A 144179-nucleotide genomic window follows, 5' to 3' on the forward strand; every position below is an offset into this window, starting at 1 on the left:
TTTCCACGATTTATTGGTTGGTTCCCCTCAATTTTTGGTTGGTGCCCATATTTTTTTGGTGCGTTCCCACGATTTTTTGACCGTTTCACAGATTTTTTTTTATTTGTATTGATATCCGATTGGACGATACCAATAATTTATGGGAACGAACCAAAAATCTATGGGTTACGATCAAAAAATAGTGGAAACGCACCAAAAAATCATGGGAACCCGACCAATAAAACCCTGTAAAGTGTCCCACGTGTCCCAAGTGTACCAAGCACTTTTTGTTTACATTTTTTGATGGCTATCATATATGATAGCCATGGCCCATATGGAATGGAGTGTTACTGAACAAAAACACACTAAAAGTTGATGAATATAATTATTTTTAATGCAATGTTGGTTGCTTTCTTGTTGTATTTTCATTGTTTTGCTTTGTGTTGATCATTGAATCGAAAAAAAAAAAACAACAGTTGTATATAACTTAGTTTTCAGCAGGTTGCTTCGTTGAAAAGCGAACATGTAAACAACGTATCTTGTTCACGTATGTAAACAAATATTATCTACATTTAGATAATATTTTAACTAATATCTGCTAATAAAATGCTAATCTAATATCTGGTATCAACGAATTGTTCGATAAAAGAGGAAAAAAACAAAAAAAAATGCAAAAACCGCATACATTACAAAGATATGAATCATTTTGTTGATCTTTTTGCAAAATTTCATGATAATATGCCCCATCTGTTACAAGATATTAAGATTTAAAGTCACATGTTTACCCACATTCTGTTAAAAGCAAGAAGTAAATAAGAATAGCTGACCAGTTCATAGGTAAAATCTAGTTCGTAACTATTGTAACTTGTTTTAAAAATTTAAATGTATTAATTATACGTAACGATTATGCAAAACACCATTCCAGGTAAAGCAAATTAAATAAAACAACGAACGAAGCACAATTAATTCCTTGTGCGACCACCTAGATGGTGTGAGGGTCTCCCCAGATTTGCCACCCACGAGGGTCCTCTCTTAGTCCCGAAACAGTGCCAGTGCCACCCGGTGACGATCAAGATACGATTTACGATTCCTTCCATGAAGAACGATACAATCAACGCCGCGCAACGTGTGGTGCTGTTCGTCATCCGATCATCGCGATGGCGGTGTTGGGCCACCCCGGGGGCGTCGGCCACCATCGGACGGGAATTGAAATCGATGAACATCATTCCGCGTGCGTGCATACAGTCTCTTGCAGCGAGCACCGGCAAGGGAAGCGAAGAGTACCTACGATACGATCATACATACAAACGCCTCGGATCCAGCGACGCGTGTTACTTTTGCAAAGTCCGATTTGTGAACTCGCGCGCGCTTGCAAAAAAAAAAAAAAAGGAAGACCCCAAAACAAGCACTGAGGTGGCCCGAGGCACATCAATTCCAACCTCCTCGGCCCAAACCGACCAATAAAGCGGACAGATTGAACGGGGCCCGAGTGACCTGAATAACAAAACAAGCGCGAGCAGGCGTGCGCGCGCGCTTTAACCGCGACACCCAAAGGCAATCGGTCGGTGGGGCGGTGGTAATGGTTGCAATATAAAACCGATCAGGCCCCTCGCCCCAGCCCGATCGTGTTCGAAGATTCTACGCGCACCCATGCCCCCTCCCCCTCGGGTTTGAAACATCCACCGGTACACCGTTCCATTCCGGGGCAAATTAATGCCAATCGATTTGGGTTGCCGGGTTCGGGTTCGCGAGAATTGCGCCCGCAAAACCGCCCGGTGGCGTCAATACACCGAGCGAAGGACGAGGAAGAGATCCCGCGGCCATTTAGTGCGCCGATCGATCGAAACAATTGATTGGCGAGTGCCAATTGAGGACTGCCGGCGGCACTGCGGACTGCCCTCCCATCGTTTGCGAGGTCGGGAGGGGCCAGTGCTTTACCATCTCCGTTTGGGCGCCTGGTGGAGAGCAGTGATGTTGCGACACAGGTTCGGGTATAATTACATAAGCAGTAAAGAGGAAGCCGAACCGCGACGATGAAGATTTGCAACATGCAGACTGCTAAAATAAATAATTGGGCGTTAGAAAATGAGGCAAAGTAAGAAAAAAAGACAACAATTCCTTGCACCCTCCCGCTCCCACACACACACACACACTTACATGTCATACGGGCGCCTGTGTCCGTTGGGTTTCGTTTTTGTTTTTCTTTTCGGAAGAAATTAGATAACCGGAAGGCCAACGAGGGAGACGGCCGAAAAGACACCACACCACGAGGAGATGATGTCAAAATGTAGGCAAAAAATATGCGACCGAGGGTAAGATTAAAAAGATACACAGACGCACCCCGATTAACGTCACACACACACACACACGCGCTGGGTTTGCGTCACTGTTCGGTTGTGGATGCTGGCCCAAACAGCACGGGCGGAGGGTGTATTTTGTTACGGGGAAAAGTGATAGTTTCCACCGTAAAGCTGCCTTGAGAAAGACTGCTTTGCGTCGTTCTTCTTGAGCTGTGCTTCTGCTGCTGCTGCTGCTAATCGTTCGTATTTTCACTTTCTTGTTTCAATGTGCACTGTGACGACAAATCCGAACGAACGAACAACCGGGGGGACACAACCATGTTACAGTTGCTAGCAGGGGGACTCGTTCCGACTTGGGGGAGAATCGCAGAAGGGTTGTTATTCTTATTTTCAGTGCACTTTCGCTGAATGGGGAGTGAGGGGGCCGTGTGGTGGATGATCACCACAGTACGATTAGCGAGTGGGTTGGGTGAGGGGGAGGGGAATTCTTTCCTCTACAGCAGGCGAACACGATCGACACGACTTTAACACGCGGGCACGCACGCACGAACGAACGAACGAACGAATCCACTTCCCGTAGCCTACTTTGCTGTACGGCGAGTTGCGAGAGAGAGCGAGAGGGCGAGCTGATTTGTTTTTGTTGCTTGATTGAGTTGGAATGGAATTTTTGCTGAGCGTATTCTTAGCTATCTGCACACACTCTTCACATACTTCATGCACGCACGCACGCACGATCAAACTGAGCAGCTTGCCGACTGCTTCGTCTGCTTCTTTTCACCACTTTCGGATCGGACCGAATACCCGCACTGCCCAACAACTTCCTGTCAACCCCCCGTCGTCGTCATAGGGGTAGTTTTCGGTAGTGATTGTTGTGCAGTGTTGTGCAAAGTTTTGGCCACTGCTGCTGCTGCAACGCAACACGAATCAAAACATTCAACACACTTACTCACACACACACACCACAGCAAAGATACGGAGCACAACACAATCACAGCACAGCTTCTGTGTGCGATGTTTTTTTTCTGCTGAGCAATAGAGTAGTGACACGAGATTGAAGTAAAAGAAAACAATATCCAGCAAAACAATTCGTACACAAACCACTACACGACCAGGAGCGGAGCCAGCGGGCACGGACAGACACGGGCACACAACACCGACGGCACGAGCGACTGAGCGAGTGCGGGAACTGTCAAAAGGTGCGCGATCCAACGCGGCCTACTGTGCTCACGCACACAGCCAGACACACCCACAGCGCCGGGAGCGCTGTCAGGCGGTGTGCGAGTGTGCGTTGCCGCTTGTGTGTTGTTTTTGTTTTCTTTGCCAAGAGCAGTGTGTTGCGGTCGGGCCGCGCGGAGGAAATGAAAAAGGGGTTTTTCTTTTGGTTTGTTGTTTCGAAAGGGGAAAGGGAATGCATTTGGTCGAATTATAAAAAAAAAACAGTTTGTTTAAAAATATACAATGTTAAATTAGTTGCATTAGATACGTTATGCGCAAGCGCCTGGTGAAGAGGAATCACCGCGGTCAGCTGCACAAATTCATTTCAATACACGTACACAAGTACGATCGGGAGTGCATCTTTCACGAACACACGTTCCCTCTTGGCTCAGGGCTGTCAAACACGATCAACTTTGGGTTCGCTCTACGCATGGTTTAGCTTACAGGGTTCGTACTACAGTTTTTATGGTTACGGTTTTATAGAAATCGTTTGGATTTTTTAAATAATTGCACCAGTATTTGCTTTAAATTTTCATGTTGTAAATGGTGTACAATCTTGCCCCGAGTTGCACGCATAAAGCGTTCCGAAGACATTTGCGTAACTTGGATTTTTGCGTATGTGGAATATCAAGTTTTTAATTCAAAATATGGTTAGTTAGTTTTGATGAAATTTAATACTATTTTACATTGAATAGCTTATGTAATACATTTCGTGTCGAATATCTTTTGCAATTCATTTGCAAAATGCAATATATCTTGCATTTGACAATTGCTGTAGGAATTGTACCGATTTGATAAATTAACTTACAAGGTTTCGAATCATATAAGGGTATAGTTCAATCACTTAAAGGGAATGTTTCAAATCGGTAGGGGAATATTGCAAGCAAGCTGTGGAAGTTTGCAATCCTATAGGGGAGCGATGCAATCGACTAGGGGAATTTTTACAAGCATACTGTGGAGCTGTCAAAATATTCATTTTAAAGAAACAATTCATGTAGAAGAGACTGCTTCTTCGAGAGATTTTATTGTATTCCGGTTTGAATTTTTCTTCACTAGCAAAACCCACTTAAATTTGCAATACTTCATATCCAAATCCAATAATTATTTAGATTTCGTTTTTGAAGATTAAACTAATTAAGAGAGGGGAAAATGATAAAAGAATTGGGGAAAAAATAATTTTTATAATCGTTGTATCAAAATTAATAAGCGATCCGGCTGAAACCGTCTTTGTGAATAAAAAATATCAAAATCAATCCGTAAGTCTGTTCTGACTTATTCTGAACTGTGAATGAGCCTTTTAAATGGTGTGATGATTAGTGAGGGAATAGGTAACATTGCTATTTTCTGTACAATGATTATTTAACTGCGATTTATTATTTAACAGTGTATTAAATAATAAAGAGCATGCGCAATAATCTGAAAGGTACAATTTTTTTCAACCGAGTTTGACATTCCTGTTTAGCAACGAATCGATTAACAAATTTAAATTGCTACTTTACAGGCCAACGTGGGCCTTTGGAATAACCACCAGCCTATCTGTATCAGACGGGAATGACGAAGCTCGTTGTTTGATTTGATGACTTCATTTGGATAACCACAACACTGCACTCACACATTCCGGTTTCCCCTCGGGATATCCAATCGACCGGCACACGGACGGAAAAACAAACCACCCACTCGCGATACAGCGCACACTGCAGCAAATGTGTGAGATCGACCCACTACTAGTGCGCCATCGGCGTTCACAAATTAGATACAATTTACACACCGTTTGTCTGCCTCCACGCGCACGCCAGATCGTTTTGGGGCAGGTTGCTTATGACCGCTTATCTGCGCCGTTTTCCAGATCCGTGGCCACACACAGCTACACACTCGTTGGGCCCATATCGCGACCACATGGAGCAGTTACTCTGTCAGCATAGCGCAGAGTCCCCAAAACTGGTGCGGTGCGCAGGCTTGATAAGAAATCGATTTCGATCGCAAATGGGTTCCGCTTGTCTTCTTTGCGACATGACGAACAACTTATCGCGTTGATAAGGTATATGGTTTGTGACGAGAGAGTGTAATGGAGATGGTGTCGATGTATGCGACTGTTCCCAAAAATTCGCAAGTGCACGGTCTACGACACTTCTTCGCCGATTCTTTGAAGTGAGAAATCACAACCTAGCAATCGCTCAGTTTAAAACCAAATGATAAGGTTATTGTGGATGAGTACCAATCCAAAAGATAAAGACTTAAGGATGGAAATCCTAAGTTTATGATTGAAATGACAAAACAGCATGCATTAGGACTAGTAAATTTGTCGTTCTGGTACTCAACGACAACAGCACAGGTACATAATGACACAATTTTGAAAGCTTCCCTTATAATCTGTAGTTTATTATGTGTCTATATTGTTCCTATCCATTCCTGAAACAAACAAATCTTTCCTAGCATAACGAATGAAAACTTAATCACAGTAAAATCGGATACCTGTCGTATGCTAATTCTTAATTTAAATGAATTAAGTGAATTGAACTTAAAATATCTTACATTAAGTTACATCTTTTACCGATCAATTACAAAATAGGTTACTACAAGTTGCGACAAAATCATTTCTTTATTTGATAAGATAATCAGACTCAAAATGTACACAAAGATAATAAAAGAAAATTTGATTAATCTTAAAGTAAACAATTGATAAAAGTTATTTTTAATGTTTCTATATTTTGTATATTTTTATGTCGAATACAGAAATCATATGTTGGATCGAGTTTTTACTTCGAGTTTTTTATGTATGTTTTATAAACATAAACACAAAATGAAGTTTATTTTATGTCTCAAGACTATACGGGGAATATGGACTTAAATATCATTTTAAGCCATTATAGTTAAATGTTCAGAATACCAGAATAAACACATAATTTTGTAACTTTTTATGGTATTTGATATTTTTAAGTACTCTTTTTGTTAAATAGCAGCAACCTTTTGTGTGGTATTATTAGCTATTGAAATTGGGTCATATCAGTTGCTTAGTGGGATCGGGTATTCTGTTTGAATTTTATTTGAATATTTTTAATTATATCGCTCATCTATCGTTTGACAATTTAAACAAAAAGGAACATTTTTAGTTAAAACAGTTTAAATAACCGGAAGAGGTAGCAATGCAGCTCTTATTAATTGCATTGCATTGTTAAATAGATTCAAATATTCAAAAATAACTGAAACCTTCCCGCATTCCCGCCAGAATCGCTCCGGCGCAACGTGTTTCGCAATTTTGCATCGAGATGTCAGCACCTGTCAACAAGCGAGCGAGCGCGCGCGCGCGCTCAAAAGTGAAACGCTTTTCGCTATAAAAGCACGTACAAACTGTGCCGCCCACGACGACGCTCCCATGCCAGCGTGTGCTCCGGGGAAGCTTTCGATAAAACTTGCGGTGTAATCGCAACGCATTTTCTCTTTCCACTTATCTATTTTCCCAGGAAATCGTAGCCATTAAAGCTCCAGGGATGTGCTGTTGTTGTTGTTGTTTTCCTCCTTTCGCCGTAGGATTTGCAGGCGCCCGCCCGCCCGCTCGCTTACCAGTGTCACGACACAGCTAAAGCGGAGCGGCCAAAGCAAAACCAAAAGCAATTAAAAGAACATTAGGACAGATTGCTGGCCGACAGGATGGCGCAGGAAATGAAATGAAAGCGATACTACGTCGCCGTTAGCCGAGGCCTTGGTATTAAAGGGCCGCGGCCGTCGTTTAATGTTGCTGTTGCGCGCTGTGGGTTGTGTAAAAAGCGCAGGTAACATTAGGCGGGAATGCAACATTGCAATGCTACAGGAAGGTGATAAAATGATGCTGGAGAAACAGGTAAAAGAAACATAACAGAGTTTTCCGAGCTTTTATTAACACAAAACGGATTTTAAAGAGGGTGAGTGCAAGCGTTTCCCCTTTTTTCTGTGATTGTAGCTCTGTAAACGGGTCACAAAGCAATACCAAACCCCTCTACCTGCAAATGCAAATAAAGTGTCCTGTGAACGGTGCTGCTGTGTCCTGGGCACACAACAGCAGCAGTGGTAGCAGCAACAGTATGCAATTTGTTTAATAACGTCTGCAAGTGCTTTTATAATCAAACGCGTCCCTTTCGCGTAGGTTCAGTGTGCTCTCTGCTGCCTGCTGGTATGGCTCCTTTGGCTCCCACCGCATGCACTTGTTCGCATCACATTTGAATGCTGATAGCGGGCGCACCTTGCACCAGAGTAGGACAAAGTTCAGAACCACCAGCCAGGGATTTTGGAGAACAGGATTTGCACTGTGCTACCGCCGGAGATGGGAAGGGAAGGGTAAAACGGAAACCAAACGATTACAAAGTGCAACACCATCGAAAGAGAGGAGAGGTAGCGAGTTTGAAATAGACAACGGGTGGAATCGGCTTGGACGTGCTGGTCAGCCGGAAGGAGACATCGCCCCAGAAGTCACCACCAGGCAGGGGCGCTGGGGCGAAAAAAGCAAACGTGAGACGTGAGTGCACTGTTGAAGAGGCTATCGCTTCCGGTTAGATTACAACCCCTGTATGTGTGTGTGTGAGTGTGACCGAACTGGACGGTTGTATTTTTGTATCTTCTTTTATCCCGAGTCTCCTTATATGCATGACCGTAGCTGTGAATGCTTCCATTAGCTCCCTTACCCCCTTAAAGCATCAGGTTTCAAGCTCTCACTCGTTCCCTTTCGGTTGGTCTCTCGGTGGGGTTTGGTGGTGAAATTGAAACACGAAACCTAATCCTTGATCCCGGTCCCCGGTCGTCGCCATTCGCAGTTTGTTATCTATTTCTTCAGCTCGCTCACTTCTCTATCCACACTTCCTACCGACGTTCTCGTTCCTGGTGATTACCTTTCGGGAAAAAAGGATCTCGATTCGCTGGACAGCTCAGATGATGTTGGAAACAGAGAGAGAGAAAGGCTTCAACATTGTCCATTTTGTTCGCATAAAGGGGCAAACTAGTGATGGCGCAGTTTTACGCAGAAATCAAAAGTGTATAGCGGGACGCAGGGAAGTGTCTGTGTGAAACGAGCATTGAAAATAGCCCCGCTGCACGTGTGCAGTGTATTTCTTCTAATGGAAACGATGTGCTTTTTTTTTTGCTGCGAGTTTTCTCGCTTGTAGAGTTTTTTATTGTTTGCCACAAGAAACTGAAAACTATCGTCCACGTGAGACTGTGTCTGTGCCTTTTGATTCTGTTTTAAATGGTGCCTGAGCACTGAAAAAGGGCTAGACAATGATATTTTAAAGTATTAATCAAAGTTTAACGACTAAATATAAAAGAAGATAAAGACTCAACCGGACGGAGCTGGTGTTAGAACAATGAAAATTTATTATTAAAATTCCACGCTTATCTATCTGAATGGCAACAAAAGGACGTCAAAAACTGCTGCAAGAAAACGCACCCCAAAACCGTGCACCTTACAGTATGCGCGATACACCTGCGCACTGAAATTTAAATACTATTTGAAGCACATCAAATGAAGCAATTTAGATACGGCACAGGTACGACCCGCCCGGGTGATAGAAATGTGTCCACCTAACACCTTTCGCGAGGTTGCTCTTTGCCACCGGCGGCCACGTGTTGACATTGACAGCGTGAAGGTACGTTGGCGGGGTGGAATCAACCATTTTTTTCCAATTGATTGCATCGCCGCCACGGTCGCGCGCACCAGTCTTCGGATGGTAATTGTGACACCATGCTAACTGCTGCTAGCATCACCACCGTACCCGTAAGGAGTGGAAAAACGGAGACGAAAAGTAATAAGTCGAAAAGAAAAGCGCGATAAGAACGAATGACTTTTCATATCATTTGGCAATGCTGACGCTCTGCCCGCGACCGCACAGTCGCGCATCTTGGTCGCGCGCGACGTTCGTTCATGTTTAATTCAGCCCGAAGACGTTGGTTGGGTGCGGCCACACCGTCCCGTCAAGGCTTTGGGTTGGTTTGATGCGCCGAGGAAGGAAGAACCGAGCGCGTCTGGACGTGAGTGGCGTTTAAACACTTAAAAAAAAAATCTCAGTTCACTCAACGCCAAACCCCATCGAGCTCTGAACCCAGACAATGGTACAATCCCTCTCTCACGGATTGGCGCGGTGGCGTTTGTGTCCCAATGAAGGTGCGTATCGAAGTTGCGTGCGAAGGTAAACGGAAGGCAAAAAAATCAACACGCAGTTGTCGCCGTGACGTGAGTTTTATTATTTTGATTTAAAAGCTTTCGGCGGTGTTTTTTTCTTTCTTCTTCGTTCGAGCGCTTTAAAATTGGCAAAATCAATGGAATGATGTGCTGTGCCGAAGGAAATGGAGGGATTTTTGAGCAATGTTTCATATCAGCGTGAGCAGTGGCGGTGGTTGAACATTTGAAGTGCTGAAGGATGTTCCAACGCATTAACATTCCTTTCCTGCTCGAGGACAATTTGTTTGACCTTCTGAAAAGTGTCATTGGCGGAGAACAATGGTGTATTTGTGTGGTGCAGTTGTGTGGAGCCTAATTTTATGAGCTGTGGATATTTGGACTTTTAATGACCCTTGAATCAATGACGGTTTGAATCAATTGTCCGTCATAATAGTCCACTGCATTTTAAGTCCTGTTTTCATCGTCATTCTATGTTAGTAGTAGATCATTTTACCTTGAAAGTCTCCCCTTTGTTATGGGACACATGATCACATGATCAGACGAATTCTTCTGGGAATGTACTTCTTACAATAGAGAAAAAGGATAAAAAGTGTTGAGACTAAACTGTTGAAAGCATACGTTGTTGGATCCATTGTTATGGCATTATGACCAATATTGCCATGACCTGAAACCGTTGTGCACGGTTTAAGCGATAGCTATCGCTCTTGACATGCGGTCAGTTTCAAATAAAAAGGAATGCGCAGCTCGCGCTGCGCATGATTTTAGCGTCCAAGCTCCAACTAAACACATCGTGTTTATTTTGAAAGAACATAACATGGCGATCCTGCCAGGAGCAACAGCAACATATTGGGAAAACGCTAAATATGGCATACGTATAACATTGCCATACGTGCAGAAGTGATATTTCTTGCATTGTGACATCAAAAGAGCAGCAGTAGCAAAGTGCGGTGTAATGTGTCCATATAAAAATGCGTCACATGATTGAACCAGAGCAATAGTGTTTGGCGTAAAAAAAAAAAAAAAAAAAAAAAAAAAAAAAAAGAGAAAAAAAAAAGTTAACGTGTGAAGAGCAACAACCGTTCCGGCCCTCTTGTGACACCAGTTCGCTGTATTAGTGTGCATGTAAAAAAAAAAAAAAGAAGTTTTGGTGACAAAACAAACAACGCCCCTCATCGTGAATCATCGTGTTCGTTGTCTAGTGTGTGTGTGTCAGGCAGAAATTTTGGAAAACAATACGAGCAACACCCTCACCGTGGATCATCGAGTTCGTCGCTTTTGTGTGCAACAGGCAAAAATTTTGGTGACAATCGTGTCTTTGTTTATTGTACGTGCCAGGCAGAGGTTTTGGGTAACAATACAAGTTACACCCTTACCGAGGATCATCGAGTTCGTCGCTTTTGTGTGCATCAGGCTAGAGTTGTGGTGACAAAACAAACAACACCCTCACCGTGGATCATCGAGTTCGTCGCTTTTGTGTGCAACAGGCAAAAATTTTGGTGACAATCGTGTCTTTGTTTATTGTACGTGCCAGGCAGAGGTTTTGGGTAACAATACAAGTTACACCCTTACCGAGGATCATCGAGTTCGTCGCTTTTGTGTGCAACAGGCAAAAATTTTGGTGACAATCGTGTCTTTGTTTATTGTACGTGCCAGGCAGAAATTTTGGGCGACAATACAATCAACACCGTGGATCATCGAGTTCATCGCTTTTGTGTGCAGCAGGCTAAAACTTTGGTGACAAGACAAACAACTCCCGCAACGTCGATCATCAAATCATCACTTTAGTGTGTGTACAGTTACGTGAAAATTCCTAAGCGAGCAGCCTATCTCGCCTTTGTCTACCGACAACCTAATGAAGAAAGCAACCCGCAGCGCTGTGGATGAGCGGAAAAGTGCGATCAGAAACAAAACAACAAAACCGAAGGTGAGTACAGAATTGGTGGCGGCTGTGGGTTCGGTAGTGTTCAGACAAAACACTTGCAACAAGCAGACAAACAAAAACGCGACAATGACGACAAAACTTGACTTGAATTTAGGATTAAAACTAATTAAACCATATGATGGTAATTCAAAAGACCTTGCGAATTATATAGAAAGTGTTGAGTTGTTTCGAGAATATTCAGAAGGTGTAGATGAGCATCACTTTTTAAAATTTTTGAGAACCACACTGACAGGCGTAGCACATGGAGTTATCACTCCTGCTAATACAATTGAGGAGGCGCTTAAACTCCTAAAAGAAAAATTCGCTGTAAAAATGACACCTTTGGCGGTGGAACACGAGATGGGAACCAAGAGGCAAGGAAAGCGTGACATTTCCGAGTATGGGTCAGAAATTGAAGCTTTGTCTGCAAAACTAGCAGCGGCCCATGTTTCAGCTGGAAATTTTGTTTCGGAAGGTTCTGCGAAAAATATAGTGGAAACAACAGCTATACGTGCGTTTATAGGGGGACTATCCAATCCAACAACAAAATTTTTTCTGAAAGCAAGAAATCCTCCCACACTAAGCAAGGCGATTTCTGATGCTTTGGAATGTTCCTCTGAATTTGAAAACAATGATGGAAACCATGATGCATTGTGGAACCATCGACAAAACTGGTACAATCGACCACCCATGCGAGCCCGAGGTGGTTATCGCCGACCATCTGGTTTTCGATACTTAAGAGGAAATCAAAGGGGAAACAATAATGCATTTCGTGGAAGTTCATCATTTTTGCCAAATAGGTCAAATCCAAACAACACACATCAACACGAAAACTTTTCAGCCAATGATGCACCAACGCAGGAAGAGGAAGACGTAAATTTGTTGGATTTATTTCGTTGATTTTGATATAATCAAAACCGTTAAAATTTTTGGTCACCTTTTTCAAAAAAAAATCCAATTTATTATCGATAGCGGAGCATCTTGTTGCATTATTGCACAACGATGTATTCCCAACCATGTATATATTAATCCTCATAATAAGTTTATGGTCAGAGGCCTTAATGGCAATACTCAAACTATGGGATATATCGACACGACAATAACTATTGATAATAATAAATATCCTATTCGTTTTCATGTACTAAATAATTTACCGTCAGATATTAATGGGTTAATTGGTACCAATTTCTTAAAACAATTTAATGCTATTTTTGATTTTTCTAAAATGAAAATTTCTTTTACCCCACCTAAATATTATAATAATTTTCATATACCTGCAAGAACTGAATTACTTACATATGTTGATACAGATACAACTGAAATGTCTGTAATAATGAGTGAACAATTATCGCCACATGTTTTTGTTGCCAACAGTTTAGCAACACCAATAAATGGGAAACTTCCTGTTAAGTTAGTTAATTTTTCAAACAAACCAACTTCCATTAAAAATTTTAAACCAATAATTCAACCTGCTGAAGCTTATAATATAATTGAATTTAAAAGAAACGATGAAAATACTGACAGGGCCAAACAACTTCTTAAAGAATTAAATTTAGCACATTTAACAGATGATGAAAGAAAAATGATTTCAAAATTGTGTTTAAAATTTAACGATATTTTTTGTCTCAATAATGACGTTCTTAAACCTTCAAGCTGTCTTCAAGCTAATATTAAAGCAAAAACTAATGTAACACCAAGCTATTCAAAGCAATATCGGTTGCCATATTTTCAGAAAAGTGAAACAGAAAAACAGATTAATAAAATGCTGAATGAGAACATAATTGAACCCGCTCAATCCGACTGGAATAGCCCTATTTTATTGGTACCTAAAAAATCATCAAATGATACGAAAAAATGGCGGCTAGTAGTAGATTATCGGAAAGTAAATTCAGTTATACAAGATGATAAATTTCCACTTCCTAATATAGAGGAAGTAATTGATTCATTGGCTGGTGCCAAATATTTCTCGCACCTTGATTTGTCACAAGGATACTACCAAGTTCAACTTAATAAAGAGGACCGGCCAATAACAGCATTTACCACAGCAACGGGCCAATATCAGATGACAAGATTACCTATGGGTCTTAAAATCAGCCCATCAACTTTTTCGAGGCTTATGACAATTGCTTTGTCAGGACTAAATCAAGAAAAATGTTTGGTTTATCTTGATGACATTATTGTTTTCGGGAAAAACTTACAGGAGCATAATACAAATCTTATTGCTACCTTTACTAGATTACAAAAAGTCAATTTAAAATTAAATCCTGAAAAATGTCATTTTCTAAAAAAAGAATTGGTTTATCTTGGACATTACATTTCTAATGAAGGGATAAAACCTGATCCAGCAAAAATTGAATGTATTAAGAATTGGCCTGTACCAACCAGCGCAGATCAAATTAAACGATTCATTGCGTTTGCCAATTACTATAGGAAGCACATACAAAATTTTGCTAGCATTTGTATGCCGCTTAATATGCTCACAAGAAAAATGTTCCTTTCAAATGGACTCCAGAATGTAATCAATCATTTGAAACACTTAAACAAAAATTTATAAATCCACCACTTTTAGACTTTCCGGATTTCAGCGAAAATAATAAATTCATATTACATACGGATGCATCGGGAACAGCCATCGGTGCAGTCTTACAAAATAAAAATGGGAAACCCATAGCTTATGCAAGCAGAGCTTTGAACAAAGCCGAATTAAACTATGGTACAATAGAAAAGGAATTGCTAGCAGTAGTGTGGGCTACAAAACATTTTCGTCCCTATTTGTTTGGAAAAACATTCGAAATTTTCACTGATCATAGACCGCTGGTCTACTTATTTACAATGACTGACCCATCAAGCAGACTCACTAAATTCCGCCTTGCATTAGAGGAGTTCGATTTCGTGATCCAGTATACAAAAGGAACTGATAATGTGGTGGCAGATGCACTTTCTCGAATGTCGAGTGACGATCTCAAAACACTCAATCATGACGTAGTACTAACAACAACAAGGTCTATGATTTCTAAACAAAATGACGCTTCTTCAGACAAGAACATTCCGAACAATCCACAGCCTTCATCAAAAACTGTATTCGTAGAGCTCGTAGTTTGCCCTGAGATAAAAAATGTTGTAGCAACAAACGAAAAAATCAAAATTCCCGATACACAAAGCATAATTCATCTACGGAGAATATTGCTCGATATTTTGAAAATAAAAAAAAAATAGGGAAAGAGGTGATACTGGTAATAAGGAAATATGATGAGAAGATCAAAAAACTTCTTGAAAACATCAAAATGATAAATATAAAAAACCTTCCAAAAATAGTAGTAATGCAAAGGGATATAAAAATAATCAAAGATTGTGAAAAGAATTAAAATTGCTCATTATGAACGATCATCATATTCTGCCTACAGCAGGACATGCAGGAGTAAATAGAATGTTGAAAACCATTAAACAACGATATACATGGAAGGGCATAGATACAGATGTACGGAACATGGTTAAAAAATGTAAAGAGTGTCAGGTGAACAAAAAGATAAGTGAACCAAAAATACCATTAACAATAACGTCTACTGCTAGCGAGCCCATGGAAAAAATATATTTAGATTTGGTAGGACCACTTGTGAAAGTAGAAGGTTGTGAATATATTTTGACAACACAATGCGATCTTACTAAATTCATCACAGCAACACCTATTACAGACAAAAGAACGGAAACGGTAGCAAAGGCATTCGTAGAAAAAGTAATTCTCAAATATGGGATACCAAAAATCATTTGCACGGATAGAGGAGCAGAGTTTATGTCAAAACTATTCATCGAACTTTGCAAACAACTTAATATTGAAAAACTAAATTCCACGGCATATCACCATGAAAGCATAGGAGCCTTGGAAAATTCACATAAAATGTTAGGGAATTTCCTAAGAATCCATTGCAAAGACAACCCACTAGCTTGGAAGGATTGGATTCAATTCTATGAGTTTTCGTACAACAACATTGTACATACAGTAACAGGTTATTCCCCTTTCTTTTTATTATATGGCCGACTGCCTAATATTCCTTCGAATTGCTTAGAAAACCCTAAAAAGGAAATGCATTACGATTTAGACAACTATATAAAAACCTTACAAGCTAAATTGGTAATTTCACATCGAGAAGTCAGAGAAAAGCTCATAAATAACAAACATAAGGTAAAATTAAAGTATGACCAAACAAGTAAAATCAAGATTTTTGAGCCAGGAGATCAATGTTTGTTGAGAAATGAAACGGCTAGTAAGTTAGAGCAACCATTTTTAGGACCTTATACTATTATTAAAGAAACCGGTCCAAATGTTGAACTAAAGATAGGTGATAGAACAGAAATCGTCCATAAAAATAGGATTAAGAAATATTGTATGTAAAAAAAAAAAAAAAAAAAAAAAAAAAAAAAAAAAAAATTTTTTGGTTGGGCGTGTTATGGCATTATGACCAATATTGCCATGACCTGAAACCGTTGTGCACGGTTTAAGCGATAGCTATCGCTCTTGACATGCGGTCAGTTTCAAATAAAAAGGAATGCGCAGCTCGCGCTGCGCATGATTTTAGCGTCCAAGCTCCAACTAAACACATCGTGTTTATTTTGAAAGAACATAACACCATCATGTACATGGTTGTACTAGAAATGTTCGTTATGCTCCTAATCATGCACAGTTCGCCATCTATGTTACCAGTCGATAATTATACCTTGAAAGTCTCCCACTACAAAGATCACACATGATCAAACGAATTCTTCTGGGAATGTACTTCTTACAATAGAGAAAAAGGGTAAAACAAACAAATGAGGAAATTCATATCATCCTTGGAATAGTAGAGCAATTGATCTATTTGGTTTCGTTGGTATGATGCTACAATGCACCGAACTACTGATGTGCTCTCTGGAGTGCTCCCATGAGACTCCGATCCGACTCCGATTATTGGTAATGCGATGCCGACTCCGGAAAAATCGAAATCACTATTACATTAGCGAAGCGGATTTTTCTGTCAAATCGTGCCAAAGACGGATTAATTTTGGAACTATTCCTTTAAAATAATAGGGAATTTATACTGGTCGTCTCCGGCTCCAACACAACGATTTTGACTCTGATTTCGGCCGACTCCAACTCCGGATGGTTCCGACTCTTTACGACCTCGACTCCGGACGACTCTAGACGACTCTGGATAATGGAGGTCGGATCTTACTTACTTATTTATCCGGCACTATAACCGCTTTGCGGTCTTGGCCTGCCTCAGGAGTGTCCGAAACCGCTCAAGGTCTCGCGCCTTCGTCTGTCAGTCCGTTATCTCGGCCTTAATGGCGGAAGCCTCCACGTCATCTTGCCACCTCAGTTTGGGCCTACCAAGCCTCCTCTGTCCTTGTGGACGGCCTAAAAACACTTTACGGGCTGGGTCGTCCGTTTCCATGCGTACAACATGGCCAGCCCACCGGAGCCTGGCGAGCTTGCTACGCTGCGCTCTTGTACTTACTTCACCCATTACTACACCCATCACATATTCGTTCCTATATTTTTATCAAAACGCAAAACGCCATAAACGAATGATAAAATGCCAATGATTCTTTTTAATGATAAAAACCAACTTATGCAGAAGGTGCCATTGAATATAACACAAATCGTCTGGGAAAGATGCGATGAGTTCTAGGCACAAATGATAAACAGCTTCAACACAAAATTGATATCGCTGATGATCGCTGTTTCCAAATCATTTTTCAAATTTGGTCAGTATTCAAATAGTGCAAGGACCCGCTAGCCCTTATTTTCTGTATTCAAATCAGTCCTCGGAATAAAAAATTCCCTTTAAAAATGTTTAAAATTAGTTAGAAGTCCTTTGAAAATATAGGGTTCCAAGAACACCGAGACACATGTGAGACAAACTTTAACATAAATTCTGACAACCATTCTTGGACAGATATGGCTTCTCGTGAAGTGTAATTTCTCCGTTTTCATATGTGTTGTGTGCATTAGATGTCATATATGTACATGGTTGTAGCGATATAAACAAGAAAATACGAAAATAGGGGTTCAACTATTTCTTTTAATGCGACACTTGGAGAAACCGCAACCATTAAACACACACTAAACTCGGTAGGTGCCATTTCTGCACTTAGCTAAACTCTCCCATTACGCTCTTCTAACGCTGTAGTGCGCACTTGTCACAAGTACGCAGCCCATCAGTGTGTACCCACACTCAATAAAAATGCATCATTCAACTCCCACACGCACACGCGTCTGTTCTGCATAACGAGTGCATGTTTATGGAGAATGTCAGCGATGTGCAAAGCATTGTGCCGCATAGTAGAAGGAAAGAAAGGAAGCAAACAAAAATTTCCTTTCTCGACATTTTGTCGAGTCCACAAACACATCCTTCAGGCATGGGACAAGCGACAGCTCAGGACAGCCGGGAAGCGTAACAGAATTATCCTGCCTTACGGAGCGCCTCGGCGTATCAATCAAATGTCTTCGCCGTCGTCGTCATCGCCGTGATTGTGTGGGCAGCGGGAAGAAGGGATAATGTCCCCGGCGGGCTAAAAATAATGTATCCCCTTCTCTTCCCTATTCTGGAGACAAGGAGACAGGGACGTAAAACGCGCTGTTTGACGAGAGCTTGTGTGTGTGGAAGGATTGTGAAAGCAAGTTTCATCCTGCGGTCCGGTTTTCTTGGAGCTCTCAACACAAAAGGATGTGATTGTGTGGCATTAGACAACGGTCAGAGAGCAAGAGAAGCAAAAAGAGACAGAGATAGAGAGGCAGACGGAGTGGACAGAGTGTGTGTCAGCTCGTCATCACGGATACGCTTCAAGGACGTGACACATCGACAAAGATATCGACGGCAATGACAAAAGCCGAAGGAATTTTCCTTCCTATTGTCGAAAGCAATAAGCAATCGGGTACCGCACCTCACCATCCCCATCCACCCGAAGGCCCCAACTGTTCAAAAAGTCAGTCAAGGCAATGATGGGGAAGAGTTTTGGATTAATATGTTTCCTCCGGTTCCGGTGCATGTGTGTACCCAGCGTGGCGGGTGTTAATGAATTTTATGTCCTGAGTACCCACCAGCGCCCCATTATTATTTGCCTCGACATTGACCGATTTGATGCGCATGGAATTAGTATTATGAGAGTCTATTGATGATCACACACACGCGCGGGCATTACGCAACATACACGCTTGAGACAGTTTAAATGCCCCGCAAAACCATTGTTATTGCCCAAAGCACCAACAAAGCGAAGGAAATTGCGCCCCGCAATGGAGATGAAAATAAAAATAATGATCCACTTTCACGCGGGCGCAGCTGGTAATGCGATAGTTGCCCGATAGCGCCGGGCAAAAGTCAAGCTAATGAGGTGAGCGCGAATCGTGCCCACGTGTCTATAAATATCCGTTTGTCCTGGTAGGAAATCCTTTTTCCCCGAAAAAAAAAAACGGAAGAGCGAAAGATCACGCACATGCTAGAAGAAATTCGAGCATTTTGATGAGCAATAAATGGAGGTGAATGGTGAATTTGGCTGTGTGTGTGTGTGTTGGGGACCATTAGAAGTATCTTTCTTTGTTTTCCACCCCCCGGGGGGTGGACTCCATACGCCATTCCAGTTACTTTCCCGTATTGCGGTTCTCGATTACACGCCCATGGGGAACCGACCGAATCTTATCGAAGTAATTGAATCATCCAACGCCACGATCGCGAGGTAAATATAAACATTGCTCCATTGCTTGGATGAGTATGTGTGTGTGCTGCCTGTGTATCATGGAAAATAATTGCTATTGACCTATCATTTCAGTTCAGCGGGCGAAGAAAACCGCGCGAACAGGAAGGCCGTTAAGCTGCGAACGAACAGCCGCGTAAACTCGGTGCCGTTGCGTCCAACCGCAACTGGTGGATGCCACCTCTTGCCTTCCCCAAAAATTCATTCCCTCCGCCAATGTGGGTGAACAAATGGAAAAGATGCGCAGTCGTGACGTCAATCAAAAGCACGTCTTCCACACGCTTTCCAGGCGTGGAGAAAGGGGAGCGCAGGAAAAGGAAAACTAGTTCGCGACTATTACGACTCATCCAAACAGTTTCACTGCGATGCGATGCGCATTTTGGGTATAGGATAAGGGGAGAGAGAAAATGCTGGCGCGGTCCACAGCGGAGGTATTAGCCCGACCGAACAGTGTCAACAGCAAAACGTTCGCCATAAAATCCAAATGCCAGTTCCATTGTTTTTAGGGCGAGCTTTAACTAACAAAAATGCGCAGCTAAAGGATCGTTCCCCCTGTTCGTGGTCTCCTACAGATGGGAGGTTGCAGATGGAGCCCGGTTGACGCCCGTTAGTTGACAGCAGAAGGATGAACATGCCGGACATGCCCGTTGGTTTCCCGTTCGAACTCGCTTGCCTTTGATGGGGCGACAATGCAGTAAAACACAGCAAGGGACTGACCCACGGCTCAACGGCTCGAGTCGAGAAATTGCTCCATACACGAGCGAACTTGGTGTTGATGATGGTGGCACGTGTAAATTTAATTCCTCTTGACGTCTTTTTTTTTTTCTTTTGGCGGACCAAAACCCCACAAACGCAAACACTGCTAGGGTCAGTTTTTTGCACGCGCAATGCATTTTGATGATGTGACGACCACGTTTGTTGATTGTTGAATTGCTTGCAGCCTGCACTCTGTCAGGACACTTTCATTGAGCGCGAATCAAGGGAACAATTAGCCGTTGCGTTCTTCTTTACTTTACTTTCTTTCGCTCTACCGACAGACACACAGGACAGTGTGTTTGTTAGTGTGCTGAGTTCAATTAAATTAATGAAACGATGTGCTGGACCCGTTCACACCCACTAACAGGGCAGATAAAAGCAATAGAGCGCCAGTCTTTGCCAGTACGCAGAAAAAAGGAACCATAGAAATGTGTGACTCGAGACTCACCAGGAGCGTCAGTAAACAATCATTATTACCTCGCAAATAAATCAATCAACCGGGGAGCGTGAACGCACTACGCGTCCAGCCAGAAGATGATAACCGCAAACTCGTGCTGGCGTGCTGGAAACACCAGCCTGGCTTGGGTCGCTGTTCTGCTGCTACTGCTTGCGAAACGGTGCTGCCTTTTTTGGGCTGATGTTATTCTGTAAAAATAAGTAAGAAAGATTGGCATGAATAGGGTGATATTAAAAACATTGGTGAAATTTTGTTGTGATTTATTGCTGCAAGTTATGATGAAAAATTTTATGAGAGAAATACATGATTGTTACATGTTCCATCGTTTCATTCGAAAATTTGTTGGAAATAATCATTTCATTTGTTGGAAATAATTTGGTTTGAGGTAGAAACAGATTAAATATGCATACATTTTTATGTAACATTTGTTTCTGTTTATCCATTACTCTTTTATGGCCAAGTAACTTCCGTGAATTACCAATAAAATGCTTTTTGTAAGACTAAAAGGTAGCCTTTAATATATTCCATTGCATCTTGCAAACAACTGGTTAGCCCTTGTAATGTGGAAACTGTGGCAATGAGACCGTTTCTGGTCTAAAAAGGCGCTTTCACTGATTGGCCCATCCGTTCCGTAATATTTTGATATTTATTAACCTTGTATTAAACGGACAGTGTGTGGGCCCTTGAAGCGGAAAAACTTCGCAAAAAAATACATAGCTACTACTGTCAATCCCTATTACAATTTGCTGAGTATTTGTTTTGAAACCTTCAAAAATTACAAAATGATTCTGTAATTCTATTGTATATTTCACCCCTCAAAGTCAAATATTTTCGCAACTGATACTAAATTTTACACAAATCAAAATGTATTAATGTGTATTAATAAACTATAATTATATTATTTTAATTTTGTCATTTTATTACATTGATTTCACATTATTTATTATTTTTATTGGTACGCAAGTTGTGACGACGTTTATTTGGATTTAAGGTTAATTATTTGAAATGGATTTTGAATTAAACATAATTATTTTATTTATATATGCCTTAAAAATTGCAAATTTATGCAGATTTTTTAATATTAATCTATACTACATGAATCTAACGTATTACCTAACCAAGAGCAATGTGAGTATAGTGATCAGAATTGTGAAGAGGAATTTAGCGAGTATCTTACACGGAAAACTGACAGGGATGTGTGGAAATCGAAAAGGTTACATAAAGAGTTTAACGAAGATAGTGCACAGTGCATATTCTCACACAAACAACCAAGCATAATCCAGATACTTAAATATTATATTTTTTCGAAGTTTTTCGATCTTCGAAGTGTCAAGCAAAGGCAATTCCACGTGTAAAAATCAAAATAATTATTCTATAAATAATGATAATAAAGAGGCAAAGTAAAACTAACAAAATCCAATACCAAATAACCGTATAAAACATGTGAGAGTTTCAAATTATTGTCTGAATAGTTTCAAATCAGAACTCAAACTAAAACGGAAAAATAAAACCAGAATTTGTTTCTTTATAATTGATTTATACGTAAAAATGCTATAAATAATAGAAATTGCAACGATTTTTTTTTTTGACAATTCAAATAAAGCTTTTCCTGTTTGCTATTTCCTATTAAAATCGTAAAATCTGTTTGTGATTTATCGTGCCAAGGTTGACTTTCCATACACTGAGGCAGCTCTCGTTTGGTTCGCATAGATTAATATTTATGGATTAACGTTTCCTATTTATTCAGGTTGAACAACCTGTGGAACAATTGCTAGGGATTAACTTTAACGAAAAAAAATTTTCTTCATTCAATATGAAATCTCAATTATTTATGTAAAAATGATAACAAGAAATCAAATTAATTCATCCCTCCTTTATTACCACTCTCATACCAGGAAAAGCTTCTTTTGTTGTTGTGCAAATTCCAGCTTTTTTCACCGTTTATAATCTTTTCCCGTACCGACAGCCAATTGTGTTCTGATTTGCAAAACACAATAACACCAACAACATCACGAGAGAGAGAGAGAGAGAGAGAGAGAGAGAGAGAGAGAGCTTCAAAGGCGCCCACTAGCCGAAAGGACTAATGAAGATTAAAAACATGTAGCTGTAGCCAATTTACATCGAATCGCTTTCGCTCTCTGTTTTCGGGCTCCTACATACCCTGCGGACATTCCCCAAAGCGGACACGTTGACTAAGTGTCCTTCTCAGGGGGATTTTTGCTCTCTAGTGCCCAAGGGCTAAGGGTAACATTTTGACCATTTTTGGGTGGAGAAGGCAAAAAAGGTCAACTAAACGTAGCTGGCCCAAAATCGAAAGAATAATCCCCGCACTTATTATTCGGGGGACCGGCTCTGTTGAGCCGAATTTTGGGTTTTATTATTTAAATCGTGTTATTTATTATGTACGAGCTTGGCTTTTTTCACATCACCACAGTGAAACCGATTTGTGCTGTAGTGCTCATGCATAATGTCGGGAAAATTACAAGCACAAGCCAGCCATACGATTACTACGCAATACAGACAACAGCTGCGGTGAAACACAATCGCCCCGAAGATTGTGGATCTGATTACGTTCCACGCTGTCTCAATTGACAATTAAAATGTCAGCACACTGCACAAGCAACGCTGCAAACATGTTTGTGTACGCTCTAATGGAGAAGGATGCTGCTGTAATTACTGCTTCATCAAGCGTGGAGAGAAACGAAAAATACAAACAGAAATACGAAACAAAATCACGTGCAATCAGAAGCGACAGCTTGCCCCGGGATGAATAGATTCGGTTGAGTATTTCTACGAAAACGTAGCTTTTATTCTATAGGTACAGTGAATGCTCCAATACTGTCAAGCTTAATAAAAAAAATCTATTAAGTAATCCACTTCACCATTGAATGCTAAAACTTCACAGCTCGCAAGCAAAACTGGACCTCCGCCATATCCATTTCCTTTCTGGGCTGATTCGCAGTTTACGGCCGTACGCGATCAGTGTGCGGGGTTAGTTCGCGGGCGGAATAACAGCCTGTGATTGGCACAATTAGCAAACCTTCGCGAAACTCGTCTAATAAAGTTACATAAAGAACGATCGACACCCGGGAGGGGGTCCGAACAGCGAACGACATTTGCGCTTGCTCGACAACAACGGTCTGCGGTCTGGAGCTGGTGCTGCCGACGTTCGATCGACGGAATATCATACAGCAAGATGCCGGCTGGGCAGATGGTTTTGCAGGCTGAGAAACAATCGGTCAAAGTCGAATGCTGCACACTGCTGCCCTGAGGGATTCGGTTTGATTGAAGTGGAGGGTTTGTGCGGTTACTGCTATTACTGTTGCTGTTGTTGGTGGCGGTAGTGGAGCTGGTTTGATGTCACCCGTGTGCCTGTTTAAATACCCGCCAGCAATTTGGTTTGTTTTGTTTCCCAATGGAGCTACAATTGTCCATTTGAACAATGCTTTAAACATGATTGTGTATTGCATAAGAAATGGATTACACAACTACAGCATCTTAAAAGGGTTAGCATTTTAAGTTCACGCACTCAGACTTTTAGAATGCTTAATGTTGGTCAACCTCGTGTTGGTTTCTGTCGCGATAATATAATAACAATTTTATGTATAACTGATAAAGATAAAACAAATGGTAATTGCTGTAGAGCTTGATATGTAATGTTAAATAGACACACAAACTCTGAAGCGCTGTCTATGTGTTCCCTACGATATCCTGGACTGATAACCCAGTCCAGGTCACTGTCCAAGACGTAATTATTACACTAAAATCGTTGTTCGTGAGAATCAGTATCTGTTGTTCGATAGACGGACGTAAAGTTGACTGTCGGAAAATATAAAATAGGTCTAGACAGGTCCCTGTTATGTGCACCGTGAACTTCCTGATCATTTTCTTCTGCCATTTTAAGACTAAACTCAGAAAAATACTTCTTTCGCATTCCTTTTACTGATTTGATCAGTGATCGGAACGATGGTTGCTTGAGTTTTCATTGAGAACATTGAGTCTGTTCTGTAGTTGTTCCAATTGATGTCTTCGTATCATTCAACGCTCCAATCGGATAAAATTCAAGTTTTTGCTTAAAACCCTTCAACAAAATCTTGATTCTAGTCCTTTCTAAAGGTTTCTCTCAATTCGTATCCCTACGCGTGCTCCTAGCGGCCTCAATGTATTTCTGGTTCGATTTTTGCGCATCCTGTCTGTTCGTTTTGTTTTTGTTTTGTTTTTTGTTTTAATTAATTGATCGATTGACTTTAGATTGATTAACCACGTCTATTTTTTATCTTAATTTAAATATAAGCTAATCTTATCTCGGTAATACTCTAGTGTTGCCAGTGAATTTTTGATTTTCTTCGTGCATGTTAGAATCAATTTTTATTTAATTGGATCTAAAAAAAGTTTAAAAAAAACATGAATTGATTTGCAAATGTATGGAAAAAATAATGCAACATCATACTTTTCCATCTTTACGCAAATTAAAAGTCTTCTGTTGTTTCTTGTCTTGCAATCGCACAACAGGCATTAAAGCCTAGATTCAGATTTCATACAAACTTGTATCATTAAATTTAATTGGGCAGTGAATTAGCAGCTAGTCTAGACAAAACAAAGTGTCCCAGAGCTGAAGGTAAACATATTATAGAGTCCTACGGCCATTTCAACCTCCCAAAAATAGACCATTATATGTGTGTTTTAATGATGCTGAGCAAAAGACCTTGAATCTATGCTATCCAAAAGCATAGCCCCTTAAAGATAGGACATTGATTTCTTCAAGAAAAAAAAAGAAAATCTCCAAGAATGCATCGACCTTCCGTAGAAAATATGTTCAAACAATCCCCGGGGACATCTGGAGACAAAACTAACACACCAGTTCAGCAAAGTATTGAACTCGCAAACAGGGGAAAACTCCCCCTGGTTGAGCTGTTCTGCTAGAGACGTATTTGTATTTGTTTTACGACTCGCAGTCAAACAAAAATCCATTCGAATGAGCTTGAAATCAACCCCAGTTTAAAAAGAATTTAAAGATCAGATGGGGTTTTAAAATTATAGCCAACAAAAACGGGAGAGAAAGAAAGAAAGATCCATAATCGGATTCGGTGGACGCTGGCGCACATTCCACCGTTCCGTCAGCATGTGGGCCGAAATGTGTATGTCTTTTTCATAAATCTCACCATTTCTCACCTCAACCCCTTCCCGAGCCTGGCTGACCTTTATCATCATCTGTGCAAGCGACAGCCGGAGGAAGATAATACAAAAAAAAAAAAAACAAAAACCCGCACACAGAAGCGATTTGCAAAACGCTCCGGACGACAAAATCGTGGACCCGGTTCTCGGTCAGCCGCGCGGCAGGATTTGCATAAAAACACAATAGCATTTTGCTCATCATAACCGATCATCGGCACACGCAGCTACAGACCGGGCGGGTGACATACGCGTCAAGCCACCACACACACCACTATCAACGTTCGTCTGGTAAACCGTGGCGGTGAAGGAGCTAGCCAGAGCATTAAAAAATTTTAACGCAAAATAACCTCCCAACGTCAGCCCGGGCCGGAGGACTCCAGGAGACCGTCACGATCTGGGAGAGGTAGGAGAGACCGTCAGACGGTCACGGCGTCCACGGCGTCTTATTTATGCCTTCATCCTTGAAACACAATCGGTGGAAGGGGCCACCAGGGATGAAGGGGTTACAGGTTGGGCAACGGGGGAGGGGGAAATAAAAATTGTCTGAAACTTGGAACAATCACCCAAAAACGGACCCGAACGGCGTGGACGGGCAAACCTGTTTTGCGTCGATCTGATCGCAAACTGGAACTTGAAGCGTCCAAAGTGGTCGTGGCAATGCCAGACAGTGTAGTGGCTCTCTTCTAAGGGCTAAGGGCGAGATTAAGAGTCCGCCGGTGGTACCCGTGGTGATCTCTGTAAGGTCATTGCCGTTACCGTGCTAAAGAATGGGAGGGGGGGGGAGGGGGCAGGTGTGCCGGTTCCGGCATGTGGCATGCTCCAACTGACGCAACGCAATCCAACGGCCAAACCATTACCACGAAGGTCAAGATCCACCCGTTGTGTCTGTCGATGCTTTGCTTCTGTGAGGTGAAAGTTGGCCCAATTCTCAGGTGGTTCCAGTGTGCGCTAAACGGTGAGCCAAAACAGAGCCGAGGTTTAGTGCTATCTTAACGTTCGGTTAACCACAGCAGCAGCAGCAGTAGGCGATGATGGTGTCCGTAGCCTTCTGTGCTCGACGACAACGGACAACTGCCAGTGGCCTTCAGAAGCCACCGTGGTGGTAGGTACTAACAGCGCCAGCAAAAACAAAAAACGCGTCTCTTCATCTTCGACGCAATAGCGCAACCTCACATGACAAAAAAAAAATAGTATCGAGGCCTATTACACTCGCTTTGCTGCCTGCTACCATCAATGTTGACATTGTGACGCTTCGGTTGCGTTTTCTGCTTTGCTCGATCGTGTACGTACGCAGTGATTGACCTGTTTTGGCATAGATGTGTCAAACACAATTGCGCCGTTACTGTGGAACAGCCGTTACGCTGCTGTGTGTGCGTGTGCGGGTATAGTTGTGGATAGCGATTTACATAATCGAACGATCGGAACAAACTACTGACCCGTTTCGGCTGTATTGCCCTGCGTGCTGCTGACCTCGAGCTGAGGTTTATATTTAGCAGGAACTGTCTCTGAAGGGAAGCGGTGAAATTGGGGAAGTGTTTCTCGTTCCGTTGGTGTTCGGTAGTGGAACGTATCTTTATTCGGAAGAAAGATTGAAGAGCACTACTACCACTACTGCTACCTACTGAGGTTCCACATCTCAATGACGCTTTGGATTTAAGAGATGGAAGGTCTAGGATCAAGATGAGGGCCTACTCGCAATGGTTAGCGTAATAGAGTAATAGGATTAGAGCGCCATCGCCTACTCAGACACCTCGAAAGAGAGAGTGAGAGAAGATTTATCAAAACAATAAATTTTGCCCCGCTTCTTATCAGTCTACACAAGACAATCTTAACGCCTCTTTGCGCCACCACGCGCTTCGGGTGTAGTAGTTTGCTCGAGTTCAAGACGGAATTGCACCTACCGGCAGCGGCCTGCGGCTATACATTGTGTGGGCAGAGATCTTCCCACACCCGGGTCGCACCGATCTGTTTATTTGCGCGGCGAATGCATCACCGTTTGCCGAAGCTTTAACAAAAACCGGGTGCACTTCCTTCCTCAACCCGGGTGATGTACACGTCCGGCCGGCCAATACTGGCACTGGGTGTGACGCACTCGCACTCATCGCGCATTCAAATTGCTACCGCGTCAACACCGCGCAGTGTGCCAGCTGAACCGAAAAGAAAGGGCAACCGTTTGGACGAGTGCAAAATGGGAGAATCCACACAGTACAAAATATTTGCGAGCGATATGTTTTTTTTTTCTTTTTTTTTTGTCAAATGACACCACATACACACTCACACAAAGCTGTTAATCGATTGAGGCGGATGGATGGAGCGTTTCCGGGACGTTTGGCGGTGTGTTGAACGGTTTCGGTCGAGCGAGCTCGCCGCCAAATGTGCTGTTCCGGCGCTTCAGCCGACAAATCTGGCCGGCCATTAATGTTTGTGTGTGTGTATGTGTGACTTACCTTTTGCAGGGTGGTGTCGGCCGGAACTCTGGGTCTGCTTTCGTCGATAGTACACTTTCTGCTTTAGGTTTTGGTACTGCCACCAGTAGCTATGTTATCATTTATGGGTGCTCAATATAACGGGCTGCGAAGCACTTCGGAAAACGGGGCGCCGAATCTTTATGTCACACACGTACCACTTTTCACTGGTGACTTTTCACTTACTTTTAGGGTATCAGGGGTTCACTTTCCACGTGCACTGATAAGAAGGGGATGCATTTGATAGGCTAGCCGTTACCTTGCGCTTACATTAAACACGATCTGCAAACGTCACGAGCAAGAGCATATGAGCAGGAGGCGACCGTAACACAACACAAAAACTCTTACTGATCGACGAAAGCTGACGACCTCGGTCGGGCCGAGCGGAACGCTGAGTCACCCCAACTCGGCAGCCGATAATGATAATAGCAAAGAGTAGTGTGTGATGATTAATGCGCGAAAGCAAACTGAAAAACCGTACCGGATGACGTACGCACGGTGCTGCGTTCTTTCTCAATGGCTACCAAACCCTCCCCTCTCTCCAAAAAAAAGGGGGGAAAAGAAACCTACTTTGACCGTGTGTGGTACCTTGGCAACGAAACATTTCAAACTTTTGTTCAAACACAAACGCTTCGCCCCCCCGCCAACCGGGCTGTGTTTACAAATGCTACGGCACACACACACACACACGCGCTCTTGTTATGGTCGGTGTGAACCGGTGACCGTCGCTTCACCAATACTGTGACAGGGTTTGCCGGAAAATTTACAAAAAACGCTCACCACTACTGCCCTCCTCCCAAGAAATGGGGGTTGGAAGACATCTGGTCCACATGGACACACTGCAACCACTTGTCACAAACGTGTCACTGCCGGATGGGGCTTCCGTTTTTGACAGCGTTTTTGTTTCGACAGCCTCCCCGCCTCTCCGGCGTACAGAGAGATTCAAATTAAGATAAAGACCTCAAACACACGCACACACACACACACTCATGTTCAAACGAAACGCGACCGAAGACGATAGTGCGCCTGTAGGTGGACCGGAAAGGGCTGCTGCTGGGGTCGATTTTCTTGCAGTAGCCGTACGTTTTGTTTTTGGACTTTGACGGTTTCAACCATTCACTCAGTAGGTGATGAAAAATGGACGCTTTTGTTTTGCTTCGAGAAGAAAGTAAAGGGAAGCAAAGAGCGAGAGAGAGAGAGAGAGAGAGAGAGAGAGAGAGAGAGAGAGAGAGAGAAGGCTGCTGCAGAAACGCAACTGAACCAAGACACAAAGACGCGAGGGTTGCGGACGCGCCTACTTTGAGCCCCTTTCTTTCTTCCTGTTCAAGCGGTGCCACACGATCCGTTTGTTCAGCCCGCTCCCTTGAGGGAATGGGCGATCGGTTTGCATCGGGTTCACCTTTGACACAGTTTTAAAACCACCGCCCTTCCGTTTGGAGGGTTTTTGAGTCGAAAAATCGGGCAACGGGCGCCATCACGGGCGTCGAAATAGTTTGGTCACAGCAAAACAGGGAAACTGCTCCGTCGTGCAACGGTGGTGTGCGATCAAGCGGATGGTGAGATCCTCTCTCGGCCCCGTGAATGCAAATTGCACTTGTGCAATACAATTTGCACCACAGCGCGCGATCGCACGTGCGCGCGTCCCCCTAGCTGTGGATGTTTCCCTTCTTGTTTGTGTGCGCGCGCGCTCTCCTTTTCCCTCACGTTTGATCGGCAAATGCAATCAAAATAATAACAATAATATTGCCCATTCTGCCCTCCGGACCCTTGCACCTCTTGCTCTCTCTCTTACTCTCTGTGTATTGGTCGAGCGCAATCACTTCACCGAGATACTACAATTCCCTATCAGACGTGATTTAAAACAAAAAGAAAGAAAAAAAGGCAACTAGACTCGTACCAACACTCGAACACACATTATAGCACACAATCGCGCACACACAGATAACAACACTGAGGATGCAGTAACGCTCCTCCGGCAGGCACATTCGCCACCCTTAGGTGGGTGATGGGGGTGAGGTGCACCCCGGGCCAAACCAACTCGGTTTTGGGGGACGGGGTTCGGGGGTGGTTTTTACCGTTTTCCGCTTTGCTCGGTCGTTCGCGTTCGGCGTTGAGAGGGCGTTGTGGCGTTCGCGCGCGCGCTCGTGCTTGCACACTTCTTCTGTACGTCCGTTCGAGCTCACTGTCGTGTGATTTCTGGCGGTTCCGGTAGGCCAAACCGAACTGTTGCGGCAACCGTAACGGATGCGACGCACAATGAAGTCAGTGGTGGTCAACTAATTTATTGTGAGGGAGAGTACGATGGTAGTAGAAGTTGTGTTTGCTACAGAGAAATAATTCTCATTTAAGTGCCATTCTTTTTATGTACACTGGCAATACAAATTAATTAAGTGCATCACTCATACAAGATTATTGTTACTGGGTTTTGAATCATATAATGGAATAGTTCAATCACTTAGGGGAATGTTGCGATTCGGTAGTGGAATGTTGCAAGCAAACGCGATTAAAATTCACCTTCTAAATACATACAATTTTGTAAAAAAGCGGTTGATAAAAGTTATTAAATATGATTATTAAAAATCCAAAACGATTTCATACACTCTATCTAATTAAGGTAGTTGATGGAGATTTGTTTACTATTAAACATGTTGTTTAAAACCAAAATATTCAAATGCAAACCAGACTACAGTTTCAAGTAAGAACGATATAATTTTAATAGCTTTTTGAAATATGTATTTTTTATAAGATTTTAAACACAATAATAAAAATTGATAAGATTCAAATTATGAAGTTAAAGAAAATACAAATAATATAAATCTACATTCGCAATCGCGTTTAGTTTCTCACCCCTGGAAGAAACGGCGCATGTTGCTTCGTCGATGTTGCAACGATGTTGTGCCCTTTTTGCCGTAATGTTTACATTATTTTTTTGTATTTTGAATAAATTGTTCATATGGCGCAGTTTAATAACAGCTACTCTTGAAATGCTGCAAAAATTTGCAAGTCATACAATTACAAAAATAAAATTGTGAAAACTGAATGTACAACCGCACACTTATTTTCACCTTTCCACACGGGAGGGCGCAAGCTACCGAAGGCGACTCTGTGCTGAGGCTGAGGATTGGATTAAATCTCGTTTCGGTACTTCAACATTAGAAGAGGTAGCTTTTAACAGCAAACGTTACGCGATGCCCTCTGTTCGAGTAGTGTTTTTGAGTGCACTTGCACATACATTGATGCAAACAGTACGCTTCGTTTGGTTCTGTGTAGGAAGGCATTTTAAATACAGCATGCACAACGGTTCAAAATAGAGCAGTAAATTCAGTTTTGGTAAAGCCTTGCAGAATAAAGAGATTAGTTTCATGCTTTGGTTTATGATTATTCAATGTACACGCTTTCAAATGAAACACAAAAAAGTTTATTAAAAGAAAATCTTGGAAATCGTCAAAACCCATAAAATCCATAATCCCATACAGCAGAATGAAGTGTCCGCGATAATCGAGGGCCGGCCTCCTGTTGCATTCTTACCATATGTTGCACACAAAGTTAACCTGTTGCACCCTAGAACAGAAAGCTTCATAGCTCAGCGTCAATATCGATTAAAAAGCTTACAGCAAAAGCTTTTGACAGAAAGCTCATACAATTTTAATAACTTGTATTTGAATTCAAACGTCCATGGCTTTTCAAAATCTGTCATGTAAATCGAAGTAGAAACTGTGGGTTTGAAAATGAATGATTTATTTATTAATTTATTTTAAACATAAGACAACATATTTTTTATAAAGTTTTTTATCTTAACCCTTTTTATCTTTTACTGTGAGCAGTAGTTGTTGTTTGAGAAGAGTTTTGAAATTTTATTTTTATTATTATGATATATTTTATTATGATTATTATTATTATTATTTAGCACGATAACCACAGTCGTTCTGTGCATGCAACACACCAATGAACTGGGCAATCAATGACTTATTGACGGACTCATAGCATGATAGTACTTATGTCCTTCGTTTAGGCATATAGTTGGGTCGTAGAAATCAACGGCTGTACCCCAAGCTCGGCCCAGTAGCGGTTTTTTTTTAAACTTTTTTCATCAAACAATGCAGTTGCCGCTAAACTTTTGTTCCAAACTACCAATATATTTCACATTCGGGGCGAGTACCGGCTTCGAACGACGAAATCCGTTCGACGCTCATGAGAGAATGAGAATCATGAGATACAACTGTCAAGCATTTAAAGACGTTTTTATCTATGATTCAAGGATGGTTAAATTTTGAATTTTGATTTTTTTTGCCGTTGGTATTGGATTTCATTCGTTACATCATTATAGGATGATTTGTTATCAATTATAAGGCAGCTTTACTCACTTTCTTTAAATTTGAATTTAAGTTATTTCAAATGTAGAAGGGACGACAGGATTGGATTTACTTTATAAAATTTTATATATATATATATAAATATATATATATATAATAATATATATATAATATATAATATATATATATATATATATATATATATAGATGTATATTTATATATTTATATTACTTTTTGATTTTAGATATTTTTATGTATATTTATATTCCGATATTTTTTATGTTTTTTATATAAATTTTCACAACTGATGAAAACTTTTTTAATGGAAATAGATCACAAAACATTGAAAACAACATTCGTTCCAAATCCGCAGCGCAAAACCTCGCGGATTTCTCCCCATACAAACGGGAACGTTCGACCCCGGCAGGTAGAACTCATTCTTTCGCGCGCTTCTTACGGTCTCTCAATGGTACGTTATTTTAAAACTGAGCGCCAATTGAGCGCCTTCTGACAACCGCGGCGAACGGATCTCGTCGTTCGAAGCCCATAGTCGCCCCGATTGTCTCTAAACCTATTTTTTATGTGTTGAACAGCTTGTATCTGTTCAAAATTTAACGCATGCTTTCAGTAATTAGCAACTTAAATGTAGCGTTAACAAAATTTAACATTTAAGGATTAGCTTTTGCCAATATGATTGACTGATATAAATCTCTATTGGTATATATTATTGTTTATTTTTTTTTTTAAAGTTCTACGTTTAGGGAGAGCCAACTAGTCAGTCAAATGGTAGACGCATCTGCTCCTGATAAAACAAAGCTCGTTTGGACCGTTAACATATCCCTTTGCAAGAAGATAGATCATCAATTTGTGAACTAATTGGATTATGTATATGCCTTTCTTCACAATCGAGTAAATTTTTGGGAATTTCAAGATACTCGGAATAATACACACACATTTAAATAGTCTCTGTAAGCCAGAGATGCTGATGATAAAGGCATCATTGGTCAGCGTCTCTTCTATGCTGCAGAAGCCTACCAAAGGATCAAGCAGGCGACAGAGAACCTTGGGTTGCAGATAATCGAGCTAAGACCAAACTTATGATCGCAACATCAGAGGTCCTACCAATAACTAATCCAAACCTACATAGGCGTGACGTACAGATAGGTGAACGCACTTTTGAAATCGTCCCAAAATTCACCTATCTTGGGCCAAAGGTCAACAACGACAACAAGCATGGAAGCAGAGTTGCGCGCAAGGATGCTGACTGCCAACTGGTCATTCTAAGGCCTGAAAAATCAGTTCACCTCAAAGAACCTGTCGCGACGGACGAAGCTGGGACTATATAGTACCTATATAGTACCGGTACTCACATACGCCTCTGAGACATGGACACTGTCCAAATCTGACGAAACCCTCTTGTCCGCTTTCGAGAGGAAGATGCTCAGAAGGATCCTTGGATCCGTATGTGTGGAACAACTATGGAGGAGTCCTATACGACGAGCTATACGAGATGTACGGCGACCTAACTGTCAGGCTCCGGCGGCGGTGTGGTAGCAGAGGAGGCGTGGTAGCACCAAATTAAGGTAGCAAGATGGCGTGAAGGCGTGCGCTATTATGGCCGGGATAGTGTAGGATAGACAGACGAAGGCGCGAGACCATGAGCAGTTTCGGACACTCTTGAGGCCAAGATCGCAAACTGTTTGTAGCGCCGAATAAGTAAGTAAGTAAGTAACCTGTAAACCAGATTTGTCCAACTCAAAGGAGCAAGGGCTTGACCATATTCTACCGTATCTAACATTTGTTTTTATAGGAGTCTCTATTATTATCTCTGTTATTGAAGTTTCGTTGTATTCAACAATCCAATAAAAATATTGCTAGCAATATGTCAGAATAAAAAGGAATGTTTAACCTGATAGGTCACTAGTTATCAATACCATATGATCGTTTAAAAAAACAAAACAAAAAAAATAAAGAAAACATGTTCCTCATTGTGGCGCAAGACATGCTTCACAACGATTAATTTCGGCCATTGATGCAAATTTCAGTAATAAAAATACACACAAGCTTTTCACCATTATCTCCTCTTGGAAAAAAAACTTTACATGAATCATAAAAGTTATCACTTTGTTCGCTTCCATCGCTACCTTCCATTCAAGGTTGAGTGAACATTCATCATGTTGAATGTTTCTACTCCCACCGATAAGCGAAGGTCGAAAACTTTCGCTTCAAAAACATCTGTAAACATTCCGTTCCCGAGATTTGCCGTACACATGGTGGACAACACAACGGCCCCGCAGCTGGAGAAGGGCCAAGCGACATTAATTCATTTCCTGCCGAGCCGTGTGCAAACAGTGCACCATTCGCCTATTATTTGCGATTGGCGCGCCGTGCCGTGCCGTTGCTTGCACGAACTGCTCACCCGAATTCCGCCGGGACTCGTAAAAGGGCACGGAAATAAATTATTGATCAAGGCAATCGCCTGTCCCGATCCTCACTCGCGTGACACATGTGTACGTAGGGATGAGCGCTTTTATTTTGAAAATTAAAAATAATCCGTTAGTACGTGCGGTGGAGGTGCCGCTGGTCGTTGAGTACTAAGCGTGAGCTACCGGCACTCACAGTGGAGGCGCCTAGTCGCTGTTGATTTCATACGCTGAGTGTAGGGCACGTGTGAGTTACTGGGTGAGTGGGCTCTCACCTTTCCAGCCTTCCAGCTGGGGAAGTTGCATTTCATCGCAAAAAAGCGACATGATACGGGGCGTGCAAAAACCATCGGAGCACTATCAGTAGCGTGCTGATGTTCGGGCCGTGCTGGCCGAACACGACTGCGAAGAACCATCCTCTCGCTAGCGGCCACCTGTAATCATCTGTATAGCGTGCCAGCAAAAAAAAGAAAAGGTGTGCGCTGCGAGCTAAGGAGAAAGATATCGATTTTTGGCTACCGCCAGAACAAAACTCAAGCTGCAGGTTGAACTTACAACACTCCGCCAGGTTAAGGGGCTCCGCAAGTGCGTTTCGGGGGGAAAAAGCGATAACAAATGGTGGCTCACCATTGTTCGTGGCAATGGTGGCGTTGTTGACGCCTGGTGGTGATGCTGCCGCACGTCGGATGGAATTAATTCCGGAAATGGTAATACATTGCCACTTTTCCGCTCATCTGCAGTGAAACAAAGTGTACAGGTGCGAAAATTTGTAGCAATGTGTAGTGGCTGATTCCTTGTATTCGTGTGGCGAAAAAAAAGCATCCACATTTAGCGGTGGAGTGATCGTGCTGCCAAGTTGCCGAGGAGGAGATTACGCTGCGCTAATACCGTTGAAATCATTCAAGCCCCGTCGAGCATGTGAGTGATGTGTGAATCATACGATAGCATTAGTGTCAGACCGTATTACCATCACGCGGCAAACCCCGGACAAACCCCCAGCGAAGAGGTAAGCGAACGAGCCCTGCACCATCCATACGGACACGGTATGGACACCACTTGCCACTTACCCGCCGGGTATGGGCCACTTGTTGAGGGGCGACGAGTAAAAAAACAACACAAACGATGACAAAGCAAAGGAGAGGTCTTCACTGTCCCATCCTTCCCTTTTCCGTACCAACCTGGTGGTGGTAGCAAATATTCATTGGCACGCTCCCAGGACGGCTTACGATGGGGTTTGCCTTACCGCTTGCGGCACGAGGAAGTTTGCTGGACGGGTCCAATTAGAGTGTGTGAAGGTTGTTAGTCGTAATGAAAGATTGCGCTAGCGCTTGTTGTTGTTGCTACGAGACACTTCCCGCTTTTCCACGCCATCTATTGTGATTTATGCGTGTGTGAGCGTATGGCCTTGTGTGTGATATTGAAATGAAGCTCATCTAATGAGAAAAGTTACAAGTGGGGCTTATGGGGAAAGGTAACATGGGAAGAAGGTTAGATAGCGTTGACCTTGTTGAGAGGAAAGACGTTGCATTCCTTCTTTTCCTGTAGCCTGTAGACATTGGAAGGGTTTTATGGTTGAATTGGTTTAATTCGTAAAGTTTAAATATCATTTTGTTACGGAATGTTTGTGTTGGTGGAGCTATGTTTAGCCACTGTCGAATGTACATGAACCGCATGGACCCTTTTTTTTATTGGTTTTTTATCGATAATACAACATATTGAACTACAACACACAATTAACTATCATTTTGCTTATACTTCAAGCTTATACTTTTTATACTTGTACTTCAATACACTGTTCACTTGACCTAAAATCGTCATTTTCGATAAAAAATTGCAAAAATGGTTGAAAGTGCCAAACAACAACAGCAAGAGCAATATCACTTCTTGATGAACACCTCCTCCCATGCTGCAATAAATTTATAATTAAATTAATTATTGGGGATTTTCTGGGGAATTAAGGTAAAGCCTTATTGGCAGAAATATTATCGAGACACACAAACATTCAGTAACTATTATAATGCTTTACGAATTGATAGTGCCATGTTAGACAAATTGATAGCTGATTCCTTTAAAATACAAGGCTCTTTGAAAATCGAAGTACTCTTAAAAACAACATTCAGGTTTTTTTATATATTCGTTCCTATTTTCAAATGGAGCTTTGTCCTAATTTCAGATTCGTTCTAATTTTCAAATGAGCTTTGTCATCCATCAGCATTGCTAGTGGTACATACGGGAGAAATTGTCCGCAAGTTTGACCATATTGATTAGTCCGTCAATCCATGTTATGTTAATCGAATTTGGAAGAGTTCGACGGTATGAAATGTCTTACTAAAAGATGTTAAGTAATTTGTGTACGAATAGTTTCTTCTTATCTTTTAAAATCGAGCAAATATGTGCGCGTGCCGGATTGAATCTTGCAGAGGGGCGCAATTGGCCCGGGGGCCAGACTTTGCCGACCGCCAATGTGATGTGATTATTAAGAAACTGGTTCAAAACTAGTAGTTAATTTTGTGCTTATTTATAGCGATCTTCTATAATTACACACATTATTTATTAGTTAAATATGAAAAAAAAACTTTTTGCTAAATTAAAAGGAATGGGAAGGCAAGGAAGATAGACGGTATTGCTTATTTTTTTTCTAAGTAACATTCTTTGAATCTCAACAAATTTATTGTCTCATACATATGATTTTTTTCTTCACTTTGTGCTCTTTGCTGCCTTGATGGCAGTTCTTTTCCTTTCTTTAATCTAATATTTTGAGAATGGCTTTTCATATCTAACGGCGTATCACGAATACTGCCGTACAAAGTTTCTTAAATCAATTAGGAACAATTCCTAACATACCTAATTAACACTAACTGACCCAAAAAGTGGCCAAATTCAATGTGCCATGTTTACCACGAACCATTGACCTGAACCAACAAAAGTCTTCGAAAGCTCACTTCTCTTTCCGTTCCGTTTCAATTTTATAGTTAATGTTGCAAACGTACACACCGCCCCCCCCCTCCGACTGCCAAACTTTTGCAACAAAGGAAAACAATTCAACATCAATGGATTTATTCAACTGGTTGACATAAAGCTCCCAGCCACAAAGTGGTACACTGCTTTTGCATGCCTCAATACAATACGTCTTGAACATCGATAATCCCCTGCAAGCAATCGCGAAACGCACATACACAGGGAACCGAAGGAAAAGGAAGCAAGCCAGCACAATATTGACCTTTTGACTTCATTTGTTTCGTGCTGCCGGGCACGGGTACAATATTTTCCCACCCCATACAACACCAATCGCTGTATGGTGTATGGTTATGGCAATAGCTTACAATATATACGCACACCCATGCATACACACACACACACACATACACACCAGGCTGCGTTGTTATCGGGCAATGGAAGCACGTAGCACAAAGCGGAAAATATTTGCATTTCATTTGCATCCATTTTTGTCGGTATGTTTTACCCCGCCGACCATACGGAAGGCCACCGTATTGGGGCACGCGTTATTAGAGAAAAAGAGAGAGAGAAAAATATAGAGAGAGGTGCTTAATAAAAAGGTTTGTTGTTGGAGTGGTTTTGTATCGTTTTTTTTTTCGTTGCATTTGAAAGAAACGCCGCCGTGTTGTATGTAGGCTGATAGCAGTGTGTAAAAGCATACATGGAGGGTAGCATGTTAGGATGATAAGCAAATTGGTGGACCGGCATTTTGATAGACGGCGCTTACTGGCGTGGAATGGGTACGATAAGGCGAGATGTATGAAAACCGATACGTGCAGTAATTCATCTCCCGCAAATGAGTGTGCGGGAAGTGATCTTCCGTGAAGTGTCGGGTCAAAACGTGAAGAGTGTGGTTATTTTTTGAATACGAAAATTATAAATTTTATAATGAATTCATTACATTTTTCAACCATAATATATACACAAATTCATCCTTAATTTATGGTGTCATTCGACTTTGCTTACTTTGCTAGTGTAAGCTAGTCACTGTTAGTTTCAACACATCGTCCCGATGATCTGTTATTTAATCTACAAATTTTTGTAATTAGTTACTCGTAGCTGGTTGCAAATATTTTGTTGCCAACTTTTACTAATTAGATTTATCATTTTCATCCAACCACCAGTTACTTATTACTAATTTCTTGTATCTTGTGAAAGGTAAATAGTTAATTCATTAATTCCTTTTATAAATCTGGCCATGGTTCTGGAATTTAACGCTCATTATGATAGTTTCGACTGGCAACACACGGCTCAATTTAAACCAAGCTTACTGTTCTGTGCGTTATCTTATGTAATTGTTCGCTTGTTTATGTGCTATCTATAGCTTCAATTAAGTTATAGGGTCATATTAAGTGATGAGACCACTTCATTCGGAAAATTACTTCCTTAATATACAATAAAATACAATTACAATATTTCATTCGTGTTTGACGACTAGCTATTAATAACTAGTTACTCTTACCTAATCTTCTAGCAAGTTACTATTAACTAGTTATTTAAGCTTTTACTAGTTAGTAGTACTAGTAACTAGGAATATTTCGCTCTATGTCAATTTGACTACCAGTTACGGTAAGCAAGTACTGTGGAGCGACGTTTATAGGGGTCCTTTTATCCGGCTGTCCGTTTATCCGTGCTGTTGAGAAATTACAGTTCAATGCAAAGGTAACATTGGGTGTTGAGGAGGATATTTGAAAAAAGGTTATCAATGCACATCGTCATTACATGGCACATTTCAAATATTCTCATTGAAAAAGCATGAAGTTAATAAAAACTGGCTAGGTTTTACCAAAACATAATATAGAAAAAAAATCAGGAATTTGTGATAAAATACATACTTTGACTCATTATCCGTGTTATTTGTGTATCCTGGCAAGGTCGAGTCCCGAAGAGCCCAGATAAACAGCGTTCCACTGTTAGTGTACAAATGTTCTCATAGACAAATAATTAGAAAAGTAAGTAAAACTACCATTCATTTGTGTTATTTTTCAGTAAATTACCATCTCTAAGTGTTAATAATTGGATCTTTTTTCTGTAATACAATAGCCACCCTTTATTTCATTGTTGGGGTAAAAATGATAAGCTTCTATTTTATTTCTGAGATTATTTTATCTGAGAACAGTCCGGACAAAATATGAACTGCTTTGCTTAGGGCTGGAAAAACGTGGCGTTCTAGGAAGTGCCCGAGGCAATTCTACAAATAACACTTTCAACGTCCAGCAGCTGTGTTTTTCGCTTTCGATGGCCAACGAACAAAATCAATATGGCTTTCTCATTTTACTCGTGGTACACCATCAAACTTGACAGAGCGAGAAGGAAGGGTTTTTTTTGCTAGGGTAGTAGTGCTATGCAGCAAGAAACAAATTGAGCCCTTCAGTACATTGATGAGTACATTAATCATTGTCCTGGATAAATAGTGTGCTAGGCATTACCACAGCATCTTTGACATTACAACCTACACAGTCATGTTGGGCTTATATAGGTTTCGCAAGAATTACATCAACCACGCAAACGGTCAATCAGAAACCTTTGCTGCAAGGAGGTGGTTTGGATGAGAAATGGGCTATGTTCGGACTGGTAGTTGGCAGGATACGTACAGTCTAACATTATACGGACGTCACACGATGCGTAAACTTTGGCGTAAACTGGATTTCAGCCATACAACCCTATAATCTTTTGACAGGAAGTTTACGCTCTCCCATACAAATCAAGCGTAAACATTTTGAGTTTATGCCTGGTGTGACATCCGTATTAGATCTTAGGCGCGCCGTTCAATGCCTACTAACGTACTAACAAGGTGTTACCTCGTGATCTTGGAAAACATGCTGATCATGGTAAAGAAATCGATCATGGTCTCGCGCCTTTTTTATCCTAGTCTTGATGGGAGGCAGAGTCCACGCCGTCTTAACAATTAAATTTGGGTCTAGCATGAGTTATGTGTGCTAGTAAAAGGTCTAAATTTATGTTCAGAGATACGTTGTCCAGCGTCATACCAATGACATGACCAGCCCACTGCATCCTGTTCGAGCTTGATTTGCTGCACAATTCTGATCGGCTAAGTTCTCCACATGTACGAAGGCAAAGAATCCTTTGAGCATCTTGTTCTAGCTCTTCTGCTTACAGGGTCTCGGCACATTTGGACAGCAAAGTATGATACAGTTCCATCCTCAAACTTTGTGACAGGATTCTCAGAACATGTAAATCTTTTGCTTCAATATTATTTCTATGCTGTTGCTGGTTTGCAATATGTTGCCAGGGGCGCTTCATCACTTTTATCTCCGTCTTAAAAATTTAATGAAAATTGTCTTCCAAGGGGTGCATGTTTTTGTGAAATAGGATACGATTCAGCTACTAAAACTGGTTGAACATTTTTGAATTGAATTGAATGTATGGAATTTGGATTATGAGATTGTTCTAAGAACTTAACATTCAAGAAACTCAACTACAAGAAGAGGTCTAGCGTTCATCAAACCAGATTCCTGGAATTTTTGGAGCAAATAATTTTCTCCATAGGACGATTACCCGCTTCGGAACGTTCCTCGCAAAAGTCTTCTTTTTTTTCAACTCTCATTGGTAATTTGAAAAGACACTCTGCATAACACAGTCAGTTAATTCGAGAAGCAACGATGGCTGTTGTATAGAGCATCTTGATTGCTGGAGTAGACAAAGCCGGTGGATAAATATTGGCAAGGGAAAGTTTTGTAATAAAGAGGGCCATTCTATGGAGTGTTTGGCTTCAGACAGATTTCGTGAATGGCAAGGAAGCATCTTATCGTAAGTAGCGCGAACTTTCCTTTGATAGACTACTTAATCATTCATAGCTCAGTACTCAAAAGTGGACCTGACTCGACTGCAGAACAGTTTTATTGCCACATAGAGTCGTCTAAAGCTCGACCCTCTTCAATCTATTAATGTCGTATTAGTAGCTAAATAAATAGCATACAATCATACACTCTCGTCTGATTTGACGCAACAATCGTTGACTGTTTATGTCTATCTAGGCTACTTATGGGCTTGCTATTGCAGTTATCCAACTGTCCCAAATATTATCTATTTTTACTAACCCACACATTACTTTTCCATACATCCTGAGATGCTCATCATTAAAACATTTGTTAATACTTTGAGCCTCGTTCGTTAACAACCCGGTAGCCCGTCGAAAAAAAGCTTGCCCTGAACAAAAGCTTTTCTTCGAGCAATCAATTCCCCCACAATACGGAAAGCGAAAAGAAGACAAAAAAAGAGTGCTTTTGTCCGATTGCGGTAAGCAGTTAGCGGCTCGTTGGAATCCTTTTACCATCCGTTCTCATCCGTTCCGTCCCCTTTTTTCGTTTTGCTTCATCCTCAAACATCGGCTGAAGTGTCCCCGTTGGGCCATTTTGGGTGTATTTTATGTGAACTCCAACCCCCGTCCGTCGGTCGGGTATTATTTTCGCTCTGTGAAATGGCATTAAGATTCATCGCATGAAGCATCCGCCTTTTTCCTTCGGGAGGAGAGAAGTAGTAAGCAGTTGATCAGATTTTTTTTATCCTTCCTTCGATTGCGCCACGATTGTGAAAGTGGCGAGTCGAGGGAGATAGGAAGCAAAGCAAGCAAAACTCCAGATACGGACTTCAGAAGGGATAAGATGGTGAACGAATGAGGGGAAGGGAAAAAGGGTGGGTTTGAGAGAGCGGGAAGGGCGTGAAGGCAGTATATAACTTGCTCCAATTTCATTCGAGGGACCTGTTTTATTTACTCGCCGGCTGGCAGACGGAAAAAGTTAGTCTTCAGTAGCTCAGCGAACGACGCTGGCCCTTGGTTTCGGAGCTTTGCCGGGAAACACGACTTAAACTTTAGTGACAGTTGTTAAACTGTTTATGTTGTGTTGGAAAATGGTAAAATATTGGATGTATCTTATCACGACATTGTAACGATATGGTGTTACTATGCTTTATGCTTTTTTGGGATTGTGTAAGGGAAGCAGTACTTACGATTATTTTTACTTTAATTACGTATATTTTTTTAAGATTAATTTTGCACATAACTCAACTACATACTATTTGTCTTTGAATATAATAATAATTTTTAGTAAATTATGTATTTTTTTACAAAAGTACTTTAAACATATTTTTAACTAACTTTTCGACAAAAGATCTTTTCCTCCACTAAAGATCACGATATTTGATCTCTTTGCTAATTAAATGCGGTTTGTTTGCGAACAAAATTAATGAACACCTCGCCTTATCATTACTTTATATTGCCTGCTTCCGGCAAAGTGCGTGAAAATGCCCGCGAGACATCTTTCACCGCAGAGCCCGAGATGCCAAAAATATGATATTGATATTGATTACATTTTTAACCTGACCGTAAAAAAAAACCCTTCGCTCACCCATAACAAGCCAACACCAGATGCCACGATCTTTCTCGAGACAGGTAAAATTTAATTTATTTCCCCGTACGCTGAATCCTGCTGGAAAGGAGTTTTCCCGTTGTTTTTTTCTTTCTTTCTTCCGGGAACGCAGCAACAGCACGCGCGGCTTTATTGCGCCTCCCAGCGGAAGCTGTTTGTCAATGATTTATCTGTGTAATGGTAGCGGCGAAAGACATTATGGCTTCACAAGCCTACCCGTGGGAAAGCGGGACCTCATTTTGTGGTTCGTTTGCTCGTTTTTTTATCGTTGGGTTTCCCTGCCAGCGGGAGAAGTTTACCATCAACAAGGAAAACAGGACCGTCAACCTGCGAAATGAGCTTGCGGGCTGAGCGTCGTGCTAAGGAGTTGAGCGGTTTGACTTCACCCTAAGAAGGTGTTTGTTCTCTCTTCTGGATCTGCTTTCATCTACCCGTCAGAGAGAAAACAAATGATCCTGCCGTGGGTCGTTGGGCGTATGGCTTGGCATTTGCAATCGGCCGTTTGGAGACACTTGCTGGTGGAATGGAGTCGCACAGAGACACACATTTAAATTCAGGCCCAATTCAGCGGCATAAAATAACTTTTTGTCAATTAGTACTGAAGCTTAATGTTAATTGAGATGCCTGGTTGGGTAGAAAAGAGGCGGCCTGTTGTTTATGGTGATTCTATTGGAAAGGGAAACGTTTTTGAGGTTCGAAGTTTTGAGCGTGAGCCATGTTAAAATTGGGGAAGACGGTTTAATGACAGTTTTGATCGTGAACGAGCGATGTGAGTCGGATTATGGATTGTATGGGAAACGGTACGGAAAATAGGATGAATGATCCTTCGGAACGGATTCGTTCCTTTTTGAATGGCACATATGGATTAAAATATCATTTGACTCGTATGGGAACGTGAATTGATAAATATGCGCATTTAATGAGCAGCAGAAAGACGAAAGCCGATTTCAGCGCTTATCATTTATTTCAATACATTGCTTTTATTGTGGTAGACAGTCTGTTTTGAAGATATGTTGCTAGGTTGTAATTTGAGCTTTCATTCCATTTGGTATTGTTTTATTGAGTGAGTATAAATAGGAATTAAACAAGAGAAAAATCATCTCTGTATTTAGGCGATGAAAATCATTTTCAATTTGCTCAGTCATGTGTTAAAATCCTGTTAAAATTTATAATGAGCGAGGAATTTATTGGTGTTATTACAACAAACGTTACAATAAATTAAGCGGCTAACACTTACAATATTAACGTCCTTATTTTTTTTCTTTGATGGAATAAATAATTGGGATAGAGCAAGACAGATCCAACTCGAATGGTGGTTTGGTTATATATATATTTTTTTTTTCAGTATGTTGAAAGATATAACATAACAAAAATAATTTAATTAGAAAGAGATATTTAGGATTGTTATGTAATACAGTGGAATCCCTGAACTGTCACTGGAACGAATTAAACTCGTTATGCGCCACATTATTGAACTCCTTGTTGTTGGCAAAGCTAGTTTTTAAGTGGATTTGTTCTCTTATGTTACCTGCAATACTTTTATTGTATTTCATTCCTCAATAGATATACCATGTTTTTTATTTAAAAATACAAGAACGTTGTTTTTTTTATTAAATTTCATATTTAAAATTTTCTCCAAATTTTTAGTAAATATAACCTAAAAGCCACATTTCTCAAATTACTACCCTTAGTACTGGTGTAAGATTTAAATACTACTTTTCAGAGCAACAAAGGTAACTAGGTAACTAAAGAGTTCAACACTGAAAACAATCATTAGAGGATAATCGCCATACAGCGATAATATAGGGTTCAGTGACAATGGCAAAAAGGACAATGGCAGAAAAGAGTAATCCAGCGCTGAGACAAAAAAAAAATAGGATCACTATAGTATCGTGACTCTCGTGAAGTAGAATGGGAGAAACTAGGACACTGACTGGCGTTAGGACATAAACAGGGATTGAACATCACTGATTGGGAGTTAGGCAAAGGATGTGGACTGGAATTGAAAGTAAACTCGAAACAGGAAATGATAACTTTAAGGGATAAGGCCACACACATAGTACATTTCTTTTAAATTGTACATCTATCGAATGTCAATTTTGGGGAAAATCAAACTCTACATCTCAGGAACTCAAGACAAAAAATAATGTTTCATTCTATTTATTAGTCTACCTAACTATACTGAAACTTTCCACATCAAACTCTTTCCTAATTACAATCTCAACTCCTTGCTGCCATTCAGACGGGTAGGAAAACGGCACTGAAAACATTCAGACCAACTTCCATCCCAACAACAACCCATCGAATGGAAACACTTTAATGTGTGCACAAGCTGCAACAAAGTTTTGTAAAACACAATACTGCCCGGACGCGAGGAGCACGTTAAAAGGTTAGCAAAATTGCTGGCTCTCCCCTTTTTGCACTGCCGCTCCGTTGTCGTTGCACACAATATCGTTTTTCATACGACCCGCCAATGCTTCCACCATTCGGGTTACAAAGTTCGAGAGTAGAGCAGTTTGGTACAGCACAGAGTACAAGCATCGAGTACGAAAGCGAACGAAGGGAACGATGCTTCACAAGACACCACACACAGACGCACACGAGCACCCACTTGGGTAGGGAAGAGTGAAAGGCGCTAAGAGATTCACCCAACAACGGTAATGCAAAAGTGCAAGCGTGTGCTTTCCTTTTGTGGTGCATCGGCGCACAGCTTCCTCGCTTTATTCGTGTTCCGCTTTTAATATGATCCGAGATATGCGGTGTGTGCAGAAGACAACAGCAAGAAAATGAAAACGCCCGGAACAGGTTCCCGTGGCGGGCGAACTATGGAAGTGCATGCGGATTAAAAGTTTGCACGGCGCGAAGTCTGCGGGACGAACGCGCGACTGCGACCTCCGCTGCGGTTCGATGTGGTTTGAGATGAGTTTAATCTTGGCGCGTTTTATGCTGCTATTGGGGTAGTGCTGCTCGGTGCCGTTAGCAAAAGGTCAATATTGTTTGTGTTTCATTATTTGTAACGTCCTGGTTGAAGTTGTTTACACTGTCACAATGTAGTAGACGAATTTTGCCAGGAGTAAATGGATTTGAGGAGTTCGATACAATACTTTTTTATTGTTCATGAAATCATTTTTATAATGCAATTATTTTGAAATATCAATTGAATTTTATGTTTGTGACAAATTATTATGTATTTTATTTATTTAAATAATCGTTTCTTTAGTTTTTTCATCACTTTAACAGATTTTACATCATTTAATTACATTTTTCAATTTTATTATTATGACTGTTTTTTTTTATTTTTGTTCAATTTCTTTTCATATTTAAGACTCATATTCATATTTTCTGTACTTTTGTTTAACGTTTTGCTATTTGTTCCACATTTCAGAGTGTTATGCATGATAAGAAATATTTTTTAACTTTTTCATGTTTCTGTAGTTGTTTTATAACATTTACTTTTATTTTAATTTTCTATTTCTTTTTCATTGTTGTTGTTTTAGCTATATTTTCATTTCATTTGATAGTTTACGTTACAAGTAATACTTTTAGTGTGTTAATTATCTTCGGTGTATCTATTGTTTGGAAGTATTCAACAATTTTTGCCAGTTTTGTATTTAATTATATTGATTTTAATTTTTTAAATCTGTTTTTACTCGTTCCTGTATTTGTTTTAGATCATCTATATTTATTTTAATTTCTTGTTTTATTTTTTCATTTTTGTTATAGCTTTATTTTCATTAAATTTGATATCTTCTGTAACAATTGATACTTTTAAGGTTTTTATTATCATCGGTTTATCTATTGCTTTGAATTATTCAAAACTTGTTGCCAATTTTGTGTTTCATTATATTATTTTAAATATTTTTTTATCCGTTTTCTTACTCGTTCGGCTTTTCATTTTTATTATTTTTCGTACATTTTAATGATATGATATTTTTAGTTATTTTATAGTTTCATGGACTAGTCAACAAAATAATTTTCGTTACTTTTACTAACATAGTATTATCGTTTATTGCTCAATGCACTTACAGATATAAATGAACATTTTACAGACATAATTAAACAGTGAAATGAATTTGTACCAAATTTTCCCCACACAAACCGTGAAGCAAAGCGCACTGTCCACCGGCGTCTTGTGAAGCGCACTCTTCGGTTAGTGCGGGTGAAAATGCACTGCATCAGTAGCGGTCGGTGCATGCGAATCGTTGCAACGCAATCGCACTCTACAATCAAACCAATACAAAATGCGCCCGCTTTACCATTATTGCACACCGCTGCTTTACAGCTGCCTGGTGCTGCTAGTGTCCTTGTGCTTGTGTGCGATCAAAACCGAGGAAAACTCCAGCTGTCCCGCTTGTGGTTCGTATTCTACTCGCTCGCTAGCACGCAGGGGGAAAAAAAGGTGTCCATGTATTAAGAGTGCTTTTAATCCCTCCACCCCCATTCCATCCTCCATCTCTCGTTCGGTAGTTTGCGGTAAGGTGCCGAACCCACCGTTACCGAACAGTTTGCGCGTGATCGGTGGTAACACCTCCGACATCGACCAGTACCCCTGGATGGCGGCGCTCTACTATCGGCAGCAGTTTACCTGCGGTGGAAGTTTGATTAACGATCGCTACATCCTGACGGCGGCACACTGTGTGGCCCGGATGGATGCGGCCGGGTTCGAGGTGTACCTGCGGCGTCCGAACATTGTCACCCTCAACCCCGAAGCCGTACACCGGCGAGTGGCACGGATCGTAATGAACCGCTACCAGGAGCTGCGGAACAACAATGATGTGGCGCTGCTACTGCTGCAGGAGCCGGTCGGGGTTGCGGATGGGCTCGTGCCCATCTGTCTGCCGGTGGATGGGTCGAACTTTGACGGCAAGGAGGCCATCGTTACCGGCTGGGGTACGACGGAGAGTGGGGAGCTGTCGGAGCACCTGCAGCAGCTTACCGTGCCGATACTTACCAACCAGCAGTGCCGGAAGTCGGGTTACTTTCGGTTTCAGATCACGGCGAAAATGTTGTGCGCCGGGTATCTGGAGGGTGGCCGTGATTCGTGCCAAGGTGACAGTGGTGGGCCACTGCAGCTGGCGAAGGGTGAAGCGGGCCAGCAGCAGATTGTGGGCGTTGTGTCCTGGGGCAATGAGTGTGCCCAACGAAATTATCCCGGTGTGTACGCGCGAGTTACCCGGTTCGTGAGCTGGATCCGAAGCCACAGTCGGGGGGCTTGCTGGTGCACTAACGGGTAAAGGGATGGAAGATGGAATACTTTGTGGCTGTGCCGGTGACAGCGAGCAATTAATTTCGAGAAACTCTTCAAGAATGAGACAGAAGGATATATGTGTGTGTGTGTGTGAGAGAGAGTGTGTGTCTGCAGAATGAACCTTTTGGAGTCGTTAGAAAAGATTGTGATGTGAATTTTTAAAATGGGTGGAAAAGCGACTGCACATGAGAGGTGAAGAATGTGTCCCGACCAGAGCAGCTCCAACAGGTGCTTTGTTGTGTTCTCTTCTCGGTAAAGTGTCTTCCATCGAACGAATCGTTCTTCGAAATCAAATTTAAGTTAAATTGCCTGATTTAAGAGGAACATCCGAAGGAAATGATTCCTTCCCATTCTACAGAAAGCAAGCGATACTCCGTCACGTGCAAACGATAAAACGATAATGATTTGACAGCGGTACCATCAACCGTCAATCCCAGTTTTAAGGCGAATAAATATTTTAAACGAAACTTTCTCGATTGGTTTTTACTTTACTTAGCTGAACCAGCCGCGTACGATGAACACCAACACCGAAGCACTGTACTTCGAAAAGCATTAAATTTGTAGCAGATTCGGTTCGTGGAGCCGTTCTGCTGCTGTTGTAATCGAAAGATTCCACCCTTTTGTTGTTGTTGTTGTCTAGGTGATGAATTTATGTCAGTCCAATTGCCGGCGATTGAGGTTCATCGTACACGACTGGCTGGCAGGCTGGCTGGCTGGCTGGAAGATGATTACCATCAATCAAAATGAAATCATAAATCAAATGGTACAAAATTCAGCAGTTCGTGAATAAATCATGCGATTCGTCTTCGCTGCTGCTGCTGCTGCTTACAGTACTTAGTGTAATGAAATTCTTAAAGAGAATAGAAGCGAAGCTTCTGAGAGAAATAGAAATGGCATAGCAGAGCAGTAGCAAACAGAAGTTTGGTTTAAAATTCTAAAATCAATAATTGCTGCTTTCGTCGTAGATGGGGAGGTCGCTTCAATTTCAAGTGAAAGATTAGCTGATTCCAGGTATATTGATACTGGAGATGGTACAGCTGTATCGGATTTCACGCCCGAGTTTAACGTGCTATGCCTTGATACGATTTTTTTTTGATAGAAATATATTGATGAAGTATTTGTTTGCTTTATTAGTCAACATTCTAAACAACATCTTAAGTTGAAATAACTACCGTCAATTCGCGTAGCAGTTCTTGGGTTCCTACGAATCTACGAATACGAGAGAAAAACAACATCGAAACCCCGTTGTTCTGTCAATCTAGGAGGACTCTGACACCCAGAATCATGTGTCCAAACCTTGAAACAAGTTTAACATTATAAAGGTGTAGTGTGCATGTAAATTTGAAGGTTGCAAAAGGAATTTTGAGGCTGTCCAGAATTCGAATCAAATCGTCCGTAATTTGAAACATGAGCTCAAAACTGTTCGGAATATGAATAAAAAATCGTTGCAGATTTATGATATTTTACAATGTTTAGAGTAAAATTACTGGAGATCTAAATGCCAAAATATTTAAATATTTAATTCATTTACAAAATGTCTTAAGTGTCCGTAATTCAATGCAGTACGGTATACGATTTTTGAGTAGTTTAGTGTTATACTTTGAATTGAGTAAAGAAACTTAAAACATTCGGCTCATGCAATCTCAAGATATATTCTTGAAAATGATAAGTGTGTAAATTAATGTATTCGGTTATATTGAAATCATAGTATTAATGATTTGCGATCAGTAAAAATGTAATGGAACCCTTAGAAAATGAAAAAACTGCCTAACACCACAATCAAGATTATTCTTACAAACAAAATCTAATTTTATATAAGTTGCTGTTTAAAAGGTAAATAGCAAGTTTAAAATGTAAAGGATTTCATACAGACACACACTACAGGTTCAGCTCACGCAGAATGTGTTTAATTTTTAAATGAAATGAATGAATTTTACTTTAAGTTAGCATAGTCTAGGGTATGTATTGATTTTACTAAACCCTAGCATTGCGCAATTAAGAAATATTTATTCATTTCTTTTGTAAGATAAAAAGAAAATAAGGTTGCCATAGTTGGAAATGATATTGTCTCAACTAGTAGAGTAATTTTTACTATAAGTTATATATTTTTGTTACATCAATATGATCCAGCGGTAAGGGAATGAAAGGTTAAAAAAGGAAATTTTCAAGTAATATGAAATAATCGGAACAGAGTGTTTAACTTTAATCAGTCGTTTGAATGGGTTCATAATAATCGTCACAACAGTTTTCTTTCTCTTGTCGTGTTAAAAAGGCTTTAACATTGGAATCTCACATTGAGGACCTACTACCATTCTTCACAACAGCAACAAAAAAACACCCGCCCGGATGGGAACACTTGTAAAGGCACGCGCGACTGCCAGTTATGAGCTAAAAGCTTCACAGCGAATTACGTGTACGGATCTCCGCCAAAGAAAAGCGGCAGTTAATCGAAAGACATTGCACGAAAGCGTGTTGCCGCCCTGCGCCCCATACGTGTCGTGTTGTGTACACACACAATTGGCTGGGCCCTCAATTGATAGCTTTATGTCTCCGGTCGCTCCGGTGTATGCCATGGGAATACCGTGGAATCTTAATTTTTCGCCAACCGACCCCGCTTCTACCACTCTCTCCCGGTGGCACAAAGGTGCCGGGAACTTTAATCTTTTCCCATCGCATGCTATTGAATTGCCGAAACGGTGGCGCGTTGAGCGCTCGGAGCGATGCGATGGGATGCTTTTTCGCAGAAGCCTTGAAGCTTTGTTGTTGTTTAGGCAGTCACGTTACGGTGAGCAAAGTCGAAAGGCACCCGTTCGGAACGGAAGCATGCTGGGATTGGGTGGTCGCGAAAGTTTGATGCGCTACGGTGGTGCGCATGCGCTCGCTGGAAGTGTGCGTGAGTGCCCGGTGGGGTTCGTTCGTTTTTGACCACGTTTGCATTCGTACGTGTCGGCGTTTCGGTACGCTTCATTCCGGTTTCAGTAGGGCAGTGGTGCGATACGTTTGCCCGCTAAGGACGATCCATAAGGACCGCTGGTCCTTTGAAGCTTCTATTTGGAAGCTAGGACTTGGGTGCAACTAGTGTGTGCAGCTTTCTGGCTTTAGTTAAGTTAAAATCTCGTGCAGCAGCAGTGCAGCAGCTTTTAATTAGCTCGTGACCCAGAAGTCACCCAATCGATTTCAATCCCAAACCTAATAATAAAATACAGCAAACTCCGACCGTATTGCTGGATGCAGCTTGTCTGCAGCGTCAGCCCCATCCTCCAGTGGCATCATAAAAATGTATTAAAGTTGCAAGCACGACCAATTGGGCGACATTGTACAGTGGTGGAAGGCGCCAAGCGGAAGATGTAAAGTGCAGTGGGTGTGGGTGTGTGTGTAATAGCGTGTGAAGCATGAGGTAAAGGCCAACACGATGTTGCCTGGCGTCAGTGATCGGTGGGCAAGCGTGTTTTAACGGCTTCGGCTTTATCGTTCGCCTTCATCGAAGTAATTGATCATTTGGATGCACCGACCGCGACAGTCCGGGTAAGGTGGAGGTGAGTACGGCGGCGGTTCCATCGTCGAAGCCTTACAGCGTGCTGGCGATGAGAAAAGCTGGATCAAATATTTATTACCGATACGATTCGTTGGTTCACGAGTGAGAAGCACTACGAGGTAGACGGGTGACATGGATAACGGTGTAAAGCAACATACAGGCACATATGGCTTAATGTTTTGATTGTGATTAAACAATGATGATATTGATGATGAGGATGATGATGTAAGTAACATATTGAAGTTTGATTGCTTCATTTTCCAAGTAATTGAACATTTCTCTAGCATTAGGATGACATACAAATTCTTTTGTTCTAAACTCCAACGGAGTGAAAGCGGAAAACTGGTACTGTTCTTATTACAACGAATTTTTGTATTGTCTAACAAGCACTAAACCAGACTTATTTGAATAATGTATGTGCTGTTTGGTTTTCACCGTGTTTTTTCACTGAAATTGTCACTAGCAATCCATCAAAAAGACGTGGTGTGTCATAAATGTCAGCGAAATGATAAACACCTCCCATCGGGGTCTGGTCGTGTGTGAAAACTGTCGCGGTCGTATGTTGTCAGTGGCTGTGCGTACCAGCTACCAAAAAAACAACCCACATGGATACACACTAACAGCTGTGACAAGAAATGTTACACATTTAATATTTTTACAAGCTTTTTTTCAACATATTGGTTTACAACCATCGTCTGGCTTAGTAGAGGATAAAACAAAGCTAGACAATCTCCTCAACTTAAATTTGAGCATAGCAGATTTGGATGTGATGCTCGTATGAGTTTCAATTCCTGTTTAATTTAGTCCGTTATATGGTGTTTTACATACTTTGGTATGCACTCATACATTTTAACATATTTATAATTTTTTACAAGACTCTTTCATGTTTTAAGGCATGGATTCTGTATTCGTAAATAACCAATTATAAAGCAACTTAAAACACTTTGGTTACTTAGACAACTTTTTTCGAGCTTTTGCCATATCACAAACGTACGTTCATGCCTTTCATTTACTCTTTTTATGCATATATAGAGAATTTGTGCCGATTGGCATAATTCACCTCTTAAAGTCAGTAAATTAAATCTAACCTTAAAATATTACCTCCTTCTTTTCTCCTTCACACGCAAGCTATGTGTGCCAAATTTTATTAAAACAAGATAAATTTATTATGAAGGTCAGTCATTACCTAGGCGTTTCCTATTGCAATTGAAAAATCTTGCTAGAGTAAATCATGTTAAGGGGCTGTCTTTATTTATGTGTCATTTAGTTAAAGTCCATTTAGTGTTTCGAATTTAGCGTTATAACCACTTGAAATTAGAGACAAAAACACCTATTAATGAATAAAAATCTGTTTTGGATCTCTTTACTAATCGCTTTTATGATTCTCATTGGCATTTCAAGGTTTATTGATGAACATAGGTATTGTAATTTGCAACAAAAAGCATGAGCTTTTATGCTTTTTACATCTGTCGATACACATTTTTGAAAAAAAGATACACTTTTTTAAATATAAATTGAAAAATAATTGAATATAAGTAATTATGGGTTTTAATGTTTTTGTCGTGTTTTTTACACATTGAGTCCTCCACACAAAAAAAAGCTCTGTCAAGTAGCGTTATGACGGCTTAATAAATCATGTTCTTCATGTACTCCATACCTTAACGCATCTGGATAACGCATCTGGACATCACAATTCTACCAAAGTATAGTTTTTCAACGGTTTATTGTTTTTTTTACATGTTTGTGCATGTAAATTTCTATCAAAAATCCGCCAAGCACAGCTGGATGTCCAAAAACAGCTGTCCAATAAAAGCTGTAGAATAATCGTCGGAAATACGTTGAAATTATAAATGACGGAATGACCATACCCGGCTGACACGAGGTGTTTCATAACGTTCGATATTGAATGGAGCTGACTGTTGGGGTGCAAGTGTTTGACAGTTTTATCTCTGGAATTGAAATTAAAATTAATACTGAACAGAGTTGGTGCGGTAAGTGAATTCATCATTAATTAATTAATGCCCAGGAAGGTATGACAGTACAAAAAAAAACTCGAAATTTGATAACAATCAATTGATTTATTCAATCGATTGATTAATATCTAGAAAAACTCATTCTTTGAGGCTCTTTAAAAAGCTATAATTCAGACATGCCGGAATAGTAACGCTTCTCTTGACCTTTTCCGTAGAATGATCCATGTTTGATTCAACTGCGATAGTTTTTACCGAGCTCAAAGACAAATAGTTGTGAACGAAAATTAAAGAAAACATTTTCCTTGCCGGATTGAAAACCCTTATCCCTGTGATAAACCTTCTCAGAATTGCGTTAGAAACTGTACCTTTCGGTCTTGCACGAACCTTTCCAGCAAAGCATCTTTCCTTTGCGTTATTTCTCCACAAGTAACACATTACTCACTGCCTCTGCTGCCAACTGCCGTTTGCTTGCATTGCTGCATTGTACACAGCGCTCCATCCTTTAAGCTCAAGTGGTGCACATGGTTGTTGTCGTTGTTGTTGCCGTGAAGGATGTTTTCTTACCGCACGGCGAGGACGACATACCCCCACTGGCAACACATGCCGACACTTGAAGCCATTCTTTTAAGCACTTTTTTCCGAGCCGGATGGTTTTAGCTGCATGACCGAAGGGAAGGATGGATGGATGGAAAGTTGAGCGGTAGCCCGGCACTGTCACGCGTCTCAAGTAACCCTGCTCAACCAGGGGTGCCACGGTTCGAACGGCACGTACCGTTGCCGGCGCTGTGTTGTGTTCGCCCCCCATCCATGAAAACATTCCATCCGTAGGGTTTGTGCGAAAAATGTGCAACCCTGCCCCATCCCATCCTCCTCTATCAAGTGGAAGTAGCAGTAGCGCCCACCAGCCACGGATCTCGGCAGGAATCACCAGGACCAAGGGTAGCAGCAGCGGTTGGTCAAGATATTTCATCGAAAACGGGCGAAGGATTTACATCATGAAATATAATATAATATTTTCTTGTTGGAAGGTTTTTTTACGGTCACTTCCTGCATCGCTCGCTCGTTTGCATTACTTGCCCATGTTAATCTTCCCTGCTGTTCGGGAAATCGCTTGCTGGGTATGTAAGTTAGATCGTTATTTCTTTGTAAAAAAGGGGACAAAACGAAAAAAAAAACACAAAATCATCCCATAAATCATCCCGAAAAAACCGGGTGATAATTTAGGGGATTATGCTTTCTTCTTTTTAGGATAAAATAGAAAATGAAGGTCACCACCGGTGAGGTGGGTCATAAAAAGGTTAGAAATAGATAGAGCTGAATAAATAATCTTACTGTTGGTCGTACAATATAATAGAGTTGTAAACTCATTTGATTAGCCAATCCAACCTTAACCTTTAGCAATTTCTATAAAATAATAATTAACTAATGAAATTCCTTTTAATAACGTTTATTGCAAACGAACGAAAGTGAAGAACGAGAACGCAGTAAACTGGAAACTCTATCGACAATCATAAAAGTTAACTAGTGCATCATTAGCCTCTGCAACATACAATTTTTTTTGTAAGGCATTTTAAAGAGAAGCAAAAACTACTTCCCAGTCGTCCTGTTTGGGTTATTTTTCTTCTCCAAATCGAACCTGTTGAGCAAATTTTCTGCTACTGCACCATCACTCGCTCACACTTACCTACAGCACACGAGCACAGTGTTAAAGTTCCGTTCCGCCTGTGTACATAAGGCTAAGTGGTGTTTAATAGTAGATGGAAATAGAGAAAGAGAGAGTGTGTGTGTAAGGAGAGCAAAAAATAACGCAAAATGCCGTCATGTATGTTGCAGCAAGCGGTAATTACATTTGTGGGGTAATACTTTAAAGTACACCAACAGGCTTGGCTTGTGTGCGTGTATTCTCAACAAAAAAAAATGGGCGGAACGGTACGGTATTAGTGTTTCTACTGCATCGTGAAAGTTATTTTTAATGATGATGATGATGGGCAGAAAGCTGTGCTGAATTGTTGATGAAGCTTTTTACGGAATGTAAAACATGTTTCAGTTTCAATGAAGTTCATAACTGGCGATCGTGAAGTGTGAAGCGGTTTTTGTTTCGTTGTTGATGTCGGTTTCTTTGAGCCGTGGTGGTGGCCGTCGTGGTAAGTATACGTGCTAACAGACATGCTCGTCCTTGGTTCGTAGCTCGTACTGAGTAGTAAGGCTCCCCACAGTATGTGATGTTTTATAAACATTCAACGCCACCGCCTAAGTTGTTTTTCATGGAGAAAATTCATGATGGACCTCTCAGTTGTTTGTGAGAGCGCTTTTGTTTATTCCAGAATGGAAATTGTATCTGCTATTGATTTGTGACACGTCTGTTGTAACACGAGCATATCATTACTGCTGCTTGTATTCGCTACTCGCTTGTTGTTGGTGTGTTAACTCATAAACACTGAGACGAATGTGTTGTACCACTGACAATTTGTAACAACGGGCAATGTGTGGGTTTCACTAATTGGAAGCGCGTCGGCTCTTGTGACGTTTTCCTGCTCGAGATATCGCACAAACGACAGCAGAGCGGGAAGGCATGTCGCTGTATGATGGTCTCCTGTCGTTTAAAGATCAACGTGCACGCAATATTCGGAAAAAGAAGGCCACCGACGAGAAAGGCGGGTGGGAGGATCCGACTAGCAAAGGCAAAAAGGAGTGTAAATTCCTCAACGAAACGCCACACTAGAATTCCCGCGGGAACGACGGCAGGACGCGCTTCAGTCCCAAAGGATGTTTGCCCGTGTTTCTGTGCGATAATGATCACGAAACATTCCTTCGCACACACAGTCGCTAACAACAGTACGGTCACCTTACAGTGCGCTTCGCTCGATCACATTAAAGCTGAGGAATTTCATTCGTGCGTTTAGTTGGTTGATAGTGGTTTTATGCGAGGAGAGGGAATAAGATGGAAGCCAAGCATCATTAGCGATGCCGATCACGTCAGAAATATGCTTTCTGATTCAATTATGTCTCTGCTGGATAGGAAGGAGGGTGGAAAATATTGAACGATGACGTCAGGATTAGTTAGCGTGCAGGATGATAGATGTTACACGGCCGGCACGTGTCTTGTACGATGGAGGTGGTGGGTATTTATGAGCCTGTGAGTGGACAGCCGAGTTAATGCGGTTAAGAGGCAGACGCAGCAGCAGCAGTAAAAAAAAAGTTGAAGATAAATCGTGCAGATGAATTTGATTAAATTTTTGGTGCTTTCTTTTCATAGCTGTTGGTGGGAGAAATTTTGATGTTTTTGCTTTAGTATAAGTTTTTTTTGTATATTTATAACGAGAGGAGATTTTACCTTCTTTGGCTTTGTTGTCAGCAAGAGCAATCTGTTGTAATGCTGTGGTTTCACGATCACGATACTGTTAAGTTCAGTATTTACATATCTTGCTCGACAATCATTACATTTAATAAGAAGCTCTCTCGTATAGAGGACCTCTTTGTGTTCCAATCATGACAATCATACTGAAATAACACACTGTTATTTGAAGTATTATTCTGTCTATTCTCGTTAATTTTGATCTGAATCACGGTCACTCGCTTGAAATTGTTACATAGAGAAGTGTTGTTCCATCGCTGCGAAAAACGCCTATACACCGAATTGGATATATGTTTTTCTTTCGTAGAAGTCTGGTACCTTTTATACCATTTGATACATTATTCTATGCTGATCGTATATAGATCATCTAATTGTAATTATAACTATATTCTTTTCCAGTACATTCTATATTTTGGATACTAACAATTGTGTGTTCGCATGATCAATATCCCATGTCTAGAAATCAGTCGTTACCGATCTATTAGAGTAGGACAGGTGAGCTACGAGGGTGTAAGCTCGATATAGGAACTTAATAAATAATATTAGTGGGCTCCCAAAGGTTTCGCGAGTCTGGGACACGCGCCAATTTGGCAGTCTGTGCAGAGGTATCAAAAAGTGTGTTGAATAAGTGTTCGAGTTACTAACGGGCGTGTTAATCAGAAAAAATCCGCATCGGCCGTCTATCTAACATATGTGCTAGCCGCATCACTGCCATTCGTTTTGGTTCCAGTCTAAATTTTGAAGTACATAGCAGTTGACACTTGGTAACTGGGAAAATTTGAGCTTCAATCAATTTATGGCCCGACTCACGTCGATTCTATTCCGCTACACCCGATCTTGTTATAATTCCCTTTCCTGGCTTAATGTTCACTTCTGACTTTATCATGAACCAGGTATCAATCTTGTTTTTTAGTTGAAAGCACAGTCTGTCATTTCTGTCACTGTCCATCGTGAGTTCCAAATAATCCGAAATAGGACTTAAATCTTAGGCTATAATGATAGTCAATCCTGTCTACACTTGAATATCCCTGATTAATTCGCTGTTCTTGGTCGTGTTCCTGTACAGGGGTACATCGTAGCACTACTCAATGTCGTCTGAACTGACTTACAGCTTTTCAATTGCCTGTAAATTATGAATTTTGTGCTCTTCTTTAGGTAACAAGGAAATTTAAAAAAAATCCTTTCAGGATTTTATAGCCTTTTTTTCTCGTGAAGTCAGGATTCGTGGATTCTTCTTGAATTCTCGACCAGCCTATCCAAGAGTCAAATTAAACATGCCAATGCCAATTAGAAAGCATGCACATCTTATACTGCCACTGTTTCTTGGAGTAATTTTTATTCTTTTCCAACTCCAACAAACATGTTTTTGACAGCCATTTTGTAAATCCATTTAGCAGTTTATCGTTTCATTTAACCATTTAGTGTTACTGATCCTGTTTATGTTCAATGTTTTCAATTTTTACTGTGGCATTGGACTCAATTACGAATGCTGGTTTTGTTCCTATTTCAGTTTTTTTGTTCTATTGTTAAGCTCGCTTGAATTGAATTGATCATAAAAATATAAATAGAAATATAATTTTAATTTTAATAAATCAGTAACTAATATTGAAAGTGTTGGAAAACTTCTAGTACATAGCTCTTATAGTTAACCAGTGAAGGAACTGTATATTTATTTAAGCTATCTTAAAACGTTCACCTTATTTAATGTGCAAAACTAGCGCCGAGCATCAATGAGCAGGAAAAATACGGTCAATATTCACCCTGAAACTCTTTTCAAAACTAATACAGCATCGGTTGTTGCGAACTTTGTGCTTGAACGGAACGAAGAATATAAAAACATGTTTCGGTATACTGAACAAGGCACTAACAGAAATGAAACAAACTTTACTCACAACAACCGTTGCAAAAAGCTCTCGACAAACAGGTATTATCATCCGCTGGGTCTCACATTCCAACGCACAACAGAATGATGAAACACAGCACTGTTTGCTGGCACGGAAAGTTTATCAAATTCCCAACCACTCCTGTTGTCCCCATTATCGCCAGCAGTAATAATTTGAACTTTCCTTTTAAAAAAAAGCAAATGAAAAGATAATAATGCGGCAGCATTTTCCTAGAATCACCCCCTTGCCAGACCAATTCCATTCAATTACCTTTATTTTGGTTGTCTACTTTCATGCTCCTCCGATAGGTAAATAAACAAGGCGCCCAACTCTCCGCACAATGAAGTCACCACCAATCGCCAGCTGGTTCAGCCAGTCGGATGGCGTAAATCCCACCCAGATAGCCATCTACGGTTCGGTATCGTTCCTGGTCGTGTCCCTGCTCGGGTTGCTAATTTACATCACCTGCTCGAAGCGGTACCGGCTCAACTGGTACGAAAAGAATCTGCTCGAGTCGGCCAAAGAGCGTGAGGCGGCCCAGCGCGGCAGGTAAGTCGACCAAAGCTCGACCTACTAGTCACCAAAACCACCTGTTTGATGGTGTTTGTTTGCCCGTCTGTATCGATCTGCTCCCGTCGCGTAGCCACGAGGGACACATAACCTGCCCAATTGCGTACAACGTGGATGCGGTCGCCGGGACGTCACGCTACCTAAACCGAGCCCACGGCAGTCCACAGGCGCGTGCGGACCATCCCCCGTTCTGGGCGTCGCAGGGGCTTTACCGGAAGAGTGACAGCCGGGGCCAGTTGATTGACACATCGGATGGTAAGTGAAGTGGGGGAGATGAAAAGGAGCGTGCTTCTTTTACTCCGGTCGTCGTCGCTGTCGACCACTCACATTGCCACTGACGTGCATGCTCGTCGCGTTGTTTTCGGTTTTGTTTTTTTTTTTTTTTGCAGAGGAAACGACCGGCGAGGACAGCGGAGATTCGGCGTGCAGCAGTAGTAGGTCAGTTATAGCGGCACCCAGCGGTGCGGTCGCCATTGCCAGCACCGGGAAGCATGTGGTGCTCGTTACGTCAAGCCCGGCCAAACCGACCACCTCGATGGTGGCTACGGTGGCCGGCGGAAGCCGCAGCAGTGCGACAGGAGCAGCAGCAAGCAAGGTTGACACGAGCCCAGGCACCAAGATCGATATGCTAGACTCGGCCAGTACGTGCAGTACGGTGAGCCGGGACGAGCTGGGCGGTGAGGATGCACGCGGTGCGATCCATCTGACACTGAGCTACGATCCGGCGGCGGGCATCCTGAACGTGAAGCTGGTCGAGGTAATGGCGGGTGAGCTTTCATAACGACACGTCAAATAAGTAACCCTTTCTTGCCTTCTCTCTCTCTCTCTCTCTCTCTCTCTCTCTCTCTCTCTGTCTCTCCCCCTAGGCACAGGACCTGCAGCCGCAGGACTTCAGTGGGACGGCGGATCCGTACGCCAAGATAAGGCTACTGCCCGACCGGAACAATATGTGGCAGACGAGAATTCACAAGAAAACGCTCAACCCTGGTAAGTAGCAGGACCACAGTTGAACCAAGGGGGAGAGGTGTGGGTTCTGGTTGTACGAGGATTCACAATCAGTTGACATAATGGACGGCTCGGAACCGATTGTGGAGCAATGATGTAATGGGATTATGTATGCAGTATTCGAACGAAGTCTAAAACCCCGTCCATCAGATGAAGCCGTTCCGTGAAGGGAGGACAGTCGAAAGAGCGTCCTTACTTTACAATGTAACAGTTTCCTTGAAATGTTTGCACAGATCCATTGTTATATGGGTTAAGTAGTTCGTTGTAAATGAAATACTAAGCATTCATACATTTTTCCTCTCAGTAATTTTATTCCCATAGAATACATGTCGCTGCGTAGGGAAGTGGTCCGATGAACGAATGCTTTACAAAATAAACCTTTAAAATAATATGGAATATAAAATAGAAGAAACGAATCCCAAAACGAGCAAAACATGGTTTGAATTACAGTAGAAAACCGTTTTAGGGCATCTTTTATTCAATAACGATAGCCAAAAGTCCTTTACATTTGGTGGAATTATTTTAAACTACGTTCTCAGTGGTAACCTCAGTGGTCGTTCAGAACGATTGCTTTAATTAATTTTGTTTTAATCATTTTGGATAGACTTCTACAGACTGGTGGGCAAACTTCTGAAGAAAAGGATCAGAACAGGGACAATTGACATTAATACAATAAAATTTAGGATGATGACAATATTGTAAAAATAGAATACGCCTGATTATCTTGAAATAACGGCTCACGAGATCATGCCAGCCTTATTGTTGAAAACGTGCTCCTTTCTTACATACAGTAATATGTAAGGCAATTCTAGAAATTTGATATCCGTTGGCATTAAACCTTACCGATTATTTCTTCTACCTTATGTTTAAGCTTACTTACTTACTTATCCGGCGCTACAACCGCTTTGCGGTCTTGACCTGCCTCAGGAGTGTCCGAAACCGCTCACGATCTCGCCCCTTCGTCTGCCAGTCCGTTATCTCGGCCTTAATTGCGGGCGCCTCCACGCCATCTTGCCACCTCAGTTAGGGCCTAACACGACTCCTCTGTCCTTGTGGATGGCCTAAAAAGACTTTACGGGCTGGGTTCTCTGTTTCCATGCGTTTAACATGGCCAGCCCACCGGAGCCTGGCGAGCTTTATACGCTGTACAACAGTGAGGGCGCCGTACATCGTATGGACATCCTTGGACATCGTATAGCTCGTATAGCTCGTCGCTATAACAACTCCTCCTTTGTCCTTCGACACATATGGGTCCAACAATCCTTCTTAGCATCTTCCTCGCGAAAGCGGGCAAGAGGGTTTCGTCAGATTTGGACAGTGTCCATGTCTCAAAGGCGTACGTGAGTACCGGTACTATATAAGTGCTATATAGTCCCAGCTTGGTCCGTCGCGATAGGTTTTTTGAAGTGAACTGATTTTTCAGGTTGTAGAATGAGTTTACAGCCAGTATCCTTGCGCGCAACTCAACTACCATGCTTATGTATTCTGCCATCTTCTCCAAGATCTGCCGCGTGGCGAAGGTGGTGAAGATCTGCCGCATGGAAATAAGTTTATCTTCCCGATACTAATAATGACAACATTGTTCGTATATTTCCATTTTAATCAGCTCATTTGCGGTTCTGGTACCCATTATTTCAATTTTCATAAAAATAATATAAAAATGAGCCATAACGAGTGAGTCACTAGAAAGTATTGAACTTGTTATGAGGGGTTCTGCTGTGATTTCCTAAGTTCATGGAGCTTTTTGTTCGGTTTGTTAAAATGGAAATTATCTTTTTTTGATTTTGAAAACTATTAAAATAAATGCACAAGAAATATACAATTATTCACAATCGTCTTGCATTGTACGCGTCTTCAAATTTGATGACCTTAATGACATTGATGTAATGTACATTGTACCTAGACAGTTGCCTTCCATGGTTTACAAATCAGGCATAGCTCCAAAAATGTGATATTGTCTTCCAGTGTTATCTTCTTTTGCAAAACTGACCATGATTATTTAATGCCTTGGACATAGCCGATCTCACAACAGGCCATAACAATGTCCATCAAATCCAGATACTTTTTCATGACTTGATGGGTTGCACCAGTTTTCCAGGTCATGGTCATAAGATGAACTCTTGAACTTTTCCATCCAGACCTCAGACTGACCAACAAACAAGCACAAGCGCCTTCATTTTATGCGCTGACCTTTCTTTTAATAAGGAGGGATATTGTAAATGTCTTTCTCAGCGAACTGGAAGCATCTCAAGGCGTTCCGCTCATGATGAAGATAAAGCAAACATAATTCAATAAGCTTAAGAGACATTTTTCCATTTTCAATTGGTAATTTTCTCTTGTTTTAGGGTATATTAAAGAGATAGTAAATGCAATTTGTAAAGAACAATTATTAAAATGAATATTATTTTGTATATATTTCAACCATTTTTACATTAATGTTGTACCGCTCCTTCAACGAAGCTCTGAAAATAATGATACTTAAACAATAACGTTCAATTTCTCTTCTATCTCCCATTTCCAGTGTTTGACGAGGACTTTGTGTTTGAGGTACGCTCCGCCACGATCGGCCGGCGAACGCTCGAGATACTCCTGTTCGACTTTGACGCGTACTCGCGCCACGTGTGCATCGGTGGCGTACAGTTCCCGCTCGCCCAGGTGTGCCTGGCCGAGCGGATAGACATCTGGCGCCCGCTGCTACCGTACACCGAGCAGGACAACAAGCAGGATCTAGGCGATTTGATGGTTTCACTCTCCTACCAACCCGCAGCCGAGAAGCTTACGGTTGTCATCATAAAGGCGCGCAACCTGCGCGTCATCGACGGTACGCGCAACTCGTCCGATCCGTACGTGAAGGTGTGCCTGTACAATGCGGACGGCAGGCGGCTGAAGAAGCGCAAAACAACGGTAGCCCGCAATACGACCGCACCGGTGTACAACGAGGCCCTCACGTTCGACATCAGCCGCGAGACGTTGCGCGACTGTTCGATCGAGTTCCAGGTGCTGCACGACAGTTTGCTCGGCAAGAACGAAACCCTAGGCCGGGCGACGGTTGGCAGCGGGCCCGAGTTTCGGCAGGAAAATCGCAAGTTCTTCGACGAGCTGTTCCGTACGCGGGCCGCCACCGCCCAGTGGATATCGTTGTGCGAGCTAAAGCTCAAGTCGGACACGCCGTCGAAGAAGAAGTGAACGCGAGCTCAATGGATTTCAAACCACACGCTGGCATGGTGCACCATAGCTGGATGCCTGGCCTCTGTTGATTTTGCTGTATCATGTCCTGTTGTGTTTAAGGATAACAATCTCACAAAAACTGTTAATTGTTTTACACTACCGAAGCGTAATAATCGTAAAGCTTGTTTTGGGGCATTCAAAACTGCAACTCACATGGGTGGGACAGAACACGCATCAGGGGTTCTCTTTGATTTAACACCATTTAGCACAGAAGGTTTTTAATTTCCGCAACGAAAAGTCTGCGTATGCTGCATGAAGGCATTCAAAATGGGCTTCATGAAAAAAAGGAAATGGGATTTTATGGCATAATTTTATCCGCACTAACTGACACGTGGCACACATTTTATGGCCACCTACTTCCCAACATCACCCACTTCCTGGACGCACTTATTCCGGAGCGCCATAAATCACGTTGGTTCCTCATGACGCTCCCCATACAGCGCACACACAGCACGTTAAATATTTACATATTATATATATATATAGATATAAATATACATGTATACAATACAAACAAAAAGCATATATCAGCCTGAAAGAAAGAAAGCTGGACACCCAAGTGCAGTAAATGTTTTAAAATGCTCGGGAAGGACTATCAATGAACAATGAGGAAGAAGTAAAACACGATGGGACATTGTATTCGGATAGTATCAGAACAGATCATTTGAAGAAAGAACACACAAAACATATGGCAGGAACCATATATTAAAAGAAAATGAAACGTATTTATACAACCACACAAAAGAGAGAGAGGAAAATGTATTTAGTAGATGTGAAAACAACATTCCAAAATAAAATATTATGTACTCTAGTTTCTTGTCTTTTGAATTGAGTATATCGACACTGCCTTTGGCCGGTTGCGTAGTACATTGTGCAGATCGTCGGACTTAACAACATGCCCAGTTAAGGGTTCTGGTCCTTATGGTCTTTTCTGATGTGGATAATATACAGGGTTTACCAAGTCAATCCAGCCATAGTAAAAGCGTCATTGGTCGCCTTAAATGCTCATTCAGGTGACATAAACCCTCAATTGGGCACTTTCATTTCTATTCGAGCCTTGTGAAGAATGGTCCAAACTTTTTGGTCGCATACTTCTTGATCGCATACTTCTTGGTCGCAAAGTTCTTGGTCGCAAACTTCTTGGCCGCACACTTCTTGATCGCAAACTTCTTGGTCGTAAAAATCATGGTCACATAATTCTTGATCGCCCAAATCATGGTCGCTAATACGATGGGGCCATCATGGGGTCAAAATGATGGGCGGCTCGGGTCAAGCTAGATTCAATACCCGATCCAAACTCGCTGCACCAACGGGTCGGAGTCGCTTATGCTTTCTTGCACCTACCGGAGTCATTGCACCTACTGATCCTACTTGTACCTTTTGTCGCTTACGGTTGGCTCCTAGAACAATTCTAGTTCTAGTTCTAGTGTTTTTTCTTGTGTTAGGTTAAGGCATAGTGGCAAGAAGAGTTATACGTTGAAGCAAATTTAAACGATTCACCGAATCGTTTATTTATTGGAAATAAAATAAATATCGCCACAGACTGTATACATTCGATTTAAATCGTTTGCTGTAGATTTGAAGCGCATAACTTACTCTAGCTTCATCATGCTTTTTAATAGGTAAAACTGGATTATTTTATCGTTCATAGCTTGTTACTGTGAAAAAGACATACGTGGCATTTTATATGGTACGATTTTTAACACTAATACATTTTACCTGAGAGAAAGAGTTAAGTATTCGAGTATTTCTGGCAGTGTGCGTGTGCTTGTTTTACTTCTTTTTCAAGAACTTTTCAATAGTTGCTTCAATTTTACGCTTCTTCGGTGCCGCTTTACCCTTTGCGGTTGATCCAGTGGACGATGGTCGCTTTTTGCCGGGCGTCCCACCCGATCCCGAGCTCACACTATCGTCTTCCTCCGTTCCGCCATCCTTCTGTGCCTTGTTCCTCTTGTAAGCGGCCGACATGCGCTGAATGTTCACCTTGGAAATGTCCTCGTGCACCACTATCCGGTTCGGATAATCCTTCCCAATGATGCAGCCGAGCTTCTTCTGCGTCTCGAGATTCGCTTTCCACGGCTCGTAGATGATACCGGCCGGAAAGCGGGCCAGCTCGGGCACGTACTTCTTGATAAACTTTCCCTCCGGGTCGGTCTTTTTGCCGAACGCCACCGGGCTGTACACGCGGAAATACTGATGAAAGAAAGCGGACGCCGACAGCCACATCCAGTTGCCCGCGTTCAGCGCCCAGTCGGCATCGAGCAGCAGCTCTTCGAACACCCGCTGTCCCTCTTCCCACGATATCCAGAGGTCACCGCGCGTAAGGAAGCAGGCGACCGCATGCCGGGCCAGATGATGGATCCATCCTTCCTGGCGCAGCTGGCGCATGATGGCATCGATGAACGGGTAGCCCGTTCGGCCATGCGTCCACGCTTCCAGGTAGTCCTTGTTAGTGTCCCAATCGATCTGGGTGCAGATGCCGTTGCCCACCATCTTGTCGTAGTTGGGTGTCGCCGCCGCGACGCAGTAATAAAACTCTCTCCACATTACCTGCCCGATCAGCGAGACGGGCGGTTGGGAGTGTTTCTGACCCTTGATGGTTTCCGCTATACGGCTGTAGAACAGGCGCACGCTCAGACAGCCGAACTTCAGGTACGGGCTCAGAACCGTGGTCGATGGTTCGAGGGAGTTGGGTGATGTGTTCGGTTTCTCGAATTTGCACACCCATGCCTTCCGGCTGAGGATCTCATTCATCCGGCGCAAGGCTTCCGATTCACCGCCGGGGAATTTGCAATGACCCATCGACGCTTCCTCGACGTCCAGCTCTTCCATCGTTGGTGGATCGTAACAGGAAGGGTTTTTGCGTTCTTCCTTGTCCGCTTCGGGGGACGTTTCTTTCGCTGGCAGTTTCTGAGGCACTGGCAGTGGTTGGGGTATTTTGAAAGCCGAAGCAAGTGTTGCGTACCGCTGGTAGGTAAGCGGTGGTTTGCCGCCATTCTTCTTCACAATTCCTTCCGGATCAAAAATGGTGTGAGACTTTTCAATGTGAACCTCCACCCGGTGCTTCCGTGCCTGCTCTTCGACGGTGCTGTCCCGCTTGACGGCGTACGGCTCAATGTCATGTTCGTACGTAAGCAGCGAAACGTTCCAGTCGGCGAACAGTTTGGGAAACACTTCCACCGGATTGCCCCGCACAACGTAGAGTCTGAAAGAATGTAATAGGGGTGGTGTAAGCAAGATAACCAAGAAAGGAGAAGATACACAAACGGCAACTACCAACCGGGAGTTGATGGAGCGTAAATTTTCATCCAAATTAGCCAACGTCTGCTGCAGAAAGCGCCATCGATTTGGTCCCACACGCAACCATTTGCGTATGCCCGGATCGAGCACGAATATCGGTCGCAAACAGTATTTGGCGGGATTCGCGCGCACCTTGTCTACGGCCACCGTGAGGGCCGGATTGTCGTGGATTCGTAGCCCTTTCCGGAACCAGTGCACGATGGTTTCACGTTTAGCCATTGCCGGGGGAAAGCAAGCCGCGGTGATTGTTGCTTGTGGCGGAATTTAAAACGGTTTCAAAATAATATGACGAAATACACAAAACCACATGTCAACAGTGCGAGCAGCAAAACAGCGTGGAGCACGTTCACAGCGTACGGCGAACGGTTTCGGTTGTCAAAAAGCAGCTTGTACTTTGCGTGCGTGCTCCACCCGTCGCAATTTGACAAGCTCGAACGAAAAGCAAAACAAAAACATAAATCTTCCACTCCGAGCGCCATCGAAACGCGTAGTTTTGCAGAAAGTTTACGATAAAAGCAACTAAAAATGGCAGAAAGCGGTAAGAATACATTATATATTCAATAAAAGATGGAATTCTTACCCTTTATCAACCGAATGGTCTCGCCCGCAGGTGCGGATGGAGAGCCGAAGCGGGAGTTTGTGGTGCCGGAAAAGCTGATCAAATCACCGATGGATATGGAGCTGTGGCAAATGTCGGAATGTTATTACGATCTGATCGGCTTCATTAGCAGCATGTCGGTAGCGTTGCAGGGTACGCGCAACAGTCAGGAGGTGGCGATTCCACCCGTCGTGGAGAAGCTAATGCAAGCGCTGGACCGGCTGGAGCAGCTGGCAATCGAAACGCCACCGATCGATCAGCCGGCCCGGTTCGGTAATGTTGCGTTCAAAAGTTGGTTCCAAAAGATGCAATCGGAAAGCATGCAGCTTGTTAGCGATGCACTGCCGGACACGCTGAAGGATGCGGCGAAGGAGCTGTGCGTGTACTTTGTCGATTGTTTCGGGAATCCGACGCGCATTGATTACGGCACGGGGCATGAGTTGGCGTTCGTTATGTTTCTGATGTGCTTGTTCAAGACCGGGGCTGTTGAGCGGAAAGATGAGGTTGCTGTCGGGTTGAAGGTAAGGTGCTGTAGCATCTTAAAATGACGAGAAAATAATACTATACCATCTATTTACATTGTTTGCTCGCAGCTGTTCCAGAAGTACATCATCCTGGCAAGAAAGCTGCAGGTAACGTACCGAATGGAACCGGCCGGCAGCCACGGTGTGTGGAGTTTGGACGACTTTCAGTTCGTGCCGTTTATCTGGGGCAGTGCGCAGCTGGCCGTAAACAGTCCGATCGAACCGGCCCAGTTTGTGGAGGAGAAATGGATTACCAAGTACAAGAAGGAGCTGATGTTCGTCGGGTGCATCGATTACATACAGCAGGTGAAGACGGGCCACTTTGCCGAACACTCGAATCAGCTGTGGAGCATCAGTGCCGTACCGCAGTGGTCAAAGATCTGTACCGGGCTGATTAAGATGTACCAGAAGGAGGTGCTGTCGAAGTTTCCCGTCATTCAGCACGTTTACTTCGGGTCTATACTTACACTGAAAACGGTCAAGCCGGGCACAATGTTGCCTAGTCCGCGGCTGGGAATGCTTCCGCGACAGCAGCAGCAGCGTCCGGCCCCGCCTGCAGTACCACCGCCACCCGCGTTTCCCGGTGGTGATGGAATGTGATAAAACTGTGTATTACACGCGCTATTAGTTTGTGATTGTTCAAAGAATAAAATATTGGAAATTTATAAACGCATGATTATTTTAAATTTTATGTTCATAAATTTATACGAAATGGAAAGTCGTTTTTCAAAATTGCAAAATTATTGCAAATGAAATTCAAAAGTAGAAAACACCCTTAAACAGCTTTTGAAATTTCGCGGCCTCGCGATCAGTGTGGCCAGATTATTTAGGCGGTTTTCGGTAGGCGAATCAAAATTTTATTGGTAGAATAAATGAAAAATCGGTATTTTTAGGGCGGTCATTTGTGGATCGGTAGGCATATAAAAAATCGGTTGGAATACAGATAAATCGGTATTTCTGGTCACTCTGCTCGTGATGTCATTTTGACAGTTTGTCATCAAAATATCGGCCTGGTGCGAAGAATCTAGCAAAAACATTTGGTGCACTTTTCGTCCGCAGAGTTTCTGCCTATTCTTCGGCACAAAATGGCCCGTTTCGTAGGTTTGGATAAACTCGGCAAGCTGTTCAACTACATCCGCGACAATGGAGGAATTCGTGCCAGTTTGTACAAGCTGTACAGGTGTGTTAAAGGACCGCAAAACAACTTATGTAATAGCGGCGGCTGCCAGCGATGCTTTGGCGAGCCTGCCGGAGGTTCGGCCGGACTACGTATCAAAACAAACCATCTTTTCTGCTTGTGTGATCCTCTAGAATGGACGAGATGAAGGCTGGCCGTTTGGTGGGCGAGGACAAGTACGGCAACAAGTACTACGAAGATCCGTCCCAGTTCTATGGCCGCAATCGCTGGGTCGAGTATGCGCCGCACTGGAACCTGGAGTACGACGGTTCCCAAATCCCGGCCGAGTGGTTCGGATGGATGCACTACAAGGTAAGCCGGGTGTTTGAATTTGGATGAAGATTCGTACAAACTAACTAAATAATGCTTTTCTGTGTCGCTTCAGACTGATCTGCCGCCGAATCGCGATGGTAATCGCCCGCATTACGCGTGGATGTTGGATCATAGTGACAATAAGTCCGGAACCAAATGTAAGCAATGGAACAGGCCTTGCCCATTGATGCCGGATAAACGAAGTATTGCTTTTCCTCTCTTTTAGTTTCTTACATGCCGTACTCAACGACCCGCCCGAAGGTTGAAGGATGGGATCCGAAAAAGTCGCTCCCGAAGTGAAGTGTTGTGGTTGGCGTGTGTGTACCGTTCGATACAATATATAACAGCTTGTAGAAGATTGTAAATAAGTGGCTACTGAAGCAGCTACGCGATGGTTAATACAACAGTCCGAAATTAATTTCGACGTGAAGTGTTACTGCGTGAGTTTGCTTTTTGTTATTTTCTAATCGTGTTTCGTGATTTTCCTTTCTAAATGGTGATGGAAATGTTGAGAATCGTTCAAAAATTGTGTTATGTCTAGAGGATTTCCTTTTAACATATAACTTCCAAATATGATGTGCTTTGCTGCATATTGGCATGGATATGGGTAAATGTTGGTAAAATATGCGTGTACAACAGAATTTCCATTTTTTCGCAATTTACTAATCTGAAGATAATCAAAATTTAACTGATCTTATTACAGGACCCTGAGAAAATAACAGGTAATTTTGAGTACATAATTCAATCTACTGATTCGATTGAGCAATAACTGCAATATTTGGCCTATCAGTCTGCCTAGAAAAAAAAATCATATTATAAAATCTGTTCTGCTATGGACAGAATGGAGCGCTCGTAATCGGAATTACCCGGATTCCAATCCTGGAGTTGATTTCAGAATCGTATTAGATTCGGGTACAAAATTTGCGTTTAGCGCGCATTTTGCGCGTTTTTGCCTTCTTGGAAAAAAAATCTTTTCTTTTCTATTTGCGGAACAACAAAACCTTCTTAGACAGAAACGAAAATATATTGTTCTAGAAACAATGTATTTGAAAAATATTAACATTAACAAAACACTAAATCAATCGACGACTTTTTCACAACATTGTTCATATATGTCGATTTTAGTTGCGCAATTGCGGTCCTGGAGTCAATTATTTCATTTTTCACGAGTGAATTACTGGAACGGATTAATCATAATTTTGTTCTATATCTGAAAGAATCGGGGTAACTCGGACTGTGGAAAAAAGTCGTTGATCTGATCGCGATAAAGGAACAACGCATTTAACTCACAGGAAAAAAAAAACTGGTATCAGCGTTCTTCCATTCGGTCCACCACATATGCCCCTCGGTCATCATACGGTTTCATTCTAACTCTGCTTTCATGTTTACATAAAACTGAGTATGTTTTTTCATTCACAATACTATCAATATTCAAAAAGTTCTCTAAGCTGCTTTCATATTGGCGCGGACTTGCAAATCTGGCGCGAATCTCAATTGGCTTGAAGCGGATTTCGCGGTTTTTAAATAGAGACTTCTGTAACATCTCTAGATGCGGGATTAGTTTCCATTTCTAGAATTATCGATAGCGATAGAATTCCGAAATAGGCATGCTTTCCAGTTCCAGCTGCTAGGTCGTCGATACAAGCATAACTGCAAAGGATCCAAACGTACTTGCAAACGATCCATTCTCGTCCAAGAGCAATCGGTCACAGCTTCTGACTTAACATAATGACTCAAACTTGAATAAAAAAACGAATCTGGGTCATTTTTTTGCATAAAAGTGTGTACATCACCGTCGAAATTGATATCTTAATTTTCCCCATCATTAAAGAGACTGGTAACGGAAACTAACAATGGTCGAAGCTAGGCTAATGGTCGTAGCAGCCTGCAACGAGATTTTTTTTTATGAAGAATTTGTGAATATGATTTGATAATCATGGTGACATTTTTTTATGTACACAAATATTATCCATTGATGATATTTTGCCATCAGTAAATAGAACTGCTTCGAATCTTTCCCAAAGCGTCAACTTACGATTCCCAAAGCGTCAACGTTAACAAAGCGATTCGTACCTTAGGAATAATCCCACAAGGAACGTGATCGTTATTGACAATTGTAATACTTTCGGAATATAAATAATACTTTCAAAATCTAAAATCCTCATTTGCACTGGGACATGGGTTATGCATTTGCCCGAGGAAAATAAACGCAAGGATGCTACGTTCCTACTATAGAAAGGATATAACTATAGTAAGGACTACAACAAGCCGAAACCAGGAGAAAATATAACGATTTCTTTCGAAGTAGTGGAAATGTTTTTATTTAGAATAAGACTAATAGAGTGTAGTTTATTTTCATCCCAATATTTTCTCGATTTTGGATCATCTTTTAAACAGAAAAAACTCTCCAAAGTTTTTCATTTCGTTCCAAATGTTTGTTTTGCGTTGGGGTCACTCCATCAGGTCTTTGTGTCCAATTGCTTGAAGGCAACGTTCGCTGCAATAATAGCAATGGCAGATAAGATTAATGTTAAAGATCTGCTCATCGGAAGTAGTGGAATCAACGAGAAACTTACACTCATCGGTTATATCAAACACCTTGATCGTGCCGGGCAGTTGCCGAGTTTCGATATTCTGTCTGAAACCGCTCACGTTGAAGCATGTCTGCTGGACGCCAATCTCTTCAAAGGTTATCGAGAGTTGCGTTTCGTCATTTCTTAAAACGGTGGCCTAGTAAGGGAGATGTAATAATCGTGTATTATTGCTTTGTCTCATCTATTCCTCATCAAACAAACACTTACAACCACACCATCGAGCTGATTCAGCTCATCCACACTGTCGTCCAGCGCAATGTACCCGGTCGGGAATGCGATCTCGCACGTTACCATACGCGTCTTCTCGTAGAACCCTTTCGGCAGGAAGCGGAGACACACGCGCCAATCGGTATAGTCCTCGTTTGAGGTGCCATATCGCAGCACGTCAATGTCGAACTTTTTCCCTTGCAGCGTAACACTCTCCATGTAGCTGTAGTGTATGCGTAACGCTCCCGAAATCGTCCCTTCAATAGTGAAGCTTACCGTGCGTGTGCTTGAAGGTAGAAGCCAAACCTGACTTCCACCATCACGGTGTGTCAGTTCGTGTCGTGCTATCACACCGGTCCTGTCTTTTGCCGTCACCTTCGCAATGTAACGCTTTTCGAGAAAGGTTGTACGCTTGGCATAATCGATCAGTGCCCGCAGAGCGATGTGCGAATTGGGTGTAATGGAAGCATTCACCACCCGTCGGTACGGTTGCTCCTTCATCCAGTTCACTATCGGGCCGGCATCATATAGGAACTTTTTGGAAGTCATTAGCATCAGAGCGTATGCCGTCGCTTCTAGGTCCGGCGTAGAACTGGGCTTGTTAAACCACACCTTCGAACCGGAAGCACTTTGTTGCCTTGCTTGCAAAATTCCGATCAAAATGTGAGACGCTTGCCGGTTGATCATGGTGCGATCTTCTGTTCCCGTGGGACGTTCGAGGGAAAGTTGAAGCACGTGTCCCACCAGCGCAAGATGGTACGAGCTTTGTAGCGTGGAGGTGCTTGAGAGCAGATAATTTCTTGCACTGTCAATTGCTGACACGTGGCGCATTATGTCATTTTTCATGTGCAAGAGCAACAACAGCACGTGTGCCGTTTTGTCTACTCGTTCCAGCTCGCTCTGTTCACCATCATCCGTGCAAAAATGTCCATCAGGCGCTTGTTTGCTCTTGATCCACTGGAGCGTTTTTAAAATGGTTTCTGCAAGAGATGCACTGGCGAGACGATCATTGGCGAAGGTTAGAGCTTGTAAGGCTATAACCGTGTCCCAGCAAGCCGACGAAGGCGTATGATGATCAGGTATCGTGAACGATCCATCGACATTCTTGTAGGCCATGATCTTGGTGATCGATTCGTTCGTCTGCCTCTCTGCCAGCGCTTTGCGTTCGTTCCACTGCAATCCGCCCAATGCGAGTACCTCCAGCGTCAGTGCTGCCCTCATCGCCATCGTAAGCGGATCCGTTTGGATGAGCTTGTCCAGCAGCATGCTTGCCGTCAGGGAAGCCATTTCGGTCTGTTGACGATCCAGTGTGAAGGTTATCTTCTCCGTCCCCGGGTCGACTGTGCGTGGAATCGGTAGCTTGATGTCGTCCAGCTGTTGGCTGGAATTGTCCACATTGAACAGCCGCACGATACTATCCGTCCGCCGTACGCTCTCGGGAATGGTGCGGAGTATGGTTTCGGCCCGAGCGAACAAATTGCTTTCGGTATAGGCGTTCGCTTTCAGTGTGATAGAGCCTAGCTTTTTGGGCCGTATAAGGAACTCGGTGCGCTGAACTTCGTTTGGCCGAAGGCGCCCGTACACGGTTTTCTTGGTAGCTGTAGGGAGTTATTGAAGTGGGTATGAACAGCTATTTTTATGAAATGTACTCGATGGCCTTACCATCTATGCGACCCGAGTTGTTGAGGAAATGGAACTCGTTGGCGTAGTTCAACAACTCCACCAGCACAAAGTCCACCTTTTCGTTGCGATTATTAACGATGTAGACATCCACCGTTACTGGTTCCAGCTTCTTTGCCGAGTACGGAATATGAAGGTAGATCTCAATGTCTTGCTGGCGTTGCCATTGGATCGGTTCCGCAATACCGAGTCCTCCGGTGGGACTAAATACAAACGCAGTTACGATCATCTGATTTATATGAGGGGGAGGAACAAACTGAAAAACTGCCTGACTATTACTGTTGAAGGAGTAAACAGAGAATCAATGAATGTTTAAATAGAAAGAAGATCACGAGTACCTTATAGTGCCTTCCTCCCACAGAAGTAAACGATTGATGGACTTTGGATTTTGTTGCTTATCAACTTCTCCTTGCTCCGGTAAAGGAGAAACTATCAAGTCATTGATGGAAAGCGGAAAGATCTCTTCGATCTGAAAGTACAATGTTGTTAATACGTTCCAAAATAGTTTCCAATCATTTCGCAGTCCTACCTTGGGATAGGTCGTTCCATTGAACATAGCCCGAGTGTAGATGTTCTTCAGCTGAGCTGTATCAAGCGATCCTTCGTAAACCGCTATACCGACTCGAGATGCGTCCTCATTGGAGAACACTTTAATGCTTCTCTCATCCACTGATATATGCACCTGCGAAGTGATCGAGTTTGTTAGTGTACAATCTCTTCCCAATATGCCAACTAGTCACACCTTCTCCGATAGCGCTGGTTCCTTGTAGGAGGCTGAAGCTTGCATTAACGTTCCCTCAAACCGTGCAAACACATACACACGCTTCACATCCTGAAGTCGAACGGTCGGGACGAAAAGCTCTTGATAATTCTGCATATTACACTCAATGTAGTGGGGAACGTTTTCCCCATTATGCTTCCGGATGATCGTCAGTACACCGTCCATCGCATATGACGCAACGATCGCTAGCTTAAAAGCATCTCGTTTGCGGTACTGTTTAGGTTGTAGAATGCGCACGTACAGCTGTGGACTGTACGCTGGTTCCAGGGTGATGGAGGCGGACATGTTCCGGTACTCTAGATTAGCTGTGAAAACTTCACCGGAATCATCCGTGGTAAAGGACACCATTTCCGTGTCATCTTCAAGCCCATTCAATGGTGTTCCGTTTGCTCGTAGAATCTTTAGAAACACGGTCGCGTTCTGGCCTGGGGTAAATCCAACCGTTCTTTCCACCACCAGCTTGTACGGCGATGCGTACATGGGAATGGATCGAGCTTGATTATACGTTCGCTGTGTTAATCCATTGGTTGTGGTTACTGTTGCATTGATGTTCAATGTTTTAATTTCCGATGAGCTCACTTTACCCACCACTTCTTGCATGGGAATTTGTACCATCTTACGGCCAGCAATAGGAAACGTGCGTTCCACAACATGATCCTCATCACTATGAACCTTAATCTGTAACGTACCATGAATTGGTTTTCCGAAACTGTACACAGCATCGATCGTAATCGCAATCTCCGTATCCTGTAGCGTGATCAACTCCCCGGTGTCGATCGTGATTTGGTGTACTGGAGCAGAGTACAGTATCACCTGAAACTGCTTGCTCGTCGTCTGCTCACCGATCGTAACGGCCACGGTCCAGTTGCCTAGATCACGATCGTCCACAAACAGATGCTCGCCACTATAAATCTCACCCGGGTAGAGCTGTACATCGCGAGACACTACCGTTTGTTGTGTATCATGTTCCAATACTATCGTCAAGTTGAACGGTCGTTTAGTTCTACCCAATGGTTTGTTGAGACCATCCGTTAGTAGGACACGATATTTCAAAAAATCTCCCGGCGTATGAAAAACGTCGTTCAGCTGAATCAAAACCTTCGGCTGCGCGGTGCGTTCGATTTGTCCGGTAAGGCGCGCTTCTTCCGGCTGTCCGGCTGAGGTAACGATGTCCAATTGAATCGCTTCCTCGCCGGTGGCACTCCATTCCGATGGTATTACGTACAGCTGGACGTGCTTTGGATCGACGGTAGTGGACACTAGCACATCACCTTGCTCCATCCCAATGTTCTCTATTTCGAACGTGCCCGGAGCGTTGTCCATGTTGGCTAGGATGATGCTTACATCTTCGTTTTCTACCCATGAACGGGTGGTGAAGATGGAAATGTAATCCCTGGAAAGGGGTAATTAAATTGAAACTTATCGTATTGAATACGAGCACATTTATTGCTTTATCCGAATAGTGCATATACGCACCCTTCGTCTGCCAGTACTCGTTGTGTCGCAGTGCCCAGAAGCAAGCAATAAATCGCTACGCGGAAACACATTTTGCAAACGCGCTAATGTTTGCTGGTACACCGTGAGATGACGACTGACTCTGACTCTGGTTGGGTTTGGTTCGGAAGCTGATTGTTGTGGTACAGACGGGATTCCCCGGTGTCACGGTAGAGGTTATCAGTGGCTGTATTACCATGAGGGTAGGGTAGCTCTATGGCTATGGCTCTGAAGTGTGTATTAATTTGTGATTATTTTAATTCGCTTTTTGTTGTTTTTTCCCAGCGCATCAGTTGTTTACACTTTTGGTACACTTTCTTGTTTTGTTGTTTTTAATTGTATTGTTGAATGGGTTTAGCTTGTACTCCATTTGATGTAGTTATTTTATTCTTTAAATATTAAACTGTTTGTTGTGTTACATTTAATATTTAACACATTGAATTCATATTTAAATAGGATTGTTATATATTTTTTTTGTATGTTTTGCACTTTGAATGTTTACAATCTGACGCTCAGTTACGAGTTTCCACTATACGAGTTATCGATTACGACCCGTTGATGCAACGAGTTCTAAACCGGATTCTTACAGGGTTTTTCATAATTTTGGAACACTTTCTTGACTATTTTTAAGGGAAGTGAACTCTATGTGATAGGAATTGGACTCTACCGCATCATTTTTGGGCAGCTCCAAAATAAATAAAATAAATAAATAAATTCTAAGTTTCAAGCCTGTCCAAAAACAGTGCAATAGAGTGCACTTCCCGAATCATAAACTTCACTTCAATTAATAAATAATAAAAAAAGTGTCCCAAAATTATGAGAACTGAAAAAAACCTGTATGAGTTCGTTGCACTCTATCGTTCGGAAACGGATATGTACACGCCTTTTTATGAACCTTTAATCCTCTCTCAGTGGTTCAGGTTTTTCCAGGATCTAAAGACAGTTGATGTTGTTTTTATTAGCTGATAGCGATGTTGATTTTAGCATGGTTTTGCTCAATCCGAAACATGGTTTTGCTCAATCCGACAGTAAATGCTTTGAAAATATGTGTGAAATGCTCAGTCTACTGTCTTCAAAGGAGTATATGTTTATTTTATTTTATTATATCTATTTTGTTGCATTTCACTATCAATAGTCGTAGAATAATGTTATTGCTTTTATGATGTTTAAATGTTATATATGAGGTAATAAGCATGAAATAAGATGAAGATTATAATTGAAACTATAAATATGAATGTCAACATTTATATGCCTACGATAGTCGTTGTCCTTCAGAAATCACAGTGACAGTAATCGTCTTAAAAGTAGGTTTTGTTTTGTTCTTCATTATTTGTTTAGAAAAAAAAGATAGAATATAAGAAATTAAAAAAAAAAAACACTAAAAAACTAAAAACATTCTGTTCCATTCATTCCCTCTTCCTTGCACAAATCAGCAATAACAATTCTTACCCCCTCGCATTGCTTGAACCCGATCTGAGTCATCAACTATCCGCCAGGAAACTTAAGATGAAAGACATCGGACCTGTCTAATTTATTGACAGCTCCCATTAGCCTCGCAAACAATAAATCACGCACGGACACCCTCGTCAATTTGGGGCGTCTTGCCTGCTGTTATCAGGCCGGCAGTGAAAACAATCATTAAGCTGTGCGATTCAGCAATCGTACAATCGTTTCCCTTGGGTTGGGAAACGAACGAGAATGAGTTGAATGAGGTCTACATCATGGAAAGCTGGCACACACAGGGCAAACAAAAGTGCTCTCATGTAAGTAACAGTAGAATGGAAACGTTTAATCGTTGTTGGAACGAACCATGGCTTTGACCAACCGACCAAGTGGCTTGGGTGGATTGTAAAATAAATAGCAAATATTTGCCCGTCTTAAGATGTTTGCCAAAGGAATAGAGAAATGGTACGTTTGTAGAATGTACTGTTTCATGTAGATGGTCGTAAGTGGTTCGGTAAATAGAGTGTATTGGTATATGGTTTATTTTGCGCCGGAAAAAACCTGAATGGAAAAAGTTTTTTTTTTATATATCTAATTAACAGTAAGAGTAAAGGTGTTTAACCATTAATAGTGAATTAATTAAGTTCTTATTATATGATCTATCATTCAATACTCCAAAATGCTGCAAACACATGACAAACATAAACAAAAAAGTACAATTTAGTAAATGCTCACGAACGAATCCGATAATTCCACTGCAAAGCTGTACTGAGCGCTTCACACATCTATTCCATCGGCCACTGTTGTGTGGACGCGCGGCTTCACGCCAAACAAATAGCGCTGATTTTAAACCGCATCGCAAAAGTTAAACACTACACACAGCGCGCGGCAAGTTTCCCTGTGGTTCCCGGCGTGGCGCGCTCTGTCAAGGAAATATGCTCTTAAACCGGATCTGTGTGCAGCATGCATGGTCCGACCTGCTCCAAGCCACCCTGCACGGCCACTGTCGAACGCAATGCCAATGTCAAGCTTCGAAAGCAGAAGCAGGCTCGCATGTCGTGAAGTGGTGCTGCTGGTATGCGCTGTCCTACCGAAGCACAATCGGTGAAATCCGTTTTTACCGTCCGCCAAGAGGCTGCAAGGGGTGCGAAAAAAACAATTGCCAACTACCGTACCGTACCGTTCGTTCCGGATGCAGTTTTGCAGGCACAGCCGGGGCTCTGTTTATTGCACTGTGGTGTGCAAAAGTGCAAGTGCAACATACGGATGTTACGGCCGCGAAGCCGTACAAGCCTAGCCGTGGTATGTGGAAGGCGCACAGTTGGAGTTTATTTGAACAACACCACAAACCGGGGGAGGGAAGTTCACTTTTGTCTGTGATGGTGAATGTTGGTGCCCGAAAATTACTCGGCACCCTATTATCGGACGCAAAGATCCACAGCAAGCGATGGAGGTTTTGCGAACAGCTGCTATAAGGAGTTGTTTAACAAAAGCGCGGACAGCGGGATTGTTTTTCGCCGAGCAAGGGATTAATGCATTGTATTGCTGGTACGTGTTTGTTTGTGAGCATATTTTAAATTGTAAAAAATATATAAAAGACGAATCAATGAGTGACGATTTACGATTTAGAAAAGTATTAATCATGTAAAGCGTAGTATATAAACTACGCAAAGGGGTATTTTAATTCCCAGTTTTGTTGCATCAACTTAAAATACTCGATGCTTGAAGAGCCTTAAATTAATATAAAATGTAATAATACAAAACTCGTATTAAATTGTCCCCATTCGAGCTGTTATTGAATATTATGAAGACGAAGAAATGCGTCATGATAACACCAGGCCCGTAGCATAGTATCGGCCTGGTAGGCCACCGCCAATAGCGCCAGTCCTTGGGGGGCGCGACAAAAAAGAAATCGTTATACAGATCGACTTCACTGGTTGACAGAAGAAGACGTGTTTGACTAAGAAGAAGATAGCAGACGTGTTTGACAGATAGTGAATGTGATGAATAAAAAATATACAGTAAAAGTCTGTAAACTTAGTTTTCCAAACTGAAATTCATCGCAATGTTTGCTTACTAAAAGCCTCATTACTACCCTGCTGGTGTTTCTTTGTGTCACAGCTACCTCGTTGGTTGGAGACAACTTAAGTATTAAGGTGCCAACTAGTGAACCCAACAAAAAAATGCTAAACCAGTGAGGTTATACTGTAATACAATCGTACGGAAAGCGATTTTATCTGAGCTTAAAAAATCGTCAAAATCGAGTAATGAGAATGATACGAAACGTTCAATGTGATGTGTACAAGGATTTTCTGTTTACTTCCTGATTTCGTCTTGGATTGGTCACACGAGCTTTAGAGCGTCCAAAATGTGTGGAATCATTTGTTTAAAAAATGATGGAATGATGAAAACTATGTAAAATCCTGTAAGTTGGCTTTTCGTTGTAAATTCCGAAGTTGACAGACTGATAGACTTCAATTTCTATTTAATTTATTTCAACCCCCTAGCATCTGTTGTATGGAACGCATACATTAAGTATTTTCAATGCGCAAGAAGATTGCAAGTACAGTAACTGTATTCGATTTAAGCATGTATTGAAAGATCTAGTGAGAACTGAAATACATTTGAAAAATCCTACAAAAACTATCAGGAAACGTAAGTTATAAAACTTAAACCAGGATGAAGATGCATGCAGGCAGACTAAGGTATTGGTTATTAAAACTTGCCAAAACTGGAGACCATTTGCAACCTGATGTTGTTCAATGGTACACATAAATGTGCTTCTTATGATGCTGCGAGCGAGTTGATTTATCTATCAGATTGCCGATGATCATATGGGCTATAAAATATTGCCGTTTATAATTAATCGTTTGAAAACACGATTCAAAACCTACCTGCGGTCCGAAATCAGCGGTAGTGGTGGTCCCATTGTACAGTCATCAACTCGTACAACTCAATAATAATCCCATCATGGGTTAAAGTCTAGAATGAGCCGTAGCGACTTACTGCGTGGTACTCAGTAAGTCCTCAAATCCTGTGTAGGCCAGCATTGGACGTTACGCCAAGCAGAAGAAGAAGGGTTCCGTGTATGTATTTTGACCAAGGGTCACGCTATGGCTCTGCATATCACATAGTCTGGCAATATTCAGGCAATTTGAGAAGGAATTGCAAAAGTAAGCTTACGAAAATCAATATCTATCAAACATTAACCAGTTTCAAGCAACTATAGATCTTTAGAAAGCCATATTGTGTGCAGCGCCTACCAAGTACTTGTTTATTATTTGAATTTTAATTTGAGAAATTGCTGTTAACAACATTTGTTTAAACCTCTGCTTTGATTCCGTTCTCTTTGCTATTCATGAGGACCTACCATCATCCTGGACATTCCTGAAAACGGGTTTGATCTTTATTAATTGTAGAAAACCAATATTGAACGGATATGCATCCTACTATGGATTGTGTATCGTAATCCTCTCACAATCCATGCTACATTACGTTAAATGCACACATAGTGTAAATATGGGAAGCTACCATCGTACGGTTGCTAACAGGCAAGCGCTTCACAGAGTCAAAATTGTTCTGCAATGTCTTCTGTATGGCTGGCAAAATTCGTTATGAATGAGCGCTTGAATGAACGGCAGTGATACACGCAACCATTGTAAGCGGATGTTTATTATGGCGGAAGAAAGCTGATTCCTATTGTTAGGTAAGGCAAAGTAAGGCGTTCGTTCGGTTGGGTGGGGTGCCTTTTTGTGGTGATACAACTAAAAACCTCAGAAACTGAAAAGGATCACATTGTGTAGTGCACGAATAGAAAATTCAAAAGCATTGCATTAAATCTTTAAATTGTGTTACGGAGAGGAGTTGTGTTGGGTTCCGTTCAGATGTTATTGATTTCAAATCATACATTTGCGCACTTGGCATAAATACAATCCTTGCAAGTAATATACGAAACAGGAAGTCTGAATGTATAATTGAACATAATTGATTATTTCTTGACTTTAATTATAAAATGCAAATAGTAATGCGCCTCGGCTTTTACTAACCAGCATTCGTTTCGAATGATTTAATCAAATTTTCAGTGAAACATGTTTTGAATCAATTGGTTTATATCTCGATACCGGCAGATTGCAATATTGAATAAGAAATAGTTGCATTAATTACGAATTTTTGCATTCCGTTGCAGTATCAAAATAGGAAACGAATGTTGAGTCTTTTTTCGTTTTGGTTTCGTAATTTCGTAGATTGGATCGTTGCTGTTGTTCCTGACACTGGGCCAACATGGCTTTTGGAGGAATCAATTAGTTGTTCACAGATAAAAAAAAACCTACTTCACGTCAAAGGCACATAACATAAGAATTGCATAACTAGGTTTGTAAAAATTTAATGAGAAGGGAAGTACATATAATCAGGTAAAGGAAGGTTATAGTAAGAAGAATACAAGCTAAAACAGTATGTAAAAATTTTTTTTTATAGCATGGAGGTTGTTTATATTTTTGCTAAACAGGAAGAAACTTCTTGCAAAACGTCGCCATGGTTCTGTTTTGCAATTCCTCTTGTCGTCCTATTTTACAATGCCTATCTTCACGTAATTTCACTGGGAACAGAACAAAAACTGATGAGACATGCACAGGAAATTACAGGAATTATTATCTTAATTGCAGCGCTTCCTACTGTTTCAAAGCAAATTGCTCGTTACGCGATGTACATTGACGTAGTGTATAATGCAGTTTTAAGTGTTTAATTACTACCAGCAATCATTGAAGTTTGATGCATCGGTTTGATGAATCAACAAAAATGGACTATAAATAAAGAAGTTAAGTAAAACAGAATGTGTGAAACAATTTACCTAATACACAGCATAGAAAGATGAAGAGAAAACAACATTAAATAGGTAATTTTTTGCATATATTAGATTTTCTGTAATCATGTTATGAACCACTGATGTTATTTCATAACTTAATATTTATTATCACAAGAAAGTATCATTTGAAGGTACAATAACACAACGTAGTAGTCTATTAGACTTTGCGCTGGACATAAGACTCGAACAAACTTTGATCGAGTTTGATTTTATCCTTGGGATTCAGTACTCATCTATGTTGTACATATCTTGACTATAACAGAAAAAGGCTTTGCGATCTCCCGTGATCGTTTATTTAAAATTTTCGTTCCAAATTTTAAATGTTGTTTACTTTAACATATATTTCATTAATTGCCTAGCATTAACGGCATATTAATCATTTGGAAGGATATTGAAATTAACTTATAGAAATACAATGGCTTTATTTGTGCAAATTTTGGTAAATTAAGAAAAAATCGAACCATCAATTCAAATAACCGTTCGGATAACTTAAGTCACTATCGATCTATTAATTCACTATACATGAGTTGCTAATGACGTGGAACTCCATCTTTAATACAAAAAAAAAAAAAATACACACACCCATTACTTACCATTTTAACACACCTTAAAAATGATGATGAAAGAAACTCTCTAAATGGACACAATATTATAGTTTACATTTTCTTATGAATACTTTTGTTTTATTTCATCGGTAGGCTATATATAGATCGTTTAAGTACTTTCATTTAACTATCTTTTGCGCTTTGCACTGTGGCCACTTCCTTCCATCCACATCCACATGCCCCATCTTGCTGATGTTTATCTTTCTAGCCCGCTCTCCATCTTTTCACTCGCTTCTTGTCAACCGTCACGGACCCGTGGCTCATCTCATTGACACCTCGTAATTGGTAATGCTAGCATTAAATTATTTATTGTCTTGTTAGTTTTATTACTCAATGAGATGGTAGATAGATTTGACTATTTGTGTTGTATGTCTGTATGTAGGTGTGTCGTTCCCGTATCGTTCCGTACCGTTGAACTTATTTTAGTTTGTTTTATTTCCCTTTAGTTTGTTGTTCTGGTTTTGGTTTTTTGCTTCACCTCACTGTTGTGTTGCACGTCAATCAAGCAGCACATTAATACGTGTGTTATTATGCTAGAGGATCGTAAATTTGTTGTTAAGATAAGATTTTTAACGATTTGCTTTGATTTATGTGTTTGATATCGAGCATTTGAAGCATTTTCACTCGTTTTTGTCTCTTTTTTCTTCTTCTCTCTTTTACACAAAGCCTTTTGCAAATGGAAAGAAACGTTTTTTGCATTAAGTTAAAAGACTTAACTTTTGCTTGACTGCTGCAACACTTGTTGTGTGCGTATGTGGCTGGCGTGTCGTTTAATTTCAAAAACGCACGCTATTTGTAAAATAGTGCAAATTTCATGAAACTTAAATGCTTCTCCTATACAAGCTTGTGTGTGCACGCTCGTCAGAGAGTATATTATCAAATTTTTGTTGTTTATTTCTTCCTTTGCTTATCTTGTTTAAGCGTATTGATGATTGTTTGTTGTATCTGTAAATGCTACTCTCTCCCTTTTAACTTTTACCATGTTCTAAAAACCGAACAGTACACAGAAAACAACAAAGCAATTGTGGCAAAACGCTCATCTCATCTCGATCTTTATAAAACGTTTGTGTAAAATCTGCTTTCTCTTCCCCGAGAAACCTCTCCGGACTAGCGGACACAGTGCGATGTGCCCTTGCCATCCCCTTTTTTGTTAGCGGCCTGAAACAGTGTTGCTTACAATCGTTCTATTTACATCATTAAACTATGATAAGTTGTGTTAATGGTTAATGTATTATAAGTAACTGTTTACAATAGTACTTTCAATGATGAAATGTTATATCCTGCCCGACTCACGTAATGTTTAATAACTGCTTATGGATTTGTTCTTTTTGTTTTCCTTCGTTTGCGTTTCTCCTCTGTGGGTAGGTAACGCCACAAACAAACGGAACAATGTTCGATTATAGATATATAGGGGTGTTTTTTGCTTGGAAACGACAATCAAGATTTGCTTTATGTATCACGCACTGCTTGCCATCCATCGGGGGGTTACAAGGGTTTAACAAATTTTGCTACTTCAGTTACGGCGGTTACTGTGTGAATTTATGTACTTTGTTTGTTTGTTTGTTTGTTTGTTTGTTTGTTTGTTGTGTTTGATTTATTTTTGCTATTTTGCGGTTTCTGATTTAGCACGGAAGACATCAACATTCTTGTGTGATCTTCTGTATTTTTTTACCTTCTTATTTATGCTATTATTTATTAACTCTCACCATGAGCGATAGAATAGATCGCATAGCTCTTAGCTTGATGATTGATAAGTTTTTGTTTGTGTTGCTTTTATTTTTAAAATTATAATAATAGTTTTCATACATCCGTTTTCTTCTATTTCACGGATTTCGTGAACTTTGAATTCTAGATGACACGATGAGCTTTAATATGTTTGAAAGAGTTTTGATGACTTAATAAGAAAACAAACAAAAAACTTCTTTTCATGTAGAAAAGGGGAAAAAAAGAAGCAACGCAAGAAAAAATAAGTAGAAAAACGTATGTGAAATTTATGATGCGTGAAATAAATTTGCTTCCATCGAGTGCCCGTTGCTTGCGTTCCCTCCAGGATATCTTACAAATAAGCCAGTCGTCTTAATGTGCTTTTAATGTGAAAATGGGACATACACACACACACACATGTTTGTGTACGTGCCGGTGCAAAGAGGGTCCTAAATGTGGAAAGAGATTCTTGGGTAAGAGTTTTCGCAACAGCAGCGTGAGAATGCTGACTGTAACACGGGTCGTCAGCTGGATCGGGCGTGCTCGGGCGCAGGTGAACCCTGTCATGGAATTAATTGAGTTTTAATAAGTTCTAAAATCACTTCCCAAATTATTTGACAACCTGACGCGTGTCGGTCGTAAAATGGGCGTTCTGGTATGGATGTGCGATTTTAAAGCGAGAACGTATGCAGAATTTCATGCTGCGTTCTGTTGGCATGATAGGGATACGATCAATCGCAGAAGAAATTTCTGAAGATTTGTTGAGGGACTCAATTTTATTTGTAGTTTTGAGTGTATTATTATGAATTCATCAAAATCAGGCAAATACTTTTAGTAACACATTTAAAATCAGCCACAACATTGTTTAAACCAACATTTATTCAACCAAACATGTGTACATCTCAATTATCGACCGAGCGTGGTATCAGTTTCGCTGCGCGAAAAACAAAAGTCCCACGTACACATGCTCTTCACGCTGCCTGCAAAGGCTTACAGGCGAAAGCTGATGCATAAACATTAATTAAAATTATACGGTAAACCACACGCTACGCGACAGGCGGGAAAATTAAGATCCCAACCATTATTGTGCACCACCGTGCTGTTGGAGGTCGGCTAAGCGGCTGCGAAGCTATATGGGCAGGAGGGTTTTACGGGATCAAATAGCTCCACACGAGCCGGTTCAACGTCCTTCCAATGCGTGCAGTGGACACTGCGAAGGGTTGATCTTCATTATCGAAACCACCACGGGGATGGGGTTTTCGTTACACGCTTTGCTGGCTGTTCGACTCGTGTTACCTTAGCCCAAAGGTAGCGTTTGTGATGCGAAAAACGAACATGACAGGGTGGAATTTATTGGCTTTTGAATATAAATTATGGGAAATAGGATGTTTGGAGGATGTGTTATAAATTAAGAAGCCTTAAGATGATCAATATGGTGCCTGAATGGGGTTTGTGGTGTGTGTACTAAAGAATCGCTTAAAAAACTAACAAATACGTTATCAATTTGTAGTAGTTTTAAAATTAACTTAAAAAAAAACAGATGAAAATGAATAAATGAAACAATAAAAACGTTTAATAAATTAGGTAAAAAAACAAATATGAAGGCAAACATAATAAAAGTGGAATTAAATAGAGAAACAAATAGTAACAAACATAAAAAACAGTCAAATTAACCGATTTAGTTGCTCGTGATTTGATTAGGCAGATATAAATAATTATTAATTTAATAATAACCAAATCACAACATCACTTGAAACTTATATTGGTACTAACAAACAAAACAATGAATAAAAAAGGAAATTCAATAGTTCAAATGATAATCAACAACAACTCTTCCAGTTAACACTATATACACAGTAAGTAACATGGAGTGGATGTTTAGATTTTACCCTTTCTCTCTCTCTCTTCTCTCCATTATGTTTTGTACAAGCTCTCTTATGCATGGTTTAACTACTCATTTTGACACTGTTTTGTTTTATAAATCTTTGTTACACCATTCACTAACTTTGATAATTCTTTACGCTTCACTTCCAACACCCACTGTTCTTTCATTGGAAGCTTCCTGCTTTATATGTTCTCCTGTTTTGTTTCATTAGTTATGTTTCCTCTTTTCTTTATTACAAAGTGCACTTATAATTGTAACAAATGATCTCCCTCGAACTGAATACACTTTCTGTCCGCACAGTGGGGCAGTTTAATTTTCAACGCCTCGGTTTCCCTGTTCCGGTAGTTAATAGTATTACACGCACACACGCCCATACACACTTGCTTGATACGCTCATACATACCGCTCTGGGCAGGACGTTAGACGGCCTCCTCCCATTGTCGATGCTGCTTCCATGCCTCTGTTGTGTGTGACTGATTATAAGTAGTTTATTTAACAGCTGTTTTAATTTACGCTAATCACCCACACACGCTAACTTGCACACTCGCACACACATTCGCACATAAACACACAACCACACACCCACACACAACTTTGACCGCAAACTGGTGATGCGGAACCATCGAAATGCATCAAATCTCCATCATCGTTCACCGCTCACCACTCACCCCGCCACGGCTGCTGTCACGTCCGGTTGTACAAACTCTCACTTTGCGGTGCGCAAGTGTTGTTATGCATATTGTTTGGCGGATGGTACGGCCCTGCCGGGCGTAAATGGGATTGATGAGGAGTACTCGAACGCTGCTGCTGCTGCTGTGGCTAATTTCGTCCATACTACTTATCGGCAATGTACACGCTGTGCCGTCCTGTGATCTGCGGTGGCTTCGGCGGGAAGTGCCACCATTGCGGGCGCTGCCACGGCACAGCTTCATGTAAACGTCAGCAACATCAACAGACTATAAATCATTAGCAAACAACAGCTAACGAACGCGACCGTGCGCCGGTGGCTGAAGATGTCCATCGCGCGGGATTTGTTGTTCAGTATCCAGTGCGGTTGGCGCGACGGGATCGGGGCCGGCATTTGCGTGTTGCGTGGCTTCTCCAGCCCGCCGCCGTTCGTGCCGCCCGGGCCGCCCAGCCCATTGCCCGTGCCCATGGTGGCGCCGTTCATGCCCACCAGTCCGTGGCCGTTACCTGCGTGGAAAGCGTGGAAAGAGCGATAAGAAGGCGGGATGTAAATGTTTTGCAGGATTTGTTGTGCTGTTTTGTGTGCATATAATTGCATCGTGCGCCGGGTTGGGATTGGGTTTATGTCGCTCGTGGTCCTAATGCTATTTTTTAACATTCGTCACAAGAGGATGACGGGAGCGCTCAGGTTAGCTAAATTATATAATATTTTAATACACGAGAGTTAGAAGATCGTTTTAACTAAAACCAATTGTGAATACTGTACACAAAACTCAACCTTGTCATCAATACATTGTGTTCAGGATGGAAAAAAAACCCTTTGGATGTTGGATTCTGGCAGTTTGTGATCACACACTGGAAGGCTAAAGCTATCAGATTTTTAAATCTATGATTTTTTTAAATGATTAAATTAACGTGAAAGCGTTTAATCTGATTCCTAGAAAACGGCAGCTTTTTCTACACATTAAAAAGCACCACCACGAATAGTGACTGCTTTGTGCTACGCAGCCATGTTCATTTTGTTTCATGTTTTAAAATAAAAACCATAAACGCTGCTCTATTAGTGATTTCGCTAGAACCAAGCTTTTGGGTTTTTCGTAAAATGTTAATAATTGCATATATTGTGTCATGTTGCAGTTCATAAAAAGCCGTTTACATGTGTTGGTTTTATAACGAATATGAATCGTTTGGAAGTAATGAAACCAATTATTGGAAATTAGGTAATTTTCAGAAGCATGAACGATGATTATTTGCATCACCATAATAAATTAATTAAAAAGGCAAGTTTAATATAATTCCATGTGGTCCACCAGTTACTAGGATATTGCGATTCCACGAGTGCTAGTGCCGCACAAGTGATAAAAGTCCAATTGTTCAAGATATTCTTTTATATTTTTCAGGTGACCGTCATGCCGGATGGCACTATTGCCCCATAGCCCTAAAATCAAACTGTTTGTACCCTCTATCCTCTGTAATACTTAAACAATAGTTATGTTTGCAATTGTTTTACCGAAATTCATTTATCACAGGGATTATCACAACTTCAGGGGTTTCACATACGGACAATCTGATTGACATGCTTGCTCTTCTATTCCCGTATAGAATAATCCAGATTGAGAATCGTAAGGACAACAAACTAGTATGGTCGCTAAGCGAAGCCATCGTTTGTTTTATTTTGACTCGTTATATACTGCTTAATGACTGTTTAACATGCCATTTAATCAATGAAAAAATATGGAAACAAATAGATGAATTAATCTACCTTAGCCTTAATATAAGCATGTTGTATTTTCAGAGCGTTTGGGTGCCATTCGATCGAGTAGCAATATTCGCTTTTAATCGGAACATCTTCAAGTTGTTGCAGTGATATAATGCGTTTTGAGGGCGTGTCGAGTTCAATGGCGATGGTGAACTGTGTTTGAATAAAACATAGAATGATCAATTGCCGAAGAATAAAAGGCAATCGAAATGATCTTTCTCAACGAGTCACCAATGCTTGTAAAATATGTTGAATGTATGACAACAAAGATATTATTTTGAAAACAAATTGACATATCATCGGTGATTGTACCGACTTGATTGTGATTGTCTAAAATGTTATAATATATAAAGTCAAATATGCCGATAGCAAAATTGCAAATGTTCACTCCAGTGCCGCTTAAAGGAATTTTATGCGCATACAGCAACGGATTCACATTTACGCTACGGAAAAAAATAAAACCGTGTTCTGTGCCTCATGTATCCCGTGCACTGTGAAAAATGTCGACGAAAACGCATGCACCGGGAATGTCATGATCCCACCGAATGCATTATTTCATTTTTGCCCCGCCTGGTGTACGGTACAAAACAGCTTAAGCTTAACATTATCGCCACGTTACGGTGAGCCGGTTTGAGCGCTGCGCTCAAATAATTAATAACGAATATCCACCGTGGATAAAGGGTAGAGGTCCGCGTGTAGCTCGTTCTCTGACGAACATGGCATTTAATTTTGGTTGATTTTTGTTTCCTTCTCTGCTGCGTGTGTGTGTTCCGCTTCCCACAATTTACCGTGTACCCTCTTAACCTTATCTTCGTGTTTGTGTCATTAAAAATAAATAAATACCATGCCGTTGCTCGAGCAGAAGGACTTGATTTGTTCCAGTGGTAGTCTCCCCCCCCCCATCGTTTGGCATGGCAGCTCGATTGATAATCTGTTGTGTCGGGGCTTTTTTGCATTTATTTTGTTTAAAAACAAAAAGATCACCCATCACTGCGTCACATTAATGGGGGGATGGAAAAAAAGGAAAGCAAAGTAGGGTCGGGCCTTTCCCGTGGAGTGAAAATGCAACACGCATTGGAGGGACAGACGGGCAGGAGAACTTAAAATGCGCCAAGAGCTGATAATCACATCAATTAATTTATTGTTATGGGGTGTTTCATTGTGATGCAATAAAAATTAATTGAGCCTCCGCATCATAACAACGCTGCGCGTGTGTGTGTGTGTGTTCGTGTGGCGGTGTTTTTCAATTACGCCCAATCGATACAAAACGGCGTAATGCGGCGGATGGAGGCAGAAGATGAACAAAGCCCACGGGAAGGCAGAAAAACGTTGGTGGCGAGAGATTAAAAAGCAGACAAGATTAAACTGCGAGAAATAAATCACCCACGGGTATGTGTATGTGCGTGTGCCAGTTAGCATGATGCACAGACATACACAAAAAAAACAAACGCTAAATGTTAGATGCTTGTTGTACGCATTTTGTTCCCGATTGTTTTCCATCCCTCTACTAATGTGAGTGCGTTTTTTGAAGCCATGGTGTCGCATAGAATTAGTTCATTAGCGCACAGACTAATCGTATATGATGCGTTCGGCATTCCGTGATCATTAAATGCAACTGCAGCTATCGGTTTGGTGAGGCGTTTTTGTACGCCTCCAAATCATCGATGCGCTGTTACCACTTATGGCGAAATAATTAGTTTGCCCTGTTTGAATAATCTATCACGACAGTGAGCGTGCATCTTGTTTCAGGATAATCATTAATTATGAATACATTAAATGGGTGCAGTTTTTTAATAGGAAAATGAAAACAAAATGACATGTTAATCTGCAACGTAAATAAAAAATAATAAAAAATTATAGTAATAAAACCCCAAACGAATAAATGGAATAGTATAAACTTCAGTTGTAATTATAAAATAATATAAACACATATTGTTTGCAAAATAATAGAAAACGAAGTAAAATCACAAAAAAAAATTTATCAAAAGATGGGGAAAATTTAAGAACAATTTGATATAAATTGTGATGTGATGTATCAATATAATGTATTGAACCCTTTGACAGTCCTACACGATTTTTAGGAAATGTACAAACATATAAGAAAATAATGACAAAAAGTAAATAAAAGAAAGTAATTTTGGTCCATTCCCGTTGCTTTACACAACAGATGCTGTGCAAAATATGTCATTATCATAGTTTTATCTCCGTCTTCCTCTCCCCGCGAGACGATTGTATCGAAATGGAGAACAAAAGTCTCACTGAATGGGTTAAATATCTTTTAAAATGAAAAATTTAAAACTCGCTTTAAACATGTAGAAAATGCTCGTGTAATAAGTATAGTATAAAATTTCAAGAATTGAAAGAAGATAGATGAAAGAATAACATGACACAAAAAATAACATAAAGAGCCTCGTAATGATTAGAAAGATATAAAATAAAACGTATTGCATTTGCGAAAAGGATAAAGCTCACTAAGAAAGTATGAACAAAATGTAAGTGGAGGTGCATAAGAGACAAAATAAAACGACAAGAAAAACCAATGAATAAACTATAGCTATCTCTAAAAAATGAAACCATTAACACATTCAACCTAAATCCAATAGGAATGGAACTGAGCAACCGCAGCTGCCTCTCATCACCTTTTCGGTCTGGGCTTACCTTCATGCACTATCAGGCTGCCGAGATAGTCGTTCTCCTGGATGTGGTTGATGATGTAGGTGTCACGGTTGAAGGTGTTCGCGCCCTTGCCCGCCTCATGTCCCTTGCCGTGCGTGCCGTAGTGTTGCTTTCGGCGCGGTTGCTTCACTGTCGACGGTACGTAGGGCGTTGGCGTTGTTGTCGGTTTTGGTGGTAGGTGTAGCTCTGCAGATGAAACACCCACACACATACATACGAGCGAACGAGATGTTTTAGCACGAGAACAGAAATAACAAAGTGCAGATTGTGAAAATTCTGTATGCGCCAGTGCCGCGCGTCCGCGTACCTTGCAAACGTATCCTCGCGTCCGACTTTCCGAGCGCGTTGATGCTTGAGCAAATGTACGGCCCAAAGTCACCCTTGTGCAGGTTTTTCACGGTCAGGTTCAGCTGCCAGGTGTAGGCGTTGAGCTTTTCCTCGCTGATGGTGTACTTTTCACCCTCGTAAAGCTTCATGCCTATAATTAAAGGGGGTTTCGCAAAAATAAGGGAAGGGTAAGGCCAACACAGCCAACGCGTTCGTGATAACATAGCCAACTATTTAGTTCGTTTACAAAGTTCATTCGGTAACAGCTAATAATTGCTATCCATTTCGAACGGTAGCAGTTAAGAGGAGGTGGAATGCAAAGGCAAGGAAATGATTGCCACGGAAGCTTACCATCATGTTTGTGCCAACCGTTCAGTGGGGTCGGGAATGCTTCCACGATACATTGCAGCAGCACATGACTTTCAACCGGTGCGGCTACAAGCTGGTTTCCTGCTTTCACATTTGGCGGAACTAAAGTAAAGATGTATGAAAATGTGGTTTTAAATTTGGTTTCAGAAAGAATCATTATGATTCTTATTAGTTTCTTATTTCTTTATTTCATATTAGATATATGAAACATGCGAATGTCTCTATAAAGATCAAGGTGGGTGTGACACAATTAACTAAAATAATTTTCTAAAAAATCAAAACGTATTTATTCTACTAAAGCATAATTAAATATAAATAATTCCTTGTTGTTTATGTATGTATTTAAAACAGACAAAATTTAAACTTTTAATGTTGGATACATTTGAATGTCAAGTTAAATGGTTCAAATGTGATTGCCTAAAATCTGGCTTTACACAAAAAATGCATTTTTATAAAGTTTACAAAAATCAATCCTCAAACATAAAGCTTCGAAACATCCTAGAACCTTAAGTATCAAGACAAGCATAGTTAACCTAGCACAAACATCAACCCATTTAAGATAAACGCTCTTCCGACGCTCTCTCCCAGTCTGCTAAATTGATAACAAAGTTAAAGAATGACATAAAAAAAGGAAAATTCTTCAGCGAAAGCACTACATCACTCCTAAGAACGGTGTGAAGAACAGCAAAAAAAAAAAAGAATTAAACTATTTGCCCTTTGCCGCTGCAGCTCGGGGAAGATAATGAGCGGGGCAAACACGCTGCAAATACTTACAGTTAACTTGCACATCGAACCGTTTGCTGACGGAGGGTGGTACACCGTTCGACGCGATGCACAGATATCCGCCCATGTCGGTCCGCTGCACCTGATTCAGGACGAGCCGTTCGCCCTCGACGAATTTTACGACTGCGGGAAATGGAGGAAGAGACGTGGAGGAAGTTCAAAAACAGAAGAAAAAGAGAGCACAGAAGAAAAAAACGTTTTAAAATCGATTCAAAGTTGAGGTAGTTAGGGTGCAAAACGGGAAGAAACTTAAATGGTCCAACGTTACACTGTTCCAGTTGGTGGCGTATTTTTTATTCAGTTGTTGGAAGGAGCGGGAAAACTTTAAAGCACAGAAAAGGTAAAACTGGAAGGGCAGTGTACGGAGAAGTGGAATCTTTCCGCATTGTTCGGTAATTAACTGGCGTTGGATCTAACCTTTAGGGGTCAGCTGAGAAGTAGTTAGTAAATCAAATGCCATGTCACGAAACTATGGTGCGCCGTGAGGCAGATTCAAAGGGCCGAGGGAAGTAAAGGAGGGAAGTCCAACGGGGAAAGTTGTTTTCTCTTGCGTTTTATTTGGCACACGGTCCCTCCCAGCCCAGGGGATTTACCTTGTTTTTCGCGGCCCTCCGTCCGTACGACGATGTCCTTTCCATTCTCGCGCCTCCACTGTACGGCCGGCTCCGGTACGCCCGTCGCCTGGCAGACCAGCTGCACGTTGCCACCTTCGTTCGCTACGCCGCCCTCGAGCGTGTTGGGCTCGTTCTCGTTCAGTATGTCCGGCGGCACGACCACGTCCAGGTTGCCCGACTGTAATTATGGGTTTTTGTGTCTCGGTTTAGTTAGTACAATGCAGCTTAAAGCATAGGGTACAGCATACACCGGTGTGCGTGTAGCTTCATGCTGTGCTGGTCCATTTGGTTGATGAGAAGGAAAGGCTGACAAAAAAGCAAAACAACAACCCAGCACTGACTCATTTCTCGAAACCTACGCTAGTGCAACTCGGGGTTTTTTGGATTAGTTTACGTTAAACCTTTGCCCGCTGCTTAGTCTCAGTGACTGATGGTGAGGGTTGTTTTTTTTTTGTATGTGCACAATTTAAGGCATTGAATTTTGCAAACCAAACCGGCAGAGAGGGATGATGCTGTTGATGTTTTTCCTGCTCTCTCGTTTAGCGCATTGTGCTTACCTGATGTCGCATCGGATCCGTGTTCACCTGGCACATGTAGCTGCCGGAGTCGTTGAGCTGCACGTGCGAGATGTGCAGCTTCCACGTGTTGTGCCCGTTGTGGGTGACGGATAAGCGCGGGTTCAAGGCGACCATGTGCGTGTGGATGGCAAGTATCGCCTTCGAGTCGGACTTTATCCACGCAACCTGCGGGTTGAATAGGGGTAGGCGTGGGTTGAAACTGTTAGTGTCTGTTTAGTGGGTTTGATTTGATAGATGTATCAATGCAATGAAATGAAAGAAAAACCAATAAAAACAAACGATAAAATACCTTAAATTTTTTTTCTTTTCATAGATGTACGTTGCATTTGTTAAATCATTTAAGCTTAATTATTGTTAAAGATTAAACAGTCTTAGCTGATAATTGTTTGTTGATGCTGTTATAATGCCCACTCTTATAATTACACAAAATGTTTTAATCATTGTAGTTTTAGAATGCTACATGAATATTAGTTACACTTTAATTATTTTTTTAAATGTTTAACACATAATGCTTAACAACTATATTGCTTCTAGGTCCGCCTTGGCCTTAGCTGTGGGTAGTATATCAAGAAATATTTAAGCAAGTAAGTCGAAATCTTATAGGTATATTTCAATTTGAGTTAACTAGTTCTAGAGTCGATGAACAAATCATTTGATAAAGTATGGAAAATATGTGTTTAACCCTACATCACGTTGCACCACTAATTCTGTATGATGGAGACGCCTAGTACTGCTGGTCGACTTCACCCCTTAGTCGACTTCACAATTTCATCCAATAGGATTGAAACGAAATAATTCATAAATCTTCTTTCCTTTTCGTGACAATCCTAGTCGTTGTAGCCACTGCCTAAGCCACCATTGGTATGGCTACGGATGATTTGGGTACACGGGATAGTCAGACCAACCTATGAATAGAGTTCGGTCCATTCCGGTTCATTCATTCAGGGCCGTTGAAGGTTGAACGATTTTGACGACTATACCAAACATATCTAATTGATAATTGCGTTTGACTATGTTGAATTTAAATAGTTGTGGTCTGTAAAGATTCATAATTACCTCAAAATTTGGGCAGATAATCGGAATGACAAATATACAGTACTTAACTGTTTAGTAATCAATTTTTTTTACTTATTTTTAATGTTAAAATTTAAGTCATTTATTAAAAAAAATGTTTAAAATATTTAGTTACTGTACTGACCAGTTTTTATTTTATTGTTGAACATCTCAAATGTTTAGCGCTTGTTGTCATTTAAAGTCATCTTCATATATTGAAATATATTTTATGATAAAACATATTCATAAGTAGATAACGCTTAACGTGGGCAGACAGCATTTGTTCTAGATTTATCCTATTCACTAATTACTTTTATTGTCAGTGAATGACTGGCTATCCTTAACATAGCTAATGAGTATTATTGGTTCAGTCTAAGTGATATTTAAACTAGTTTGTACAATATAATCCGGATCACCAGTTTAACTGTTTCACTCTCTGGCTCAAGACAAATCGAGCGTTGCGTGTATGAAAAATTTAACGTGACCAAATGCCTGTTCACTTCAAGTATGCAAAACAAAACACGAACCGTGTTTGGAGTTTTAATTGAAAATTCAATAGACAACATGCTCTTGCCTAAACAAAAAATCGACCCGTAAAAACCAAAAACATGCACACCGCGTAGTGGTACATGAAAATATCCCCACAATTGCTTTTTATTTTCAAACTTTTATGCACGCGTTTCATTAGACAGTGATTTTCCACTTTCTATCCGGGCGCGCGACGTTAAACTCTGCTCTCCTTGTGTTTCTTTTTTCTGTGTGCACAGCGCTGCGTGTCAATAAAAGTTGGCCTTTGTTTTCAATAAATTTCCCAAATGAGATCATCAATAACTGAAGGCTGGGAAGTGGCATTAAATGGGCTCGGTTGGTGCTGGTAGACGAAAACCGGGGAAAAATACAACTACAACATGGTGCTCCACGGAGCTTAGGGTTTTTTGGTTGCCGTAAAATAATGCAGAAAATAATAATAATAACTTGAACTGATTCAAGAGCCGCTTCTGCAACTCAAAAACGGCAGCTTCTGCACGCAGAGCAATTTATAATTTCCCTTAAGCTTATTAGTCTTTGTTGTGTTTTTCTATTCATCGTGCAGGCAGATGAGAGTATGTACATTACATCGCGAGTACATTATGGTTTCGTGCAAAGCAATTTGTTTATTTTAATGCTGATTATTTCATTATTCATAGTTATTTATAATGTAGGTATTTATAGGTATAAAAATGAATTTTATTCGGTGCAAAGAACATAAGCGAACTTGTTTACAATAAGTTACCTATTTACTTATTGTTGGTTAATAAATAAATTAAAATGAATAAATGGACGATGCGGCCAAGTAAAAGGAGAGACTTGTCCTTGATTTTTAAAATTTATAATAAATAATGCTAAAAAGGGGTTAATTTAATAAGTTAAGTTTAATGGAAAATAATAACAAATTAATGCATTCGTTATTATGAAATAGTAAAACTGTAACTTAAATTACTTCGATCAACAGTCAACTTTACCACAAATTACCTACCCTGTATTGGCCGAGATTGTTGACGACGCAAGTGAACGAAACGTCACGGCCTTGCGTCACCGTAAGATTGTCCAGCGGTGCCAGAAACTCCGGCTGTGCCTCCGTCTGAGTGCCATGTCCTGTATCACAATGCAAGCGAAATAAGAAAGCGGGAATGAATAAAAAATGGCCAACAAATAGCAAACAATGCTAAAGCGGAAAACCGAATTGCGCTCGAGATACGCACGACAAATCTGCACGACAAAAGAAAATTTCATCATTTGCTTTCGGTTGGCGAAACCCCTCTCGCTGCATTCGCGCGCTGGCAGGCAAAGGCGGCCCCGAAACTGCCGCAAGTCCGCATTTATGTTAACCATTATGATTATTTACCGTCGCGCAATAAATCATGCTAATTCGTGAAATTAAATTTCGAACACTTACCGTTTACCAGCAGCACGACTAATGATATATTTAACAAAAGCTTTAGTTCTAGTAGATTTATGTATCCCATCGCGGCGGCGCTCAATTGCTACTGCTGCTGCTGCTTACTGCTGCATTCGGTTTGTTCGGTGTTTTTGTTTTTTTTACGTTCTCACTCACTGTTTCTTAGGACCGCTACCACTGCTAGCTTCCACACATAGACACACAAACACACACCACGCTAATGCGCAACGCTCAAAACGGTCCTTCTTAATCCCTCTGAATCCTTCTGTTCTCCCTGCTTTCGGGCGTTTTGTTTGATTTTATTTCGCACTCTTAAAAACTTCTCACTAGCACCACCACACAAGGAAGGGATGATGATGAGTCACTACCACTTTGGTTAGCATTAAACCGTGCTTCACGTTTGCACCAAACGCTCGTTCATTCACTCACTCACTCACTTGCTGCACGTACTTATTGCAAATGCACCAGCGCCCATTGTTGCGGGCGAAACACTTCACCTAAGCGTCCTTACCGATCCGTGCACATCGTATCGCGATCGCTAAAAGGAGGTTTACCAGCACCAGTACAATTCAGAGTGCCTCAGCTGCATCTACAGCGCGCTTCGGCATGCTCCATCGTGGCGTAACTTTCTCGAACCAACTCACTCAACTCCGTGCCACCCGTGCCCAGGCGCCACTTTCAGCACTGCTCGCCGATGCGTGAACTGTGGCTAGCGCGCGCTTTATTCATCCGCGTAATGCACCGAAACAAATGCATACCCTTCCCGCCGGGGTGCCGCTTCCCTGCAGTCTCATTGGTGTGCATTGGTTTTTTGGAGTGGACATTAAAATGTTGATTGCACGGGAAATACACTTTTCACTTGGCTTCACGCGTTTCTTCTCCGTCTCCGTTCTTTCGCGGCTCACACTTCACATCTTCGTCCCGATTTATGCACATACACACACACACACACATATATGAGGGCCGTCCACGCTGGTGTGAATATTTAAAGATGTAAGCTGTTGGAGGTTTGGTAGTTTGAAAATATCTTTCTTTCTTTTTTTGTTTGGTTCGGTTGGACGAGATTAATATTCTGCAACGGGGGAAAATAAAACAGCCGTGCGACAAATGGGCGAAAAACACAATGGGCGATGAAATATGGCGTGGTGCAAGTGAAAGGTTGTTAATTTGAAAATATGTGCAGCTGCACATATGCTTTTAGCGATTGCCTTTTTCGAGTGTGGTGTACCGGGACGGGTTTTTTTGGCTAGACGACCAAACGGATGCCGTTATTTGCCGGGACGTTCGTTTGCTATATAGTTACAGTTCCTAACGAGCTTTTTTTATGAGTGGGCTCTTTTTACATCCCATAACAGTTTGTAGGAATAAAGAATGACTATAATTGCTAATAAATTGAAACAAAATATGTAGAGCCTAGTTGTTTTTAGGAAAATAAAACTGTAGTTCAAGGTTTCCAAAAATATGTGTTTTTTTTTTAAATCAAATAACTAAGAACTCTCAGTTGATGAATTCATCAATTACGATAATCTGCCTTTGTAACTCGTTTTTAAATTTTTGATTCTATGTAAAAACATAAATACCTTGTAAGAATTTTGTTTACCCATAACATTTACATTACAGAATATAAGCAAACAAAAGCGACCTGATGGTGGAACTGGTAGTTATTCTGACAATTAATTATTATGCAGTACTTAGTAAAATTATGCTTAAAACATGATGATTTGTAGTAATTTTAATATTATTCAAATTTAACGTATATTATTGATAATTTCTGAATTCTGGTGCATCGTATCGTTCGATGTAAAGCTTTGATCATGAGGCATGGAGATGGATCATTTTGTTTTAACCATGAAAGCACTTATAATGGACAACAATTGGAACTATTCAAATGAAAGCAAATATCTACCTACATGTTAAAGTTCAAAAGCAAAAAAGCATAGCTTATGGAGATTGCTCTGTGCAAGAATTGATTCCATGACAGGCATGTTGTAAGGAAGGAATGAACTACATTCTCAAGCTGTGGACTGTATTTGTAACACAATAGTATTGGTAGACGGCTTACGATGATTATTTTTAATTTTTAACATCTTGATTCATGTAGTAAAAGTAGCACTACACAAAAATGTTCACCGCAGAGCCGCAAAGTCTCTGAAGAAAACATAAAATTATACTGCACAATGTATGTTCTACATTTGAGATTTATTATACCATTAAACCGTAGTGCAACCCGTTCATATCTCCTTTGCATATTGTCCCATCTGCATCTTTTGCATCTAAATCATGGATCTTCTTTACAATCGTCCAGACAAAAACTGACTGTAGCTGTTGCTTCAACGAATAATCTTGGAAACAAAATTACTTTACTGATTTTCCGAATGCCGAAATGTAGCAACCAAGGCCCGGATCGCTGAAAAGATTGCTCGATTTTTTTTCTTAACCGTAGAAACGAACTGTCAAATCCACTTTACAGGAACATTTTAGTTACAAGTGAAACAAATTAATGTCATGCAGAAATTGTAGAAACATGTTCGGAGGCATTTAGAAACAAATAGGGAAACAATAGACTTGATCTTATTTAAAGCCATTGTTGTCGGCCTCTTTCCCTTTTAAAATCGTAGGCTGAAATTTCAGCCTATCAGGTGTTGGCATTGTATAGCAGTTTTCGAGCAGCTATCAAGGTGGGTATAGTGTACAGGTAGGCTTATCCCAAGGTGTATGTATTTAGAAGGTTGATTTTTATCGCTTCTGCTTCTGAATGAGCCGGTCTCGTAGTACAGTCGTCAACTCCTACGACTTAACAACATGCCCGTCATGGGTTCAATCCCCAAATGGACCGTGCCGCCATACGTAGGACTGACTATCCTGCTATGGGAATCAATTAGTCACTCAATCAATTAGAAAGCCAAGCCCACAAGTGGTACAGGCAGGCCTTGACCGACAACGGTTGTTGAGCCAAAGAAGAAGAAGAGAAGAAGCTTCTGAATGAAGATTTTTAAAGTATTTTGTGCATTCGTCAAGTAATCAGAAAGCCTTTTTGAGCAAAAGTTTACATCCGTCCTGTCAAAAAGTGATTTGGTTTTAAAAATAGGCTATGAGGGAACTTGGTCTTCATATACTTTGGAAATTAGTTTGAGTGCGGATTATCGAACGACGTGTTGACGTATTGTTTTTTAAACTTCTCATTTTTGTCTCGGTTCACGAGATAGTCATAATATATCATACATTTTCGTGTTTTACAAAGAAAGTTCATAATTATAAAAATAGAAAGATATTTATCGTTTTAATCATAGTTCACTACTTTTGACCGAACACTGTTCACCTCATTGACTTTGACTGTCAAAAGTGAGGATTATCGTGGTGCGGATTATTGAGCGTGCGGATTAATAAGGTGCGGATTACCGAGCGTATACTGTAGAAGGAAAAACATATTATACTATTGTTCCATTTCTATAAAATTGTTGAGTAATATTTTATAAAGGACTGATTGCTTCGTTGATGAAGGTTTAATAAACCTTCAAAGTCCGCTCATTAAATATCTTTCATTTAAATCGTTTCCGTATGATGTGTGATTGCTGTAATTTAAATAACCATCTCAATCTACTTTTACTCATAACAAGCCGTTAAACGTCTGTTGCAGCAGGGCAAGATGCTGCTGCACCAGTTATTGGTGACCACAAAGTGCCACGATACGGAATGGTCGAATTTGTACGTTGAATATTTAAACTACAGTGATCACGTACAGTTGGAGACTCTGCACCCACTAGTCGCTCCCACACGGTTTCCCCCTACCTTTCCTCTTCCTTCAGTCAAGTGTTGCTCCTTTCTAGCCCGAAGCAACACGCTTTTCCCATATTCGTGAGCCGTGCCGGGAATATGAATATTAAATCTATTTCCACGGGCCCGCGTGGGACGCGATGGTTTTGCGCTGGGCGTGAAACGGCACTCGCGTGTGGTTTTAATAGCCGGCAGGACGCACCGAATGCTGACTGCCTTATTATGAAGGCAGCGTCGCAGCTGTCAACTTGATTTTAATTAGACCATTCAATTGATTGCCATTTGATCGGGCACATCGGGTACAGCAGCGATACGCTTAGAAGGTCGAAGGATAGAAGTGTGAGCGAGGGGAGTGCCACTGTTTCCCACCATCATGTTTAAGGAAGCAAAATTATAGACGCATATGGTGACACTAATGTTGGAAGGTCGGCATGCCGATATGCACACAGCACAGTTTTGTTCGTCATTTGAACTTTAACGTGATATTATTTAACCCTTGCGTTAAATCTGCTTTCAATAAAAATCAATCCCAATAGTGCTGACAGATCAATCACACCAAACGCTGCATATTTGCACCACTCAGGACAGGAGTGGAAAGGAATACTCTTAAAAAAAAGAAAAATAAAAAAAACATGAACGGATTATCGCAAGTATTAAATAAAATCCGTTCCCATAATTCATCGCCATTGATCGGTGGAGTATGCGATTGCTGGGGCAGATAAATTAAATCGCTACTGCTGCAATCCGGATTATTTTCAATTGCCCTGCAGCTTCCCCCGAACAAAGCACTGCTCAGATGGTGAAGTGCGTACGAGGAAATATTTTTCACCCTGTGAGGTTGGGGAGGTCAAAGTGTGACAGTTTTTTTGTTGTTTCGTTTTGGGTTTTAACACTTTCCCATGCGCGCTGCAGGTGACATTCCGTACTGGTGGAATGTTAATGTTCGCGATTCGTTGAACATTTTGCGGATGTTTACGGTGCTCGGGAGATAGAATGTAGCAACATATTCGGCTGCTGGTTGCAGAGTTCATAAAGTTCTTTTATTATTTTAATATTAATTTACGCGTAATATTTATTTTGAAAACGAATCAGATACGAAGTAATCCAACATATCCCGTTGCATATTAATAAACAGGATTAGCAAAGCGCAACAAACTGGTCAACATGAATTCGCACAAAATGTAATAACGCTTTCTGATGTAAATAAAGCATAAAACATAGCAAATAGTACATCAATATGAAACGAACGCAAACAAAGGCTGCAATATGTGTGTATTCGCCGGGTGTACCGCCGGGTGTACCGGAGTGTTTGATGCAGTTTGGAATTATCCGCACAATGTTTAAGCCAATGTTACTATCGACCAATGTATGTATGTTTGTATTTGTTTTTGTATTTGTCCATACCCTAGCATGTTCTAACCAGTCATTTTTTGATACGGCATTGCAGTGTACATGCACAGCGAACGATGTTGACATGTTTAGTCAAGTTGTGCTCACTGATTTCGGCCTCTGGATTGTTGCACACCGTAAAGCGTACGGGGCATGCCAGATTTGGTGCCGGATGAAAAGGTCATGTTAAGTTGCAATACGGATGACTAGTTGCTGCAGTCGGGGTCAGAACATGTTAGATTATTATGTTGGTGTTGTTGTGCTTTTTTTCTATAATTCAAGCGCTAGTTATTCGAACAATGTGTAATGAAGATCATAGTTTATGTTGCAGTCGGTGGATGATTGCATATTTTAATTTGATTGGAACAATGGAACATTGTGCTCAGTTTCTATGAATTAGTCAATATAAATTCTGATTAGAATTCTAGTTCTAAAGTTCTACCCATAACAATGAGTTAAGTTTTGAAGGCTTTCTTAGAATGATTTTTATGATTTAAACATGGATTAAACATATAATTTGTTTAAAATAAATCCGTTTGAATTATGTTTTAAGGAAGTAGACTAATAGCAGCTATTGATTTTTCGTGCAATTCTTCTACGAATAATTATGACGTTTTGGGGACTAATGTTGTTGGTATCAACTTTCTCCTTTGCAAGTTTAAATGGTAAATAGTGTAAATGGGCATTGAACAGTTGTAGCTAAAACTTCTACAATAAGCCAAGTCATCTTCCATAATATCGAACTTTTCGTGTAACGCTTCCCTTGAGATGTTTCATTGTTTTTAGAAAAACCATTTAAATAACTTTTTGGTATCTTCAGAGGGTTTCTGACTATCACGCTAATTGTAGATTTTTCATTAAAAACTTGACATAAATTATTTTGTATAATTGAACGAATTGGCCTTAAAAAGATACAGTTATATTAAGAATTATTTACATTTAGAATAACAAGCAGTAGATGATTGAAAGATGCTAGTGTGTTAAAAAAATGTATAAATAAAAATCGTCAATGCACACAGTTGCTAATGCAGCGTGGTTAATTGAAAGTGAAAAAAAACCAACGATAAACAAGTGAAGGTTTTCCATCCGGTTAAACGTGCCCTAAATTCATAAAATGTCCGTAACCGTGTAGGTCACGTCGCGTATGAAATAGATTCAAACTACTAACCGAGTCTATTATACGGAATGCTTTTGCTTGGCGGCACGTTGTAAAATTTTATCACCTATCATCATTGCCCGGTCAGGCACCACTCACGATCTCGTCGGCAGCACAAAAAAGGGCCTAGAGTAGAGCAAAAAAAAAAGAGGGAATTCAGGCCGTTACGGTGGAGTTTATTACATTTCCTCGCATATCGCCATAATGCTTCGGTGAATGGTGGTGGATTTAGATTCGATTATGGCCAAAGTAGCCATGGCAAGGGCAACAACATAAACATCTTCGATACGCTTGACAAGCCATCGGGAACGGGAAATTTGTTCCGGAAAAGTACAACCTTTTTTCCATCCCCTTGCGATCCCTTTTTGCCCCGCGTGCAACCTTAGCCACATCCGGCCGGGGGAAATCGCGTTTCCCTTCCACGTGTGACACTCCTCGCTTTGTTGTCTGATCGAGTGTAAAAGTACACTTTTTGGTCATTTTTTCCCGCTCACTACAATACGGCCCAACTCGTACGGTGGCTTCACGGTAGTGATGACGCCCCCCCCCCCTTTTTTGCAGGGCAATTGTGCCGGTCTTGAATGATAATGTGGGGTTGTTATGGTGAGGACATTATTCAACGTGTTTGAGTGGGAAAATTGGTTCTTCGTTATGACGAATTGGTGGTCGCTAGCTAGCCGTAAGGGATGCTGCTGGATTTCGCGATGAGAGGGGATGATGGTGACCCATCTGCATTATGAAGATTAGCATCCAAGTGAGGATGTGAGGAAGTGAGGATGTGAGGTTGTGAAAGTATTGCAATAGCTAGCAATAAATTTGAATTATCACTATTTCGGTAGCGGGAATTGTTCTTTCTCTACTGTGGAATATTATAGCGATAATCTGTTGGGTGGATAGAATGGGTAGATTCTGATGAAAGTTGTATTCATACCGGGAGTAGAATATTTTAGTATAGGAGTATAGAACATGTTCTTGATTTGTAGACATATTTGAATAAAAAATGTCCACAAATTTATGGAAAAATCCATAAATCAGATCGATGACATTGCGCTGAATGGTTTATGTTTTATTTTTCGTTGGCCTACAGTATCTCATAAATTTAACATGGACATTAAATCGAACAGTTACCGTACTTAACCGTTTAAACATTTGGATTTTATGTTTATTTTTAAGCGTTTAATATAAATAAATCTTCTTCTTCTTTGGCTCAACAACCGATGTCGGTCAAGGCCTGCCTGTACCCACTTGTGGGCTTTGGCTTTCAGTGACTAAATGATTCCCCTCCATAGCAGGATAGTCAGTCCTACGTATGGTGGCGCGGTCTATTTGGGGATTGAACCCATGACGGGCATGTTGTTAAGTCGTACGAGTTGACGACTGTACTACGAGACCGAATATAAATAAATATCTACATTTATACCAACATCATGGTTTTAATCTAAATAGCTTCATTTCGTTTAACTGTAGCTCGTTTTTTTGAGTAAAATAAGACCATACCATCTCATTTCAACGGTTAATTGAGTGCGTCGATACAGCCAAGCAGTCATCATATTCGTAGGAGAGTTTAATAAAATGTCTCTTTAGTAAAACATATTATTTGCATTTTAATCCTTACGAGATGCCAATAACAAAAATGAATTTTAAATTAGATAATTAAGTATATAAATGAATCGTTTTTGTGCAAAATAATTAGTTGTTATAACATATTAGCAATGAAAAAACCCTATTAAATGGTTTAAAACTATTGGCTGTTCGGTAACAGAAACATATCAGATCCATACACCTTGCAGTTTTACTTTACCACCTACAATAACTAGTTCAACAACACGTAATGCACTGATTTCAAGGATCATTTTTTTCATGTCTGTCCGTTCCATCAAGACTGAGCTAACGAATAAGCAAACGAAGTCCCGAGACCATGGGCGCTTTCGGATAGTCCTGCAGCCGGTCACGATAGCAATGTCGTTGTTGTAGTATGCAAACTATGTGACTGCGTGGGGCTTCGACGTCTTTAGGGGGGCCCAAAAAAAGGAGCCCACTCACAAGTAAATTTCCATTTTGTTCTGGTTTATGATTCCTTTTACAACTTTCCGCTAGACACTCTAGAAAGGCCTAGATTCTTGTGAGCGCCTAGGGCATCCACTCGTGTTAATCCACCACTGAACGTATGAGTATGTTATTTTTTTTTCAATGTTCACAATAGGTGTTGTGCGCAGTTTAGTATGTAACTGACAGATGCAATGTTCTTACATTTGGTATATAATGCACTTTTTGATAAAAATATTCAACTTTTTTTCCATCATTTTAATTCGATCCAATACGAAATAAAACTTTATTTTAATCTTTTATTTCGTATTGGATTGAATATAAGGGGAATTCATACCGTAAGATAAATTACGTCAATATTACTACAAACATATGATGTACGTACTTTTGTGCTAGGATTTTACAATCGAAATATCTATTATGTTAAATACAAATAACAAATTGTTTCTTTACAATACTTGATCTATGATAATACACTATCATGAACTCTGTATTAGCATGGTAGCAATCAATGCAGTAATATTTATCACAAAACAAAGACAATAAAAAACGATAGAAAAGCACAACAAAGGATAAACAAAGGTTACCAAACCGTTCAGGGGTCAGATATTGAATACTACAAGTCAGACTAAATCATTCTAACCGTAACAAATGCATCATGATTGGCAGGATCATGATAATCGTGATCAAAGCACCACCCGTTTGTATCATTCCGCCATAGATTGGGAGTTCATGCCTTCAAACCAATTGATTGGCACCTATTAATTTGGATGGCTTTTGAAAGCCATGCAACTGTTTTTTGTTGTTCGTTGAACAATTAATTATTGAGCCCTGCGCAGCCGATCGATAATAATAATAATAGATAATGAGCAGCTTGTGAATGAAGAGAAAGATAGAGCAGCAATTTGTGTTCCATCCATGCATTATCTTTTTTTTTTTGGACTTGGTGGGTGGCATTAAATCACACGTGATGTTCATTTAGGCTTACTATTTGCCCTTCTTTTGTATGGGTGTGTGTGTGTGTTATGAATAAAAGCGATCATTGCGTATAATTATCGTACACCATTGCATGTTGACATTTACACCCACGGTGCATCCACGATGATGAAAAGATAATGTTTCTCGCCTCCGTCCATTAGGGACTCCACTCCCACTACAGGACAATCAATAGTTGCTGATGAGTTGGGTTTTTTTTCTTCCTGGTTTAATAAAGCGTGGCAATAAAGCACATTCTTCCCTCCCAAAAGCTTAAAGAACTTTGTGCCCTTCAGTTAGAAGCTAACGTTCGCTTGCAGAATGCAGTTGGGCGATATCTTTGGTCGGTAAACACGTAATTCGTCTTTTTCATTTGCAGAACCATCCTATCATGCCACCCGTTGCACGCAGCACCGGTAAGGGTCTTGTTCTTCTGCACAAAACTTTCGACAGCACGGCACACGGTAATATTGAGGTCATTTACCATCCCGTTCAGCTTTGCATCTTTCCTAGGCTTCATCGCTGATTATTCGTACCATGATTGCATGCTTTCATTATTGCAACCGGTTCGGTATGGCCCGGCTGCCCATCGTTACCTGTCTCTCGGCGTACGCTTAAAGAGCGCCCACTATGTTGTGCTAATTTTGTGCCCGATTGCTAAAGGCAACAATCATGCTGATGCGGACCTGCATACACAAACAAACACACGCACATATACAACACACACACACATACACAGGCATAGTATGGGATGAACGGTAGAACCCGGCACGCGCCACCTCTTTCAATAACATGTTGCTCTGTGTGCTGTGCGCTTATCTTTACGGAACGCGTCGCATCGGCTCACACTATCGGCATGATCTGCTACAGGCTAACAGTCGAGAACGGAGTGAGCAGCACCAGATACATACAACAACAAAAAAGACGTAAAGCCACTGCTAATATTGATGGGAACGCACATTCACTTGCACACACAAGCACATACACATAATCAGAGAGAGAGGGAGGAAAATAAAAGCACAATGTGACGCTTCCTGTCGTTACGCATCTTCGCCCACCCGTTCGACCGATAAGAACCTCGTGATTGACCTTTCGATGCCGACCATCCTTTTTATCATGTTCCACCTCCCCACCCCATCACCATCACCTCGCTTCATCACACACACATACACACAGTGCCCTGCTCGATCCTTAAAAAATACGGACGACCCATGAGATGAGATAGTTGATCCTAGCACATAAATTTGGCACATCCGTGACACCGGAAAGTAGTCGATACTCGGTGTCGCTTGCTTACTCTCGGCTGTCGTAAAACCCCGGAATCACTACCCACGAGAATCTCGGGCACGTGATTATACCGCCCGTCAACTGGACCAAAACTGGCGCACGGCCGCACGTTCACGTAAAAGCATCCGCGCGCTACGCTACGTCAGGATACACTGGGGCGGAATCGGAACGTACGCCGGTATGCGAACGAACCGAACGTGCATACACATGCTTCGGATATGAACACGAGCGGCTGCACCAGGATCGTTACACGAACCGAGCAGAGAGAACCGGCCGACATAGATGGTTCAAGTCCATGAAGGGGAAGGTTTACCGGTACACTTTCCTTCCCGATGGAGGCGCGTAGTCGTTGGTTTTTCCCCCCCACGTTAAAACGACCCACGGGTTTTCGTTTTTCCTTCGGAGCTTTTTGCATCGGTGAAGGGAACGCCGAAATGAAAGGAAATCGTCTGCATGGTGAAGGATAAGGCTGTTTGTCTCGTTTCTTCCAGTGCGATGATCAAGTGAAAGTTTGATCTTGAACGAAAGATTGATTTAAGGCGGTTGGGAGAATTTGTGGTGATTTCTTTAAATTGAATTGGCAATGATTGAAAGCATAATCAAATAGGTAATTGTAGTAATTGGTATCTGCAAAATAGTTTGTTATGAAAAACTATCTTCAAAAACAAAATACATCTTTGCGTATGGCGGGAAACAATCTTTGCACTCAATTATGCCTTCTGAAACAAATATTCGCTGCATTTTCTGGACGTTTGCTCTATGTTGCATCACTGCATCACTGTATGAAGAATGATAAAATCTATTATCATTACTTGAGATTTTATAAATACACAATTGGCCAATTGGTAGTACAAATAGTGGTGGTATTGCACTTAAATGCGTTCCAATACTTTACAAGTAATTTAGTTATGTATGTTAGTGTGAATTGTTTTCTGCTTTGTTACAAAGGGTTTAAAAGTTAAATGGGGCCATTTCGTTTCTTAGTGACCGAAACATCCATTATTTTGTTAAATATATTTCCAAAATTCTTATGATATCCTTACGAAACTCATATTTTTGTTAACGCTGTAGAAGACTACATAAGAAGGCAATCATTCCTTTTTTTAACGTAGCTTTTATGAAAAGTTTTTAAGTTACTCAACTTCATTACCTTTCGATCATATTTTCGCATTTTTAAGTGTTTTTTACGATAGTGTCTTTATAGGCATTATAGTTGAGCCGGTCTCGTAGTACAGTACTAAATAGACCGTGCCGCCATACGTAGGACTTACTATCCTGCTATGGGGGGAAATCATTTAGTCACTGAAAGCCAAGCCCACAAGTGGTAAAGGCAGGCCTTGACCGACAACGTTGTTGAGCCAACGAAGAAGAAGAAGTCATTATAGGTACACAAATCAAGCAAGTTCCTGTAGTGGTTATAGTCCTAAAATCTTTAAAAACAGGACATTGGAGATTTCTTTCCAGGATATTTTTGTCATGGCGTACTGTCACTAAAATAAGCAACAAAAATGAGTTTTCTTTAAGTAATTTCCAAAGGCCAAAAATTCACCTGACTGGCTGAGTGAAAAATCTACTTCAAATCTCAAATGCTTATACTCTGCCGGGTGTGAGTTGACGACAGGTGTTATACAGTACCTTGGCCATATTTTCATCATTCTAATTTATACTATTTTTTCGATCAATTTACGCAAGAAATCAATATTATAGAAATAATCCTTGCTATTCATACAAACAAAGCTTGAAAACTAAGTTCCATTTATATTATACACTTTGTTTGGAAACCCTGTTTACCACCACTATAGGAACACAATACGACGACTATAGGAACGATACCATCATTATAGGTGCAACAAAGCAGTCACAAAAATATGTATTTTTTCGGAAATTGATTGCGTTTCATGGTAAAATTGGTTGTAATTGCGAAGATAAAACATATTCCAATTCCCATGTGCTAAAATGTTCATAATCTACCTTCCTGACTCTTTAAATCGATTAAAACACATCTGTGCACCACTATTAAAAAACAAATTACATTTTGTATTTTTTCCTTTGCGATTGATTAGGCATTTTCTTGATATCTACTTAACCTTTTTTATATATTAAATAAAAACGATATGTTTGGTTTGTTTTTTTTCGCTTTTATTCCTTTATATTTATTTTCGTCTTTTACTTTCCTATATTTTATTTCACCTCTTTATTACTAGATCATTTTTTCTTGTTTCTTTTCTTTAAGACATTCACACTTCTTATCTATTATTGTGTTCTTCAATTCCTTAGCCACTTTATTCTCTCTCTCACTTCTTTTTTTAAGTAAATCGTTCCAATTTTGCCATTGCGGGTAGATTGGTTCCCCCGTAGCAAAGATTGAAAGTTACGTATAGTATCTCGAACTGCGGTATAAGACTAACATGATCAGCTTCGTCCGTTACGATTAGTTCCAATTTAATTTCACTCAAATGTTCATGCAGGGCAAAACCATACTCATAATGGTTTTTTTACCAGCTACGTCGAGTTGAGTAATAAGTTGAACAATTTTTACACCCCTCCCAGTCACTTCATAAACGTATAAATTCAATTTGCAAATATTTTTCACTTAAGCGCTTCATTCGGTTGATTTCATTCGCCGAAACAGCAAAACCATGATTACAATTTCATCGCGGCTAGTAACGGGGCTCGTCGGGCTTTTCCGCCGAAACTATTCGTAACGCATACTTTTCTCGCCGAAACTGCGTTCGTCGTTCGTCTCGTCGGGTGAGTTCACATCCGGTCGCCACGAATGGGAAGTGGTGCGCATTCCCGCAGGCTGTTTTTAACGAGATATTTTAGTTTGTCATATTTTCACTGCGTGGTATGCCTTCTGCCGAGTAGCCCTTTTCTTCCACCGTGCCGTACCGTTGCGATGCTAAGTTGCTGCTTTTTCGCTGGGACGGGTGAGGTGGGCAAAATTCGTTTTGCATGCTCCAAGGATTGTGCCACGTGGTTTTGTGCAGCTATGAGCGATGTCTCAGGCTCGCAAGTATGCGGCAAACAATTTCTTGCCATTGTCTTCCCATCCTCCACCAGCCCACCCCTTTCCTGGGTTGGATTTTGGAAGTAAAAGAGACGTGAGATACGTTAGTCGTGGATAGAGTGTTTTATGGCTGTGCTTGTCTAATAAAACGTATATCATATTTTGCATTGTTTGGAAATTATTTTCAATAAAAAAGATATGTTACTACTTATCCCTTAAATATTAACATAAAACAGTTAAACTATCGTTGATAAATTTTCAATCTTTTCCACCCGGTTCCAGCTCCCTGCTAGGTGGATCAAACACTTATTATGGCATTTTCAACACATTCGCGGTGGGCGTTCGCGATGCTACACGAAACAGATATTTGAGCTTATTCTGCATGCAATAGCCTGCAGCAGCTGCTGACAGAATGCAGCCTGCGCTGCGATGAAACAAGGAGGCTCTGTTGTTTCGCACATCACGTGATTCGCCCGTGCGATGGCATCCGTCGGATAGTCGGATACGGCATTTCGCTCGAAGAGAAATTGTTCTTGGAAGCGAAATCCGAACCTTCATAACACGCAGTGTTATGGGGTTTTGGGGATAGATAAAACGGGGAATTGTTGCAAAGTTACCGAGAAGGTAGAAATAGTTCCTGCATAATATTGGAACGCGCTTTAGGAACGTTCTTCGTGCGAACGAAATTATCCAAATAACGTCTGTAGCTGCATAAGGGTTTGATGGTACCATTTCTACTATTTCCGGAGGTTTTTTTGCTGACAAGCGCTAGTTTCGTAGGCAAATATTACCACACCCTTTTACTTGTGATGATGAGCGGTAATGAAATAAGACGACGTAGTAACACATTGCAGCACATGGCGTCGCGGTTAAGAGCTTGGCCACCAGGCAAGTGTGTTGTCTTGGTGTGATGTAATTGTAGGGCAAGGCGGGTGGCTCCACTGGCACATTCTCCACTCACTTGCGCAGCGATGTATGTTTTATTAGCGATTCAATAATGCAATCGGTGCCATTTGTGTAACATTCCACCGGAGTAACACTTATAGCCAATATTGCATTCCACAAGCCACTTGGCAGAATGGACCACAATCCTAGTGTTCGCCGTAAGTATGATCCCCTTGGGGACCCGCTCGGGGGGGGGGGGGGGCTTGGAAAATGACGAAGTTCAATACCATTCCAAGTATCTGTCTCTGTGCCTGCATTCTGCAAGTCGCGCTGGAATAATAACCGAAGCGATGGTGAAAATTCCACCGACAGGCGGCATATTTGTGACCCATCGGCTGGGAGTAAAGGCTGGCGACATCACAACCCAGTGACAGACGGCTGGTATAAACAGATCCGTCCCGGGGAAGGGTTGTAAAAATGGTTCAGACAACCATATTGCTCCATAAAGGGTGGGCAAAATCTGTTTAGACATCATCGAAGCGTTCGAATATTGGAATGTCTATCGAATGGATCGTACTGGAAACGTACGCTTCCCCGTCGAGGGAAGTATTGGCCGACATTTTATCTAGATTTGCGTGCTCAAACAAGCCTCGATTGAATTCTTCCACCACATTTTCTGATGTCTGATAATGTAATCGCATCTGGTTAGTTGGTTAAGTTACAGCCAAACAACTTCACACTAGATTTTGTTTTGTCGGACAAAAAACTTTATCGTCGTACTAGGAATAGATCCCCTTTCATATCCGATCTCCAACTTATCTTAGCAAAATTATTACAACAACTTCCCGCTCCACTTCCGTTCCCTTGACCAACAGGACGTGATGTGAAAGTGAAGTGTTGTTTGATGAATGCGAATCTGATTCGGATGTGTTCTGGATTGTTGCCTCTTGCTTCCTTTTTTCCAACTGAGGGCAAAAAATAAAGCAAACCTTGAAACCAGTGGCCAGCAACTACGCTCGCGGCTAACCATCGTTGCAATGACACAATGGAACTTTTGATTAAATTTTCCTGGTTCCACCTCCTCATCTCCCCTTTCGCTCCCTTAGAGAGTCAGTTAACAATTTCCGGGTGTGTCCAGCACTTTCCCAAGCCATATCGAGCCAACACATAATGGTGGCGGTGATTCGTAATAAACTATCAATGGGTGTCGTTTTATTCGTGTCCGCAAGTTCGCTAACTTTGTCATCGCAAAGTTTCATCGCTTTCCGGGTGGAATAGGTGCTACCGATCGTCACAAAACGGAGAGGATGTAATCAGATTGGCGATCTGGACAGTGATGTGTAATAGGATCGGGTGGAGTTGGGTGTTGGTTTTTTTTGATGAGGTTAGAGTTTTTTTGCAGGTGATAAGTATCGAAAGGTTTTATGGGAATAACTCAAACTGATATGCCAGAATAAAGATTAGATTAGTGAAGTGTTCTGTGAAACAACATAAAAATCAACAAACAAATTACGCATGGGCAATCATCTTTGTGTTCGTTGGTATTTTTTAGACAAAATTATCAGGCGCAGCATTTAAAGGCATCTTTGTGTAAAATTAAAGCAAATAATAGGCTCTAATAATTGATTGTGGGTTTTGAAATTAAACTAACTAATACATTATGTTTCCCTAATGTGAATAGTGTAATTAAGTATGACAAGTTCAATCGCTTTTTTATTTAGAATTTCTGCTTATGAAGATTATGTTGAAAAGCCGTTTTCATACCAAGAGATGAAAGTTATGATATTGCAAACGAAAATATGACAATGTTCGTAACGTTGGTTTTACGTTTTAAGTTGTACCCCCTGAGAAACCTTTGCTACTTGTATGGATTTCAATTTAATTTTGCTAAAAGTAATTTCTTTTCTTCAATCATGAAATCTTGATGGGGCTACTTCAAATCTTCAAATAAAGTAACACTGCAACACATCTGACCCAAAACGAATGCTTGACAGTATGGTCCTCAAAATCCTAGAGGCTAAAGAATGTACAAAGCAATCGATATGGAAGCCAGCACCAAACCCAACCTCTAATGCGGATTGACAATCGAAGATGTGTCATAGCGAAACCAACGGAATCCATTACACTGCAACAGTGGTAGCTTCTGTTGTGTTGGGTTGGATTGTTGAAATCGACACCTACCAACCAACGTTCTCCGCATGCTTCTGCAGCATAATCTTTGTGTGGTGCCAGTGTTCGTTTCAGTCAAAGACGCCCCGAGAGACCCTTTTTGTCCGGCTGTAGCTAATGGATCTCGCAAATGATAGCAATTTTCTGAAGAACCATCCGTTGGCTTGGAAGATGCAGAATCCGCCTGGTGCATTGCTTTTATCCCCAAATGGAGTCCCATATATCAGCTGTAGGAGCTATTGCCGAGTTGCGTTCTTCAACGCTCGCATCATCCAGCATTCAAGCTTGACCATCCGACCAGATGGTTCCGGGTAGTTTATTTTATTTTTTATTTTGTCACATCCATACAGTGTTGTGGAAATGATTCTATTTTCTTGTGATGCTGCTGCTGCTGCTGCTGCCGCTTGTGCAGCCAGTTTCAAAGCCAAACATCCAATGCGCACGCAACACTGGCGTGAATGGTTTGCAGCTAAACTGCATTAGAATAATTGAATTTTCAAACAAAATTTTCCATTTGCTAGCATTTTGGAATGTGTTACAGTTTGGTGTAAGGAACAGTGAAAAAGGGAAGTAGTTTTTGAAAAGAATATCAGCGAGGGAGTGCTATACCGCAAGGGATGCCGTTTTCCGAGAATTTGATATCACTGTCGCTGTCTTTGTCTAGGTGAGTTTAGGGGCTATGAATGTGTTTTTCCTTTGCTGTGTTTTGTTTAATAATTTTTCTGGGTGATACATTTATGTTAAATTATTATTAAGCATATTCAGTTCAGAATTGAATCTAAAACTTAATTCAACCTGGATATTAATATGATATGCTATAATATATTGAAAATTTGATTCATGTTTGTTGTGATAATATTATTGTTAATATAAAGGTTACGAGGAGTGTGTTAAGTAAAGATTCCAACAAAATACACTCTTTTCCAGAGGAGCTATTTGTATTGGGAGCTATAACCTACGCAGCTGCTATATATCCTTATAATTGCAAAACTAATGAACTCACTGGAATAATTAAATAATTACATTACTTACATTAAAAAAATCCTTATTTTTTTATCGAAACAATTATAAAAGGTGGTTTTTGGGACTTTAATTAAAAGTTCAGTGATGTATGCGCGTTCAATGATAGCTATTGTCACTTGGAGATTTCCAACGTTTAAGAAGAATCTAATTGAAAATAATTATTTTACCCTAATTTTCTTTCACGAAAAATACTAATAGGGTAAATGTACCAATAGTGGAGCAATTTGTGGTGGTACAGATGTATTTTAATGGATTTAAAGTGTCAAGAAAGACAATTTCTGAATATTTTAACACATAACAGTTGGAATATGTTTTATCCTCACTATCACAGCCATTTTTACCATGAAACACATCACATTTACGAAAAAATACACATTTTTGTGATTGCTTCGTTGTACCTATAATGGTGGTATGGTTCCTATAGTCGTCGTATTGTGTTCCTATAGTGGTGGTAAACAAGGATGCCTCAAAACAGTGTATAATATCAATATAACTTAGTTTTGAAGCTGTTTTCGTGTGAATAGCAAGGATTACTGCCATAATAATGATTTCTTTCGTAATTTGACCGTAAAAAATGTATGAATTTGGTTGATGTAAATATTGACTAAAGTACTGAAAGTATTGACTGAAGTACCTGTCGTCAACCCATACCCAGAAGAGTTTGCTTGATTTGAAGTCGATTTTTCACTCAGCCAAATAAGCGAATTATGGTCTTTGTTTGGTAAATTATTTACAGAAAACTCATTTTTGTTGCTTATTTTAATGAAAACAGTACGACAAGTCAAAAATGTCGTTGAAAAAAATCTAAAATTACCTGTTTTTATTGATTTTAGAACTAGGACCACTATAGGAACATGCCTGTTTGGTGTACCTATAATGGCACTATCGTAAAAAACACTTAAAAATACGTAAATATGATCAAAAGCCAATGAATTTGAATAAAACAATATCATTTGGTAAGAATTATGTTAAAAAAATAATAATTGCGTTGTTATGTGGTCATTTAGAACAGGGGTCTCCAAACTACGGCCCGCGGGCCGCATGCGGCCCTCAAGAGCTTATAATGCGGCCCACGATGACTTTGCCAGAGTAAATATAAATATTACGATATTATGACATTTTCAGCAAGAATTGTATTTTTTACTTTTCTTAGACAAAAATCAAGCTTTGGTTACTCGAAGCTGTACAAGTAACGTTAGTATTTTGTTATCAAAACGAGATTTAAACGTTCAATCATCATTTAAAGGTAGCGTCAAATGGCCCTCAACATAGTTATTTTTGAACCAATGCGGCCCGCGAGCTGAAAAGTTTGGAGGCCCCTGATTTAGAACGTTAACAAAAATATGAGCATCGTTATGAAATCCTAAGAATTTTGAAAAAATGTTGATACCTTTTACAAAATAATGGATTTTTCGGTCACTAAGAAACGGAATGGCCCCATCTCATTTTTAAATCCTTTGTAAAAGGCTAGAGAACATTTCACACTGTCGTATATAACTTAACTACTGTTAATTTATCGTATGAGACGCATTTTAATGCAATACCACCACTATTGGTACTAGCACCACTATAGGTACGTTTACCCTATTATTGTTTCTATTTTAAAACTGTCAATATAAAGATAACTAACAGTTTTTCTTTATATTGAAATATTTCATTGTTTTGCGTTTAAGTAATACTTCCCGTGCGTATGTTACTTACTTATTTATGTAGTATTACATATTTATGTAGTATTATAACTATAAAACCATAAAACCATAAAACTATAAAACCAATGTCGATTGCAGTACCCCGCGTTATTATTTGTATCGTCTTTGCACGTGTAACCTTTTGAAGATATCTCTCATCTTCAATGTTATCGACCTTGATAAACGCCTTGCATTGAAAAACATTTAGAGAGATTTTTTGTTTTACCAACTTCCAAACACTCACTCTACATTGTCGGTCGCCTTATTTACTCCACATTTATCTTCAATACATGAAATGGAACTATTATGTAATTATTTGTATCGCAATCGGAATGATACAAACGGCTCAATGTGATGGCTCTCGCTAGAACAATGGTTTCCACCGGTGCGTGGCACAGGAAAGGGGACAACCGGAGGATGCTCTTTCACACAACCCAGGATTCTCTCTCCATTTCTCCTCACATTGGTTGACGGATTATGCCCGCCTCCTATCCGGGCGGTGGCCCAACCCCCATCGGCCGGGTCCCAGACGCACTCGAAATCACTCGACATATTGTTTTCGACGGATGGATGGGATGGATTTTTGTCTATAAATGCAATGGTCCGCTTTTGATTGGGGCGATGAGGAAGGTGCAGTGGAGAGCACGTGGCAAAGACAGCGGGAACACGGAGTCACGGTGTTTGGCAGCCAAAAGGTAAGGACTGCCGGCGCTGTTCGTCAGCTGCCCGAGCTGCCAGGAGAGCATTATCCGTGGTGAATTGTTTTCAATTGCCATTTCGCTTGACAGATTAAACATGGCCGTGCTCGTCGTTGCTCTTCGTCGTAGTTGGGTTCGTCTTTATTGTGCGCGCTATGCCTTTGGTGTGAGATGCATGGAAGGAGGGGAGCGTGGTGTGGCAGATGTAGGAGGATGGAATTATCGCATCCCGACAGGACGCGCAACGCGTCGGTCGTGGTAGCGGTAATTGTGGTCTATTGTGTACCACCAACCACCACCAGAAGCGATCGTTGCTAGCAGCAGGGATCTGGTTCGAAGGACCAAAACGAGGTGGTTGGTTTGGCTGTCAAACTCTGGGCTGGAGAGACACACATACACACACCACCACGAGCCTTTAAAGAGGCGGGGACGAGAGTTCTCTTCAGCTCAAAGTCGTTGGACAAATAAACCCGTCACCTTAGAGCTTTCTCCACGTGTGCGTGTGTATCTTTACCATTCCACTCCGTTTTTCGGTAAGCCACACAGCCCTCAAACCTCCACCGCGACGGGCGAGTCGAAGCAACAAGCAGGCAAACCTCAAATGGTAGGCTCTTTGAAGCGGGGAGAATGTTGAAAAATTATCCACTACACCACCGAAACCGTATCAGATGCCATGTCCTGGTGTGTACATGGAAAACCCCACAAAACACATACAGCTGTGTGTATGTGTGCTTATGGGTGACATGCAGAAACAAGCGGAAAAGCGTCGGAGCTGGTTGCACCCGTAACACACATTTGCACCGAAGTGTATGAGCGGGGAAAGTGAAATTCCGTTGGGCAGCCCGAAAGATTAATGGTCGCACTGACAACTGACGATACAAAATAGATAAATTATCCGGTTCGTTTCTTTCGATAATCAAACGCATCCGCCAACCGCTTCACCTTGGGGGGTAACCTTGGGAAGGGAGGCTGTGAGTTGAAGGATAATCTAAACTTTCCCATCCTCGTGGTGGATGCGAACGGAAGGAACATCTTCTGCATCGACACCCTGGTGCACGACGGAGGCCGTGGCCATGGGGTTTTTGGTCGGTTGACAGCCGACAAGATCAACATGTGTGCCATGACTGTCGTGTCGTGTTTTCTTTTGAACAAAACCTTTCGACATGAGTGCAAGGAACAATTTGTGCGGTTAGTAGGGCGCTTCCCGGGCAGATGTGGCATCGTGTGCGTGGAGGTTGGTTTTTTGTGCTCGAATGATGTGAAAAATATTGTTTTAGTGGTGAATGTTAGCTGTCAGTTGCACATTGAAGGAAGAGAAATTGTGCCAAGGATGGTTATTGAATTTGAAGAACATGAAAATTGAATGCTAATCTTGTCGGGCGAATAATGTGGTGTAGTCATGATTGTGTTGTAAGATGGTTTTGGAGATTATTGTTGAGTGTTAAATGGCATAATAATGATAAGAATGTACATTGTAAAATGAAAAACACTATTTATTGCGTTTATGCAATCGCAATGAAATCGAGAGTAGTACATCAAAGTATAGCCTAAAATTAAACTTTTGCTTCATCTGATATTGACTTAAGACGGAATCTAATCTTTATCACAAATCATATTTAAGTTAATATTCAACCAGTTTTATTTTTTTATTTTAATTGTCCTCTTTACCGTCCTCTTCCAACTTCTTCTTTCGTCATAACTTGGCATCGAAATCAGGAGCAAAATGAACATGAGCGTAAGGAGGCCGTTCCTATGGTCATGTTATGGAATGAAAATGGCTTATCTATTCCGTAATGTGATTATTTTCATGTTTAAAAACACAGGAAGCGTAGAATACCTATATAAATAAGAGAAAATCAGGCGTTGGGAAGGAGGAGACGCATTGGAAATAGACTGTGTGTGGATTAAGTGCCAGTTGTGTCTTATCAATATATCTTCTATATATATTCAGATTTATCTTCTGATATAGCGATTTTGAGTATATATTTCCAATAAGAAGTTTATAACAACAAGTAGAGTAGAGTAAATAGAGTCCTTAACTCGCGCGACTTAATAACATACTCATTGTGGGTTCAAGCCTAGAATGAATCGTCCCCCCGTAGTAAGGACTAACTATGTTTTTGTGTTAATTTTTGTGTACACAACAACAGATTAAGCTTTTCATACATTATGTGCAATTTAAATTAATTATTGATATAGACTGATAAAGCCACACAGCAAATAATTCCAACCAGCTGAATGGCTATTTTAAAAAGTTTTAATGTTATTTGAACAATTATGTAAAACTCGTACACAATCTAAATCCATTGCAACGATCAAATCAATGTTTTGTAACCATCGAATGTTTTGCTCAATCTGTGCATTATGATGTTCTTTAGTTATCCATAAATGAAATAGATTGTTTGTAAGTTTCATTCCTAACCGAGTGTCGTATGCTGCTTGCAATGGTTTAGTGCCAACCAATAGATAACGCTTTCAAATAAGATTTCCAAGAACTTCAATATAAGTTCAATTACATTTCAGTTCAAAAGCATTCCAATCAAGCTGCACAATGCCATTCGGTTGAATAAAGACGCTTTCCTTTAAGATCTACATTTGCTGGATGGAGATTTGCAAATATCTGCAATTCAACGCCAAACAGCCAAAAAAAACACACACACACACAAGTCTCAAAATCCACAACAATCAAACAGAATAATAGAAACAGAAATTACAAGACTGGCTGGCGAGATGATTTGCACGCGATCATCACCACCAACGAGCACCCACCCAGCGTACAATGTCCCCGAGCAAATGAAACAAATTCCAGCTAAATAGAATATCGTTCAAATGTGTTTTCTTCCTGCGAGTTCGCAATTCAATCGAAAGCCTAAATTGCTGGCAGGCGTTTCCGGACCGATGCCTTTCACGCGCGACTCTCTCCACTCGTGCTCGGGCTTGCTTTCTTAATTGAATGAAATCAAACATCGCCTGATTGGATCAGGAGAAGCCCGAGATTTGAGTACAATGATGTGCGTTTTTTATCTCTTACTTTCCGCGGGTCTTAATACCGTAAGATACTGAGCGAAAAGTCACGTGGCCGACCCAGCGAAGTGATCAGCGCGAAGTATTGAATTCGAATTAATTCCCCGGGGCTTTGAACGTTGCAAAAGTTGCGGGCTTAGAGATTGATGATAAAACATTGACATAATGAATACAAGGGACAAGCTAAAGCCGAATTGAACCTTGTTTCGAGAAAGTTAACAAGGGCAAACTGGATTTATTCCCATTCTAAATGATCTGTCATGATTTAGGTTTAGTTAAGTGATGTCATACTTCTATGAAATGAAAACTCATACTTCTCTAATGTACTTATGAGAGGATTTATTAAATTTTTGAAACAGTTACCTTTCGGGAGGGACTTTTTGTCCTTCTTGGAATTAGTTCCACTGTTCGGCTGCAATTCGCTACGCTAAATCAATCTTTTGTATGCTTTTTAATCCTATCCCTCGGTGGTTTCGAGTTTTGTTAATTTTTGTGCGACATTTTCATTTTTTCTTTCCCTTCAAACTGTCCCACCATCTGCTTCTATTATGACGATATTTTACCCACTTCCTAGAATATTTCAAGAACGTGCCCCTGAGAGTTTTATACTATTTCATGTCCGAGAATGTATTTGTTATTCGCGTCACATACTTCGCACATGAGTGGGTCGTGAAAATCCGGATAATAGCGCGTTTTCTACTGCTTAGTATGAGGCAACGAAAGACGCCACATCGCAGGCGCTCTGTTGTTAAAGAAGGGAATGTTTAACTCTTTAAAAAGTATGATTTAATAGAATACAAAGCGCATCGAGTCCATATAAGTATTGTGGATTTTCAGTGATATTCAGTCAGTTTTTGAAAGATATAATAAATTAAAGTACAAATCTGATTCGTTCACAGATTTCTGAACGCGATTGAACGTAAACGATACATTATTTCACTTACTCAAAATTGGAACTTTGAAGAACATTCTTATCTCCTAATCCACGCTCTATGCCCAAAACTTCCCTCCGCCGGAAGTATCGGCGACATAGTTTCGTTTCACTCAATTCAATTGGTTTTTTATTGATATGGAAGGTACGTGTGCCAGAGAAGCAGTCATTTCAAGCTCCGTTTCATTGCCACTAACTCCGAAACTCTGCAGTCGTTGCTTGGTGGTAGTTTTCCTTCCCTTCGGCAGAACAATTTTCGCTGCCTATCGATTGCCTCTCCGGTTGAGCGAGATCGCTAATGAAGCCGTGGCAGAAATATTCAAAGTCATGGGAAAAATACCGAGTCATGGGATAAGGGAAAAGAACAATCATTAGGCCGTAAATTTCACACCCTAACTTTTTTCAATTTGCCTGAGATCCTTTTCTGCGCGTTTTGAACTGTTTTTTGTTTTTCGGCTGCAGAGGTAAATTAAGCGATGGTGGTGCATTGATTTGGTTCGATAAAAAGGCTCGTTCTTTAAAAAGTTAAGGCAGTGTAGCAGCAGAAACAAAAACTCATTGAAGTATACAATAGACACATTTTTTCTATTGTTTTAAATCGACAGCATGTAAGAACGGTATCGTGCACATGGTGAGAAAGGAAATCGGGACTAGCATGAGTTTCCATAATTGAATTAAATAACATTAAGTCGATCTTGGCTTAGGGTGGAAAATCAATGCAAAATAGGGGTGTTGTTTATTTCGCACTTGGTTTTCTTATTTTATGATGCTTGGAGATTTGGCTAGATTTGGTATCGTGAAGCAATCAGAGTTTGGTATTTAATTAGGAGAAGTTGGTATCTAGTGTTGCCTACTGCCTGATCAGATGATATCATCGTAATCATTGTTGGTCTAAATTTGTGTCGTTTGTGGGGAGTTCACTTCTTGAAATCATAAATAAACTTGTCGTATGGTGTGCGAGTTATCATTTTAAACAAACTATATGACTTTAATCTGTAATCTGCAAATGGGATAAATATTCTTTTTTATCTACTATTCATCTCATGTATGTAAAACTTTAAACTGTTAAGTAAAAAAGTAGCTGCAGTAAGCAGTAATATATTAATATATTGATGCACAAGTAAATGTTATATATTTTAAATGTATATTTTTATTATTTTGTTTTGCATGGCCATGCCAAATTTCATAATTGTTTATTATTATAAATATTAATATTTTACTGGTTCGTCAGGGTATTACGTATTTGTAGTAAGGCGGAAAACAATGTTCTACAGTCAACTCTCTCTTATTTGAGAGGCGATGGGACTGTCGAATAAAAGGGGTTTTCAAATTACAGAGGTTGAAAGTGAATGAAAGATTCGTACAAACAAGAAGGAGACATAACATTTAGTATGCAGCCTTAACCGTTGCTATAGGAAACTGCGAACCCGATTGCCAATTTGAGCATGCATTTGAGAGTGGAAAATTTTCAAATAAGAGAGGTTTTTCAAATTAGAGAGGTGTCAAATAAGAGAGCGATCACTGTATTTAAATTTGTTTTATGTTTTTTTTCCATGATTACCGTAAAGGCTATTTGCCCTACATAATACAGAATCTCTAGAATGTTTTAATATTCACCACCAAATCTAGAGCCTGATCTTACCTCTGTTTTGTACCTTAATTTGAAATTATTATTCTTCAGTTTTCTGACCGATAATGCAACCTTATCAAGCTCGCATAATTAGAGCACAGTTAACCTCAAAGTATGAATTTTTCACTAAATTTTAGAAATCGCTTTTGTACGTTCCATACTACCCATGCATTGATTTATCACAATACCGTACAGCCATTCAGTCACTAGGTAAGCCATTCTTCTATTGTAGCATCTGTACCATCTGTACCAGAGCCGGTTACCTCCTATTCCTCTCCCAAACATTGGTGCTACAAACACACACACACACAGATCCCAGACACTGTTGGCCATCGTCGCGAAATGAAGCGTCCTAGCTGGGAACGCCACGGCGCACACAATTAATTAGTGCTAATGATTAGGAAATCCACATTTCAATCGGTGCATAATGGACCTGGGTCAACGCGGGTTCGATGGTGCCGACCGCAAGTATTAAACCGTACCAGTGTCTCCAAGTTCGTGCCCGGTACTGGTTGACCGTGTGTGTGTGAGCGTGCGTGTGCGTTGTATTGCCTCCCACTGTGTCACCCCGGTGGGGCAGCCCTGAGCCCCGATGGGTTGGGCTTGAGGGTAACCGTGTGCCACACCAGAGCGCGCATTGCATGATTGAGTGGTAATTTGAATTGGCTAAACATTCGATGACAAACAGTGCAGGACGGCGCGCTTGATGATAGCGCGCGCCACCCAGCACGCGGATATCGCCTTTGCCCGGTGGGAAAAGTAAATTTGAATAAACCATGCACGTGGTGTCGGACATACCGACGCACCCGGTGTGGGATGGAATGGGTGAAGGGGGGCAACGGGTGGAACGGGTGGTCGGGCAGATTTTATCAAATCTCCATTAAACTAATTGATGTGGTTCCATCTGCACTTAAAATGAGTTTCAAAGTGCCCGTACTCTGGCTGGCTGCGTAGCGTTCGCGCGTAGGGTAATTTGCGACGTAAATGATTGTATTTTCGATGGACATATTGGTAGGTATGTAGTGTGCTATTCGACTTTTGTCAGCCAGTAGATGTTAAATTTTGCTGACGTTATAGTTTATATAGAGAGATAAACTATAGGGATAGAGGTAGAGAGATACTGAGAATATTTGAAATTCTGAGAATATTTGAAATTCTGAACATAATACATTATGTTGTTGAATGCTCTGGACACCAATATTGTTTCTTTCTTTTGGTATGTAGTAATATTTTGATTTCTGTTTTTGACAGCTTTATTATTTCATTATTTTATTTTATTTTATTTTATTGAGTTTCATTATGTTTTCTTTATTTTCTCTTTGGCCTTTAACTGTTAGCTGTTAGTTACTTCTTACTTCTCAAAATTAATTTTTATTTTTTTAATTCATACAACCTGATGGAATTGTGTTGGCTTATCACAAATAATATTTTGATTTGTTGTCCTTTGCAAATGCTGTCTTCTTAGAATTAATCTAAAACATATAGAATTATATTTGCCTAGTGTGTATATGTAAATATCTTTTAATTTATTGTAAGGTATTGTTATTGTGTTTCTACACAAGTTTAGTTTTTCTTAAATTGAAGCAAATCGAAACTGAATTGTTTCCACAATGCCTCAACTCGGACAAACAAATCCGTCTCGATTGAGCAATAAATAACCCATTTTCTACCACATGCCATACATGGCGACGAAGCGTACTGAAACATCTGCTTACGACTGTTGTTTTGCATCATACTTTTATGAAACAGTGCCGGGACTGGCGAACTCAAGAGTGGATTGTGCACTTTACCCTCCAAAGTACTGTTCGCGGAAAACGGGTGCACGCTCCGTACATGCTTAATGCTCTGCATTAAACAAGAGACCGAAACTGTTTATGCACACCATGCACCACCATGTCAATCGATCGTGAAAAACGAAAATGCATTACAAGAGCAACGTGGCAGAGGAGAGAAGTAGAATGAAACAAACCAAAAAAACTCTCCATTCGAAAGAAGCAATGAATGGTGTCATACAGTTTTGCAAAAGCGCTTGAGTGGTTTCTTGTGTGGGGATTGTTGCGTTATTTTTCACGGGAAATTCTACTTCAGAAATCGTCGTATGGGTGCGTTTTTATATTTTTGTGGGATAAATTTTTCCGCCTTGCAAGAGTGAAAAGCTTCTCCAGGGGTGGATGTTGTTGGGCGGGCTGGGCAGAAGTTGCTGAGTGAACCGAAACCGGGCAGCTGCTCTCAGCGGTGGTCTCGTAAATTTGATGGTGCAATATTTCGACCTTGCGCGAAGTGGATTGGGTGGAGCGACCGCGTGCGTTCCCAACACTGCGAACTGATCGGCTGCACCGTGACTAACGTTGGCTGCATAACAATAAACCAAGAAATGATTTGCATTCAGCGACGGCACGGAGCTGCAGAATTGCAAGTTGCTGCCAGGGTGCTGCGTCTCTGTGAAGGATGCGTTGCGTATCATTGGCAGTGCAGTGACGCTCGACCACAGCGGAAGCAGTAGTACAGTGGCGTACGCGTTGCATCGTACGGAAATAACTGCACCACGACGAACCGGTGGGTGAAATGGTGTAGTTCAGGCAAGATAAAATCCCTTGCGTTTTTTGTTAAGTTTTCTCTGTACCTCGACGTTTCATAAAGCATTTTGTTTGATATTCTTGTGAGCGTTTGTGAGCTTCCGCTTTCGGCGGAATGGTGTTTCATTAAGCATCAGTCGGTGGGTCTTTGATTTCGTGGACTGTCATATTTAGGAGTTTCTGTCTTTGTGATTGCTTTAGCTTTGAAAGTTGCTTAATATGGTAAAATTTTCTTCACAACTTCGCGTTCACTTTATTGCAATTAAATTGTGAACTTCATTTTCCTTTATGATTTTTCCATCTGATTTGCGTTTTTTACCTTTGTATTAGCGTTTTTCTAATATTACAAGCTTTTTGGAAGAACTCTTCATTTTATGAGTTTATGTACAATAAAATGTATCGATGGATTGAGCTATGCTAAATTAAATAGCAAACAAATGACTTTTCCGAATTTGGCCGTAAACGAGACGCTTAGGTTGCATCATTCACTAATTTGAAATTGAGTGACTTGAAAGTGCTCGATGCTGCATGAAACTCATTTCTATCGACATTATATTAATCTTGAAGAGGTCTACAAACGTCATATTGTACAATATAATAATATGCCCGGCATGCAATTGAACTAAGCGCGTTATACCCAAGACTGACTATGGGTAAACTAAAAAGTGCTTTAGTGTCATATGGCTAAGGTTGTTGCACTAAATCCAAACATGTAGATACATATGTTTATGTATAGGCTCAAAGGTTTAGATGAATGATTATTATGGGTTTTACAAAGAGTCCGTGGACTGATGTTATTGTAGGATCAGGGCCAAGCATTCTATTTACATTTCTTCCTCGACTAACAAAGTCACGGGATCAGGTTCAGAACCAAGTTTCTCTTAAATTACTTGTAAAAAACAACGATTTGTAGCATCCTCTAGGCACCCTCTAATTAGAAATGTCCGTTGCAGTGAAAAGTGAAGGCAATTACAAATTATTAATTTTACGTTTCAAAGAATGTGTGCAATGGTTTTATAATTCTAGAAACAGTAAAGCAACACAACAGGTTCCAGTTCCGTTTAATTTCACGGTCATATTTAACTGAGACGATGTGCATAATTTTCTTATCAGATAACATACTTGCATCAACTGCCATTCCGGAAAACCAGCCAAAAACCAGAGCGAATGGCGTTTAATTAAAATTCAAGCAAACGAGCCACGAGGCTCTAATTCGCTAAACGCATACATTTCACAGCCACACATATACTCGCACACACCATGGATGGTGCTTATCGTTGGGGGGTAGTTTATGAGATTTAAAATTTCACTAAGCCCACACACACACACAAACACATACATATATTATCATCATTTCCCCTTGAGCAATCAGTAAAACCAGCCAACACCAAAGCCGTGCGCGCCCTTTTGCGGTTGATTAACGCACTCGTCTCATTAGCAGAAGGAAATTAAAGGCCCGCGCACTAAAAATGCCTGCGGTGAGCCGGCCTCATTTCCCGTGCTCGCAACCGTGGCCCAACACGGAGCAGAACAGGGAGGTATTCTTTTTTATTTTTTGTTTTGTTGCTCTTCCTTTAACGCTTCGGAAGCGAAATAGAAACTGCTGCCTCTGTGTGCGTGTGCTGGATCCACTTTCTCTGGATTGTGGCAAAAACCTGTAGGAATGTACACTCCAAACCACTGGTCTCGCGCTGTCTGTGTGGTGCAGCAATTATGCCAATCGTACGAAAAAGGCAAGCCTTCACATCCAATCCGGCCTTTACCACCCTTTTTCCTCAGCGAGTTTCTCGGTCAGTTCCGTTGGATGTGCTCCTTTGCGTGTGGGGTGCACACACACACACACACAAGCGTAAAACGACGGGGACGGGGAGCAAAAAACAAAAATCCCCTGGGATTGTTTGTGAGCGAAGTGCAAAGAAACCTCCAACAAAATGGCAAAGGAAAGCGAGCAGAGAAATTGACGGATGTGAAATTGGATCAGGAAAATTAAGCAAACATTCTCCAGGACCGTCTGCACGCCTTTACCTCTGGATGATGCTGATGGAAACACACTACGGAGAGAGGAGAGAGAGAGAGAGAGAGAAAAAAAGAACGAGATCGCACATTCCTGGCTGCTTGAGAGTTGCGATTTGGAAACGAGACGGAACCATCATGTCCCACCGCCGTCGTTCCACCGGAAGTGAGCCACCACCCATGAAATGGCCTTTTGTTTCCATTCGGTTTTCCGCGTTCGGCGGTCGTCTCGCTTTTGGCAGCGCTGATGCGCAGTTTTAATTCAATTTCGACGTACTTTTGAAGCGATTTGAAATTTCTAAAGCAAAGCAACAAAAAAAACGAGTCGGAAGTTCCTGCCAGGAACCCCCTCTCATGATGACGTCTTTTAGTAGGTGGATGTGTGTGTGCTTTTTTTTCTTTCTTCCACTACCACAAATGTTGCAAAAACGTTCATATTTAGAGAGCAAAAACAAAAAAAGCTCTGCATGCGGCATGTTGTTAGGTAACCGCACCAGGAAGATGTTTTCCAACACAGCGAAGTGAGTGTTTGTTTTTGCATTGGGGGAAAAAAAGGCCGGTGCTACAAAAACTCGCTCGCGGCGGAAGTCAAATGGCGCGTTAATGATATGAATTGATGGACGCCGCACGGGACGCATTCAGATGCGGATGCAGCGTTCGTTTGGTGGAAGGGGCGGAGAGGCATTGAATGAATTTTTCATAATCGGTGTGAGGTGGCTCTGCCGTTTCCGGGTTAATTTGTGTACAATCCGGTGCAGGCCGGCCAGTGTGGATAGGGGTCTATCAGGTTGGGTGTTATCATTGTCGAGCCGGTTCAGTGATTAGTGGATTACGGTACACTCAGTGAGCAATTGTAGGGGTTTATTGCGATGTAAATGATTGTAGCTTGTGTATGGATGATCGAAATTCTGTAGCTTTCATCACAAGAATGATGAGACATTATTGAAATTATGAGACATTATTTTGCAACATATCCTTTAACAATTTATTAAGAAAACTGAAATGTTCAACCTGTTGTAAGTGTATTCTGAAATCGTGTTGAATTATTATACCTTTCTGAAACAAAAAAGAGGATTTTGATTGGCTGTATTTTTACTGCAGGTCTCTTAATAATCGCACTCCAAAACTGTTTGACGTTGTTCCATGTTTAAGTAGTTTTTATTTGTCGATTGTTAGCGTTGTGCTAAAATTGTGTGTGATAAAGAAAAGATTTGAGACCTGAAAGCTTGATTGAAATTATCTTTTAAATTTAGTCTTCTTGGTCTAATTCTCCTCTTCGGGTTCATCGTCATATTGTTTACATATTTTTTATACCTCTTCTTTCTTTCTCTCTAATGCATGGACCTTTCTTTCATTCTTTGTCATGCCATTATGATTATTTCAATTATGATTCTTCAATTAGTACTGTTAGTACTTTTCTTTTTTGTTTTTCTTCTCTCTCAATATCCCTTTTTTCTTTTTTCTTTATTCTGTGTTGTCTTTTTCTCAACGTCTTCTCCCTCGCATTCAGGCTGGCCCAGCTTTCAATACTTGTATTATTAGTTTGTTTTCTAAATGTAATACATATTATTCGATAGTTTTTGGTTTCAAAATAATACCTCAATAAATAAATAAATAAAAAAACGTATAAATAAAAACTAAAAAAACAAAGTAATAAAGTGTACATCAAGCAAAATGTATTGCATTTTGTTTGTTATTTATTTAAAATATAATATAAATTGAATACTTTGTTTATAGTTGTTTGTACAAATGATAATGTATGTCAAGGAAAACAACAACTCGTTTGATTGAATTTAACAATATCACTTTTCGAGCAGTCCATAATCGAGGGCGTAAACATGGATGGAAGAGATCAAATAGCAAAAGATAGCTTAAACGAATGAATACAAAAAAGTAAAATTACATTCTAATACGAAAAAGTTAAAAAAAAAACCGGTTCAGATTTCAATCTACAATTTTTCCACTATTACAGCGTCCTTCGAAACCACGCATGTAAGCGTCCCTATGTACGTGTGTATGTGTGTGTGTGTGTGTAAATGGGAGTGCGTAGCTGTAAAGTGGAAGAGTCTATTGTATTAATCGCTTACCGTGCGGGACAACATCGGGGAACCATCATTGATCGGGGTGGCGGATTTTGCTCCCCATTGTTATGCTGCCTGAATGGCACTTACACCGTTCGACCGTTCACGCGTTTGACACTTCAATTCCGATACGGATAGGGTCTCTGAATGTCTGATTGCTTACGGTCAGCAGGCTTCCTCTAACGATGCACTTTTTATGGTCTGCTGTCGAATGCACTCAATGCGCACACTGTTTCTCCCTTGTTTGGAGTTTTTTTTTCTCTCTTTTTATGTTGGCCAATGATGCTGGTCATTCGATTTCTGGCGATTGGCGCAATTGGGCCGTCACTTTCAGCCAAAGGTGAAGTGAGCCCAATGTTTGATTCATTACCCATCTGACGTGCCGTTTGCACAACGGTCGTAGGATGATTGATTTTTCTAGGGGGAGGTTGAGAGATTGCAGTACTGTTGGCAGCGAATGTACAAATAAAATGATTGTGCTTTGGCATTTGAATGTTTATTTCGAATTGATGAAAAATTGTACTAAATTGAATAAAATTCTTCTTATTATCAAGTAAATATAGAAATGTCCTTTAAAATAAGTTTAGTAAGGTAATTAATCCCGGAACAATGAAAATAAATAAATTTCAGCCAAATCAAACATCACATCCCGTTCATATGAACTTTATGACTTTACCCATTTTATGCTACCATGCTCACCGTAGCACTTCTGTCTGTGCATCGTACGGAATTGTTCACACAACGAAAAAAGCATTTCAAAATATCATTGCACCAAAATATGAGCCGTCTGTTTGGGTAATATACCTAGTTGAGCGTTTTTTGCTTCGGTTTGTCCATTATCGACAGTGCATTTCTTTGATGGCGGTGTTTTGTATACGGCACTTATTCCTAGTTTGCTGCACGAATTTCGCGTGCGACTGGATGCTCCAATCACGAACAAAGGGAACACGGTGAAAGGCAATTAAATTAAATCCACACGGAACTATGGTTATGGTAATTAAAGTTACGAAATATTGGTAGAGTGTGGTAGATATGCTTTTTTTTAAATGAAATAAACCGCTGGACTACCTACACTTCGTGCCACTACAGTCGGTAGCACTAACGAGAGGCACTTTTACACACCCTGTGCAGATGCAAGTACGTTTTATATAGCGAACGATCTGAATAAGTGTTATGTTTATTGTATACGGTCTGAAGTGCCAGCATTTGAGAAGGAAAATATGTTATTGAATACTGACTAAGGGCTGGATTAATGCAGTCAATAAAATACTGTATAGTACAAAGTTGTACTGAATTTTGTTCCACAAACTTTGATTATAGTATGATTTTTTCTTCATACATGTTGTACATGTCTATTGTCTTACTCTGATTGACATGATTGTTAAATATCATTCGATTCATATGTATGTTTAAATTACTATCAAAATTACGATTTTTATGAATAAATAGGATGCTATAATTCGTAAAAAAGCATAAAGATAAACTAAGTCATTTGTTCGTGCAACCAGCTATGCTCACGACAACGACCATATCTTACTAATGTATTGTTTGAACTCAGTTGAACCCGTCTACAATTCACTCTGTGGTAACATTTCGAAATCAATTTGAGGTTGTTCGATTAACTTTTGTAGTTCTTGAATGCTGACACATACAACAATCATAATTAAACGATTCAAACTAATGAAACTGTAATCCATAAGAAATGTCAAAAATACTCCCACTGAATACTCTTACGATTCTATGAATAAATTATGAGTAAACTGCATCTTAATAGCCATTCTAACTGCATTGCTTCTGCAAACATATTCAACCTGAGCAAATGATGCAGTACAACAGCCTGGAATAGTTTTTACGATTAATTAATGTTTTTCATTAGCACTTGTAATACCCTTCAGCTGATCTTGTTCCATTTGCCTTCCATTTTCAATTTGTAAAGGACGAGACGAGGCTTCTGTGCCAAATTCCCTCTGAGCAGGATAAAGTTTCTAGCTATGATTTATTAATTGTAGACCGTAAACCACTGTGACGCCGAACACCACAGAAAGATGCATTCCCGTACGGCCAGCCAGCTCAAGGAGCAGCTTTCCAGCAAAACTTCTTAACCGGGAGCACATCAACCGCACAGGAATGGGAATGGCGTTTCGGGAATGGCTCATGTGGACAGTACGTCGCACCGTGCTCTGGTGTTCATTGTTTGGCTCCCGAGAGCAGAGTTTCCGGTAACTAATTTTCATCCCTTCGTTCAGCTACTGCACAATACCATTCTTACACGTGTTTGCCGGCTTGTCCGATGATTTCGCTCGAACGCTGTTCGCCCATTCAATGCGCATGCAGCGATGGGCGAGTTATCGGGCGGTTTTGTCCCAGCAGGGCAAGGGGATGCATAACTGCACCTAATCGTTGAACTCTACCGGTGCTCACCGTCACGTGAGCGTTTGCAGATAATAAACGCTTTAAAATTTAAATACCAACCACCGTTCGTTCCGTTCCGGGTTGGCAAATGGAACGCATCGGTGTTTGTGGCTCTTTAGTGTGGCAAAAAAGCGAGTGGAAAGCACTTGAACTTTTCCCTGCCAAGAACATGGCCGTAAGAATGTAGTAAGTTTTAAGCACAAGATGTATTCATGTATTTTTTTTTTTTAGCGAAAACAATAATTACTTCTTCGGGACAGCTTCTTGTTTCTTGCACGTCTTCCAAAGACGGAGGTTGTGCAGCATTTTGTTACACGGTTTGACCTTTGGTGTTTTTTGGGTTTTTTGTGTGTGTGCAGTTTCTTTTGACTGCTTCAGTCGCTGGTAAAGGTTCAGTTCGCACGTAGAAACAGGAACAAGTTTTGCTGAAATAAAGCAAAAAGTCGCCGTGATTATATAGGATTTGCATATTGTCGGGTATGAGGGTCATGAGTTTATAAATTGTTCATCGAAAAAAAAATCGGAAAACTTGCCTTTATTTTTCGGAATCGACAAGGGTGCGCAAAGTACCTGCTACTTAAACTTTTTAACACACACATACAAAAAAGGCAACGGAGACGTCAGCGAAGTGAGACGCGAATTTTAATGGTGCTGCAAACATTGCAACGCCACGCAAACGCCGTGCAGATGGTGCAGAAAAGCTTATAAGCTGCAAATTTACATGAAGTATAAGTTTTGCTTCAAGTCTAATTAAGAAACATTTAGGTAATTTTGATAGCAGGGGAACTTTGTCGCGCTTCTGTAGGGCGGTAGGGCGACGAAAGCTGGTCAGCGTTTTACTTTTTGCTTAGCAAATTAGCTTAAAACCTCTGTTATGCGCATTCGAAGTGCATGAAAGAGATGGTTAGCAAAGTTTTGCTAGAGTTTCCTGTTATGTTTCCTGTTAATGATGTGTTGCTGACATGCTTATTTTAAGTATGTATATTTTACAGAAATCTACGTATGTAAGCAGCATAAAAATAAATCAAATGTTGCATCATGTTGGATAATACCAGCAAGTATCTTCAAATACTTAAAGCAGTCCACTGTACCGTACAGTAATGGAAGTGCTTCTCACCAAATCCACTCAGCACACTCCATCATAATTACGACACCAAAGCGCTACAGGCGCTGCTTGAGACAACATAGATTCAACAGCCAATTTGACACAGCACGACACTGACCAATTTGCTCCCCGACGTCCCAATTTCTTCCTTCCCAATTGGTAGGGGAAGGTTCCGAAGGTAGGTGATGAAGCGTCGTAAGTAGTTTCGGTGGGATGGTACATAAGCGTTCGCTCACATCCCCCCCGGACCATCCATCTTTTATCGGTGAAGCGTATTTAGGAAATTGCGTATCGGTTGGCAAATATTTGCTCATCATCGATGTTTGCGCTGGCCGGCGACAGACCACTTGACGACGGTCGTCTGGAGTAGCGGGACGATTGGAACACTCACACTGTTTGTCTAGTGACACTTCGGCTACGGTCCAGTGCCGGAAGTGGACTAGATTTCGTCTGGGTTAAGTGAAGTGGTAGCAGCACCGGCTAAGTGGCAGCTGAAGCATCAACAGAAAAATGCACGCACCGTCCTCCCAAAAATGTTTCGTTTCATGTTTCGCAAATGTCAACAGGAAGGCCGTTGCCGGTGGAAGATGATGATGGTGGATAGTGGTATGTTGCAAGGATGGCTCGATTCGAGGACATTGTGTACGGAATGTGTGTTCGTGGAATTGGCACAGTGAACGGAGCATCTTGGGACTTTTATGTCAGTGTGTTACTAGTGCAATTGAGAGAATTTTTAAATTTATATCACAATATTGTTCACTCTATCATTTGATGTGATTGAGTATGTTGCAACAAAACGTTGCTGCATAATAGTATGCATTTTTGTGATAGCTTATATGTTATATGGTATTATGCGTTTGAAAACTCGTTATACGTTCAAATTGATTATTTACATTAAGTTTTAATCGAATATATAGGTAAACGTTAAGAATTTTAGCTCGAACCATAAAGCAATTCTATTATTCTGTAGTCTTGATTAAACTTCTTCTTTATGCAGGAACATCATGTTTGAACTTATTAGAGGCCATTTAATTGTTATTCATATATCATTTATAATCTAAATATTTCGATAATGGCTTGGCATGAATACCTCAACTCATGTTATTAATTGAAAACATGAACAAATAATAACTCATGCTGCTTTTTTCATGCGGCAAAGCTCAAGAAGCCTAAACTGTCACAGTTGTTGACTGCAATCTAATTTTTTAAATCTGAGTTTATCTTTTTCTTTTTCTTGGCTTATTTATTATTTGGCTTAACAACCGTTGTCGGTCAAGGCCTGCCTGTACAATTTATGGGGTTGGCTTTCAGTGTCTTATGGATTGTCTTAGGACTGTCAGTCCTACGTATGGCGGCACGGTCCATTTGGGGCTTGAACCCACGACGGGCATGTTGTTAAGACGTAAGAGTTGACGACCGTATCACGAGACCGGATTATGAATTTACCTAATCAAAACAAAAATTTCCGTAAACAATGGGAATAGCCTGATTGTTTGTTAAACTTGTCTTCTTCTATTCTTCTATTTGGTGTAACGCCCTACGCGGACATGCCGGATTGAACAGGCTTTCGAGGCATTCAGCACCACGCAGCCGGTTAGACAGTCCTTGCTACGGGGGGACGGTCCATTCCAGGATTGAACCTATTATGGGCATATTACAGGGGTTTCAAAGTCAGTTTCGATTGTATACGTTGTTATTCACCGCATGCAACATATTTATCCACATGTATCTGATATTTCATTTCCATCATCATAATTTTTAATTCTTTCAGCATCATTTTCAACACCTGTAGAGCTAGATTGAGTTTGACAGTTCTTTGTGATGCGTTGAAAATCATTTGTGAAATTTTTTCATTATGAAGCAAATACGTCATTTGATAGCCGTTGAAAAACATCTTTGCAAAATAATTAGGTACACATTCGAATTTGACTTGGAAATCCCTGTATTGAGTATTATGGCACCGCTTCAAACTTGTTAAACTTGCATAAATTACTTAAATATGCTTGCTTAAATAACTCTCTGTTTTTATATGTAACCGTCCTCATTTTATATGTAACGAACGGTCCTCATTTTCTTAGATAGCACAATTAATGTTCCAATTTATATAATTCTAAAATAAATTCCCTTGTTCAAAATAAGTTAAAAGTACTATTGCTGACTGTTTAAATTGATAGCATTTCCCCAAATTATCCGTTTTCGGCAAAACTCATTGCACTCCTGCTTTCGTCTGCTAAGCTTGCCTTTCCAGCTCGACGAAAACAATACAATAAATTGATTAATCGGATCTCATTATAGCATGTGACAAGCGCAATCTCCAAGGTCCGCCATTGTCCGTGTCCGTAAGACAGTCTCGGAGGGATAATCATAATAAAGCCGTCCCAAGCTCTCAAACTCGGTCCTTCCGAACGGACTCCCACGTGCAGCCACGGCGATGGAGGAGAGCACACAATCACACAAAGTGTAAAATGACAGCAAAGGGCTCTTAGGGGCCGATTTAGTTTCATCGAGCCTGGTCGAAAGGCATTTCGGCGCGACAGCAAATTGGAATGTCCGTGTTTCAACCTCTGGTGGTACGGTGCTCGCCCGACAAACCGACAAACGTTCCTTTGCGACGAAGTTTACAGCCCCAGTTTTAATGGAAAAAGACAGAGCCGGGCACCGAGGTTTTTCGGGCCACTGTGAGGAAACAATTTGGTGCCTTTTCTTTTTCGTACATCCGGCCTGTCATAATCGGGCGCAATTTAGCCTCGGATTTCATTTCCTCATTGCCCAGCCGCAATGGTGGGTTCGTGTGACGGTCAGAGTCGTGTTTTGGGCGTTGTTTCGAGTTCCTGCTGCTGGTTAGTGTTAGCGTGGTGCAGGCTACAAGCTACACCACTGGCCGTGACGACAAACAGGCTAAACATGATTTAGCAGCGTCTTGGCTGTTGGCTAACGGGCGTAAGCGTAAGTGAAACACAAACTGATTTGCCCAACCCCAGCCGCTAGCATCACGTTGTGCGCTGTGAGCTGACCATTCCGGTTGATTATCGCCCGCGAGGCTAACACGAAATGACATTTTTGTTTTGCAACGCCCGCGCTCCGGTCTCGAGCAGTGGGAAAATGGCAAGATTTGATATTATTTCTGTAATCTCCCCGCTCTGGTAATCAGATTGTGGTTCTGGGCAATCACGTGAAGTGTTGGCCAGCGCCCGCCAGGCTTGGGGCCGTTACCGAATGACTTTGTGTTGATCGCATTGTTCAACACGGTTAAATAAGACATCTTAAAGCGAAAATTGCTTCTTGATTGTTCTTTCCCTCTACCCCCGCCGGGTAGTGTGGCCGACCTCAGTGTATTTACTTTTATTTTCACACCATCTAGGACCCACTGTGTTGTTGTGTGAGATGTGCGCTATAAATTAACCCGGCTATTAGCCTCCTCATGCCCTTTGCACAACAAGCTTACGCTCAATTGCCTTTACCTAGGCAGCCCTTTTGCTGGGCTAGCTGTGCGTGTGTGTATTGTATGCAAAATTTATGCGCTTCGGAATATGTTGTACGGCAATCGTTACAAATCGCTTCACACGCAGACATCTGGGTAAATAATTGATGGTGTCCTGCTTGCCAATGTTGCCAATTGTGCCAGTGCCGAGTCCGAGCAAAACCGGTCGGCACATTATCGGCTAATCCTTACACGGTTTCCTGAGCCAGAGGTTCCGGTACGGTTAGTGGAACAAGCGTTCCGGGTGTACGTGGGTATGTGTGTGTGTGTGTGTGACGGTGTCCTTCCAAGTGTATGTTAACCTTGTTTCAAGTGCCGTTCATGTTCTCATTTATTTTTCAGATCACAGACATCCACTCCAAAGGGCGGGTGCGGGTTTAGATGGCTGAGGGAAAGAAAGAAGCTGTAGGAAAGACGATAGTTAAACCATCTAACACATACACAAACTCTGTTGAGTTGGTCTGGTAGCGTGTTGAACTGCGTGTGCAATGGTGAACCTACCAGCAACTGGACGGACGTATGTTTTGAAGGTTTTGTAGGTCTCTGTGTGTACGTGTGGTTGAGGACGAGACGGATTAGTGTAAACGATCGTTTTGCATAAATGAAATTGAACTTCTGTGCGTGAAATTCCCGATGGCATCGATGTCTTATTAAACTATTTTCGTTTGAAACAGGAGGCAAACTTGTTGTGAGTAATAGTGTTTTCTGGTCAATTGCGATGCTCTTACTAATGAGTAAATCCTGCAATATATCACCATGATAAATGAGCATTGTAGTGCCGAATTTTCGAAGATAGTCCTTACGAACAAAGAGAAGTTGTTCTTTTTGGCCTAAGAGAAGTTCTCGGTTGAATGCATGAAGTGTATATCGTGACTTTGTGTAGAAACCCGGTTCAATAATTCCAATAACTCATTTACCAGGACCTTTACATTACTGGTTACATTAGTAAATAACATACGCAAATTATACAACCCTATTTGAATATTAATTTCCTCCAGCTTCCTGAATACTCTTGAAAAGAGATAGTTTTCATCTACATATCATAAGTAGAACATAGCTTACCTGTAGAAAACGGATTAATTAGGTATCGCACATATTTTTTTAAAGAATATATGAATTGTAGACAATTATCTGTACCAAACCATTGCATTCCGTTTACAAGATCTATTTTAATGAAAATCAAATAAATTCTTGAAGTTTACAAAAGGTAATTAAATGGTTTTTCAGTTCGGATTCATCAGTTGTGCATATCAATGCCATAGTCTTACTTAGTAGTCATAGTAACTATTTTCAATACAGCGGCTCAACTTCACAAATATTCTAAACAGAGTGTTGACCAGTTAGTTAGCTCCATTCCTAACTTTTTGAATGGATATTGTTCTCCATTGACTAAAGCTGAATAATTATTGTATTGTATTGTTTTGTTTATTGTATTAAGTGATTGGCCAAACAAGCGGCCTTATCACTGAATTAAAACTAGAACTTAAATAACTAACACAAAGAGCAAGTTAAACGCAGTGTACAATGACAAGACGGATCAACAGAATCTTGTAGGTAGGTGCCAGTCAAATAACTTGTAACGCTGATTAAATTTACGGGCCATCGCAGTCATTGGGTCGTTCTCGCTGTATGCACGTCTTGTAAGGTCAGTTCTTATTATTCTGTAGTTACGGAACACTCTAGGAGGGACATTTATGTTGACTCTAGCCAGTAGTTCTGGCGAATCTATCTCACCGACAATAAGCTTGGACAAAAACGTACATTGGGCATTACCACGTCTCCTAGCAAGTGTGTCCAGACCAAACAACAAGCAACGAGTATGATACGATGGACGAGGGGTTACATTACGCCACGGAGTGAAGTGTAGGACAATACGAGTAACTCTCTTTTGGACAGCTTCTATTCTATTGGACCAAACACTAGAGAATGGACACCAAAATGTAGAACTAAACTCGAGGATGGAACGAACATAGGACTTATACAGAGTTGTCAATCATGTATGTTAATCATAACAATGAGTTGTCAAAGACAAATTGATAATTTACAAGGAAACATCAGATTACGCTGGATAGACAGATAAATAATAAATAAATCCAATGGTAAAACACTAGCCAAAAACTACCAAAAATAGAGCCAATCGGGACACAGTTCAGCAGCGTTTACTAAACAGGGTCAAGCGGGGGCAAGATTGATCAGCTGATCAAGAATAGGCGCCATCGAGACAGTTAGTTGAAAACTGAATTCGAAAGAAGCAAGACTATTTTTAGAACTGATTGGCGATAATGATCGCGAACGACAGTTGTGAGAATGTCTATAAAGTGACTCAAATAACTAATAGATAGCTACACCCGTAGCAACAAAGTATTTGCGTTTCACTTCGATTGTTAAGGTTAATTTATCTTTAAAGACTGTTCTGATTTCCAAGAGCTTTCTCATAACAGCTTTGTATTCATTTCATCTGCCTCCTAGTCGCATAAGGGCAGATGTTACACATTATAATATTCAACATTTTCTTGCATATCATTTCACTCATAGTATGTCCAAAATGTTATAAAAATGAATATTTTGTTTAGGAAGAAATGAGTATTGTGATAAAGTGTATATTAGTTGTTGTGTCTTGTTACTAAAATCGTTGAATAGCATATAAAACATTATACAAAATGTAAAGGATTATCAAAAAATAATATGATAAAATAGCATACTGTTTTTGTGATATAAAAATAGGACAAATATCTCCATGAAAAATGGTATTTCGTAAAAAACTTCCTTCAAACCTGTTGGAAATGTAGTAGTAACAACACTTTGAAAGAATACCAACTTGCACAACAACAATTTAAATGCCTTTTCTGACTGTTGCTCCCTTTGCCCGCAATATCCCAGATAAGCGTTACAAACTAACACTGCTTGCTTTATCCTATCCATGATCGGACTGTTTGCCCTGTGGCCAAAAATTCTAATAACTGTCCACCGACAGTCATTCCGGAAAACCACAACCATCATAAAGCGAGTAGATCTACAGACCCGCAGGCAGTGGCGGTCGAGCAGTACTACCGCTTTCCGCTCTTATTCCTTGCACTGTGCTAACAAACCTCTTTCTCTCTCATTCTAACACACACTCATATGCTTCCCGTCACGTAAGAACATTGAAGCGCTACATCATCAACGTCACATGGTGTGTGCAGCAAAGTGCAACTGCATCGCTAACTGCAAGCTCGTCCGCGCGCGCCAACTGAAAAACTGTGCCCTGTGGACGCATGCACTACACTGTCGCGTTTTTTCGCCATTTATTTGAATGTGGAGCCGAGGTTGGCGGCGGTTAGCCTGCGGGAGCAGATGGCCGTTTTATGCGGTGACAATGTGCGCGTGAATGTGAAAATGCTGGCGGGCGAGTGTTTGCCGCGATTGGGCCCGTGCGACGAACCTTTTGGGGTATGGTTTTCATCCACATCCCACACCCTCAAAATGGGCCACTAACGCCAACACGTGGTTTTATCAACGATGGGAAAAATCTACTACCCGTAAGAGCTAGTACAAATAGAGGCACGAAATGAAGGCTAGTGAGACAGAGAGAGGGGTTTCCTCCTGTTCTGCCTCCTCCAAATAGCACGGTGCTGTGTTTGGTGCGAAAAAGTGTGAGCGTGTGCGTGGTTTTTAGCCCGAGAGCGGGTGTGTGTGTGAGTTGTCAAAAAATCATTCTCGGTGGTTTAGTTGAGAAAACATCCTGCTTTTGTACGGATACAATCCGGCAAAATGTTTGGCTGGTGCGAGCCGTACGAACTATGGCATCGATGCGTGAACAAAATTCCGTCTGGTTTGTACTGCACTAGAGCATGTAGGATCGAAATATAGTGCGTACAGGAAGATGCAAACTACTTCGCAGCCGGATGTACAAAGCTTTTAGAACGCATTTGTGTGAATGTGTTTTTTTAATTCGAAATGATATTTTGGAAAATTTTAATGTATTTTGGATATGCTTACAATTTGACTTTTAGACTTTGAAACATTTTAGACTTTTATGTCATCTTTTTAATACACATTAAGGAAAATATATGTGTTTTTAGTTCTGTGGTTTAATCAGTAAAAAGATAAAAAAAAAGATAAAAAATAAAGATAAAAGGTTGTGGTTGAAATTTGGAAAAAAGCTTTTGGGTTTAGTATAGTTCAAAATCCAAACGGCCAATCAAGGACAACGCCCAGTCTATTACAATGTTTTAATATAAATATATTAATACGTCTGAGATTGCTTCACCTTCTTGATTTCCTTTTTGCAGTTAAATTAGGTATTAAATATGGTATTCATAAAACTTCACTAAAGTTATGGAAAATACTGTATTGTGAATATTTTAAATTTTATAAATGTAACGGTTGAGGTGTAGCAAGTTCCCAAAAAGGATATAGAAATTAAACTAGAATAAATGAGTGCGGAAATATTTGTTCCCATTTATGGTTAAAAAAGTATTACTTTATTCAATTTAATCATGTGCCAAAAGTCAAAACATGAAGATAATATTTTCTAATTTTTAACTAAAACAATAAGTATTTTTACATTTCTCCACAAAATATTGTAGAAACATGTAAAACATGTAAATGTATTTCACTCCATTGCTGCCCCTGTAAAGCGGGCTGGTTTTTATCTTTTAATTTAATTTGCAAATCGCAAATAAACCACTCCATGGCCACTGTTTTGATCCGTGCCACACCTGGTCCGGTTGTGACACTGTGCCTTTTTTCCGTGGTTGTATCCCATCCCAGCGCCACCAGCGTCAGTAGTGAGTGCTCATAAAAAAGAAGCGAGGGAGAAACAAGCACCGTTTGATATTCAGCCACATCCGGTTTGGCTCCGGTGCAAACCGTCCTGGAAAGGGGCCGAAAGGGGACAGGATGGGTTGTTCGTTTGCTTATCAGTTAGGTTTTCCGCAAATACCCAAGCGCACAATCCCGGCCAGGTTCCGGTAGGGGGTGGCGGGCAGGAGCAACGGCGAACGATTAAAAGAGTGCGACACAACCGTTCGAGATCGAAGATATGGCAAATTCTTCCAATGATGGAAGGTAAACAATAGACCCTGGCGTCCTGACTGCATCGCCTCCTCCCCATCATCTGACCGGCTGAAGGGAGGGAAGTGTCTGGCGGCAATTGAAGGATCCTCCGGGCACTTTGGAGTGTGCAGGTTCTCGCCGTACGGTCCCAAACACTGACGATATGTTTGTCCACAGTATCGTATGTCCATTTCGTCCTGTTACTCATCTCACTCCCTTACACACATACACAGAGCGCACGCTTTTTTCGCTCTGTCCGCTGGGATTAGAGTTTTTTTTGTTGATGTTGTTGCAAGTGCTTGCTTTGCTACAGTTTTTGTTGCCCGAAAGTGTGCTTGTACCCTTCGGGCTAAGCCAAACACTCACTCACACAAAAAGTGCTTTTTTGCAAACAGTTTATCTTTGCTCTGGTGGGTGAATGTGTGTGGACCTCCTCCTCATCCTCATCACGACACCAAAGCGCAGGGATAATGGTCTCTTGGTAGGAGAAGGAGGTAAGACTGCTGGGGTTGGTTACAGTGTCCGGAGCGCCCTCGAATGCAACCGATGCGATGTGAAACAATGCGATAAAAATTAACCCTCCTACAAATTGGGGTTATTCTCGGCATTGTGATGCATTTGGGGGAAAAGGGAAAGGGTGTCTTTGTTCTTTGTTTCAGTTGGAATTTAGAATTCCATAGCACCTCCCCATACACGTCCACCACGCTTACGCAGTTTGCGCTTCCGGGTGTGTGACGCTCCGTATATGCGCTCCGCTGTATGCGTTACTCTTCCCAGGGCTTATCTGTTGCGGACCATGCAAGTGGTTTCTTGTGATAGATTTTCTCGCAAACCGGATGAATGCGGCAAAATTGGCTGGAAGGAAGCAAAAACGACAGCGAGGAAAAAAAACACACACACAACCCACCGGGACACGTCCACTTGTGAGCGCTTGTCGGGTCGGGGCTATCACTCCCATAAAGACATTAATTAGGACATGGGCATCCTGTTGGACCCGGGATTAGTGTTTGTTTGCCGTCCGCTAAGGGGTGATCGTGCGCGTGTAATGTAATTATGGTTAGGTTCCTTTGTGGGTGGATAAAACATTGGCTGAGGCGACGTGGTGTGGCCCCGTGAGTGGAGCAAACTCTAGGACGCGCGTGTGGGTGTTGCTGATACGATATGGAGTGTGGTTTTTTGGGACAAGAAGGTGGCACACTTCAGTCAAGCTCATTAATAATACCATATTGTTTGCACCACTGTTGCAGTTGCTGGGGTCAAATTTTGTGTGTTGTGGTTACGATTTGAGATTAATCTTTCCTGTAGATGTTGTTTAATTTTCTATTTACAAAAAGATATTGTTATACAAATGGATCTGGATTTGGATTATGTCATTTTTGATCCCTCATTTGCTTTCTAAAATGAGGTCCAAATGGGAGTCCAACTACTTATAACCATGTTGGAAAAGACGTTTCGGTCCTTTTCACTTTATTTTTTATTAGATTATAATATCAGATAATCAGATGATAATCCTCAATAATGGATATGAGAATGAGTCAGACACACTGTGTCAAAAGCGGCATCTTATATTTACTACTACACTCAGGCATAGGTAAAATATTCATAGAATAGGAGCAGTGTTAGGTCGTTAAGGAATTGCCAGTCTCTGTTTTTGGTGGATAAATGTTTTAAACTTATTTGTTTTTCAATTTTATGATGGAGATCTTTGAAAACTTTATCCTAAGAACTATTGCCCTGAAAACTGAAACAAAAACAGTAGCGGAATTTGGGGCAA

General features: G+C 40.9%; 8 protein-coding genes across 18 annotated transcripts in view; 4 read left to right on the top strand and 4 right to left on the bottom strand.

Annotated features, from left to right (window-relative positions):
- LOC120903503 (dual 3',5'-cyclic-AMP and -GMP phosphodiesterase 11-like) overlaps positions 1-30327 on the bottom strand; it is a 101119-nt gene extending 70792 nt beyond the window's left edge. For 4 of the 8 annotated variants that reach the window (XM_040312973.1, XM_040312972.1, XM_040312971.1 and 1 more), the window contains exons 1-2: positions 2137-3457; positions 1918-2037 (exon numbers count right to left, since the gene is read on the bottom strand). In XM_040312973.1, coding sequence (XP_040168907.1) covers positions 1918-2037; positions 2137-2143 — 127 coding nt within the window. In that variant the 5' untranslated portion in view covers positions 2144-3457. Of the gene's footprint in view, positions 1-1917; positions 2038-2136; positions 3458-20521; positions 20690-28123; positions 28424-30216 lie in introns of those variants that run through there. The other 4 variants (XM_040312979.1, XM_040312980.1, XM_040312978.1 and 1 more) reach the window with 3 other exon arrangements.
- Positions 30328-35245: 4918 nt separating this feature from the next.
- LOC120901616 (synaptotagmin-5) lies at positions 35246-64873 on the top strand. 3 transcript variants are annotated; one of them, XM_040309692.1, is made up of 6 exons: positions 35246-35884; positions 59568-59808; positions 59903-60084; positions 60219-60586; positions 60696-60816; positions 63356-64873. In XM_040309692.1, the coding sequence occupies exons 2-6, from the start codon at positions 59600-59602 to the stop codon at positions 64018-64020; spliced, it is 1545 nt and encodes a 514-aa protein (XP_040165626.1). In that variant the 5' UTR covers positions 35246-35884; positions 59568-59599; the 3' UTR covers positions 64021-64873. The 3 variants fall into 3 exon arrangements, with proteins under 3 accessions (XP_040165626.1, XP_040165628.1, XP_040165627.1); XM_040309694.1 differs by having other exon boundaries at positions 35255-35353; XM_040309693.1 differs by lacking the exon at positions 35246-35884 and adding an exon at positions 51464-52049.
- Positions 47400-48984, top strand: LOC120901618 (trypsin-7-like). Its single transcript, XM_040309696.1, has 2 exons — positions 47400-47621; positions 47733-48984. The coding sequence occupies exons 1-2, from the start codon at positions 47507-47509 to the stop codon at positions 48497-48499; spliced, it is 882 nt and encodes a 293-aa protein (XP_040165630.1). The 5' UTR covers positions 47400-47506; the 3' UTR covers positions 48500-48984.
- Positions 64874-65544: 671 nt separating the features above from the next.
- Positions 65545-67705, bottom strand: LOC120901615 (cryptochrome-1). The gene is made up of 2 exons (XM_040309691.1): positions 67343-67705; positions 65545-67267 (listed from the first exon to the last, which is right to left on the bottom strand). The coding sequence occupies exons 1-2, from the start codon at positions 67579-67581 to the stop codon at positions 65836-65838; spliced, it is 1671 nt and encodes a 556-aa protein (XP_040165625.1). The 5' UTR covers positions 67582-67705; the 3' UTR covers positions 65545-65835.
- A 63-nt stretch (positions 67706-67768) lies between these two features.
- LOC120901617 (serine/threonine-protein phosphatase 2A activator) lies at positions 67769-69157 on the top strand. The gene is made up of 3 exons (XM_040309695.1): positions 67769-67900; positions 67973-68481; positions 68554-69157. The coding sequence occupies exons 1-3, from the start codon at positions 67888-67890 to the stop codon at positions 69082-69084; spliced, it is 1053 nt and encodes a 350-aa protein (XP_040165629.1). The 5' UTR covers positions 67769-67887; the 3' UTR covers positions 69085-69157.
- Positions 69158-69472: 315 nt separating this feature from the next.
- LOC120900240 (probable NADH dehydrogenase [ubiquinone] 1 alpha subcomplex subunit 12) lies at positions 69473-70403 on the top strand. The gene is made up of 4 exons (XM_040306984.1): positions 69473-69664; positions 69796-69973; positions 70047-70131; positions 70200-70403. The coding sequence occupies exons 1-4, from the start codon at positions 69570-69572 to the stop codon at positions 70271-70273; spliced, it is 432 nt and encodes a 143-aa protein (XP_040162918.1). The 5' UTR covers positions 69473-69569; the 3' UTR covers positions 70274-70403.
- Positions 70404-72295: 1892 nt separating this feature from the next.
- On the bottom strand, positions 72296-76827 carry LOC120900238 (CD109 antigen-like). Its single transcript, XM_040306981.1, has 8 exons — positions 76712-76827; positions 75197-76628; positions 74984-75136; positions 74793-74923; positions 74437-74732; positions 72775-74372; positions 72550-72703; positions 72296-72470 (listed from the first exon to the last, which is right to left on the bottom strand). The coding sequence occupies exons 1-8, from the start codon at positions 76780-76782 to the stop codon at positions 72433-72435; spliced, it is 3873 nt and encodes a 1290-aa protein (XP_040162915.1). The 5' UTR covers positions 76783-76827; the 3' UTR covers positions 72296-72432.
- Positions 76828-83685: 6858 nt separating this feature from the next.
- On the bottom strand, positions 83686-108776 carry LOC120900239 (protein amalgam). Of its 2 annotated transcripts, none has more exons than XM_040306982.1 (10): positions 108653-108776; positions 98013-99013; positions 97593-97711; positions 95003-95188; positions 94425-94623; positions 93823-93954; positions 93031-93150; positions 92660-92830; positions 92335-92538; positions 83686-88424 (listed from the first exon to the last, which is right to left on the bottom strand). In XM_040306982.1, the coding sequence occupies exons 2-10, from the start codon at positions 98080-98082 to the stop codon at positions 88159-88161; spliced, it is 1467 nt and encodes a 488-aa protein (XP_040162916.1). In that variant the 5' UTR covers positions 98083-99013; positions 108653-108776; the 3' UTR covers positions 83686-88158. The 2 variants fall into 2 exon arrangements, with proteins under 2 accessions (XP_040162916.1, XP_040162917.1); XM_040306983.1 differs by having other exon boundaries at positions 98013-99087.
- Between the last annotated feature and the right edge of the window lie 35403 nt (positions 108777-144179).

This window comes from Anopheles arabiensis, chromosome 3 (assembly GCF_016920715.1).
Source record: "Anopheles arabiensis isolate DONGOLA chromosome 3, AaraD3, whole genome shotgun sequence".
Lineage (NCBI taxonomy): Eukaryota > Metazoa > Arthropoda > Insecta > Diptera > Culicidae > Anopheles > Anopheles arabiensis.

Excerpts from the sequence above, each read along its gene's own strand:
- LOC120901618 (XM_040309696.1), top strand. The coding sequence starts at position 47,507 with ATGCGCCCGCTTTACCATTATTGCACACCGCTGCTTTACAGCTGCCTG. Across the intron at positions 47,622-47,732 it reads CTCCAGCTGTCCCGCTTGTG|TTTGCGGTAAGGTGCCGAAC; the intron begins GTTCGTATTCTA and ends CTCGTTCGGTAG.
- LOC120901616 (XM_040309692.1), top strand. The coding sequence starts at position 59,600 with ATGAAGTCACCACCAATCGCCAGCTGGTTCAGCCAGTCGGATGGCGTA. Across the intron at positions 59,809-59,902 it reads GAGGCGGCCCAGCGCGGCAG|CCACGAGGGACACATAACCT; the intron begins GTAAGTCGACCA and ends CCCGTCGCGTAG. Across the intron at positions 60,817-63,355 it reads CAAGAAAACGCTCAACCCTG|TGTTTGACGAGGACTTTGTG; the intron begins GTAAGTAGCAGG and ends TCCCATTTCCAG.
- LOC120901615 (XM_040309691.1), bottom strand. The coding sequence starts at position 67,581 with ATGGCTAAACGTGAAACCATCGTGCACTGGTTCCGGAAAGGGCTACGA. Across the intron at positions 67,268-67,342 it reads TTACGCTCCATCAACTCCCG|ACTCTACGTTGTGCGGGGCA; the intron begins GTTGGTAGTTGC and ends ACATTCTTTCAG.
- LOC120901617 (XM_040309695.1), top strand. Across the intron at positions 68,482-68,553 it reads AGGTTGCTGTCGGGTTGAAG|CTGTTCCAGAAGTACATCAT; the intron begins GTAAGGTGCTGT and ends GTTTGCTCGCAG.
- LOC120900240 (XM_040306984.1), top strand. The coding sequence starts at position 69,570 with ATGGCCCGTTTCGTAGGTTTGGATAAACTCGGCAAGCTGTTCAACTAC. Across the intron at positions 69,665-69,795 it reads AGTTTGTACAAGCTGTACAG|AATGGACGAGATGAAGGCTG; the intron begins GTGTGTTAAAGG and ends GTGATCCTCTAG. Across the intron at positions 70,132-70,199 it reads CAATAAGTCCGGAACCAAAT|TTTCTTACATGCCGTACTCA; the intron begins GTAAGCAATGGA and ends CCTCTCTTTTAG.
- LOC120900238 (XM_040306981.1), bottom strand. The coding sequence starts at position 76,782 with ATGTGTTTCCGCGTAGCGATTTATTGCTTGCTTCTGGGCACTGCGACA. Across the intron at positions 74,924-74,983 it reads ATGGAACGACCTATCCCAAG|ATCGAAGAGATCTTTCCGCT; the intron begins GTAGGACTGCGA and ends TTGTACTTTCAG. Across the intron at positions 74,733-74,792 it reads TGGGAGGAAGGCACTATAAG|TAATAGTCAGGCAGTTTTTC; the intron begins GTACTCGTGATC and ends CTCCTTCAACAG.
- LOC120900239 (XM_040306982.1), bottom strand. The coding sequence starts at position 98,082 with ATGGGATACATAAATCTACTAGAACTAAAGCTTTTGTTAAATATATCA. Across the intron at positions 93,955-94,424 it reads GGAGGGCCGCGAAAAACAAG|TCGTAAAATTCGTCGAGGGC; the intron begins GTAAATCCCCTG and ends CATTTCCCGCAG. Across the intron at positions 92,831-93,030 it reads CGGTTGGCACAAACATGATG|GCATGAAGCTTTACGAGGGT; the intron begins GTAAGCTTCCGT and ends CTTTAATTATAG.